This window comes from Phocoena phocoena, chromosome 16, assembly GCF_963924675.1.
Source record: "Phocoena phocoena chromosome 16, mPhoPho1.1, whole genome shotgun sequence".
In the NCBI taxonomy this organism is placed as follows: Eukaryota; Metazoa; Chordata; class Mammalia; order Artiodactyla; family Phocoenidae; genus Phocoena; species Phocoena phocoena.
The window spans coordinates 14042011-14168873 of NC_089234.1; the positions used below are offsets into that span (position 1 = coordinate 14042011).

Consider the following 126863-nt stretch of genomic DNA (forward strand, 5'->3'; position numbering starts at 1 on the left):
GCATTATTACTAAACTAAATTATCATGCAACGTAAGCTGGGTGTGAAAGGAAGTGGGTTGGTGGGTTTCAAGAAAGTAGAAAGGTAATGGAACAGAAGTTGCAAGGACTGAGAAGTTCACTCCGTCGGCCTGAAGGGAAAGCAGTTGTGGTCCAAGAGGGGGATGCTCCCATGTGCAAGTTTAGAGGAGGGCATTTGTGGGTAATGTGATGACGAGGTACGAGTGTGAACTGATGGCAATGGGCAGTGGAGAAAGTGATGGCTAATGGGATTGGAAGTCACTTTTCAGCATTAAGGGCAGTTCGCTCAAGAAGCAGAAGAATGTCCTAACAGCCTTTGACCCCAATACTCTGCTATAGTTAACGCTGGGCACTCAGAGAGCAAGGGAATCAATTTTTTAAGAGCTTTCCTAGGCAGCAATACACACAGAAAATAATGTTGTCACCTTGAACTTTCAGATCTGCCTGGATAGCTCATGCACTATTTTTCATATGACATTCTTATAATGCAAAAAAGGGGACAGATATTAAGAACAATGGGACAGAAAGCCTACAGTTTATTAAAATAGGGTTCCCAGAAGTTAAGTGACTCCAATTTGTCTTTTCAAGCTTAGAAAGAGCCAGCCCAGAGACGCCTCGAACAAGGAAGCAAGCCAGGACACACAGAGCCTAGTGCAGCATCCTGATTCATAACTCTTCCTCCCAGTTGGCAGCCCCCTCCTGAAAGGAAGAAAGGCTGAGCAGAGGGCAGTGCAGGCCCGGGGCAGCTGCTCTAACAGGTTTCCATCCCCCAGAGCCATGGGCCAACTCCATTGCCAGGTTGCTCAGGAGTGCTGGGGCTGCGATGCAGTTACTCAGTAGGGTTCAGAGCCTCCTACAGGGCTGTTCATGGCCTCCCTGTTCCTGGGCTGGTGTGGGCCTCAGGCTGATATGGCACCAGGGAGGTAGGATGCTCAGCCAGATCATGCCAAACACACCCTCATCTCCTCTCCTCCTTCCACTAAGCCGTGCTCTCCAATCAACCTTCTATCTCCTCCTTGCTCAGCAGGAAGGTCACCCCACTTTGTTCTCTGCTTTCTGCCACAACTCAAGTTCATGTACACCCATGGGTCTCTTCTTAAGGTTCAGTTGGCAACAAGGCACAAGGAGAATCAAGAAACCCTCTGCAGAGTATCTGTCATCATTTCTTTTCAACAATATTCATAGCACAGTGCTATGGGCCAAACACTGAGCCCAGTGATAGAGAACAGAACAAATAAAAACACTCACCTTTTATTTTCACTGGATGAGGACAACTGAATTAGACAAAATTGAAGCAAAATAAAAAACGCAAATGACACATTTAAATATTACAATATTGTTATTATAAACACAAAGGGTTAGTCAAGGGCTTTAGAAATGAAATGCTGCTTTTAGGTTAAATAAAAATTTGCAATGGGACCTTCAAGGCCCAGGGAGATGAGTAATTCTGTGGTGGGGGCTTCTAGAAGGAGGGGCTGATGATCCTCAGGGCCCAATACTACCTGAGACATACAACATAGATAAGTTCCAAAATCTCTTACCTCACACACTCCCTGAAGACCAAGGAACACCTTGCAAACACTAATACGCTCTCATTAGTTTTTATTATTAATCGATAGATGTATCAACCCACAGGGTTATCATCTACTATACATCATGAACTATAGACATAATTTGTCTTAGTGAGATTTAACAACATAGTAAATATTCTTCAAATCATTTTAGAACAAGGATTATTCCACCTGGAAATACTCTAAATGTACTTCAAACACTCAACCAGACAGAGGCTCATTTTCTGATGAGGTTACACCACCTACTTGTAACAACTCCTCTTATTCAGGGAAATACTAACTCAGCTCTATTTTGTCACTGATAACCCAGAATCCCAGGGCTCAGTCTGGTTTTAAGGGACATATAAAAGCTTGTCAATAAGAAAAACATTCTATATAGAAAAAAGGCAACTATACATTTCTATCTCATTTACAAGGGCCAAGCTTGGTCTGGATACCAGCTTAATTTTTCCATTGCTCCCATTAAGTAAATCCATTGAGATTATATCTGGAATTAGCATGGTTTCAGGATCTGGGCAATATTAGGTCCTACAAAGTTCTAGCTACAGAAGGCAGATCTGAAAAATTTAAAGGGGAATAAAGAGGATATTAATATGATTCCAGGGTAGGTGGGGTGGAAGACATAGGTAGGTCTTCTAATTAATGAGTAGTTACTATTTTATAAACACTTTCACAAATATAGTATTGGTTTCTTGAATAATTTTTATCTCCTTTAATTGAAAACTTTCAACGGCACAAATTTTTATACTATTTTCAAATTTCAAATTATATATGGGTTTTAAATGTCACTTGCAAAGTTTAAACTATGTTTGAAAGTACAAAGGAAAAAGTAAGACTTACTCATATCCATATTTTCCAGATATATCTATCACCATTTCTGCTCCCAGCTTATTCTGAGAATGTTCAAATGAAAGTTCCTTCCAAATGAACTCAATACTTGCAATGTTTCCAATGTTAATGTCTGCATCAATTAAATTCGTGTAAGTCATGCCTGGCTTCAGTGTTCCACTGTAAAGAGAAAAAAAAAAAACTCATAAGCTTGCACCGGGTATTCACAATGCTGAAGTTGAAGACAACATCTCTGTTTCATTTTCTGGCATTTGCTTATAGGAGATTTATTCTTTCCATTCACTTTGGTCAGCCTCTCAGAATAGCATGATTCTGAAGCTTGAAAAAAGGGTTAGGTAAATGGGAAGCTTGACTAGGTGATTTTTAGGGGATGAGTACTCCATAATAAAAGATCTGGTCTTGGCTTTGTGGCATCAGAAACTAGATTTTATTGACACCAGGAAATGATCAAACTACCAACGATAGACTAAATTCACACAAAACTCATATAAGAACTAGAAGCCCGTTTATCAGCTCACAATGGTGAAATGCTTCCTTTTTATTAACCAAAATGTTCTCCTACCCTTTCCCTGGTACCTTCTTCATCTGTATGAAAAGAATTGGGTAACCAAACTAATGATAAAAATGATGTTTTGGTGAGTGTGGAAATAGAGCAGAGAGAAGTAGATTATCTTGAGACATAAGGCATATTTTATGCATGCCAAAATTAGACCAGATGAGATCTCTTTATTGCTGCTATTTCCTTATTCCTTTGTTAATGTATTGTCTGTCTCCTCTAACTGGAAGGTAAGCTCCATGAGAGTAGGACCTGTGTCTGTTTCTCCGGCAGTTAGAACAATTCCCAGTATATAATAGGCATTTGAACGTTTGTTGAACGAATGAACGAATGAATGTTGCTATTCTTAGGGCCTTATTCCATTACATGTAAAATTAATTGATTTAATTACCAGAAGACAACTTTTCTTCCAGATTATTGGGGTAATTTCCCTGTTGCCCCATGAACTGCCTTCACACAGTGCACACACAGTGCAGCTCTTCCTGACAGTGTCATTGGAAGCCCAAATAACTAAACTATAATCTACGGTGACACCAGACTCTTAAAGGTTGACCGAAGAGTGGGAATAGACTAGCATACAAATTCATTTAGTGGCTTCATTTCAAGATAAGACATCTACTGTGGACCTGAAATGCTTAATTATTCTTAAAAAAGAGGACTGGATAACTATGCAAGGACATTACAAATAGCTTCTTTAGATATTAGCAAAAGAAGTATAGAGATGTCAAAACATTGTCACAAATCTTAGAAGGGGCAGGAACTGCACCTTTCTCCCCACCTGCCCCAAGTCAGCTGCCTTTGGGCAGGACACAAACCCCACAGCCTTAGGCAGCGAATGTATTGTGGGCCTCAGAGCCACGGACACAAGATGGTGTTGAACTCTTCTCAGAGGGATAGCTTAATGGAGATATGAAAAGCAAGTGGATATGAGACATGCTAAGACAGGGAAGGGTATTTGGAACATGGAACAGCATGGATAAAGTCAGGAAGGGAGGAAAGCGGGGGGATCTATTTAATGCTGGGTGGAGTAATCAGGGTAATGTGGCTGAGCTGAAGATGAACGAAGCCAAACGGTGGGAGGCAGGGCTAGAAGCCACGGGCTGGAGCCTGTGCATGAACCAAAATCAAGACAATCACTGACCGTACCCATCTTTAGAGGCAGGTGCACCAAGATGAGATGATGAGCACAGACGCTGCCAGAGCAGTTGATCCGAAGCAGCCCTCAACAGACAACCATAAAATCCCTGCTTTTTGTGCCTTTGCCCAGTATTTGAAGATGACGGAACTCACAGAGGCAAAGCATCTAATCCGTTCATCAGTTTGCACAACGTTAACCTCTAATTAGTATGTATAATGTTAATTCTGAAATGATTGCCGAATTAAGCAATGAAAATGAAAGATGTAATACAAAAATGTTAAGGCTGATCAAAGAAAATATTAAGGAAAATTCAAGATAAAAGGGGACTTCAGTCCAACGTGCACAGTGAATGTCTCTACTGAATTATTCCTACCTTTGACTGTCCCAGCATATAGCATATACCTGTGGGTACTACTTAGAAAGCTTATTCGAAATTTGGCAATTTATTTAAGTGTCTTAATTTGTATGGAATCTATAAAACTAAAAGAGATCTACCCAAATTTGTATAACATTAATGGACTGGATTAAAAATATATTTTGTTTCCTGTCAATTGTTTCCCCCTTGCTTTATTATTTAGATCTGTACTTTCATGTTATCATTTCCTAACATTTTCTTTTTGTAGCTGGAACTGGTTTCTATTTTATATTTGGAAAATATAAAGTAAAAAGAAAAGATAGCTGGTGGTATTGTAGGAAAAGAAAAGACTGAGCCTTACTGAGCCAGATGAACTGAGAACTGAGTGCAGCACTGTTACCTGCCAGGTCCTCGTCCTTACCTACCTGACAACCCCAAACTCCCCTGTCTTCTCTGTTGTTCCACCTACACAGAGAAACATACTTCCTTGAGTGACACTTTTTCCATCAAGTTTGACAGACAGTTTGTGCCTCCAACCTGGAAATAAAGAGAAAGAAGGGTTAAAAACACATGGAAAGCATGACATCCTGGCTTCTTTAATGTAAATACAACTTTCAAGGTTAAAGTGGAACAGGGCTGTTCACGTCCATGAAAAAATACAACTTTACATAGCTCGAGTGAATTTGGTGAGAAATTATATTTTAAAAAACATATAAATGTTCACATTTTGATTCTGTAAATAGCTTAACAATATTTTTTAAAGAAAATTATTTAATTTTCCAGGCATTTTTATAACTTTAAGAAAATGTGTGTGTCTTTTCTCATCCATTAAATTTGTATTCCGTGGCATGTATGCTTTCTGTAGCCAAGTTTTAATTTGCCATAGTTTGACAACTAATCCAGAAAAGAATCTAGAAAACCTATTGAGCAATAAGGTCTGTGCTTTTAAAATGATTTAGAGGCAAAGTAAACTGTCCCTTCCTCTCCTGCAGGGCTATGTACTAGGAATGCCCAGCCAATACAGGTTTGGGTCAGCACAAAGCCTGTCAATAGGATAAATCCCTTGCAAATGGTCAAGTGTAACTTTAAAAAAATCTAGAGCTAAACATCTTTTACTCTGAATTCTGAAATTGTTGTATGCTTAATAACACAGAAAAAAAAATGCAATTCTTCATAAAATTGTCTGAAAAGCCTCTGAAAGGGGAAAAATTTTACTAGAGAGAATTTTCAATCTGTGAGTTAATCATTGCCAAAGAGCTCCCTTTCCCTCGTCAGCCCATTCCACCGCCGTATGGCTCCCACTGTCACCTCTCCACTGAAACCCCAAACTCAGCAATGACGGGGCTGGTGGCTCACCCCTAGAGCCCCTTCGGGCCCCTGTCTCATCTGACCTTTTAGCACATTTGGTGCGGTGAATCCCTCCCTTCCTCGTCATCTTTCTTGCCCTAGCTCCCACACAGCTTTGTATTTTCTCTCTACTCATTCCTCAGTCTCCTTCACAGGGGCCTCTTTCTCTGCCCTCTTTCTTCTCATTTGACACAGTCTTCTTGGGTAATTACATCGTCCACTTTCATAGCTTAGATTACTGTCTAAATGCTTAAATGTGTAACCGCAGACCACATCTCCAGAGGCCGAGACCCATATCTAACTGTACACGCCCAAGTCCTAAGGGCATCTCAGACCTAACATGTTAGAAACTGAGCCATCAACTTACTCCAAACCAGCCTCCCTGCCTGTGCTACCAAGTTCAGCAAACCGCACATCATCCCCCCAGCTAGAATCATCCTTGACTTCTCCATTTTCTGCATCCCTCAAATCCATTCACCCAGTTCCTTTTTGCTTCTGCCTGCCCAAAGATAAAGCCCAAACCTCCCACATGGAGCACAATTTCATTATTTGATCCAATTTACCTCTCCCACCTTGTCTCGTGTTACCCTCCTCCTGGTCTCTACAATCCAAGCAGGGGGATCTTCTTTCAGTTCCGGCTCTCTCTTACCTCCAGGCATTTTCATATGCAGTTCCTTCTACCTGGAATACTCCATTTCCTTCTCCCTCTTACTCACTTTTCAGGAGTCAGCTTGGAAATCACCTCCCCTCAGAAGGCTCCCCTGATCTGGTTGCAGAAGCTCCTCCTTTGAAAATCTCCCAAAAGAAAGTTTATTACTCAGAATTGAAACTGATTTTTTTTTTTTTTTTTTTTTTGGCTTTCCCCCTGGCCTAAACTCACTGCATTGTTCTTCACTGCATCCTCGGAGTCTGGCCCAATGCCCACTTATTTAGTAGACACTCAGTAAAAACTGCTGAATTTTAAAAGATAAGTGCCTTAAAGCATTACAATAAAATTCAGCTACAGTACTTACGGGAAAATGGGGAAAGAGTCCCTGTGTTTAAAACATAATACGATCTATTAGTCTTCGTTTTTTTGAGGTGAAATCTATCAGCAAAATGACCCATCATTGGGCAATCCTTGTGACAACGGAAGCAATTTCCCTGGTGACAGAAAATAAGAGGTAATTAGAAATGTTCACCTTCAATAAACTCAGGATGTATTATTAAACTATCAGAAATTTTTGGAATCTAAATAAAGTATATATGCATTTAAAAATGACTAAGTTGCCTAACAGACCATCCTGCCTGTTTGCAAAAACAAAACTTAATAAAACAAAAACAACTGAGGGAAAAGAAAAAGGGCCTGTTAGAAAAATGAGTAAATGATATGAATAAACAATCCACAGAAGAGGAAACTCAAATAGTCAATAACTATGTAAAAAGATACTCAATCTTACCAGTTGTCAGGAACGTGCTAATTAAAGCAACATACAATTTCATACTCAGCAGATTCACAAAAATTAAGACAATCGGCAATACCAAGTATGGGTAAGACATGGAGTGGGGAATTCTCATTTGCTTCTTATGGGAATATAAATTAACAGACTTTGCAGACAGACATTTGGTAATGTCTAATAAAGATGGAAATGCACATAAGACTTTGACAATTTCACTTCGATTATATGTCATAAAGAAACTTCTACACAAGCACATAAGGCGATATGCAAAGGTGTTCATTGCAAAATCGCTTTTAATAAGAAAAACTGCAAACAACCAAAATGCACATTAGTAGGGGAATGAACGAATAAATTGTGGCAGATTCCTACAAAATAAATACAATAGGTCTACAGACATCAAAGTAGATCTTAAATTTATAAAATTTAATTTAAAAACAAATTCAGAAAGATACTTACAGTGTGATACTATTTATATGATATATGCATATTGATTTGCTTCAAAGTCTGCCTTAGGGAAGGACATTAAGGAAATGTAAGGTACTTCAATTTTATCTGTATGTGTAAAAATCTAAAGCAAAACTAACAAAATATTAACTTAAAAAAATCTGGGTAGCAGTGTTGGAGTATTTGCTATTTTAGGTTTTGAACTTTTAGATTTTTAAACCATGGACACTTAGGCTAGGACTATAGTAAAACACCCCATTTAAAAACTCCATTTTTAATGAATAAAAATACTAACAAAATAACAAGGGCTCATATGTATTGAGTGCTTACCATGTGCAAGGCACTGTTTGAAGCACTTTATATGCATTTAGGTCAATTACTCCTTACAAAGTCCCTTATTATTATAATGCTTTTACTTTCCTTACTTAGCAGATCAGGAAACTAAAGCCCAGAGAAGTAAACAATCTGTCCAATGTTGCATGTCTATCAAGTGATGGAGCAAAAATGTGAATCAGACAGCCTGGCACTAAAACCCCTCCTTATTTTATTTACTTTTTAAAATTTCATCTCATTTTTTATGACTGTTGGGTAAAAGTACAATGAAACATGTCAAGGAAATTGACTTGATGTCTCTAGCTTGTTGCCATAATCGGCATCCATGTCGCACAGGAGCCTGTGGTTCTCCAGTTTAGCAGATTGAACCCTCCTAACTCTGAATCCACTGTGACTCTCAGAACCTGCTTCCTTCCACCTGCCTTTGGTGTAGTAAGTGTCAGGATCCATTTAGCCATTCAGAGCAGCATCTGGAGCTTGAAGAAGGTTTTGAGGAAGCGCCAGTGGTTGGATGGCAAGCTTTCCAAGAACAGCAGTTCACCAGCCACAATATGAGTAAGGACAACTTGCTCAGGAAACTGAGAAGACAGCCTGAGGGCTCACTCACCTTGCTCTGTAAAAGGAGGGAAATGCTTATTCCTGTCCCAACACTGTACTTATTCACAAAATGCTATTACTTACAACACACTTGGGCTGGAAACCCCCCATTTTTCTTCCCTGATAAAACAGGGGGTAGGTGTCTAAAGCACAAGCAGGAAAACCTTTCCACTTCCCGCTACAAAATGGATTTTCTTTCTCCTTTTTTCACAACGATAACCACATGAAAAATAGGTTCAGCTCAGATCTGGCACCACGTGCTTTATGACTCAAGCAAAATCAGATTTGGCATTTTGTAATGTATTGATCTGCATGGATCTCCTGTGAGCTATCTACGCCTCAGCTCTGCTCTGTATAAATAATTAAATTTTAATAAAAATAATTTTCATGCTCCAAGTAAATGGTAATATGTTTCATTGTAGCTATGGATTGGTTCAGGCTTCTCGGGGCATCTTTGAGGATGACATTTAAAATATATACACACAAAAACTTTTGCCCTTTTAGATAGTAGCATCTAATTATGGCATAACAAATGGCCAAAACAGCAAAATTGGATATAATTCAAAAGAGCCACAACAACCTGAATACAAATAGTTGGTTTAGTTATTTAAGCCCTCCAGCAACCCCAGTTACTGTTCAGTACTCAGCACAGAATCTATTATTTCCCCAAATGGAGGATGCATTTTTCTTGCTACATACTCAATGCTCTAATTTTTAGTTGGCTGACCATGCTTCAAAAAATGACTTGCTAATTAAATTACACAATAAAACGTTTTACTTACTGCTTGGAAAGATTTGTAGGATCTACAAGGATAAGCAATAAATGCATCGGGATTGAGAATGCTTTCAGCATAAAAGCGATGACTTCGGGCATGGTTGCAATCAAAGAAGGAAAACACTTCTGTGAAAACAATTTCCAATTAACTGATAGTATGAACCATTTCTTAGAAAAAGTAATTTTAAATGATAGTTTTTTGACTTGGGTCTAGGTCACCAGACCTTGTGTGTAGGCTTGGATATTCCACATTTATCAATATTACATATCATTTTCTTGTACGAAAGAATTCGTGTGACTCTAAAGGGACATTCAATCAGGATAAATAAACAAATGCAAATGTAGGTGACTGTGCTCTGACACTAATATCCCCAACACTTCCCAGACCTCTGATGTAAGCACTTAGAGCTCTGAGTATCACGGTGCACATAGCATCTCCGCCTTAGACCAATTAATTCTCCGTATCCCTGTTTCTGCAGGAGTGACTGAACTCCCTCCTATTCAGTCACAGAACAGCCAGCAAGGTTAGCCAGTGCACACCTTCAGCTGAGCTTCCAGGTGAGACAGGTGGGAGGTATTGTAAAGACAAATTACAGACAAATTAGTTTTGCCATTGTCGGGCATAACATTACTGCTACTAATAGGATTATTGCAATAATACCTAAAAGTTCTAAGTACATTCGTGCATTCTCAAGTTATCATAGCATTCCAGTCATTTATACTCTCTTTCCCTTACATAAAAATGCTTTTCCTCTTTGACATGGACTATTCTTCCAATGACCTACCCAGCTTGGCTGACTTTTGAGAAACCAGATTTTGGTTTTAGTGTATGTGGTAAATCACTTATCTATGTTTGTGGCCTCCAAAGAATCACTCCTTCCTAGGTCCTCACCCCTTTGCAATATCATGTTACTCTTCTTCCCTTCAGGAGATGGAGTTGTTTTGGGGTTTTTTTTTCCCTTCTGGGTTGGGGTTACAGGCTAGTCTTGTGACTTCTTTGACCAATAGGAACTGACACTGTGTGAGTCAGTGGAGGAACTGACACTGTGCAGGTTCCAGGGCCTTGGTCTTCAGAGACCTTCCAGCATCTACTCTTGCTCTCTTGGAACCCAGCCTCCATGTTAAGAAATCCAGGTTAATTGGCTGGGGAGAGAAGCTCTGAAGGATAACAGACCACTTAGAGAGGAACTAGTACCAAGACCCCAGACATGGAAGGCCATCTTGGACCTTCCCACTCAGCTTAGCCCAGCCCAGCTCCCAGCTGGATGCAATCACATGCATTCGTCCAATGGACACATCACAAAGCAGAATCTCCGCAGAACTCTGCCTGCATCTTGAGGCTTAGAATCATGGGCAATAAAACCATTATTCTCTTAAGCCACTATGGTTCATTATGCAATAGATAACTGAGACAGCATCATTTCAGAAATGCAACATAGCAGAGATAAAGAATTGGCATCATTTTTTTAAAAGAAGGACTTCTCTTACATCAGGTTTCTTTACATACAGATTTATATTCATAATTAATTGTGATTTAGACAAGATGGTTCATTAGAATATTGGGAGCTATGAATTTTAAAAGTAAATGGTTTCTTAGTAATAAATATAATGTAACAGAATATCTTGAAGCTTAAAAGTCATCTAAAACTTAACATGAATGATAAATGTGCTTTTAATCCAATAAAGTTGTAGGAATTATATCTCAAAATGATAGCTTATGATAAATGTATGTTTTATTTGAATTCATTCTTTTACAGAATTTCAAGTGCTCAGTATATAACACTTAATATAGTTATGTAAAGGAGTCTTATGATCTATATTTTATCCTAATAGAACTAATTTTAAATCATAATATGGCAAATAATGAGAGAGATAAGTTTTATAATAGGCCTTTTCTGAATGAATTTCACTTACCTGCACTAGGTCAAATTGGCTTTAATTCTCATTTTGAGTATCCATAGTTTCACCAGTTTTTTTTTTTAAGTAGTCATTGCAAACAGATATTTCTAATTACATTTACTCTTTCAGGACAGCTATTAAAACTTTGTAACTTATCTCTAGTGAAGAGGAAAGTCGAGTTACTCTCAATGTCACGATCGGTGTATCTTTCCTCTACAACAGCCAAATGGAAGATAAAATAATTACATCATCTAGCTATTCTGACCACATGGGATCAGGTGATGGGGTATTTAGAATCATCCAGATATTTATTATGTCATCATACGTTATATTACTGTGCATTATTATATGTTATGTATGATATAGTTCATTATTTACATGATGATGATGTGTAGAGATAGGGAGGAATGGAACTCCCAAATAATAACTTTTTGGTGTCTTATAACTAAGTGCCTTATAGATATTATTATTATTATTAGAAACCACTTTAAAAGGTTAAATATTATTTGTTTAATTTGTGATTAATTTAATTTAGGACTCAGAGTGATTCTGTTAAAAAGCAAGTCAAACCATGTCCCTCTCTGCTCAAAATCCTCCCATGGCTCCCCTCTCACTTGAGTAAAAGCTGAAGTCTTTACTACAGTCCATAAGGTGCTGTATTATCTCCCTCTGCCCTGTTCCTTCTCTAACTTAATGTCCTACTACTCTCCTGTCTTTTACTTCATTTCAGCCACAATAGGCTCCTCACTGCCATGAACTTCACAGGCTCCTGCCCCAGGCCCTTTGCATTTGCTATTCCCACCCCTCAGCCTGGAATGCCTAACTGGCTAACTCCTTCAGGTCATCTTTTCAGTAAGGACTTCCTGGCCACCCTATCAAAAATCTCCTTCCCCCACGTCACCCCCAGTGTCACCAACGCATCATATTCCCATTACATGCTTTGTTTTGTCTCTTAGCACTTATTCTATTTTTGTTTTTCTAGCAAATTAGAATATTAGCTCCACCAGGGAGGGACTTCTGTCTTTTGTATGCGTTCCTACATCTGCTATTCCTAGAATAATGCTTGGCACACAGTAAGCACTCAATACATATTTGTTGGATGAATATCCTCCTTGTTCCTACTGAGTGAGTACAACATGCTAGACATTCTGTTAGACCCTGGGGTTGCAGAGGTAACTAAGACGTGGACCCTGACCTTGCAGATCTCACAACTGCTGGGAACTTCATACATGCAACTGTGTTTTGGGCTAAAACATATTTTTATATTATATTATATTATATACAAAAGGACATGGATTCTATCCAAGCAGGGAGCTCACTGAATTTATAATAGCAGTCCTCATATTTTAGAAAGTATTTAGCTTCCTTGTAAATATTGAGATCAAATTTAAATAAAGGTGTAATTAAATCTTCACATCTTGGCATGTGCTTCCCTCCATTTGGGTAAAAGTCAAGGTGGCCACAAGCATTAATAGTTCCAACACCTGAAATTTAAAAAAGCAGGATAAACGCTTCTAAAATTCTCCTCCATGTTTCAGTTTGTGTTAAAAACTTAACAAGCTCGAAGAGGAAGTGAACTTCATTTGTATGAATAACATCAACAGAGTTGGCATCTGAGGGGTCCAGCCTGACTTCATTTGGAGTGCTGTGGAAACCTGGCCCAGTTGGGTCCAAGCCTAGGAAAAAGCATAATGTGTATTAAACTGAGACATACAAAAGTACATTGATAGTACACGGATAGTGTTGTTATTTTGGAAGGATAGATGGCGAAAGCAAGGTATTCTTTCTTATATGATTTATGTAGGTCAAACACCACTCAGCTTGAGGGACAGATACATAAACTGTAGGGTCTGTTTGCATTTATAAATTCAGGGTCTGTATATACTGCAATGTCGGATTCCTACACACAAGTGAGGCTGTGTCTAGACACTGCCAAAGTAGCTAACGGAGTCAGAAAAGTCAAGGTGGCTATTCTAGGATCTGTAATGGAATATCATACATATAACTAAGGTTACGGATTGTAGACCATCTTAAAAGCAACATTTATATGTAAAAATATAAAAATAAAAGATGAGAGCTCTTCAAAATGTAAAGATGGATCTCAAAGCAACACAGTTAAAATAACAGAATCATAGTCCTCAGCTAAGGCTCACTTAGTTCCATTCATTATAAGACAAACAAAAGCCTGAAGCCCAGGGAAGTGAAGGGACTTGACAAGGCCATCATATGTTAGGTGCAAAATGGAGCAGGAACCTGGTGGCCAGACTCTCAACCCACTGTCTGCTGTTCAAATGTCTACTAAAACAAAGGTAAGATATCTAGGGTCCTTAAAATGTTATGATCATTCACATAACTCCTCATTTACACGTTTGACAGTTATTTATCAAGCACTTACTATGTGCCAGGAACAGGGTTCAGCATCTGCATACAAGGAGTAAGGTCTAGCCTTGTCCTCAAGGAGCTTTCTGTTTGGTAGGGAAGGCACTACAATGCAGTGTGCTCAATGCTGAGACAGGTGAGCACAGGTGTTATGCAAGTACAGAGAAGCAACATGTAACCCAATTTTGGGAAACTAGGAAATGCGTCTGCTGGAGATGAGAAATACAAGCAGAGATGTGAGGGAACAGAAGGCCAGCCAGGGTGAAGATGGGGTCAGCAGCATCCTGGGAAGAGGATAGAGAACATACGTGACCATCAGGCGAGAGGGTTAACCACATTTGGGAAACTGTAACTAGCTTTCAAGGGCTGGTGCACAGAGTTTTAGAATTGGGTGAAAGATGAAGATAGCATTTTAAGCAGGAGCCAGATGTAACCTGAGCCACGATGAGTTTGGACATGACCTGGTTGTCGATGGGCAGCTCTTACAAGTTTGCAGAAGGGGAGATTTACGGTCAGATTTGTATTTTAGCAAAGTCTCTTTGCTGTTAAGTGGAGACTGGGCCCCAGAGTGGGGAGGACTCAGAGCTGAGCTGCAGCTGACCCTTGGGAAAATGCGGCATGAGTGAGAAATGAAAGTGCCACAGTTGTGGGGTGTGCATTACCTCAGCGCAACAGCCTGTCATACGATTCAGGTTTTGTTTCTATTTTTCTGGTTAATTTAAGCATGGAGAGAGAAATGACAGAATGAGAAGAGGACAGGAGAGAAGAGGGGGCCTAGGATAGAACCCTGAAGAATACCAACGAGTAAGGGAAGGCGAAAGAAAAGGCACCTGCAAGGGAGCCTGGAAAGAAGCTGTCAGACAAGAACAAAGACAACCAAGAAGATGGGGAACCACAGGAGCCAAGAGGAGAGGGGGTTCCAACAGCACAGAGGGGCCAGCGGGTCAAATTCTGCAGAGGGGCCAAGGAAGGTCAAGATGGGAAAGGTCTGGGAGAGTCCCACTAAAAAGTCAGAGTGCAGGGAAGGGATACAATTAAGTATCATCCTCAAAACCCTAATTCATAGGGTTCACTCTGCAACTTGTTTTTAGACTTAACAGTGTATCCAGGGGCAATATTCAAAATGTTCACAACTGCAATGGCATGGGCCTTAAACAAACCAGCTCAGCACTGCCAGCTACACTGGGTGAGCAGGACCATCATCAGGGCTCTAACTCATTCTGTGTTATTAGTTGGTATGGTACTGCAAAGCATGGAATGCGTCATAATTCAGTCAACCGTCCCCGACAGGTGGATGATCACAGCTTCCATTACTTTGCCACCACAGATAACGCTGCGGTGAACACCCCTTGAACGCGGATTTACACACTCACACTTTGGAAGCGTTTCAGGTTTTGGTTTGGGGGAGTCACATTTTCTCCTGTCTTACATTTGCTTCTGAGACTTCGTTTGGCATTCAGATACTTGACATTTTGTGCATAAACAAACATGTAAACAAACCCAAGGCCCATCTGCAGGGCTGACTTACCAGTTATCCTTCCAAGGCCTGGCGTCCTTGACCCAGCTTCCGCAGCCAGATGAGCTCCCAAGCTGCGGCCAATGAAGTGCACTTTAGAAGGGGAATATCCAAATTTTTTCTGATAGGATTTTTTCAAAGGAAAACAGAACAACTATTTTTAAAAGAGCAGGTAGAATGGTTGAAATAGGCTTAAAATGAAAAAGGAGCTGACATGTTTCTCCCTCTCACGCCCAGGATGGGGACTGGTAAAGTGACAAAGCGACCCCACGTTCAACTACATCCTTATCCAGCTGAAGCAGAGAGCATCAGGTGGGCTGGAGGGATGCCTTCTGTCAGAGTTCTTCTCCCTGTGCTAAGGGGTCTCAGAGTCCTCGGGAGCAGGAAGGAGAACAGCCCAGTGACCGTGGCTGTGGCTTCCAGCCTGTGCCCAGCCCTCCTGAGACCCGACCCATCCCGCATGCCCCCAACACAGGGCAAAGGCAGCTCACGCCCACGCTATTATCCACCTTGCCTGTGTCTGTCTTCTCCACTTTAAGGCAACTCTAGCAAATGTCTGGGATGACTTTGGCCTTCAGAAAAAGTTTTTAAGAACATTCACAATGAGACTATGTGGCCTGAGAGTTTACACACACACACACGCACAATCAACTTAATGGGGAACAAAGGAGCAAACATTTTTAGTTTCAGCAAAGTTTCAGGCTCTCTTCATAATAGTGAAAATCATGCAGTTGCCTTCACTTGGATAAATCTGTCATTTGATCAAATCTTCTATTTATTTTTTCACCAGTTATGACAGTATTATGTGCTGCATTATGAAGAGTATTTTTACATGTGAATGGCTGCCCCAGTGGCTCCTGTCGTTAGGGGGCCCTGTCCCCCACTGCTGCCACCATTTAAAACCTCTGCTTGCTTTCTTATCTTCCCCTACAGACTGTGTCTGATATTGGTTCTCACCCTCCTCCCCTTCAGCTTTCTCCTCCTCCTTCCCCATCTACCTGTAACCCTATTCCAGGCACCTGCTTGCCCCAGGGCTAATCCTGGTATCCTGTGATAAAATGACAGAAGAGGGGGCAGGGAAGAGACTCCTACCTGTTCCTTAGCTGCTCCTTCTGCAGGTCTGGCTCCTGAATTACTCTCGGGGGCTCCAGGCTCCCTCACCCTAGACCTTCTCCTGCTTTTCACCTTGGGCTTCCGAGGGGGCGAACAATTCGCTGAACATTAAAGTCAGCCAACACTTTCCTCTTCAGTTCAGCAAAATCTCCTCCCAGCTTCCTACGAGCCACTCCTATTTATTTCCTGGACCTTTAAGAGCCTGCAGTTCAGGCCCCAAGATCAAGGAAGAAATTCACGAAAGCTTAGGACTGGTTTTCCTCTGAAAAGGCGATGAATCTGATTTTATCCTTTGTGGACAAAGACTCACTCTGAGCTCCTCCTTGTACTGTAGTGTCCCTGACAGAGCAGGAAGGGCAGGCAGAGGAGTGGGGGGCAGACAGAGAAGTGGGTGCAGACAGAGAAGTGGGGTGCAGATAGAGAAGTGGGTGCAGATAGAGAAGTGGGGGGCAGATAAATTGGAGGGCAGATAGAGAAGTGGGGGCATACAGAGAAGTGGGTGCAGATAGAGAATTGGGGGCAGATAGAGAAGTGGGGGCAGATAAATTGGGGGCAGATAGAGAAGTGGGTGCAGATAGAGAAGTGGGGGGCAGATAAATTGGAGGGCAGATAGAGAAGTGGGGGCATACAGAGAAGTGGGTGCAGATAGAGAATTGGGGGGCAGATAGAGAAGTGGGGGCAGATAAATTGGGGGCAGATAGAGAAGTGGGTGCAGATAGAGAAGTGGGGGGCAGATAAAGTGGGGTGCAGATAGAGAAGTGGGGTACAGATAGAGAAGTGGGGGCAGATAGAGAAGTGCGGGGCAGATAAAGTGGGGTGCAGATAGAGAAGTGGGTGCAGATAGAGAACTGGGGGACAGATAGAGAAGTGGGGGGCAGATAGAGAAGTGGGGGGCAGATAAATTGGGGGGCAGATAGAGAAGTGGGTGCAGACAGAGAAGTGGGTGCAGATAGAGAAGTGGGGGGCAGATAAATTGGAGGGCAGATAGAGAAGTGGGGGCATACAGAGAAGTGGGTGCAGATAGAGAAGTGGGGGGCAGATAGAGAAGTGGGGGCAGATAGAGAAGTGCGGGGCAGATAAAGTGGGGTGCAGATAGAGAAGTGGGTGCAGATAGAGAATTGGGGGACAGATAGAGAAGTGGGTGCAGATAGAGAAGTGGGGGGCAGATAAAGTGGGGTGCAGATAGAGAAGTGGGTGCAGATAGAGAAGTGGGGGGCAGATAGAGAAGTGGGGGCAGAAGAAGGTGAGTATTTGGCTCCCTGACTCTTCTCCAGGCTGTTTCCTAACTGGGCTCAGTGTTCAACGCCACCTTCCCTGACCCACCATCTAAGTGAGGTGCTGGTCCTGTCACGCCCCCTCCCGTTGCCTTGGAATTCTCCACAGTACTGTTTCCACACTTGGCCAGAGCAGAAACACTGTCTCACTCACCAAGTACCTTCAGTGCCTAGAACAGAGCCGGGACCACAGCAAGTGCAGAGTGAAATAGTTGTTGGATGGAAGGAGTGAACTCTCCTTAAGAATCTGAAAGCGTCATAAATCTTTAGATTTTTACTTCACTGCATTTCACGGTGTGAAATTACTTTCTATTATGGTAGAGCATTTGGAGATTTATAAATGTCTCAAAGTACAATCCTCATAAATAGCAAAGTCTATTTTATTCTTTTAGGAAACGTGTAGGTTAACGGGTCATGCCTGGACTGGCCCATGGACCTAATTCACTGCCATAGAATCCAGTTTCTGTTGGAAAATACATTTCACATTCTACACAAATAGCATCCATAAGGCAGAAACAGTTTCTTCTCTATCATTAAGGATAGGTTTACAATGTGATGAAAACGAATGGAGATGGTCCTACACACTGACCATGGCAGTAACCTTGCGGGGTGGGGAAGGATTTGGTGAGGAGCCTGTGAAGGGACACTGCCACCAAGTGGCACTTTGTAGAACCACAGGCACTTCTTTCACAGGAAGTAACTTCCCTTTTTGGCTATCATACACCAACGCTTATTATTTCACGTGTTCAGTATATGTGTAAACTAATAAAAAAGAACATAGAATTACCCCCAAATTCTTGGTGTTATGATACAAAGTCAGTTAAATATAATTTAAAAAAATCAACGGTTCTTACCACAAGAACATCAATACAATAAGCTATCTCAGCACCAACAGCACGGAGATTGCTTACAGCGTGGATACATTTCAGCAAACCATTAATCCAGTGTAAATTAATGCAGTTCACATCTTCTACTTTTAGGAACACCTAAAAAGATTTATTGTAAGTATTAAAAAGTAAGAATTAAAGAAAATCAAGGTGCCTGAACAACTGATTTCACAATAAGAAATAACATTTGCAGGTATTGAGAACCTCCTACATGCTAGGCCCTGTCCTAACCCTTTTACATATACTAACTTAATACTCATTTAAAGAGAAGGAAACCTAGGCACAGATAGGTTAATTAACTTGCCCATGACCACAGAGCTAGTAAATAGAACCATAATATGATTTCAGACAGCCTGACTCTACCACACTATATGGCTTATAAATAATTGCTTACTACGTTAGCAATCTATTAACCCTGGTATAAAAGAGAGGAAAATTAATTTCATGGAGTGAACTTGGAAATGTTTTCCTTAAAATAAATGAGAAATTTATCACACCACTCAATCTTTTGTCAAAGATGAGAATTTACCAAAGAATAATTATAAAAATCTTCCATCATAATCTGTGTGATTCATAGTATAAAAATCTTCCATCATAATCTGTGTGATTCATAGTAAGTGAAAATAAATGGGAAATGGGTAATTCATTTGAGGCCTTGGGACACGGACAATGTGAATAACTGAATGGAGAATTTCCATGAATACATTAGTACCTTGCAAAGTACATTCACATAAAGCTTTCATACTAGTGTAAAGAAGCGTTTATTCACATCATACATTGCACATGTCTTGCTGCCATTGCCATCTGATTTCCATCCAGGTATGTTGATATGGGTGATCTTGTCTGTTCCGAAGTGTGAGGCTTGGATAGTTAAATAATTAGCTGCACTGATTTCCTGTTTCAGGTGAAAAGAAATTAAGGTAAAATAATTGAAAATTATTTACTATTTAGTAAAATTATTCTAAATTTGCTCAAAAGTCTTCCTCTAAATTTGATTTTAACAGCCTTCTTTAATACATTTTTATCAAAGAAATAGTTACTGCTACATATTGCAAAAGTACCAAGAAATTATTAATGCATTACAAAGTGCAATATACAAATTTTATCATAAAGGAAATAAACATGTTTGGTTTTGAGGCAATGTTCATAAGACAATGTTGGGTCAGTTTCAATCAGAATTTCAGTAAGCCTTACTTTTGTATAGTATTTTTCAGTTGTCAATATAATTCATGAGAATTATCTTATTGGAGACTTAGAAGCATGCTCCAAAGGTGGCAAAATAGATTGTCCACCACACTTTATGAATGAGGAATAGAGGTTAGACTTTCACCACATGAAATACAACAGCATATTAAAGATAATTTTATGGGATTATGTTAAATATTGTTTTGTATTTCTTGTATTTTGTTGGATGGTTTTTATAACCAAACTCTCAAAGTCTTATAGAATGCTATGAATTTAAGTGATTTTGTTATTAAAAGAAAAATTAAAAGTCACAAGTATAGGGCTCCCCTGGTGGCGCAGTGGTTGAGAGTCTGCCTGCCGATGCAGGGGACACGGATTCGTGCCCCGGTCCGGGAAGATCCCACATGCCGCGGAGCGGCTGGGCCCGTGAGCCCTGGCCACTGGGTCTGCGCGTCCGGAGCCTGTGCTCTGTAACGAGAGAGGCCACAACAGTGAGAGGCTCGTGTACCGCAAAAAAAAAAAAAAAAAAAAAAAAAGTAAATTCTTGTCTATGGTCCAAATTTTTATAATTATAACTTTCAACAACTTATGGAGAAGGAAGCAACTCTACAAGTTCATTCATTCCATTCTCCTTTTTTTCTAGTACATGTAGGCACTTAAAAAATCAGCTTCAGGCCTGGTTCCCATTCTCTGAAATCCAAGGATCACCATTACGTATTGTTCTCACTGAGACAGTAAAACTGGTATGTGTATCCCAATATAACAAATATATCTATTCCCACAACAAATAATGCCAAGAATTCAACTCTGGTACTGATGACTATTTACCTCTAATCAGGTTAAATATTGGATTATTTCATTAACTAGTTCAATTTTATTTATTTATGATCCTATATTTCCAAAATGTCTAGTTGCCACTTTAATGAATTTAAATTTTCTGAGAAAAAGATGACTTAGGGGCAACTTGAAGACAATTGGGTTTTCTCTTTTCACTAGAGATTCAGTATTTGGGCTGACAGAATGACATGCTTCTACTTGAGGTTTATTGAATACATACCCTTAAGCTCCTTACATGATAAATCACAGGACACATTTTAACCAAAGCATTTATTTCCCTCTGGTGGACTTTATATTTAAATTTTACGTGACAGTACATGATACAGAAAAGACAACCTAATTTGACATCTGAAGAGAGCTGTATGAGAAAGTACTCTGGACACAGAGAGATAATAGAAATAAAGGGTGTTGGTCTCTGCTTCTCATACCACCACTAGCTAGCTAATCTAGGACAATACACTCTGAATGTGACTCCCTTGTCTATAAAATGAGGAAGTTGAACTTTGTAATATAATGTCCTTTGTGGTTCTAAAACAGTCTATGCTTTGAATTTTAAGAGTCATATTCACAGATATTTGTGTAAGTTCTTCTTCTGAGGGGAGGAGGGACCTCTCTCACAATAATTCTGGTGCTGTAACCATAAAACCACCCTAAAGTGATTATTTCTTACCATCTATACTGACTCGGTGTTTACCACAGCCAGGTGCTGACTCTTGGCACCATCCAGAAAGGAACTCTTCTCTTGAGCAGGATATCATGAAGTAATTTTAAGAATGGAGCATGACTGGAATTGCAACTAAAAACAAAACGAAACAAAACAAAGAACCAGTGTGTTTTGGTGAGTAAAGGGGTTGATTTAGGTCCAGTCAAATCTGAGACCTTGCAGCGGCAAAGGGAAATGAATACCACTGTTGTTTCAAAGAAACCCATCAACTGAGATAGCTTCCCCACCCTGCCCCAACCCCTCACTGTGGAAGGGAAGAACACGGGAGCAATAATAAGGAGCTGCTTCACCTTAAAGATGAAGCCCCACCCTTGGGCTGGGAGACTCTGCAGAAAGGAATAGGACCAGCTGACAGAAGTTGAAGAGTTCAATTTAAGGAGCAATTTTCTAATAAGTAGAACGTCCCCAAATTAGAGCTTATTGATTGATTACTTCAATAATACATTTGATGGGACTTCCCTGGTGGTCCAGTGGCTGGGACTCCATGCTCCCAATGCAGGGGGCCTGAGTTCAATCCCTGGTCAGGGAACCAGATCCCGCATGCCACAACTAAGACGCAGCCAAATAAATAAATAATTTTTTTTGTGTGTGTGGTATGTGGGTCTCTCACTGTTGTGGCCTCTCCCATTGCAGAGCACAGGCTCCGGAAGTGCAGGCTCAGCGGCCATGGCTCACGGGTCCAGCCACTCCGCGGCATGTGGGATCCTCCCGGACCGGGGCACGAACCCGTGTCCCCTGCATCGGCAGGCGGACTCTCAACCACCGTGCCACCAGGGAAGCCCAATAAATAAATATTAAAAAAAAAAAAAATTTGAGAACGTTGTTACAGGGAAAACACTTATTATAAACAGGATATTAGGGATTTAAATATTGAATCTGCCCTCAAGGAGACTACAGTCTAGTAGAAGTCATACATCATATACATAAAGAGGTCTAAAATCAGACAGAAGGTAAGATTTATGAACTGAGTAGAAAGGTAATAAATCCAATATCAGTGGCACTGTTCAAGGAGAGCCTGCATGACTATTTGGGGTGACGTAAGAGAGATTTACACATCTGGTAGAAAGTTAACTATTATACATGACCTTCAAGATCCTTTCCAACAAATGCTTTGTGGTTTTATTAAAACTATCACTATAGTAAGGATTTTTAAAAAAACAGGATTGTCTGATTTTCTGTTCCACTCACAGCTAGATATTTTTTTCTTGCAGAAATGTAAGAAATTATTTTCCAACACAAGCTCTTAAAACAAACACTCTTTTTTTCAATAAACTTGTTTATTAATTTTTTGGCTACGTTGGGTCTTCGTTGCTGTGTGTGGGCTTTCTCTAGCTGTGGCAAGCGTGGGCTTGCGGAGCACAGGCTCTAGGCGCACGGGCTTCAGTAGTTGCAGCACTCCGGCTTAGTAGCTGTGGCTCGCGGGCTCTAGAGCACAGGCTCAGTAGTTGTGGCACACAGGCTTAGTTGCTCTGCGGCGTATGGGATCTTCCCTGACCAGGAATCGAACCCCTGTCTCCTGCATTGGCAGGCAGATTCTTAACCACTGCGCCATCAGGGAAGTCCCAAAACAAACATTCTTAATTTACTTAAAACATGTTTCTGAGAATTCAACCAGTTTTAAAAAGGCAACACAGCACATTTAAAACTATTCCTTAAAAGGCAGGTACCAACATTCTTTCCAGTATAATCATGATGGATTTTTTAAAGTAAAAATTATTTTATATAATACAAACCAGAAAAATGGGACTAATATAATAAACTTACATACATCTATAATTTCCATTTGCTCTTCATACTATTCTGGTTTTAAAATTAATTGTTCAGAATCTTATTTCACAGTCACTCAACTTTTATTGACTCCAATATTGACAGTCTTGGTACAAGTTATAAAGCCTTATGTGGCGTGATATATAATTAAGCTACTTCGTCTCTTAACTTATATTAATGGGCGCATGTCAAAGAACACCAATTCTCTCTGAGAAGAATGTAAACTCACATTAATTTATTGAGGAGAAGCCCACCAGGGCCATTACCCGCTTGGCCTGTGCCTCATCTAGTGAAGCACTGGCGGCTGCAGGCCGTGGTTGGGAGCCCTGCAGCTCAGTCTACAATCTTCCTTAATGTAACTTCTATTAACAGTAAATTCATATTTAACTAGCCTGCTAGGTACATTTTTCAAAATGTAAAGCCACTGGATTAGATTAAAATACAGCAGAAAAAAAAAAAGCATTAGTATAAACATCTTTTCCTGGAACTACTCACTAGCTATTTTGATTAGCATTTTAAATAATCCCCAAATTTCTCCAAAAGTCTTCACCAATGCCTAAGCTCTTCCATTTTATGTGGGCTTTCGAAGATTACTTCTATTTCTAAATTATTGTGGTAGGGGAGCCTCTCAATGTTGTTCCTAAATACTCATACACAAATTCAGTTGAACGGTAATGGGTATGGTCCAACCATTTTTAGAACACTGAGTTACAAATAAATAAGTAGCAGGATCTGGTCTGTTGTTTATGGGTCAAGACACTTACTCTGTTCTTACACCTAAGGGCGATAAGGCCCTAGCAAATGATTTAGCCACCCAAACGGACAAGAGGCTGCTATGTAAACTGGAAAGCAAATTTATTAATGTGTAAAGGAAAAATTCACTTCTAAGGAGTTCTAAGGAGAAAAGGTAGTCTGGTGCCTGATGATTATGGTCTCTCCCCTAGGCTAGATCAATAATGCTCCTGCTACTTGGTGAGCATAGCAGCTGATCAAGGATAGCTCGTTGAATGATAGTTATGGCCACTGTTATCCATCTAAGAAAAGACTGATGCATCTATCTCCACAGTAACAATATCCTCGAGGCCACTGGTTAGGTACATTTCTCCCCTAGACAGTGCTGGAGACACTCTGACAAACTCTCGCTTCCCGAATCTGTTTATAGGCACCATACAGGTCATTCCCTTTAATACAATCTTTCATCAAAGGATGACTGCGCATCACATAGAGGCTTAGGGGTTACTCATTCAAATGCTTACAAGGGCCAGCCAGTCACGGAAATAAGTGAAGCAGATGAGACGTGAGAGAAATCAAGTGTCAGAAAAACAACCAAATTTACTTTATATTTTCTGAATGTGTATTAATATAAACAGGTATGTACAGTTTTTTTAGAGACACATGAAACTTTAAAATAAAAAATAACATTGAAAGAGTAGAAATATTTCATTACTTAAGTTTTCTTTCATAATTTATTATTTCTTGACTTATCATTGAACCTAACATATCACCATCAGACCATGTAAACCTAAACCACAAATCCTTTAACTAGGTGCAATAATCGGATTTACTCAATTTCATATGCAAAAATGGAATCTACAAACACCAGTCCTACTTAACATGTATAGACTCTCTTTACATGAGGGTTATTGTTGGACAAGTGTTCAGTTATGACATTCCAACATCACTGTATTTAATTTTCAGTTACTTATTGTTTTGCAGTTCTACAACTTCAATTTGTAGCTTTTTCATATTATCAATATCAAATTATAAAGGTAGGCTTCCTAATGTTTCGATGTTAGTTTATTTTCATAGAGTTTAAAATCAGAGAATCTTTTTGGAGTTTTACTTCAACTCTACAGCTTTGGTAATGTGGTTCAAGCCATGCCTTTCATTTCAGGAAAATGATTTCAGTGTAGGGTAATGGGCCAGATTATTCCTTGCCAAATTATTCTCTTAAAGGTACAATTTCACTTCAAATGAGCAAATTGAGTCATATATTTGTGTAGCTGTTTGTGAGTGCCTTTGCAGAGAACTATTCAAAGTTGATAGGTTCTAACATCAACCCAAAAGGCCAAGACTTTGATACACTTTTTATTTTTAGATATTGAGTAAGGATTTTTTCTCTTGAATAACATAAAAGTGTCCAAAAACATCTTTCAACACTCAGCCACATAAATCCATATACTACAACAGGCCACCATAGCATACATCTAATTCATAAAAAGAAGGCCTGGAGTATCTGGATTTCATGCTATGGGATTTTATCCAGTTCACACTGTTAATTACTGCACATTCATGGTATATTACATTTTAAATTATTTAGCACAAAGCTATTACTGGAAAATGATGTAATCAGGAGACCTAAATTCTATGTCTCTTGGAAAATGTTACCTTCCTGAATTTAGGTTTTCACCTTAACCCTGTCCATTTCAGGAGTTGAATCACACTGACTGATTCGGACCAAGTACATTATATTTTGTGAATTTTCTTATGGACAGAGAGAAGTCATTTGCTAAATTCCAATCAGAGCCTCTCATCTTCCGACACAAAAATTTTTGTCAATATCACCAATTTAATACAGCTGACTATGTGATATCATTTATATCTGTGCTCTCATCACCTATTCTATTTTCATGTAACAGAAAATGCTACAACCAATTTAACTTTTTAAATGCAACTTTTCTGTAAGTGCTAAGACATGACTTCAGTTTGCTGGTCAATAGTATTCCCAGTAAGACTTAAATTTACAAATGCTTCTCTCTGTGTAGAACACATAATTTCTGCTGTATTCTTTTACAAAATCATCCTCTATTAAAAAAGTTTTTGCTGTCTCAGTATTTTTTTGACTAAATATATAACCTCATTTATAGTAGCATCAGATATTTTATTCATATTCAAAAACAACTGTTTGTTGACATTTCAGTCCTATTTTCAGGTTAAGTTTTTCATTTCTCATCTCCATATAGCAGTCCTGGATCTTATCATGGTTTACTTCTTGTAGTTTCATATGGTTTATTTCATATTTCACAACCATTTAAGTTGTGGTTCTTTCAATACAGACATCTTTTGTTTGCATATTACATATGGAATAATTTTCTTTACTTCATCAAAAAAACATGATCTCGTCCACTGTGCCTGAATCAAGCATCCTGGTCCCACATTCAGTGGAGACAGGGTATAGAGTAACTATTCTCTGTTCCAGGAGAAACAAGTGCAGGTGGCAACTAAAATCGGCTTCGGTGCTAAAGAGACAATAAGGAGTCATAGTAATTGTGGCTAATGAAAGAGCAAATGTTCCATCTTAAGGGAATAATTGCTGCTACTCCATATTAAAAAAGGTGGCTACTATTTTCATACAGAAAGGCAAGTTTAGTATTGCCAAAATAAATTTTTTAAAAAGAGAAGCTGAAAATTATTGGCTCAATTAAACAACAGCAAAGCACTATAAGTCAACAGGCTGGACAGAATAGTTCAGTAAACTGAATTAGCCCCGTAGGCAATCAGTATGCAATCTCTGTATTCGATGTTAGATATTTTCATGGAATTTTACTTTTCTGAGACTACATCGACCACCATGATTGGAGTGCTATATATTCCCCAACACTTCAAACATTTGCAAAAACTTTTATAGATGTGAGTTTACAGTGTGAACCTCTTATTTTTGTTATCCCAGCAAGTTATCCCTACTGGAGGGGATATCCCTACCGGGTGGTTATACTGCACCCACCATCATAGAGAGGAAGTTATGTGCTGCAGGCTAGCCACAGTTCTGAGATTTGTGGATGGGCACATGACCCAAGCCAGCCCAGTCAGAATCCTTCCCAGGTTTTTGTTTAGACAGTCGAGATACTTACTCTCTTTCGGGCTCACTTTACCTGAAAGTACAATGAAGTCTAGAATTATTTATGGTCATATTTGTCACCATATGGAAAGAGTCTACTTCAAGTTATGCCAACGTGGAGGAAGATATCAGAGCCATAAAAACTGGAAGAAAAGAGACAAATTGGATAATATCATGTGAACTGCTGAATCCAGCCATTTCTGAAGCCAGAATTTTCCCTGGTCTTCCTGGTTACATAAACCAATATATTCTCTTTTTGGCTTAGGCTGGTTTAAGGTGGGTTTCTACAACACGCAAAGAGTCCTGACTCTGTATCTGACTAGTACAGACTACTTATATTACCAATTATGTCTGAGTTGTTTGACAAGCTATGTGGTCCATATAAACCTGAGTTTTCTTTATTGTAACTTACTACACTTAATCGTAATCTCTTATTTAACATCTACTTTACATGCTAGCTTTGGAAAACTTTTTCTATAAAGGGCCAGACAGTAAATATTTCAGACATTTTGGGCCAGACTGCCACAACTAACTCAACTCTGTGTTTTAGTGTGAAATCAGTCATAGACAATACATAAACAAATGAGTGTGGCCGTGTTACAATAAAACTTTATTAACAGCCCTGGAATTTGAATTTCATATAATTTTCACATCATAAAATATTCTTTTGATTCTTTTTCAACCACTTAAAAATCATTTTTAGTGTGTGAGTCATATTTGGCCTACAGGCTATAGATTGCTGACCTGGTAGTAGACTGTAATCTCCACAAGGGTGAGGAGTGGGTCTCACCCTCACTGTGTCCTCAGCACCAAGGGGCAGGGCTTGCCTATAGCAGTTTATCACTAATTATTGAAAGAATAGATGAATGCTCAAGGAAAATCAAGATTACAGAAAATTCAGTTTTCACAAAAAATACAGTCACATCAAGTAGTTTGGAAAATTAGTAGAAATTATTAAAGACTTAAGGAACCTGAGGAAGGTCGTGCTTCTTCCTAGTTCTCTGGTATCTTCTTTGTCCCTCTCTGATCTTTTTACAACAATTGCTCTTGAATTGTCCCTGGAACCCCCAACTTTTTCTCCTTCTGTTATGCAGATCAAATTTTTCCCTTTACAACTTCATCCCCAAACTTGCATATCAAAACCAATCGAGGTATTCAGACGAACAGAGGGATCTACCCCACAAGTCAGGGTGACCAACCTCCCCAGTTCCATTAGCGACATTCTCAGTAGGTCACTGGTCTCAAGCAACACACTTAAATGCTCATTTTTTTTGATAAAGAAAATGGAGAGACTATCACCTATTTGACCCAACACATATGTTTTCTTGAAAGTTTCACATAATTACTGAATATATAGTATATATTCATTCATATATATAGTGAAATACATACATAAGCTTTTAAAATTCTTCAAAGAATTTAATACATTATTAATAAAAATTTTAGCAGTGTTCACAGTGATCAATGTGTATAAGGAATGTGATCCAGCAGGCTTAGATCAAATTTGTTTTTTAAAAAAGTAGTCATTTTAATGAAATTTCTCATCTTAAAATAAAAACAAACTAGTTCAAAGGCTTTCTCAGAAAAAATCAACTACAACCAGAATAACTTTCATACTATATTTTTCTTAACTGATATTCTCATATTCAACTAATTTCAAACTGTTAATGAATGAAAATGAAAAATGATGACACCTAAGTTTTAACTGTGTAAAAATAAACAGAAGAACTCAACCAGTCTAAGATCATAAAATATGAAAATTTATCCTTTTAGGATGTTTTGCTCTATAAGAACATGGATATTTCTGAATATCTTTAAAAATAATATTTTATTCTCATGGAATCTTTTTCTCTTCCATTAACCTGGAGGATAAACTTAGACTTTTAGTTAAAGTAAGTATAAAATGAATAAGACAGCAATGTGTTATCAATACATAACACAGCAGTATTATAAAATTTTTAAGTCTTTCATACAACAATGAACAGGTCTCTTTTCCTCAAAATTATCTTTAATGCATTGCTCAGCTGCTGTTGCTAAGATTTTTTTTTCCTTGTTTTTGAAAAAGAATAATATGTCATATAACCTATGCGCTTCTCTTTTTCTGCCTTAATATCTGCTACTATATCCATGTAAAACTAAAAATCTACACAGATATATCTTTGTTTTAAATAATCACACATAAAAGTGGTTATAATTTAAATTGTTTTAAATGTTTGCATTATGTTTCAAACTGAAAATTCTCACAAATGAAAAGCTTAGATTTATAGCTCATACCATCCATTTAATCTGTCCATTTTTGCATTTACATCCGTTTATTAAATACACAAGTAAAATATGAAATACCTAACGCTAAGCAAAGGTGATTCCATCATTTAAGAAACACAGGATGAAAACACCTGATTGCAGACTTCCCTGATGGTGCAGTGGTTAAGAATCTGCCTGCCAATGCAGGAGACACGGGTTCGATCCCTGGTCCGGGAAGATCCACATGCTGCAGACCAACTAAGCCCATGCGCCACAACTACTGAAGCCCGCACGCCCTAGAGCCCACGCACCACAACTACTGAGCCCACGCACTCTAGGGCCCGTGTGCCACAACTACTGAGCCCGCATGCTGCAACTACGGAAGCCCACTCACCTAGAGCCCGTGCTCCACAACAAGAGAAGTCACCACAATGAGGAGCCTGCACGCCGCAACGAAGAGTAGCCCCCGCTCACCGCAACTAGAGGAAGCCCGTGCGCAGCAACGACGACCAAATGCAGTCAAAAATAAATAAATAAATAAAATTAAAAAACCCCAAACGTCTGATTGCTTTAACACTTCACAGAATTGATAGCTCTCACTGGTTATCTCCCCCTGGCTCTACAAAATCAAGTGTAGACCTAAAATGGAATCTTTTCTCTGCTCTTGAATGTCATGTCATTTTCCACAGCTGACTATGAGGAGCCTTTTCCAAAGAAGATTTCACTCCCATTTGTTTTTAGTTGAGGGGATGGTGTGGGGAGAAGGGCAGTAGGGGAATGCAGGAAATTAAACCAAGTCTAGTCAATTCTTAAAAAAAGATAATGTGTTCTTGCCACCTGTCAGTTGCAACCTCCTAATTGGCAGGAACCAAGTTTGCACCGAGGTTGGGCACAAGCCTAACTACCCCATTACACTGTGACTTCTTCAAGGGCAGGGCCCTGTTTTATTTATCATTTTACCTCCAACACCTAGCACAGTGCAAGAGAATCAGGAAGAGTTTAGTAAGAGTGTTGAAGGAATTAATGAATGGGTGAAAGGCCATTAGCTGAGATTCTATTTGTAGCCATGGCCATAAGTCTTTTTAGAAGAGAAATGAAGACAACATCTCATTAACTAGGACTGTAGGGTAAGCCCCAAAGAAGAATAAGAGTAATTACTGTTATTGATTTTAAATACAGAAAATAATTAGTGAAAATCACTCAAAAATTTGCATTCATCTATTGAGATCTGAAAGTTTGGGTTGGTTTCTGATGACCACAGGATAGGGATGAAAGAAATACCATTGGATTAGAAACTAAAGTTTTGCCATGTCAAAGACCATTTGATCAATTGTTAGAATTTTTGTCCCCTTTCAATTCCTGTGTTGCAATATGGCAATAGTTTAGAATAAGGTGGGGTTAGAATTGCTTTTTATCCAATAAAAAGGTAAATGGAAGAATTGGCTTACCTTCTATCTATATTTTGGAGACAAAGGTGGGATCCTGTTGAAAAGAAAACTGGACCAAGAAGGGCATAATCAACTCATTCTCATCATTCCTGATCTCCATCTGGTACTTAAGTAGATCCTTTGTTTTAAAATGAGCACTTTGGGATGTACTGATGAGTTAGATGTTGATCAGTATATGTCCCAGGATTTCTTTAATGGCTTTCCTTTGCACAAAGAAACAGATGTCTCTGAGCAGTTTATGGAATTTGCTCTTTTTTTTTTTTTTTTTTTTTTTTTTTGCGGTACGCAGGCCTCTCACTGTTGTGGCCTCTCCCATTGCTGAGCACAGGCTCCGGACGTGCAGGCCCAGTGGCCAGGGCTCACGGGCCCGGCCGCTCCGCGGCATGTGGGATCTTCCCGGACCGGGGCACAAACCCGTGTCCCCTGCATCGGCAGGCGGACTCTCAACCACTGCGCCACCAGGGAAGCCCTTTGCTCATGAATTTTGATAAGGCTTTCCATCGTTACTGCTTTACTTATAGTAGTACCATTGATCATCAGAGCCGTAACATCAGACATTGCTCAAAGGTTACCCCTTCACAAGTGGAACCAAGAACTAAGTTGCTTAGGTCAAAGACCTATATACCTTTTGTCAACATTTAAATTTTTTGCATTTCTTAGACAACATAGGACAAAATCTAACATGGAGTTACCAATAAAATCCTCCTCATATACTTTCTGACTGAACTCAGCCCAAGTAAATTCCCCAGCCAGTGAGACCACATAACCAAGCATCACGATAACTAAAGAAATACATCCTAATACTAACGTCCGTATTACACAAGGAGAAAGCTACTGCCCACAGAGTCAGCAGAACACAGGAATTGCATGCATCATAATACAAGGAGACAAGCCCAATATGGCTTTGGCTATGTAGTATCTAAAGCTTTACCTACAAATTCAAGGATACCATATGAATATTTTCTCAGGAAATGCCACTTCGTGTGAACCTGCCATTAGGATGAAAACTTAGCAATAGTATAATAAATTTCATGACTGGATATGAATATTCATGTGACCTTGACTATAAAAGGGTTTTACTCAGAGGGTCTATGCTAGGGCATATACCTTAAGGCAGGGAAACATTAGCAGCAGCCCTCGAAATGGCCATGACTTGGTAATGTCTACTGCAGTTCTTGGGAGTCAATCAACGGTGACTACTTCCTCACATGGTCTGTTGCACAGATAAGCACCACATGTGATGTAGCTAGAAAGAGTGCAAAGAAGGGCAACAGCAACTCAGGCAGGGGGACAGCTTATAAAAGTGTCTGGGAAAGAAATGATTCACAAATTTCCTAAAATATAATTCAGGGACCTGCGAGCTTATGAAAAGAAACCTGTATAGTCCACCTGGATTCAGACGTTACACCATTTACTTGAAAACTGAAATATGTATCTCTTGTTTTAAGCGGAAAACAACAGGCACCAATTAAGTTAATGGAAAAAGAGGGCCTCAGACTAGTGCGACGACCCCAGTTGGACTACACCAAGTCCCTTGAGAAAGGTCCCAAACATAGAACTACAGGAACATGTTGAGAGACCACCAGTTATCCATCAAATAAGAATCTAAGCACCTATATTTAGTGCTTTCGAGCGCCTCAGTTTTTACCATATTTTGCTTCAATAAATGTGAACTACTGCTGAATTATTTTATAGCCCACTAGAAAAATGTTGCTCCATGATATTAAATTCACCAGCACAGAGATGCTTTCTGGAATATCAAGCAGGTACTGAGTCTTGAATTTGTGCCACAACATTGCAAACACAAGCCACAGTTTCTTCTGCTTCACACTAAGAAATCAGACGGTGCTGAGGGAGCAAATGCTCGTTCTTAAAGGACAATGTCATCTTCACAATGGAACCAAATAAAGGAAGCCCTTGATCCTATCTCAGAGTTGAGAAGTTCTAGACATTATTCTAGAACTTTTATATAGAACAATTATGTCTATATAATTTACATTGATCACAAGTTGCTTTCTGGACTACAAGGAGGATGCATGAGCTTTGAAGTAGTGGACAGAGAGAAGACATTGTAAGAGTCTTAGTGTAAATAGTTACGGCTGGTGGGAGTAGGAAACAGGTGGTTGGATAAACAGGACCTGAACTTTCTGACAGGAAGAGCAAGGAGAATCCCAGCCTTATTCACACGAAGTCAGGTGTCAGAACCTTGGTAGAGAGGAGGTATCCAGAAAAGGATATCCAGGTTCAGGAATATGACCCCTCGTAGCCAGAACAGTGTCCAATGATTTTTTTCTCCAAATAGGAAGGAGACCAGGACGAGGCAAGAGAGCCAAGCATTGCAGATTTACAGGGGGGAAAAAAACCCCCAAAACTGCTGACAGAGATAGAGATACCTCAGTATAATCCACACTTCCCCAATTTCCACAATATCCCACAGAGGAGTGCAACTCAAAGGTATGAAAAACAAAACAATTATCTTTGGCTCTCAGCCACCAACCACAAAATAGACTTTTTGTGACACAACCATAGCTGTATAGTAGTTACCTGCAACTGACAGATCACTAGATCAGATGGTTTCTGACTCAGAGTCTAAATGAGTGAATCAGTTTTGTCTATGCTGATATTGGGCAGTCTGTGATTATTTGAACTGTCCTTTGCCTCCAGCATTTAGTCAAGTGGAATGGATGATGTGGATAACAAGGATTATCACTTTGAAGAAAATTGCCATTAAGACTCACCGGGTTTCTTATCACTCCAGTATCAACTGTCCCATATTTAATTTTTAAAATCAAAGTCTGTCCAGGGAAGACAAGATGATGGTGCCTCACTTGGCTTCAGCTGTCTCAAGTAAACTGAGAATTCACAGGACAGTCATTAAGGCTGCTCCCTTACCCGTACCTCCCTTCACATTTTTTTTTTTTTAAACAGATTGGTCTTTGCAAAAAACTATAGAGTTACCAGGGTTGTTTTCTGCCATGGGTGCTGAGGAATCCAACTTTCAAATACCCAGTACAGCATGCAGATGGGCCAACAGCTCTGGAATGGCCAACTGGAAGATGTTTTCCCCCAAGAAACTAAATAATACCAGAACCATTAAAGTACTTCTCAGACTTAACTGAATATTCAATGTTCACTTGAATTTTGTTCATTGAATTTTGTTCAATGAACAAAATCCAGTGTTCATTTCAATGAGTATTTTTTAAAAATTGTGGTGAATTATAGATAATTAATGATAAAATCTATCATTTTAACCATTTTAAAGTACATCGTTCAATGGCATTAAGTACACTAACATTGTTTTGCAGCCATCACCGCCATCCATTTCCAGAACTTCGTAACCCAGACTGAAACTCTGTACCCACTAAACATTAACTCCCCTGTAATGTGGAGCATCATTTCATACGCTTACTTTCCATCTGAATATCTTTGGTGAGGTGTCTGTTAAGGTCTTTGGCTCATTTTTCAATCGGGTTGTTTACTTTCTTGTTGAGTTTTAAGAGTTCTTTGTATGTTTCTTACTCCCACCCCTGCCTCTGCCTCAGGTAACCACTGTTTGGATTATTTTTCACTGTGGATTAGTTTTGCCTGGACTTGAACTCGATATAAATGAATTATACAGTACGTACTCATTTGAATCTGCCTTCTCACTTCAACTGTAGCCTTGCCTAAATTTCCCATAATCGTAGTACTCATTGCCCTAAAATATCCCATATTGGGTATAAATGCTCTAACACAGTGAATAATAAGTGAATATCAAAGTAAGTCCTCAGCACTTATAAATTGGCTTGATAAATGAGACCTTATGGACTCCCAGTTAAAATAGTTAATATGACCCAATGCATATTAAAACAGAGCCTTCAAGGATAAAAACTTACTATATAAAACCTCATTAACGGAAGGATGATCTTTCTCATGACTTCTCCATTTAACAGCCCAATTTCACCTGTTCTTAAACCTGGAATAAAATAAAGGGCATCCCAAGGTGGATTACTACTTAATGCTGGCATCCTATCCATTAAGGCCTCACACTCAATACCCAATATTATTAAACTTACTGACGTCAGTCAACAACTATAAATATTTTGCTCTTATAGATCTGGCTAACATGTTCTGTTCAGTGCTTACTTCAGCAGACTCTCAGCTGCTGTTTGCCTTTACCTCCAAAGGGACATCATGCCTTTTCCAGGCTACCCGTGGGGTACCTGCAAAGTTTTGCTAAAGCACACAATCTTTGCAGACAAGGTCTTAACCATATCCACCTTCCTCCAGGAGCAGAGGTATGAGAGTACATTGATGACATAATCCTCCAAGGAGATTCATTTCACACACTCACCTTTCTTTAATAAGAGACAAATTCTGAGGTGTTGCTACAGAGGCCAAGAGCAGGCCAGGATTTCAGGGCCACAGGTGGCTACTGCTGTAGGAGCAGAAACTTAAAAAAAAAAATCCTTCCATTCTATAAGGAACAAAAACTCTTAATTCCTTGTTTTAACAAGTCAATGGTCCTTAGACTAGCCCCTTTATCACCTATTACCAGTTATATCTAGCCTCCAGCTAAACTAACCAGTCCCTTATCTGCCTTGATCCTATGGAGTGGGGGAGAGGAGATCAAAGGACAAATATACCATGCTTTAATATTTTTCAAAGTTTTTAGCATTGTCGCATGTGTAGTCATTCAGTCATCTGTTCATTCATTCACTTACATAATCATTCATTGACAGCTGACAGTGCTGGGTCCAGTGCTCGGCCCTGGAGTATGAACAGTGGATGAAGCACCACTTCTCTCTCTAGGAGCTCAGTTACCATTTGAAGGCTCTTCTCAAAAGAGGCAATGAAAAGGAAAGATGCTAGTTGTTTTTCCTCAGTTTTTAGTTTTATCCAAGTTATAACTTAAAAAGTCAAATTCTTCTATACATTTCTGCTTCTATCTAGTCATGACAGAGTAATGGGCACTGGACTTGCTATCCCACTGAAAACAAGGAGAAAATGGGACAAAATATATGAGACAACTTTTTCAGGCACTGAGGACAGGCAGAGCAGAATCACAGCCTCTGAGACAGGAACCACAGGTAGGTGAGCCTGCGGCAATTTTGCTTCTGTTGCACAGAGAGGTGAGTCTCAAGTAGAGAAAGGTGAGATAGGTGGTTTTCCTGAGCTGAGAAGGCACAGACTCAAGTGCCAGGTAGCCAAAGCAGCTGTAATTTATGGGGCGGGCTACTTAAGAGGAGGCTTCTACCCAACAGGGTGGGAGAAAAGGCCTGAGTGGGGGGTGCAGGGTAAGAAGTAGGGGTGGGGTTAAGACCTTCAGGAAAGCCACACCTTAGTATACAGACCACACCCTAGAGTAAGGGCCCTGCCCTAAAACTAAGTTCATAATGAAAACAGAACCGCCCAAACAATAAAACCAAAACCAACCGAGATCAAAAGAATTTCCTAGTAATCTAAATGACTGTTGGGATAAAATGAAACACTCTTTAATAGAAGATGTCATAATCAAAATTCATTACAATGTTATCCCACACAATATGCAGCATAAAATCTTAAACACTGAGGTGTATACATATAATAAAATACTTGGTACGCTGAATGACTGAACTGCTGTTATATGCAACACAGGTGAATCTAAAAGACACTGTCTGAGGCCAGAATCAAGTGAGTACACACTGTATAATTCAGTTATATAAAGTTCAAGTGCAGGCAAAACTAATCTACAGTAAAAAAATAAAATAAAATGATCAAAACAGTGTTTACCTGAGGCAGAGACAGGGGTGGGACTAAGAATTGACTGCAAGGAGACATGGGAAACTCTCAGGAATGATGAAATTGTTCCATCCCTTCCTTTGAGCGGTAGTTACATGGGTGTTTACCTTTGTTAAAACTCATCAAACTGTTCACTTAAAAACTGCATTTTATTGTATGTGAATTACATCTCAAAAACTGATTTAAATTTAAAGAGAAAAAAAACAGCAAAGAAAAATATAGAACCATGTTTCATATAGCAACACTGAGTTTTTCATGCAAGTCAGAGAGGAATTTTTTACTTAGAAAAAACAGGTACATTTACTGAAGTCTTTATAAGTTGATTTACACTGCCTTGAAAGAAGTGATTGTTAAATTTTAGGAACTTTGGAAGCTAGCTGTTAAACTATTGCTAGCTCAAAATTGGCCATGGTAGAAGTCTTTACAACACATTACAAATCAGGCCTCCCCAAATCCACTCCCACCCCAAGAGCTGGTTTATTAGCACACGACTGGATTTATGATTTATATTAAAATAAAGATCTGCTTTGCATGTCATGTCTAGAGTTATGGTCAATAAGCAAAGCAAATCTTTCTACAAAGACTACTTGTAATAATGGAGACTATCAATACCTCCTTCCCTGCTCCCCTTTTCATCTTATCACCACTACTCCCAAGCAATGATTTCAACTCTTTTGGCTGTTTACTTTTGGATTTGCCTTCATGTCACTAAATGATACGCTCATGCTGCTACTTATTTTTTCAGTTTTGGCATTATCTACTGACTTCCCAATATGGAAGATATGAATTTAGTCTTCTTTTCCACAAAACACCTGCCACCATCAAAAACACATTTCACACCACTCCCATCCTTGCAACATTGTGTTATACTTTTAGTTAGATCAATATTCAGTATTTACACTAATATGGTTATGAAAATATCCATAGCTGATCTGTCTAGTACTATGATTAGTATTACTTTTCCTTCCTTGCACAACTTTTTGTTTTCCCTGGAGTTAGTGATATCCTTGCAGTTTGCTTCTTTCATTTGCTTAGTTTTCTATGCACTTATCACTGATTTATACCAAAAAATTTATCCCAAATGTTTAAAACTTCTCTCAATAGTTCCAACATATCAGGTATTCTAGCAATTTAATCTTCTTGGAAACATCTCTCTGGAGGCTGCTCTCATTTGGATTGACTGCTCTCTAGGCTGGTACATAGTTATGATTCTGGAATTTACCTTCCCCGTATCTGTGAGATTCTCATCACCTCTCTTGTGAATTGTTAAACCAACTGTTGGATTGTTCATCCAAGTATCGCTGTTGTTGTTCCTTAAGCACAAGGACCATATCTTAGTCACCTATGCCACAACTATCATGATATCCTGATTAGTAGGTGCTATTTTTCACTTTAAAATGTAGGGAGAGATAGTCAAACTGACTGTATATAAAGGATAAGAAGGTTATACTTATTTGGACATTTTAATTTAGAGTTGACAAAAGCACCGAGAATATGTCTCTACTAATATAATTTATAAAATATTTTGAGAAAGAGGAAAGTAACTCAAAGCAAATCCGTTTGTGTAAGAAATATGCTATATGAGTACATACTATGTGTCAGGCATTGTCTGAGGCACTGGGGAGATTGCAGTGAACAAGAGACCAAAATCCCCTACACTCTACTCGGAATGATAGATGGTGAATATGACAGAATCCATAAATAAGTAAAATATATCAGATAAGTGCTAAGAGACAAATAAAGCAGAAAAGAAAGACAGGAAGTATCAGGGAGCCTACACCAGGGCAGTAGCCATGGTGTAATGAGGAGAGGTTCCAGATTCTGCATATATTTTGAAGGTACAAACAACAGGATTTGCTGATGGATTGGACACATGAAGTACTGTAAAATATTCAACTATTAGGATATTCTTGGAGTCAACAGACATTCAGCCCAGTTTCCCTTCATCAACAGCACTGCACTAGGAAATACTCCAATCACTTAATTCATAAAACAACATGAATTCTGACATCATGAATTCTATAGATGTTAAATGATAAGGAGATAGGAATTTTTAAGTAAAGCTTTAAAGGAAACACATACCTGGTGATAAAGCTGATTGGCAGGTCAATTACCAAAGATCCTAAGTAGAGTGACTTCACTTTATTTGATGGACCAATAATTCATGACTGGATATTTGAAGACTAAAGACAAAGACTAAATAATCAAGATTAACACACCCAGAAGTTATATAAATAATCAACAACTTAAACTAACATCAACTTTTCATGTGGTCTCAGGGTGAAAGTCTGTTACTTATATTTTTTAACTCAAAAATAAAGAAAATGTGTTGATTAACGAATAAGGCTCTTTTAAGTTTAGCAAAAGTAAAAACAGTGCTGTAACGTTACTGAAATTTCACTTTTATGTCCCTTAAACTTTATATTTTCTCAAGGGTACATGTGACACTAATTTGAAAATAAGCATCAAATACATGGTATTTGAAAATTATGTATGGAGCAATTGGAAAATATATAGAGAGAGAAATTTTAAATTTATACTTACATAAATGGGGAAGGAAGGAGGGAAGAAGGAAAGGGAGGAAGGGTCACTCTTACAATTTTATCATCTTGTTCAAGGTGGTACCAGAGAAATCCAGCAGATGGCACTCATACATTTTTCTAAATATGATGCTGAATTAAAAACAGAATTGTTTAAACTTTGTATTTCAGACAAGAAAGACCGAATAAATCACAGTTGAAAGCAAACACATTTCAAAATTTTCTATTACCATGGAGAAATAATGCTTTTAAGCTACTCTAATGCACATTCATGGCTTGCAAGTAACTTACAATTTTCACTTCCTATTCTAGCAGCTGGTGGAAAGTAAGCATTCATAATCATTACCTGCCAATCAACAGCTTGATAATAGAAAGCTGTAAGTTGCCATTGAGAGACTCACAAACTTTTCCCATGATGGAATATGGGATCATTATTTTCTTCCAGTCTCTTTTCAATGCTTTTACTGGTTATTCTATATAGATGGGTTCTGAAATTAGGAAACATTATTACTACCATTTTCAACTAAGTAAACAGAGGCTCAGAAAGAGTAAGAAAACTAGGGGATATGGTAACTCAACCAAGAAAGAGAATCAAAAATAAATGAACCCAGTTTCTTTAACTGGATAATCAATAAATCCTCAATTAATAAATATGGGTTAAATGAACAAGTTAATTCAAGTCACACTTCAACGCACATTTATTGAACACTTCCTGTATGCTGACACTGTTCCAGGCTCTGAAAAAAAGTGGTGCGTAAGACAAATAATACCCCTGCTCTCATGGAACTTGTGGTTTAGTAGTGATAAATAGAAACAAACAAACAAGAAAGAGATCAGAAATCACAAATAGTATGAAGAGAATTAAACTAGAGTGTGTGATGATGTGAATACTTACTGACTGTTTAAAGGAAGGCTTCTCCTAGGAGGTGACATTTCAGCTGACACCTGGACTACAGGAACAGACAGCCATACAAAGATCAGGAGGAGAAGTGTCCCAGGCAGAGGGAACACAGCTTCCAAAATGATCCCAAGGCCAGAGTGAGTCGGGCCTATTTGGGAGCAGAAAGAACGGCAGTGCGGCTAGAGAGGGATGGGCAAGGAGGAGAGTGTATGGCGTGAGTTCCAAGAGATAGCTAGGAGCCAGGATGAATGGATGCAAGAATGGATGGAAGGAACAACACATAGGGAAAAGAAAGAAATAAGAAGAGTGCTACTTTTAGGTTAATCAGAGATTCTTTTACATGTTGATCTTTCTGGAAGTTCTCCATTAGTCCATATTCCTGCCTTAGCAGGTACTGAAAAAATGAATATAACTCTTATTATTTGATATTTTAAGAAGATGCCATCCCTCAGGTTACCACCTTAAATTATCAATGACCACAGGGTAGCACTGAAAAAAAAATCTGCAGAAAATATAAAGTAGGGTGAATAGGTATTAATTTCAAGAGATACCCAGAAGGTGAATTTTCAATAGTACTTGATTTGAGTCTGTTTTGTACTGATTTGCCTCTTTCTTCTCATGGAGTGTAAAGGATATTCTTAATTAATTCAAGATTCATTCACTGATTCTGATTAATCCATGTTTTCTGGTACCAAAAGAGTGATTTAAATAATTCTCAAATTTCTCTTATCTTCTAATATTTACCTGCTGTGTAAAAGTTTATTGTAAGCATATTTTCAAAAGCAATGTATTTCTAAGATTTTTGGAACTGAAGCCCAAGCAATTAGTAAATAAAGAGGCCCACTGCCCTCTGTGACCTCACATGAACCAGATCATTAATCAAAATCTCAGTTCCTCCTGAAAAAATCTGGGATATATGCTTGGTCTCCAACTAGAATCTCAACAGAGATCTTTGATTTTATTGGATAAAAATATTTTTATAAATGTAACCTTCATTTTATAAATTTTAATTGGCACCAGATTTTAGAGGTGACATTACACTGACTCTATGATTGCTCTCATGTCACCCATGCCCAACCAGGAGCTTCTTTGTCTAAAGTCATGAAAGCTGCCAACATCATGTCATGGTGGTTTGAATTTACACCTTCTCTCAGCAATCACAAAGCCCTATCCAGAAATATTTATTAGTAATTGTATTTGTATCTATTAAACGTAGATTGAGAGGATTTTATTTTAACAAGATTTTATTTACCAACTAATTAGAATGACAATTTATTACAAGTATGACAATAATTAACTTAGAATTAACAGAATAGTACAGCTTTTCTGGTTGTAAGAAAAAAATAAAATCATTTTTCTCCCCCACTATGGGCCTCATTTTGCACAGCTACTTGTATCAGTCATGGTTATTAATTTCACATTTTTATTTACTCTTTATTTTCCTAGACATTTGAATTCTGCTGCTGTCAATTTCACAAAGGTCTTTTAAAGATAAATTCGCTATGTACCAAAAGTAGTTGTTTAAATGAGCATTCGGTTCTGACAGCTTTGCTCTTGATACTTTTCATAGCAGCAGCTAGGAGAGCATTTTACCATCAGTCATGGTTTTCTTTGTTATGCTTTCTTTTTTTCCTCCAATCAAAGTAAATATGTTCTTACAAACAGCATTACCCTAAAAAATTTTCCTCATGTTTAACGAATGTGACCCTCAGTACAATGAATAACAACAAAGCAATGAAATCCCGATTTTCCCTAAGAGACGAGACAGTTATCACATTATTTCATTCATATATTAGTCAATGCTGTCTCAGTATTATTCTTTTGTCAAATGTCAAGTTAATAAGAAAATAAAGCTTCTTCACTGGTATGATGATTTTATCGTTAACAGGCCAAGCAAAAACTTATTTAAACTTGAAAATACAATGTTTAGAAAGCACAAATGCAACTAATTATTCATTTCCTACCTCCAACATTTTCAAAGATAACTTCATTCTTCCCATTCTTCCATAAAAAGAAAAATCTGTTGTCTTAAAAACTCCAAGACCTAATCCCTGCTTCAGACTAATGACAAAAAATATTTTTCATTTTTAGTTCACATCTTGAAAAAAATTCCCTTGACAGAAAATGCTCTGAACTAGACTCTGAAAGGCAAATGTATTTGCTTCATTTAAGTTTTTCAGGATGACAAAGGAGAGAAGAGGAGTCAAGAAGAAACATGAAAGTTGAACTAAAATAATCTGCTTCAAATATTAAAATATTTTTTAGTATAATGAACTTTAAATATCAAATTTCATACTATAAATAAATATTTGAATGACAGAACACCTTGCCCTTCTACATCCAGGGTTAAAAACCATATCATATTTATTTCTAATCATGTCACTGAACTGCTACTGTTTTCTGGACTGCAAATAAATGACATATTCATAACAATGTGACACAGTTATGTATGATTGATTGGTATGAAATAGAAAGGGACTTTGTCCTCAGCATAGATTAGAACAGGGCCTGTCTAGTGCACGCTGTCTGTATATCTGCAGCTACTGATTGCCCTTCTGGTAAAAGACTCAATAGATTTTTCTTAGCATAATTTCCACTCTACAATAAATTACCAAATCTCAATTCACTCTGTTTTAGAGTCATTTCTAGATTCTAATTCATTACAATACAATGACTTCAAACTTATCTCGGACTTTAAGAATCTCATCATGGTTTTACACGTTTCAAGAGAAAAAAGATAGGCAGACAATGTGCTCCTCAATTTTTGTTTCTTTTACAGAAGAAAACACTACTATTGATAAAACAGTGAGTACTTTAGAAATCTTCCTGACTCTACACACTTTAAAACTTCTCCTTTTCTTTGCTTTTTCCTCCCATTTCAATAATTAGGCCAGGGAATAAAGAAAGGAATTTCCAGTCCAGTGGTCATGCTCTACATCCTATCATTTTGTTGCTGTCTTCCCCCTAGCCAAATAGCTCCATTAATCAGCAGGAAAAATATGCAGCAAACTATCTATACATCCTAGTATTATCCCCAGTGGAAGGCTGATAATTAGGAAGTTGCTTCTGAAAGAACTTCCATTAGAGTAAAGAACTATGGTGGCATGCCAGGAACCTCAGAGATGTATCAGTGTTACTCTGGGTTAGTTAGGCTTTGGTTATAACTAAGTATAGGGAAAAGTTAGTGAATTTATTTAATGAATGAGGATTAATTTAAAATTTGTCTTTTTATATAGCCAAAGTCTTTACTTCCAGAGTAAAGTCAGTCTGAGACACACTTTTACTTAGATAATTTCAGCTATTTCTCCTACTTAAGAGTTGTATGAATTACGAATTCTTAAAACAACTAAAAGCAGACCTAATCTGCTGGTATACTGACAGTGTAGGTCGTACACTGCCATTTCTATTGGTTGTTGTATTTCCTTTTCGCAGTGAACTTGCGCCTTTGATTGCATTGATTCTAACAGTCCCAGGTATTCTGGCTGGTATCACACGGACAGTGCACTGTATTACTCTACCGTGCAGCTGCCGAAACAGTCATTCGATTGTTTGAAAAAAAATAGTTTAAATCTTAAAATATGCATGTTAAGCATTTTGAAATAATGAAAATACGTTATGAACCTCCCATTTTGTCTCAAATTCAATTCATATGAATTCTGATTCATTACTGAATATTAATCTAGATATTCTATATGACGTGAAGACATGACAAGACTGTTATATCAGTAAGAGTTTATTCTGCATATATGCCATTGTGTGTTAGTTGTGCAAATAACTGGCAGATCTCTAATTCACATTGATATTTTAGCTACAAAACCAATAATGAACAAAAATTACTGTGAAAAAGGCTTTACATGTAAACTTAGCCTGCATATTAATGATGTGATACACATTTAATAATAAATATTCAGAAGACTTAGAACTTAGAATGTGGTTAGATAAATGGGCTAAAATAAAACAACTGAAGTCAAGACTAATTCCAGTAACCATTTCCCACTCTGCGTTTGCATATAAAACAGACTGCAATTCTCTGGTACCATTCATTTTTTTTCTTAAGCAAAAGTAATTTACTCTTAAATATTTAAAGAATCAAAATAAAAATAACTTTTGAAAATACAAATTATTTAAACAGATGGCAATTGGTACACATCTCAAAGGAGAGTTTTAACTTTGCTGCTTTTTAAAAAAATAAGGATGTAAAGCAACCTATACAAAAAGCTATGCCTTAATAAGACTTGATTTGAAATGAGACTACCTTAACATTAATAGATCTAAGACATTTGTAAACATCTCATATTTGATATTAAACTAATTCAACTAGAATCATAAAAGAAAACATTTGCACTCAGAACTTTAAGTTATATCCTTAAAGTAGCTTTTGTTCCCCTCCCCCGCCTACCACAATTTAGGGCCTTGTTGAATAGTTTCAATATACTTTTTTAAGAAACGTGAAAATACACCTTTCTTCCTAGTTAGGACTGCTAACAGCAAAAAGAGATGTGATGTTGGAAATTTGGTGGCAATATCATGATTGATCCAAACATAAGTACACTGTTTTCAGTTGCAATATTTTAGGCCACCAGCAAAAATGAATCCTGATGGCCATAAGGAGACTATGTACCTCCCCGAGTAGATGACTTATTTCATTCTAACCAACACTGGCATTAGGAAGAAAACTGGCAGGCACAAAGTGCTGGAAAGTGGCTGCAGGTGTCCCAGACTTAAATCTGTAGACACATTTAAAGAAAAGTGGAGAAAACTGGCTTCTGTAGATGGAAGGCCTCAGAAGGCCTCTGTCAAAAGACATCCTATGATTACAGAAGGATTAAAATGAAAGTAAGCATCTTTGTTGGTGCAAATGGCACTGACAAAATTGGGTCAATAATCTGAGCTTTTCTTCCTACACTTGATTGGATCTGAGGTAGACTGCAACAAAGAAAGAACAACATCAGAAAGTACAGGTCAGCTTAAGGGTCGGGGGGGGAATAACGAGCCTGAGAACACAATATCTGTTTCTCCTTTTTTCTTCCTTTAGAAATAAAATCAAACCACATAAAAACCCTTAAGTTTCAGCAGGTAACAAGACCAAAAAACTACTTTTTTTAAGTGCTAATATATCAACTCTAGATATCAACAACTTTGAACATTTTAAACCTCACGTTTTCCGCAAGAAATGGGCATCATTCATGCATCTACCACAAAGATCTGATACTAAGATGCTTGATCAAATATTAGATAGCTGATCACTTCTCTACAAGTTATTAGTTTCCTGAAGATCTTTCTGTGCCAATGTCTGAAATGAAAACATACAATTATTCATGAGAGAAATGAAATTCTTAATAAAAGAATTATATAAAATTCATGTAAATTTAGCACAACAATAACTGGGCATTTCTAAATTTTACTATTGAAAGTTTTTCTAAATATATAAATTCTATAAAATATAAATCCTAACATACCTATTGGATAATCTTAAATAAGAAAATATTTCCAGAAAGTAAATATGGAAGAAAATGTAGTGTATTAAATTAAACTATATTTTAACATACTTTAAAGCTAGCTATATATGTCTTCTATTAAAATAGAGCATGACAAATACTGTGTTCATTTTATAAACAACCAAAGTAAGAGGTTAAAAGCAATCTGAAGTGCTCCCACACTATCTGAAAATAAGTTTCCAATAATTGAATCCAAAGTTCTGGAAATCATAAAAATTTGTAATAAGGAAGTTTTAGGATCAAATATAATCAAAGTATAATTTATGCCTATCAAAACCAAAAAGCTTTTAAGCATTATGATAGTTAAACTTCTTCAGTGCATTAATCCTCTAATAACAGTTTCAGTCAAGGGGATGTTGTGAGGTCAGGTTTGAATTTTTTTTAACTTAGTTTGAAATTGTACATATTCTCTTTATATATTGATATAACTTGCCTTATGCAGCATCTAATTCTCCAAGACTCAAAACATTTCACAGATTTATATCATGACCTTAGTTTTGTTTGTTGTTGCTGCTTTGGTTTTTATTTATTTATTTTTGGCTGCGTTGGGTCTTTGTTGCTGTGCGTGGGCTTTCTCTAGTTGTGGTGAGCGGGGGCTACTCTTCCTTGCGGTGAATGAGCTTCTCATTGCTGTGGCTTCCCTTGTTGCAGAGCATGGGCTCTAGGTGCACAAGCTTTAGTAGTTGTGGCACGTGGGCTCAATAGTTGTGGCTCGCGGGCTCTAGAGCGCAGGCTCAGTAGTTGTGGCGCACGGGCTTAGCTGCTCCGTGGAATGGGGGAATCTTCCCAGACCAGGGCTCAAACCCGTGTCCCCTGCATTGGCAGGTGGATTCTTAACCACTGCGCCACCAGGGAAGCCCTGTTTTGTTCTTTTGTATCTAGTGCAAATCCATGTGAAGGGCACAATACTAATTCAGTGAGATGTATTCCAGTAAAACCATTCTTACCAGTAAGTAAAAACAAGTGCTGAACAAAAGTTAAACAATCAATTATGGCTTACCAACTGCAAAAATTCTATTTCTGTTTGGAGAGCATCATAAACACTTTGCATGTCATCTTCCTTATAAAGTTCTAATTCTTTTTTAAGTCTGTTTTAAAGGAAAAATTCACTCTATTAATTAGTTCATTAGTAAACTTTTATAATAATTCTTTATTACATGAATAGTGCCAGATTTGCAGCTTCTATTATCGGAATTTCAAGTTAACAGTAAAGAATTTGGAAAGAAATTTTAATTCTCTATAATTTTGTAAGGAACCAGCCATTAAAATTAGTTTAGGAAAGATAATTGGAGGAACAAGAATTTGAAAGAAGAAATAAAGCTATCTCGTTTTTCAGGTAATTTGAAAACATACTTGGAAAACCCATGAATCAGTGATAAAACCAACTCAAACAATAAAATAATTCAGTAGGGTGACAAGATACAAAATTAGCAAACAAAACTAAGTAGCCTTCATTGTCACCAGCAATAATTAACATGACTTTTTCATGGATAGGACATCATAAAAATGTTAACTATCCCCAGTTAAATAAAACTTAATTTGACCCTAATAAAAATACTAACACTTTTTTCCGCTGGTGCTAGGCAAATTTGATTCTAAAGTTCATATGAAAAAAGAAAAAGAACATTCTAGAAAAGCCCTTGAATTTTTTTTTTCCAAGAAAGCCCTGAAAAAAGAGAAAACAAAGAAAGGTGACTAGCCCTGTGAGATATTAAATCATACCATTAATCCTTTATAATTAAAAGAGTGCAGTAGTGGCATATAAATAGAGCAGTGGAACACAGAAGACAGAAATAGCTTAAAAGGGACAAGTGGACATTTAGCATATGCTAAAGGAGCTTCCTCAAACCACTGTAAAAGACTGACTTTTTAATAAGCTGTGTTAAAAAAACCGGATAGCTATGTGCTATGTGGCTATAGATGGATTGTCAAAGCGAAAATTGGCTCTGTATCTCATAGCATACACCAAAATATACTCTAACTGGATCAAAGATTTAAGTGTAAAAAATGAAACTAAGGACAAAGTGAAAGAATAGGGAAATTCCTTTATAAGCTGGTTGTGGCCAAGAACTTTCTCACTATGGCTCAAAATATAAATGAAAAATGAGTACTCAATTCAACTACATTTAAAAAATTGTATAGCAAAACACATGAGTAAAGTCAAAAGATGACAATCTGAGAGAAAATACTTGCCACATACCTCACAGATAAAAGTGTAATCTCTCTAATATGTAAAGGGACTTTAAAATCAAGGGGAAAAAAGACCAAAACTCTGATTAAAAAATGGGGGAAAGTCATAAACAGTCACTTCACAGAAAAAAGTATAAAAATCATCCCTAAACATCTGAAAAGTGCTTAATATTACTCGTGATAAAAATATGGTCAATTTCACTCATAATAAAGACTTGAAAATTTACTACACAGGTATATAATTTCTCATCTATCAGATTGGTAAAACTCCAAAAACTTGATAACACACTTTCTTCATAAGGTTGTGGATAAACACCTGTACTCAGACATTGATGGGGGAATTTAAAATGGTTAAACTTCAAAGGAGGAGAATTTGGCAGTATATAACAAAACTACATTTATATTTTCCTTTTGACTTTGCCAATCCACATCAGTAATGCACCCTATAAAAACAAACAACATATGCACAAAGTTATTGTTGCATTATTATTTGTAATCACAAAGTATTGTCAACAACCTGTGTCCATTCTTATGAGACTGGTTGAATAAACTATAGCACATCCATATAATGGAGTATTATACAGTATAAAAAGAATGAAGATAAAGATGAAAAGAAACACAGAAAGGATAAACCAGTAACTAGTGAAATGGTCACCTACAGCAGTGAGTGAAAATGGGGTGGAATAGATATGGAATGAAATGAAACTCATCTGGGTATATCTTTTTTATATACTCCTGACTTTTGAATCTTGATGATTATTTACATATTTGACAAATAAAATTAAATAAATAAAGTTGAGGAAAAGACCATGAAGTTTAACACAAAATAACAGTTGAGTTAAACACAAACAGAAACAAATAAACCTGTTTTTCAAATTTATAATCACAGATTAAAAAAAAAAGAATTCAAGTAATTTTCAAACATAGTAGTCTATAACCCTCAGTGGGATATGTTGTAAGGCAATAAGAATTATAAAGGAATCTTAAATTTTATTTACTACTTTTATTGTTAGTGAAGGTACACAGCTAGTAATTCTAAAATTATTTTACAAGATTGTAAGAAATGGATAATTACATTGATGCTGTTAAGAACCAGAGTTTTCACTAGAAGAAAGAAGATATACATAGAAAATGGAGGGAAGGGGAGAAAAAAAACCTGTCATTTTGGATGTGAATGGAAGGGATCAGTATAAAAAAAATCATGATTTAAAAAAATGGTATTTTTATTTCTGTCCGTTTAAAGTATTCAGAAGCAATGACACCCAGTAGTAATGAGCACATCTAGCATGCTAATCTTAGCTTCTAAAACCAGTACCAACTAAAAGATACCAGGACTCCTTGAAATAATTGGTCCCAGGGCTGAGGTAGGTATTATAATATACAAGATGAGCCTAGAATATTCTGTTGCACAAGAAGGAAGGAAAGTGACCAAAAACTGATGGGAAAATGTCAAAAGACACAAAATTTTAGTTCAAGCGACTGCCTCTAGCCAAATCTGGGACAATTTGAGCATCAAAAATAGTGACAATAATGTATTATAACACATGAAATAAAAAAGAAATCCATGAATCCATAGAAAATCTTAAAAAGGAGAAATTAAAAGGATGGGGTAAGAGGAAGGGGAACTTCTGTCTTTTTTTCCCCCAGAATTTTACTAGCTAATAAAACACCATCAATGTGACATCTATGACTAACTTAACTGGATGACCTTTTCACTGAAGAGGCAACAGCACTGATTTACTACTTCATATAAATGCATTTAGAGTCTCTCAGTAGCAGGTGTATATTAACTTTTGTGCTGTTTCCATTGCAAACGTGCTGTTCACAAAACCACTCTATCTTCAAATGTTCAGAAAGAAAATCCCATGCTATTGACTTTGTGGCTTCATTTCTGAAACAAACTTCCTGCTGTATTAAACAAGTATAAACATTGGTTATAAAAAGTGTAAAACCATTCTAAGAAGAAGTGTTGTAGGTAAAAAAATGCCTGAAATGTTTCAAGTTGTCTGGTATGTTACTGTTGCAGTAAATAAAAAGTCATGATGAAGAACTGTATTTTGGTGACCCTGGTGTTGAGTAATAATAAAAAATAATAGGTGTTGGGAGTTTGAAGTGGTCCAGTATATACTGCTATTCTTGCCCACCTGAATTCTGCCCATCTGAGAAGTTAAGGAAGGTCAAGATGTCAAGTTTGCTACTAATATAGCAGTGACGGGAGAATGTGGCTTATATCTGCACGCAAAGGATTTACTAACACTGAACCCCAGACTTAGACTAATGTAACTCACACTAGTAGAGACAGAATTGGATGCCACAAGCTTTCTTTCATGGAGTCCTACCACTGTAAAACTTAAGGGATAGAGGAGCAGAGTGGAACATACACTCTGAGGCAGGCCATACTCCAGAGAGATAAGGAAAAGAAAGCTGGGCTTCGGTTTATCCTTCCAAACTCACCAATCAGACTGAATCACTCCTCTCCACCACAGAATAAGAAAGAAGGAGTTCTGGGAGGGACAACAAGGAGGGTTAAACCAGTAAAGCTTTTTCTTCATGGAAGAAAAAAACCAGGAGTGGAAAGAAGAATTCCATGGGTCTATCTCAGGGGTTAATATATACCGTGTCTTTGCAAATAACACTGAAAATAGATGAGGAAATTTTATCTTCTTTGTAGTAAAAATAAAATATGTAGACTCAATCACTGGAACAAATATTTATTAAACACTAAGTACCCTGGACTATGTTAGATTCGGACACTGATAGAAAAATGAAGAAGTAGTAGAGGGAGTTCCCAGTTAAGTGGGAGAAACTGATACACATAAATATCATAGAATATGATCAATGATATAACAGAATTATAAACATATTCTCTATGAACACAGAGAAAGGAACAGTAGAGGAATGCTTTCATAATTTATTATGTTTATTCCTTCATTTATTTATTCAATACCTACTATATGCCAACCTCTGTACCAAGGTATTAGACCATGAGTATACAATGGTAAACAAAGTAGACAAGATCTTTCCCCTAACTGAGCACATGATGACACAGACATAAATAAAATAAAGCACATAAATATGTAATTACAAAATGGAATCTGTGCTATCAAGGAAAAAATACAGTGTGTTATTAGGAAAAACAGGTTATAAAATTTAGATCACAGGGATCCTTCTCTGAGGAAATATTTCAACTGAGATCTAAAGGATACGGCATGTCCCATCAGGTAGGAGACAAGCAGGCAAGGGGCAAACAGATAACTTGAGGAGAAAGAAAGGCATAGATAAAGGTCTTAGGTGGAAGAAAGCTCGGAGTGCTTTAAGGAGCAGAGTGAGAAGGGGACCATGGTTGAAAATAACATCAGGGAGGTGGTCATATACCATATTGTGACGAGTCATGGACTTTAGGTTTTATTATGTTCATTATGAAGCCGTTGATGATTTTAATAAGGGGGCTGACACGATTCAATTTATAATGCAATGAAGGTTGCAAGAGTGGATGACGGGAAAGCAGAGAGAGATTGTTACTGTGATCCAGGTGAGAGAGAGTAGTGGCTAGAACTAGGATGGTAGCCATGGAGAGAGAAGTGGAAGGACTCAAGAAATATTTTGGAAGTAAAAGCAATAAAACTTGGTGATGGACGGGGGTAGGGTGAGAATGATGAGATTTCTGAACACACCAAACATGCCTGCTACATTTTGGGTTTACTCAGGAAAAATTACATGTGAGCTAGGCCTTGAAGACTAAATCAGATTTTGAACTAATAGAGAAAAAAGAGAAAGATACAGAGGTGTGAAGTCCTGTGGCGTATTTGGAATTCCACAAATAGTATTCTGATGAACTAGTGGAATAGAGTATGTGATAGAAATGCAGGGAGATAGCACAGATTATGTTTTTGTTTGTTTAATCAGGGCAGCATCACTTCAGATCTATTTCTATGTTTATATTAAATTCTTGGGAATTCAGAACTGGAGCTTAGGAAGGAGGGATTAGTGACAAAGATTTGGAAATTATCTATGGATGACAACTAAAACTTTAGACCAGATTAGATAGCCCATGGAGAGTACAAAGTAAGAAAACAATCAATGACTAACCTTTAGGGAGACTACACTTAAAGGACAGGCAGGAGAAAAAAATGAGAAAGAAGCCTGAAAGGCATGAAATTCACATGGATAATATGAAATAAAAATGAAATCATAAATAATTATACAATTATAATTATGTCTAATAATTATAGAGCATTTACTGTGTACCAAGCACTGTTGTAAGGGCTTTATATATATTAAGACATTTAATTTTTGCTATAGTCTTGTGAGGTAGGGCCATTATTAACCTCATTTTATAGATGTAGGGAATGAGGCATAGACAAGTTAAATTGCTTGTCCAAGGTCACTAACCTAGTAAATAGCAGAGGTGGGATTCAAAGGTGTTTGTAATCTTAACCTCTATGCTTACTGCCTCTCGAGACCCTGAGATTTCTATCCTCCCTGGACTACGTGAAAAAACTAGCTTGGTATGTTATACAATCCTCAGGGACGCTTCTTAGAAATTAACACAACCTCTGGTTTAGGTATTAATCATAGCAATATTCTATAAGTTAGTTGCTTTAACATGTGTTAATTAATGAGCCCACACTCTTCACATTAGAATCTTTTAAATAAACAAACATCTTGTAATTTATAAATAGGGGAAGATTACTTAAAGCAGGGACCATTAAACTGTTGTGGATATAACAGTTTAATGGTTCTCAAATGTAAAATAGATAGCTAGTGGGAAGCAGCCGCATAGCACAGGGAAATCAGCTCCATGCTCTGTGACCACCTAGAGGAGTGGGACAGAGAGTGTGGGAGGGAGATGTAAGAGGGAGGAAATATGGTGATATATGTATATGTATAGCTGATTCACTTTGTTATAAAGCAGAAACTAACACACCATTGTAAAGCAGTTATACTCTAATATAAGGGTGTTAAAAAAATAAATAAATAAAGTACTAGTTCTCTCCATTAATGGATGGCATTAAGTTAGAGTCCAACAAGCAACCTGGACATGACAGGTTAACTTTATAAAAACATAATCATTACAAAAGAATTTCAATAATATAGACAGAATAAAATATGCATCAAAATTTTCTAATTACAAAAAGTAGAAACAATAAGTTCATAGAGATGAAGTTTTAATTTTTTGTAATTAATTTTTTGTAACCCAGTAATTGCTTTCTTACTGGTTAAAGTTTAATAAAAGTAGAAGTACAATTTTAATAACTTTAAAATAAAACTGGTTCTGAACTGGGGACAATTTTGCCCACCCGTCTCTGCCCAGGGGGCACTGAGCAATATCTGGAGTCATTTTTGGTTTGTCACAACTGGGGGTGGGTGGCGCTACTGGCATCTAGTTGGTAGAGGCCAGGAATGCTAATAAACATCTTACCCTGCATAGGACAGCTCTCCCACAACAAAGAATATCCTGACCCAAAATCTCAACAGTGCCAAGGCTGAGAAACCCTGCTATAAAAATAGCACCTATACCAAGAGTCGTTAAACTTGAAAATTTAAGATAAAGGCAATTACTATAGAATTCAGTATACATTTGAACACACAGATGAAAAAGATTATTCTATTCCAAAATTTAGGAATAAAACCAACTTAATTTTGGCCTTAATGATGTTCAGTAAATGTCAGATCATTTTTGGCCATCATTAGCTCCTTGTTATTGCGCTAATTATAAGACTGATGGCCCTCTTTCCTAAAATCTTTACACTTAGTATTTTTTTTTTTTTTTTTTTTTTTTTTTTTTTTGCTGTACGCGGGCCTCTCACTGCTGCGGCCTCTCCCGTTGCGGAGCACAGGCTCCGGACGCGCAGGCCCAGCGGCCATGGCTCACGGGCCCAGCCGCTCCACGGCACGCGGGATCCTCCCGGACCGGGGCACGAACCCGCGCCCCCTAGCATCGGCAGGCGGGCCCCCAACCACTGCGCCACCAGGGAAGCCCTACACTTAGTATTTTGACTCTGCTCTTCACACTTGAAATAACTTTTATGGAACATACCAGAAGGGAAACTAAGCTACACATATTAAAGAATTCAAAGTGGGAATTGATAAACATTGGCATTTCATTCAATAACTGCTAAGATGCAAAGAACGGACTAGGTATATTGATTGATGTTTCTTTCTATCCAAATTTCTTTTGTCACCATCTGTGAAGGAAAAGCTCTCTCTAACAAATTTTGTGTGCTTAATTTTAATCCAGGGCAAATTTTTATGACCGAGTGATAAACAAAACTGGAGTTCATATTGGAAGCCCCTTTACTACTAACTATAATGATACCAGTGGGCATTACCATTTTTAAAAGTGTAAAAAAAATCAATGAGCAGACTGTCATTACAGAAACTCATTCTGCATCAAACTATCACCCAAGAGATTGATATTTCATGCTTATAGAACAACATAAAATTAAATTGCAGATATTTTCTCACAATCTACTAAAATTATGGCCTAAGGCAATACACTGCTAATATGAAGCATTTGTTCAGCTCTAGTGGACTTATTTCCTATATGATTTATGTGAAAGAAGTCTTCATTTGCCTCTTCGTAGATCTGGCAATGAGGTTTCTGTTTCTTACATTAAATGTAGAAAGTATAAGAAGTTCTTTAAAATTAAGCCAGCAAATATAACACTGAATTATTAATAAATAACAGTGAAATTAATAAACTGGGGGGGTGCTCCTTTGGTATATAATTATGTCATTTCAAACCTCAGCCATTCTTTCATTATCCAAGTGCATTAAAAAAATCTAAATATTCCATACAGAAAATACATTTTCAATCTTTAGGCCCCAAACCAGTGTGACAGATTTCAAGTAAAACAGTAGACTGTGTTTTTTTCCCCTGAAATCTAGAAGGACCAAAAATAATTTCAATCATTTCACTCCGGAAAGTTAGGGATAATAAAAAAGAGAGTTGTGGAAACAATACTATATCTTAATCTGTTAGGATATGAATAACTCTGAGACCATGAGGTGTATGAAAAGATAAAATTGATTTCAACCTTATCAACCTGATGCATCCTGAAACTTATGTGTAGCACTTTCTAGCCAGTAAAGTGTTTGCTTATTAGTATGTTTCAGAATACACATAGAAGGAAATAATTTCTTAAACGAGCTTTAAAAAAAAAAAGCAACTGTGCGTTTAGTTTTATGCTGAAATCACTTGACAACTTGGAAAATTATCAGATTTTATACCAAAGTATAATAGGCAATTCTTACCTTAAGCATTCAGCATCATTTTGAGGCTTTTCACTAATTTTTATTTTTTCTGCCTCTAGGTACTTGGTAGTGCAAACGGCTTCCTTTTTTTTATCTTCAAAACCTAAACAATTAAGAAAATTCTTACAATCTTTAAAAAATTAAACATAAAGGTTATCTTTATTCATTCATAAGAACAATACTCAATTTTGGTGCTTCACGTAAAATATATGTACTAGTGATTTTTATTTTTCTACTTTAACGTAGCAATTAAATGCACACACAAAAAAGATCTTAACAAAATTTGTGACATTAAAAATACCAGATCTAACACTGATCAATTCAGCGCTTTACCTGTTCCTTTTTTACGTCAATAGCAGCACTACATCCCAATAGGTGAATACATTTTGAAAGAATAATACTACCCTATAGTAGATATATAACAATATTCATCAGCAAAATAAACTAACTCATAAAGGTAATACCTTTAAGCTCTCTCTGCAAAGTAAATAATTCTTGTATCAATTCACTCTTTTGTTTTTGAAGTTCATTTAACTGGCCACTATCATGTTCCACTGACTTCATTTCTAGAAACAAATAGACAAAAACCAAAAAACATATTTTAACTATTTTAAGTTTTGCTTTATGTATGTCAGGAATGATTAAGTTTTTCTTGTGTAGTAAAAATTTAAGCAGTATATGGTCAATTTTAAGTCCCAACAGCTTCCCTTGGCCACATAGGAACTGTTTCTTCATAAACTGACCAGCATTATTTAAGCAACAACTGGATTCAAAAGAACAAGTTAGTTGAAGGTTAGACTGCTGAATGAGAATTCAAAATAGTGTCATATTACTAAGTAAAACAAGCTTCCCAATGAAATTAGAAAACTCTACTCACTTTTTGGTTACCATGAACAATGCTGCTATGAACATTCATGTACAAGTTCTTACGTAGACGTATGGTTTCAATTATCTTGAAATACCAGGGAGTGGAACTGTGGGTCATAGGGTAACTCTAGGTGTAACATTTTGAGAAACTGTCAAACTGTTTTCCAAAGTAGTTGTATAATTGTACATTTCTACCAGCAATGTATGAGGTTTCCAATTTCTCCACAGCCTATCCAACACGCTTATCTACTCGTTTATTATAGCCAGGCTAGGGGCATCTCATTGTGGTTTTGATTTGCATTTTCCTATTTTGAACGTCTTTCATGTGTGGCCATTTGTATGCTTTTGGATAAATGCCTTTTTAAATACTTTGTCCATTAAAAAAACTGGGTTATTTTTCTTTTTATTGTTTAGTTGTAAGAGTTCTTTATATATTCTGGATGCTAGTCCCTTATTAGATACATGATTTGCCAATATTTTCTACAATTCTGTGGGTTGTCTTTTCACTTTTTTGATAGTGTCCTTTAAACTCGAGTTTTAATTTTGATGAAGTCCAAGTTATCTATTCTTTTGTTGCTTGTGAATACCTAGAAAACCATTTCCTAATCCTAAGTTATGAAGTTGTTATTTAGCAGGCAGTTAGGTAACATGATTAGGTCCAAACCTTGCTTTTAAGATTTTTTTTTAAAAGAGTGTGTCCAGAAGAGCCTTAAGTCTAAGGCTAATTTAATCTTGCTATTAAGGCAGGACTCTTCTGTTTAATGAGATCTTTCTATTCCGACAGGATGGAACATGAATGTCTCCCAGTCCTGTGTGAGCTCTTAGAATTGTCGACCTTATGACTCCTCAGCAGTTTTTCTTCACTCAACCTAGTGGTTTTCCTGTACGTATGCACAGAGTAATATACAGCCAAAGGCTCAAAGCAACCTCTATGAAGATTTCTGGAGGTTTTTGTCTGTGTAGTTCTTTCCTCTCAAGTACATTGTCTCGAAAATTTCAGCTAACTTAGCCTCCCTGAACTCCAATCTTTGTATCCTCAACTCAATCAGACCACTCTGCTTTGCTTAAGTTCCCCCTTTCAGTCCTGCTGTCAAAGAATTGCATCCAGGTTAAAAAGCTAGGGTAATCATACCTCATGTGTTTCCCTTCTCTCAGTAATCATAGTCTTGAACAGTCTCTTTTCCTCAATATGTAAAAATAGTTTTTAATATATTTTCTTCAGTTCTAGCTGTTTGTGTTGTGCTCCTTCCTGATTATAAGTGAAAGTTCTCCACATACTATTTAAAGTATCCTTTTACTTGTCTATCTCCCATAGTAGACCATAAGCTCCTTAAAAACAGGAGCTTTCATTTATCTTTAAACTCCAATTCTTGTACAGTGCTTGTCATATATACACAGAACACATAGCATGTGCTCAAGAGAGTGTGCTGAACTGAACTCAAATAAATCGTATAATTAAAAATTTTTATTATCCATGTTTTTGTCAATTAATTTAAAATTAACAGTTCTTTGAAAAAAATTAATAAACTCACATTTATGCTTCTGCTCCTTTAATAAATGAATATTTAAAATATAAACATAACTACATGCTAATAATTAAGAGAAGTATTCCAGGATACCATTACAATCTTTAAGAGATTTAAAAAGTGAAACTATATTTTATTCATTATTAACTGATTTATCAGACATTCTATGATATGATTTATGATTTTAAATGCCTTTGTAAAACTTGGGCAAGAGTGATAGAGAAATTTTGGACTTAAATATTCCTGAGGTAGAGAATGTATTATTTTTCTTAGTCCTAACTCTCTAGGCTAAATGGAAAAGGCATGGTTCCAAGATTGTTTCTTCCCTCCCAAAAAATAAGACAAGTGCATCAATTCCTATGACACTTACACAACAGAAAGAATAAACACAATGTTTGTGGTAATAACTTTTTTCCCACTTTTCTACTGCCTCATTTTTTTTTTTTTTTTTTTTTTTTGTGGTACACGGGTCTCTCACTGTTGTGGCCTCTCCCGTTGTGGAGCACAGGTTCCGGACGCGCAGGCTCAGCGGCCATGGCTCACGGGCCCAGCCACTCTGCGGCATGTGGGATCTTCCTGGACCGGGGCACGAACCCATGTCCCCTGCATCAGCAGGCAGACTCTCAACCACTGCGCCACCAGGGAAGCCCTCTACTGCCTCATTTTAATTTTGTTATTACTTTTATTTTATAGCTTTATTGAGGTATAACTGATGTGGTGATAACTTTTTACTTCCTTCCACTGCTTAAAATCCAAGAAGTTCTAATCAAGCTAGGTTTTATGGCTATGAATATTAAACCAAAGTAAGACAATGAAAATTCATTCCCATCGTTTGACATGTGAATTGTCTTTCTCATATAACTGCACATACATTGCCTATCTTTAAAGAATACTAGCAAGCAAGGTGTGTAATATGCTTCCTCTTATCTAACATCCAAGAAAAACTGATTCACGAACTGGAAGAAAGAAATAAGGGGGACATTTTGAGAAAAATGTTGTGACAATCATTATAGTCATTATTTTGAAGCCAAAAGTGATGGACCCTTTTATCTATGAATTATCAGATGTTCAAAATAAATAAACATTTATTAATTTCACAAATATATACTGAATACCAAATACCAATGCTTCTAGTTGCTCAGGCCAAAAAAACTTGAAGTCAACTGTTAATGCCTCTCTTTCTCTCACACCCCACATCTAATCCATCATGAAATCCTACTTGTCCATCTTCAAAATTTATCCAGAATCCAAACACCTCTCACCATTTCAATTGCTTACAGTCTTGAACTAAGCCATCATTATCTCTGGTCTGGATTACTGCCACTTTTCCCTAGGTTTCTGTTTCGGCTTTTACCTCCATTAAGTGTATTTTCAACTGAGGCCAAAGAAATCCTATTAACATATGTGAGACCCTTCACTCCTGTGCTCAAAATTCTCCAATGACTTCTGATCTCACTTGAGTAAAAGCCAAAGTTTTTCGAATGGCCCACAGGTTTTAAATGATCTGAGTTCTTATTTTTAAATTAATTTTTATTGGAGTATAGTTGCTTTACAATGTTGTGTTAGTTTCTGCTGTACAGCAAAGTGAATCAGCTATACATATACATATATCCCCTCTTTTTTGGATTCCCTTCCCATTTAGGTCACCACAGTGCATTAAGCAGAGTTCCTTGTGCTATACAGTATGTTCTCATTGTCTATCTTATACACAGTATCAAGAGTGTTTATGTGTCAATCCCAATCTCCCAATTCCTCCCACTCCCCCTTTCCCCCTTGGTATTCATACATTTGTCTCTATTTCTGCTATGCAAATAAGATCATCTATACCATTTTTATAGATTCCATATATATGCATTAACATAAGATATTTTCTCTTTCCGACTTACTTCACTATGTATGACACTCTCTAGGTCCATCCACAACTCTACAAATGACCCAACTTCATTCCTTTTAATGGCTGAGTAATATTCCACTGTATATATGTACCACATCTTTATCCATTCATCTGTCAATGGACACTTAGGTTGCTTCCATGTCCTGGCTATTGTAAATAGTGCTGCAATGAACACTGGGGTACATGTGTCTTTTTGAATTATGGTTTTCTCAGGGTATATGTCCAGTAGTGCGATTGCTTTGTCATATGGTAGTCCTATTTTTAGTTTTTTAAGGAACCCCCATACTGTTTTCCATAGTGGCTGTATCTTGTCACCTCTCTGACCTCACGACCTCTCCTTCTACTCTAAAGACATTAGGCTCTTGGGACTTCTCTGGTGGCGCAGTAGTTAAGAATCCGCCTGCCAATGCAGGGGACACAGGTTTGAGCCCTGGTCCGGGAAGATCCCACATGCCGCAGAGCAACTAAGCCCATGCACCACAACTCCTGAGCCTGCGCTCTAGAGCCCACAAGCCACAACTACTGAAGCCCGCGTACCTAGAGCGTGTGTTCTGCAACAAGAGAAGAAGCCACCGCAATGAGAAGCCCACGCACTGCAATGAAGAGTAGCCCTTGCTCACTGCAACTAGAGAAAGCCTGCACGCAGTAATGAAGACCCAATGTAGCCAAAAGTAAATAAATAAAAAATAAATAAATTTAAAACAACAACAACAACATTAGGCTCTTTGTTTTCCCTCAAAATCAGATTAGGCACAATCTCCCTTTGTAGGCTTTATATCAGCTATCCTGCTGTCTGAAATGCTCTTCCCCTAGATATTCATTTGGCTCATTCTCTTACTTCTTTCAGGCTTTATTCGAAACACACCTCATCAGTGAGGGCTTCCCAGGACATCTATGTAATACTGTAACATATACACATGCACGTCTGTCTGCACACACACACATGCATACACATAACGTATCCCTAGAAGGTGGAGAACCACTGGGTTGTGTAGGGCTGGCAAAACAAGTTGAGGAACTTGGTTTGCCATGTTTTTCATGATATTTTAAAACATAATGTAACTAAATTAAGAGGCTCATAGTGATAGTCCAGAACTAGTAATTCCTTCTAAAAATATATGGTGTTAATATTTTGGCAACTTGAAGGGGTAAGAATAGCATCCACATCTGAAGTTAAAAACTAATAAATCAAGGAAGATATCAGACAGTGGAAAGAAAACTCTAAGTAGCAGAAAATAATAAAATAGCTATGGAGAGATGAAGATGAAGATTATTCAAAACCCAATGTAACTGGCTGACTAACCATAGTTATGGTCTAAAAGCTCAATGGGAAAGGTCAGAGGGGACAGCCAGCAGAAGAAGGAAGAGAGAAGAGAAAAATCAAGTATCAGGAAATAACAGATATGGTGGTACAAATTAGAAAAGGGAATGGAAGAGCAACCACTCACGGGACAGAAGACAAATGGAAACTAAAACTGCTCTGAGAAGAAAATGGCTCTAGTATGCTTAAAAACTGAGTAACTCCTTTCTCCACCAGCACCAACAGGGAGAAACAGTCACCATAAACAGTTTCCCAGGTGAATTCTTTTGAACCTTGAAGGAGTTGATAATTCTAGTATTTACATTTTTTCCAGCTGGAGAAAGAAGAAAGCTTTTACATTCTTTCTGTTAAGTCAATATAACACACACAAAAAGATTAATCTCACTTGTAAATACTGATGCAAAAATCCTAAAGAAAACATTAGAGACCACAGCTAAGTAAGGTTAATAATAGGATATTTATTAACAAAGTTCACTATGTTAATAGATTAAAGTGGGAAAAGCATATATGATCATCTCAAAAGGGGGAGGGTAGGGAGGGAAAGAAAAAAGAGGGGAGAGAGAGAGAAGGAGAAGAAAGAGAGAAAGTTTCAATCTGGTGTCATGATTAATAGTAAAACTCTTTCTAAGATGGAGACAAAAATCCAGAAGCCATAATGGAAAAGATTGATGAAGATGACTGCAAAAGTTTAAACTTTCTATATGGCATTCAGACATATGCAGACACACACAGAGACACATACATACATACTACAAGTATAGTCAAAGGTAAACAATAAACTAGGACACAAATTTATAACACATGACACAGGGCTAACTTCATTAATTTACAAAAAGCTCATATAAATCAGTAAGAATAAAAATACATAAAGATGAACAAAGAATATTAACAGATTGTTCACAGAAAAAGAAAAATACAAATGGTCAATAAATTCAGATAAATTCAACATGGTGAATAATCAAAGAAATGCTAATTAAACCAACAATGAAAATAACATCTTGACTTGTCAGATTGGCAAAGATTAAAGTCATTGATAATGCCCAGATTGGTAATGGTAGGAGATAATAATTTAGGAAAACAGGCACTCCTATGCAGTTGGTAGGAAAATTAATTCAGTGCTATAAGGAGTGTAATTTAGTATTAAGTCTCTTAATATTTCCCTTTGATTTAGCACTTTCATTAGTAGATTTTTACCACACAAATACATTCATAAAAGTACAGATAACATACTCAGATTATTAGAGGCCCTTGTCGTTGTTCATGTAGGTTGTTTCTTAACTTTTATTTTTATTTGATTTTGTTTTCTTCTTGAATCACCACCAGTCCCACCACCTGTGTACTGTTACCCATATTCACTGGGAATTTAGCTTCTTTCTGTAATTTTTAACTCTACCTCCCTACTGGCTCCAATCCATCAATATTTAAATATGTTCAAATATCTCCCATTTCAAAAAAGAAAAATGAAAAATGGACAATCCCACTTTCCCACTAAAATCCCTCCCCTGACCTTACATCCTCCTGGGTTACTGGACTTTCTATCTTATCTGCAGAGAAACTTCTTCGAAGACTTATCTATGCTCATGGTCACAAATTCCTCTTCCTCACTGCTCAGCTGATTACAACCCGGCTTCTGCCCTTCTTCTCTAATTATCTCAATCTGTTGCTTTTCCTAAAGATCACCAGGGACATCCAACTGCTGCTTCTTAGTCCTTATGGTTGACAGTTTGGCAGCTTTGCCAAATATTCTCAAATACAACCTCAAATACTCTCTCCCCTAGGTGATCCCAACTTCACAGAGCAATGTATCCTTTCTTGAATGTGCCTAAATTTCTTGAAGCTCTTTCTCACACTCTGCTGGCTTTCTTCTTCTTCTTGAAAGTCATGGTGTTTCTCAGAGTTCTAGTATTTTCTTTCAATACATTCTCCCTGGGTGATTCCCCAAATTTAATAGCTCTAGCCCAAACCTCTCTCTGAGCTCTTAAGTTAAATATCTAACTATCTGACATCTAGACCCAAACCTCTCATTTAGCTAATCCCTATGACACTTCAGATCTCAGTCTGAAAGTCACTTGCTCAGGTAGTCCTTCCTCAACTACCTAGTCCAGGTTAGGTTCCCTTACATGTTCTCATATCAGTTTGTACTTCTTTTGAAGCAGTCATCAATTTATAATTATCTAATTTATACTGTTGGAGATAGAGCATTAAACAAAATGAAGTACCTGCCATTATGGAGATTAAATTTCATATGGAAACCCTAGACACATTTTGAAAGTATAAAGAACCAACAGTATCAAGCACCAGGAAAGCAAATCTGTTAAAATAAATTCATACCTCTGGAAGAAAGAACACAAAATAGGGGGCTCCTACATTATTTGTGGCATCAAGGACCTTTTTTCTCTATCATTTTTATAGAGGAGTGCCCTTCTATTCCTGGTTTTCTGAATGTTATACAGAACTGTACAGATACACTTACCAGGCCCCCTTTCCATTTCTTTATGTTATAGTTGTCATATATGCATATGACATAGATGTATACAAATTGCCTCTACATTCATTATGAACTCCACAAGACAATATATTTTTTGCTTTAAGAAATCATATGTATTTTTTAAAATTAAGAGAAAACATAGGTACTTGTATTTTATTTGCCATTTCTGATTATTTTAATTAGGATATGAGTTTGTCTCTGGTGTCATTTTTACTTCTACTTGGAGAGCTTCCTTTAGCATTTCTTGTTGTTCAGTCATGGTTGTTCAGTCATGGTGGCAAAGAATTCTCTTAATTTTCCTTTACTTGAAAATGTCTTTATTTTACCTTTTGAAGTATTTTTCACTGGATATAGAGATTTACTTTTCTTTCAACACTTTCATTATTCCACTATCTTCTTGACTTCATGGTTTCTAGTGATAAGTACATGGTCATTTGACTAACTGCTCCCTGTTTTCAAGATTTTTTTATCTTTGGCTTTTCAACAATTTCACTATTATTATGTCCCTATGCATGAATTTCTTTGAATTTATCTTGTTTGGATTTGAGCTTCTTGAATCTATGAATTAATATTTTTCAGCAAATTTAAGACATTTTCTGCCATGATTTCTTCAAATATATTTTCTGCCACATTCTCTCTCCTCTCTCCTTCAGAAACTCTAATTATTTGCATGTTAGACCTTTTGAAATTGTCCCACAGGTCCCTGAGTTTCTATTTTATGTTTCAATCTTTTCTCTCTTCTTCAGATTGGGTAATTTCTATTAATCCAGCTTCATGTTCATTGGCTCCTCTGTCAGCTCCATTCTGCTATTAAGTGACATTTTAAATTCAGATATTGTATTTTTCAGTTCTAAAATGTTCATTTGATTCTTTTTTACATTTTATATTTTTCTGCTGAGATTACCTATCTTTTCATCTATTACAAGTGCATTTTTCTTAACTCATTGAGCATAGTTAATAAAGCTGCTATCAAGTTTTTAACTCCAATATCTAGATCACTGTGGTTTTGGCATCTCATTATTTTCTTTCGACATTAGGTCACGTTTCACTGATACTTCACAGGTCAAGGAATTTCGGATTGCATCCTGCACAGTGTGAATATCATGTTGTCGAGATTTTGGCTTTTTTTTAAATACCAGCCTTCCTAAATGGGTGTTAAGGAATAGCTCACTGTGGTTTTGATTTCCTTTTCCCTAATGACTATTTAGGTTGAACATCTTTTCATGAGCTTACTGGACATTTCTTTGGAAAAATGGTCTATTCAAATCCTTTGCCCATTTTTTAACTGTGTTTTTTTTTGGTTTGGTTCGGTTTTTTTGGTGTTGAGTTATGGGTTTTTTTTAATATTCTGGGTATTAATCCCTTATCAAAGATATGATTTGAAAATATTTTCTCCCATTCTGTGGGTTGTGTTTTTACTCTCTTGATAGTGTCCTTTGATGTACAAAAGATTTTAATTTTGACCAAGTACAGTATATCTATTTTTTCTTTTATTGTCTGTGTTTTCAGTATCCAAGAAATCATCACCAAATGCAATGTCATGAGGTGTTTCCCATATGTTTTCTTCTAAGAGCTTCATTATTTTTTTAAGTTTACGACTTTGATCCATTTTTAGTTAATTTTCATACATAGTGTAAGGTAAGGGCCCAACTTCATTCTTTTGCATGTGGTATCCAGTTTTCCCAGCAGCATTTGTTGAAAAGATGGTCCTTTCCCATTGAATGGTCTTGGCACCGTTATCAAAAATCATTTGACACAAGGGTTTATATGTGAGCTCTCTATTCTATTCCATTGTTCTATATGTCTGTCTTTATTCCAGTATCACACTGTCTTGATTACCACAGCATTTTACTAAATTTTGAAATCAAGAATTTTGAGTCCTCCAACTTTGTTCTTGTTTTGGCCATTTGGGATCCTTTGGGATTCCATACAAATTTTAGGATGGGGTTTTCTATTCATGAAAAAAATGTTGTTGGGATTTTGATAGAGATTGCATTGAATCTATAGATTATTTTGGATAATAATACCAGAGTAGCAATATTAAGTTTTCCAATCCATGAACATGGGATATCTTTCCATTTATTTAGGTCTTCTCTAATTTCTTTGAGTAATGTTTTACAGTTCTCAGTGTACAAGTCTTTAATCTCCTTGGTTATTTTTTTTCTAAGTACTTTATTCCTTTTGATGCTATTATAAGTGGAATCTTGAAAGATTGCTCTTTGCTAGTACATAGAAATGCAACTAATTTGCAACTTTGCTGTATTTATTAGCTTAAGCTATTTGTTTTGCTAGTTTGTTTGTTTTGTTTTTTTTTTGTGGAATTGTTAGGTGGTCTACCTATAAGATTATGCCATCTGGGAACAGAAATAATTTTACGTCTTCCTTTCCAATTTGCATGTCTTTTGTTTCTTTTTTCTGCCTAAATTATCTGGTCAGAATTTCCAATACTATCATGAATAGAAGTGGTCATATCCATGACTTTTTAAAGAAAGGTAGTTTTAGAGTATCTCCTAATGTTAATACCTATTTAAACTTGTGTTCTACACCTGTGATCATTAAATAGCAGCAAACATGAATATTATCTAAGGGACTTAAAAAATTATGTTCCATATCCTGATTCAATAAATCTGAGATGAGACTCAAGCATTTAATATATTTTTTTAAAACTGCCCAGATGTGTGCCTATAGTTAAGAACTTCTGTCCTACAATCTCTACCCAAAGCAATTTATCTCTGAGAACCTCATTTCCTTCATCTATAAAATTAAACTAATTAAAAGTATAATCCCTATATTTTTAAGGATTTAATTATGTTCCTGGTAGCATTCTATGTACTTAAATATTATTTCATTGAATCCTCACAACAACCTTGTTAAGGTCATTATTGTTATCCTCCGTCTTTACAGATGAGGAAACTGAGGCAAAGAAAACTTAAGCATCTTGCCCCAAATCACATATTACTCTCTGCTGGTTCTCTCCTTGCCTTCTTTGACATCTCTGTCTCATTCTTCTTCTCTTCCTTTCCTTAAATGCTATGCTTTCCCAGTTTCTGTCTTTGGTCTTTGGTCCTCCTCTATGTTCCCTCTACATGTTCCCTTTGAATTATGTCACCAACTCCTCTGTATTCCCAAACCCAATACTCTAGCTCTGATCTCTCTTATCAGCTTCACGACCAAATTTCCACCTGCTACCTGGGCATTTCCACCTGTTTATCCCATAGACATCTCTAACTAAAACCACCTGAAATAAAACTTAATCTTTTTGTCCAGAAAAGGCTATAGTTCACCTCCACCTCTGCTCTTCCTCCTGGTACCATATTCTACCCAATCTCTTAAGTTTGAAAACTATGATTCATGCTTGACTTTCTATATATCTGTTTACATTAATCAGTGATACAGTCCTATCATTCTTCCTAAACATCTCTTTAATTCATTGTCTCCTCTCTTTGGTAACTTCTTTAGTTCAGGATCTTATCACAAACTGCAATAAGGTGCATACTACTGTTTGAGATGAAATTCTCCCCACCTCGCTGTGTAACCGTGTTTCCTAGTTTAAACTGGATTGATGGTAAAATGAGGATCACAGCAACAGTATTACCCTTATTATAGCTTCTATCACATTTTACTATAAACATTTGCTTATGGATTTGATCCCTTCACTTTTTAGTTTTACATCTCCAGGACCTAAAAGAGTAGCTAACACACAACAGACAGTAAACAGATTTGATTGCTAAATAAACGACCAATGCTCATGTCACATCTACTTCTAAAGAATTTGAGACTGCTCACAATAAAAGATACATACCATTAAGATAAAAGTAAAAGAATAGCTATGCAATAACCCAATTTACTTATGAAAAAGTTAGATTTCTGGAAAAACCATTAATTCAAAATAAGTTACTTTCAATAATACTAGATAAATGAGGTGGCACTATGTATTCATACCCATTTTCAGAATGTTTGCCTCGTTTTCTAAGTCAGATATTTGAATCTTGACATTTTCTTTCATCAAAAGCTCTCGTTTCTTTGTTATTTCATACTCATTATTAAAGTCTGTAATTTCCTTAATAAATTTATCTTCCTCCTCTGTCACTTTTCTTTTTGTATCTTCCTGAAAAACGGAAACAAAGGAACAAATATAGGTGTTAATTGCAACAATATTTTTCCTTAGTGATTTAAAATGCAATCATTTGGAAATATTAACAACAAAATAGAAAATTATACTTCCTGGGATTAAAATGCTTTACTACTCCAGCAATATTAATTAAAAAACTGAAGTTATTACATAGTAACAACCAACTATATTCATGTGAAAGATTTACCCTTAATGTTTTAGGACAATTATTGAGGTAGAAATTCTACCACCCATCATTATGTTTGCATTTGTTTGTGAATTAAACTTACAGCCATGTATGCCCGTTTTTTCATTGCAAAATGGGTGGTAAAATAATTAAATGACCAAAGTTGAAAATGAAAGTCTACACGCAAAGGAATTACTGTCTTACAGGATAAAAAAGAAAAACAAAAAAGGAAATCCAAGAAAACGTTTTAAAATTTAGACAATAAAGGTAAAATTATATATTCATTTCAAATTCAGTTCTAAATAATAGCTACATTTCATGCAATGTCAATATGGAGTAGAAATAAGAATTTACAAAAACTTTAAACAATGCTAGTACCTAAACCTTTTGACAATGGTAGAACCTAAACATTACTACATTTTCCTATTTTTTTTCTAAGAAATGTAACTAATTATAAGCTACATTTGGAAACTGGCCATGTCATTCATAACCATTTGGTGGTTGATTCTGACTTTAGATATATATTTTAAAATGCATTTTTTTCAAAATGTCAGTTAGTTACAAATCATATTCCTAAACTGTCCTTATCATTTAAAACTACTGAGTCTGTTGGCTCTGACTTATGATAAAAAGATAAACAAAATCTATCTTTTCACCCACATCCATTAATATGCCTAAAGTGTGAACCTCTCTGCCTTCCAAAAGCATTAAAACCAAGGTCTTGAAGCCTGAGCAATTCAAATCAATTTCACTATTTCTTGTATGCTTATTACAATTGCAAATAATTTCTATACTGCATGCTGCCAATAAAATTCTTTCAAACTATATTACTCTACCAACTGGTTTAAAATAGCACTTAATAATTTTCCATATCTGAACAGGACTATCTGCCAATATGCATACGTTTTTTCTAAAAGTACACCTAAGTATATTTTAATACTTTTTGATAGAGTTAGTGAAATAAATTTTTCTAAGTGGCTGGAGACTTACAAACGTTTGGAGAAGCATATTCCTTTGGCTTGTAATTTCACTGCACTGTCTTTCTAAGGCATTTTCATGAGTTTTCAAAAGCTGTAAGAGGAAGGCTTTTTCAGAAAACTGCTGAATCTTTAAAGTAAAAAAAAACAGAAATCAGAATGAAACAATTAGACATCTTAGGGTACCTCAGTTAATAGAACAGATCTGTATAGTATAAAATTTTTACATTAATCTTTAAAACACAAAATAAAATTCACATTAAACATCTTACTTTATATGCTCTACCTTAAATTATTTTATAAATGCTTTATAATTATAATTTTTATAATCTCTTCCCCTAATAAGACTATAGGCGCCTCAAGGGCAGAGAATATGTTTACTTTTTCCTTTCTAATACCTAGCACATTTTGTACCTTAGGTACTAAAGCTTTTTGATGACACACATTGAAATCTGCTTTAAGACAGCTTGTTTTAAAGAACAAATTTCTATTCTCATCACTTACATGAAAGATATGGATGAATAAATCATGAATAATCAAATTATGAGATAAAATCTAAAAACCACAGGCAAAAACCTAGTCCCATGACTATAGTTATACCAAATAAAACACAAATCTGCTAAAGTCTTCAAATGGGTTTTGAGAACTCATTTTTTATTTTAGTACCTCATTTGGTTCTAACTAGCAAAGGATAAAATAAACATTAATATTAGATATGTAACTGTTATTTCATTTGGGCTGTAAAGAATAGCATCTCTTGAGACCATGAACACTGAAATGAAAGTCAGGAAGCTTTAATATATAAAAGCTAAAAATGATGCCAGACTGGAAATAATCTTTCCACTACATTCAGTACTGGCCCTCATAAGAAACCATCACTTCAAATCTGGGGCTGTTCCCATCTCCACAGAGAAAAGGAAAAGGAAATAAATTCAACTGAAATTGCAGAAAGCATGATTTATGTTAGCTGTTAAGAACTTCCTCAAGGTTAGAGACAGGTTGTGAAATCTCTGTCCCAGAAGATATTGAATAATAAAGAGCTTAGGAATAGTTTAGTCCAGAGGCAAAGGGTTGGCCTAAAAGACATTTTGAAATGATATGGCTAAAAAGCCCTAGAAATACTGGCATTAAAAAGAAAGCTGCTGAAATAAAACAGAAAATATGATCTTAAATTTATTTAATATCATAGCCCATCTGCCCATACCTTCAGCACTTGGTGCTGATTTCATCAACTTTATCTTAAGAAAGACATCAACAAAGATTAGAAAGGTGCAATTTACATGACCAAAGGAATTCAGAAAATACTTTCAAAATTGGGGGAAGGGAGAATGGGCAGTTAGTATTTTACTGTCTGAGAAGACAGAAATTAGAAAACATATGGTCTGATCTATAAAATTATATAGGAACTGGTAACAATGGTGAACAAGAGTACGATCATGAATTTTATCACATTTATTTTGAATAAGAAAATACTTCTGTGCTATTTAGTATATATTATATAAATGAAAATAAAATGAGTTCCAGAGAAGTAATACCTTAACAAAGGTTATATAATTAATTAGGGGCAAACCCAGGACTAAAGTTCAGGTCTCTGACTTTATTGCTTCTAAATCATGATACTAATATGTAAATATTAGAACTATTTCAAAGTAGTAAAAAGATACTTTTGGTACTAAAAAGGGACTTCAGTCTCTGACAACAGCATAAATTGAAAGTATATAAGTTTAAGAGACAGAAAAATTACCAAATACTAGGTCCATCAGAATTTATTGAGAAAAGGTTGCTTGCAGTATATTCCTAACTCTCAGAGTTGCAATTATGAACAATACCATGAATGTTTACAAAAATGCTTTGAGACCAAATATCAGGCTAGATAAATTTTGGTTTAATCCAATTAGGTATTTCATGTAATATGCCTTTCAGAATCAAAATTCCTAAATTCTGATTCTGTTTCTACCACTGATCTGTAGTCAAACCTGCACTGAAAACCAAAAATGGAGAAAATATTATTTATCAAACTAAGGAATTTTAAAATAAGACAAGCAAATTTATCACTCGAATTCACAAAAGCCTTATATTAAGGACTCAGAAATTAAGGTGCTCTGTTTCCAGCTATCACTAAGACCTATAATTATCAATGAGCTCATGTCTTCTTTCTTAAAAGGGAAAATAACAATTATTAAGGAGAGATATTAGACATATTGGCATTTAATTGGAATGTTTTACCATAACCTGAAAAGATGAAACCTATATACCCCAAATGAAAATCAGACTGCTGTTCAAAAGATCTATAAGAAGGGTAGAGCTATAATTTTCCTCCTCCCTAAAATTCTATGTAAATTATCCATTTTGAGGTTTTTTCTACTTCTTTGTTTTCATTCTTATTATTGGTGTACTCTTCATTCTTACTGTTTTACACTCTGTCTTTATCTTTTACTCACACATTTTCCTCTTTTAATCAAGACCTAAAAAGCCCCAGAGAATCAATAACTACAGAAAGATTACAGTAACATTAATTTTTAAATTTACTTAGGATCTGTGATGAAAACATTTAATGCATAATGGAATTGGCAAGTAGGGAAAAGAGAGTAATAGAGAAAGAAGCAGGACTTTGGAAAAGCTCAAGTTAGGAAGGTCAAGAAAGAATAGATTGCCTACGCTGACTCACAAGTTGAGGAAGGCAGTTAAGTTATGGTTGCAGAAACTACATGGGGTCTAATATTATTAGACCTTCTATTTTAATGGAACTAATGGGACAAACGCCTTAGGATTTATCCAGTTCCACTCTACTATAAGTTATTAACTCTCACTACTAAAAAAAGCTTTTCAAGATCACCTATTTGCAGAATGTGTTTCTCATTGTTCCTTTTGTTTTTCCTGTTATCACAACTCATTTCTTAAATTATTTTTCACATTCTTGCTTTTGAAAACCAGACCTACTGATGTATAAATATTCCAAATATAACCTGAAGATGTTGACAGGATCACAAGATGAGGTCATTTCACAGAATAAATTATCATCAGAAATCTCTCTCACCTTTGTTTTGCCTCAAAAGTGATGGGTAGGAATCAGAATTGGGAAGATACTAGAAGAGATGTAAAATTGTGATTTAAAAAGATATTTTTGAACTTATCTGAGTCAGGTTTGAATTGAGGCACTATCTTATATCCATGGTAGCCTGGACATCCATGATAAATAAAAACTTAAGAAACTACTGGCTGTATCTGCTAAATTACCCAGGGATCTCAAGGGGCTACAAATGATAAAAAGAAAAGGATGGAAGGTTCAAATTTCTCTTTCTAATCTCTTTCCTTCCTCTGACTACAAATGAAATGAAAATATTTGCACGCAGCCTTAAAGTTATATGCTAGAATCAAATAGCTAAGCGTTGTCAGAAAATATTGCTGTTTTGGAAAATTTTAACTATAACAGTGCCAACACTCTGGTTAATTTTACTTCCCCTTAGAAATAAACATTTCTTTTTCCCTTTCCCTGTCTTATTTTTCCTGGGATATTTGATTTTTCAAAAGAGCTTATAGTTTCCCCAGTCAGCTGACTTATCTGGTCAACTAGGTCAGTTTTCAGCATAGCCATGATTTGTGACTCTGCACCACTCTTGCTGCTTGGGCACCCTTAGGTATTTTTCTACCAGAATAACTTGAAAGTTGAGAATGACTGAGGATTTGAAATTAATGTTTGGGTCCGAGTAAGCAAAGTACAAAGTACAATCTACACTTTGTCGTGGCTGCTGTTGCTTAAAATAATTTCAGGCTTTAGGAACTGGTATTTTGCTGACTAAATGCTCTGCCCAAGAGTAAAAGAGGCAACACTACATAAGAAAACATGAAAGTTAGGTGGAAGATTTCACATTCGTAATCACAGCAACTGGGGAAAGAATGCGTTTGTTATGACTAAGATAAAGATGTTTCAACACTAGAGTACATCAGTGAACACTGTATCAACTACAGATATTAACTTTTTAAAAAACAGATCTATTTTTTATAAATATATTTCTTAACCACAGATGCAATGCTTAAAGAATAACTCACTATGACACAGTAATCCTAATATAGTAAGCAAGGAAGGTTCAATAGTAGTAAATATTAGTCCTTTTAATGGCTTATAAGGCTTTACGTGATTGCACTCTTATTCCCTCTCTAATCTAATCTTCTACCAGTTTCCTCCTCAATCACTCCTCTCTAGCCACACTGGCCTCCTTGTTATTCCCCGAACATCCAGCCTCACTCTCTCCTCAAGGCCTTTGCACTGGATATTCTATGCCTGGAAATCTCTTTCCCCAGATTCCTCATGGTTCATTCCTTCATCTCAGTCAGGTCTTGGCTCATCTCTCATCTTTTCATTAAGGATTATCAGGATGCCTGATAAGACCACTGCTATTTACATCTGTCCTGGCAGTTCTTAATAATGCAATATGTCAAGAATAGGAACAAGAGATAACAATTATTTAAAAAGCTGGCACACAATTCTCACTCTCTCTTTTGTTTGTTTGGGCAAATGTGATTACTGTGTACCTAATAAATCCAAGAAAACCTACTGAGAAACTTAGAAATAGAGAAGAGTTCAGTAAAAAGGTTAGTAACAAAATAAATACCAAAAACTAGTATTTTTTCTATTTATCAGCAATAAATAGAAAAAAGCATGGAAAAGATCCCATTTACAACACCAAAAACTAAACAAAACACAAATAAACTTAACATGAAGTATGTGGGACCTATATGAAAAAGCCTGCATTGAGGAACATAAAAGAAGGTATAAATAAATAGAAAGATATGCTATATTCTTTTTTTTTAAATAAATTTATTTATTTATTGGCTACATTGGGTCTTTGTTGCTGCACGTGGGCTTTCTCTAGTTGCAGCGAGTGGAGGCTACTCTTTGTTGCAGTGCGCGGGCTTCTCATTGCGGTGGCTTCTCTCGTTGTGGAGCACGGGCTTTAGGTGTGCGGGCTTCAGTAGTTGTGGCATGCGGGCTCAGTAGTTGTGGCTCACGGGCTCTAGCACACAGGCTCAGTAGTTGTGGTGCACGGGCTTAGTTGCTCCGTGGCATGCGGGATCTTCCCAGACCAGGGATCGAACCTGTGTCCCCTGCATTGGCAGGCAGATTCTCAACCACTGTGCCACCAGGGAAGCCCTTATGCTATATTCTTGAATGTGAAGATTCAGAGTTGTAAATATATCAGTTCTCCCCAAATGAACTTAGTATAATCTTAATTATAACCCCAATACTTTTATTTTGTTGGAACTTGAAAATATGATCTCAAATTTATCTAGGAAAACAAAACAAAACAAAAAAAAGAATCAGGAAATTCCTGAAAAAAAATTGTCACTCCACAGGGTCAAAGATATTTTAAAGTTAATGTAATTAAGTGAATATGATACTGGTGCCAAAACAAATAGATTAACAGAATAATATAGAATATCTAAAAACAAACACAAATATACAGTTTCACACATATATATATATATATTGCACACACACACACATATATATCATAGTCAATGAGAAACATGTGACATTTACCCAGGCAAAAACGGAGAATCATTTTAATTTAAAATATTAAAGAAAAAAAACTGTAAAAGTACTGGAAAAAGACATTGTTTAAACAATGAATTTCAAAAACAAACAAAAGGATTAAAAATTCTAGCAACATAAACATTCTAAATTTTGATTAAAAAAATCATAAAAAACCAAGCTACAAATAATAAAATTTGCAACAAATGACAAAGAAAGGGTAATATCTATAGCACGTAAAAAGCTAGAATTCAGGGCTTCCCTGGTGGCACAGTGGTTGGGAGTCCGCCTGCCGATGCAGGGGACACGGGTTTGTGCCCCAGTCCGGGAGGATCCCATGTGCTGCGGAGCGGCTGGGCCCGTGAGCCATGGCCGCTGAGCCTGCGCGTCTGGAGCCTGTGCTCCGCAACGGGAAGGGCCGCAGCGGTGAGAGGCCCGCGTACAGCAAAAAAAAAAAAAAAAAAAGCTAGAATTCAGTGAGAAAAAGACAAGGAAAGGATATAAATAGGCAAAGCACAAAGTAAATATGAACAATCTGAACAAATGAAAAAATATAAGTAAACTAAAAAGTTCAAATTAAAACCATAAAAGATGCCATTTTTCTTGTATTTGTAAAAAAATCAATAATTTCTATTGTACAAATAGTGATATTGTGGGAATATAAACTGGAACTTTTCTGGAGGACAATTTGGAAATTATCAAGAGCTTTAAAAGTACACTTGATCCTTGAACAACACGGAGGTTAGGGGCGCTGACCCTTGCTGCAGTCAAAAATCTGCATATAGGGACTTCCCTGGTGGTGCTGTGGTTAAAAATCCGCCTTCCAATGCAGGGGACACGGGTTCGAGCCCTGGTCCAGGAAGATCCCACATGCCACGGAGCAACTAAGCCCTTGTGCCACAACTACTGAGCCTGTGCTCTAGATCCCGCCAGCCATAACTACTGAGCCTGCGCACCTAGAGCCCGTGCTCCACAGCAAGAGAAGCCACCGCAAGGAGAAGCCCGCGCATCTCAACGAAGGGCAGCCCCCACTCACCACAACTAGAGAAAGCCCGCGCGCAGCAACAAAGACCCAACGCAGCCAATAAATAAATAAATTTATTTAAAAAAAAAAACTGCATATAACTTTACAGGTAGCTCTCCATTTCCACAGTTCTAATCCACACATTCAATCAATCAGATCATGTAGTATTGTTGTATTTATTTTAAAAAATCCTCACATAAGTGGACCCATGCAGTTCAAACCTATGTTGTTCAAGGGTCAACTGTATCTACCCATTGACATCGCAATTTGATTACTAGGACTTTATCCTAAAAACATAAGTGCACACAGATGTATGTATAAAAGTATCATCACAGTGATATTAATAAAAGTAACTAGTAATAGTAAATATTTATCAATAGAAAACTAGTTAACTAAAATATGGTATAGCCATTTACTACGCTACCATTAAAAACTGCTTATTTAGATATATATTTACTAATATACCCAGGGTATAGTGAATGGAAAAAAGCAAATCACTTAAGAAAAAAAAAAACACATGCATTTAAACAATTCTGAAAGAAAACCTATGAAAATATTAACTATATGGCAGAACTATAGGTGGTTTTCACTCTGCTTTTTGCCTATCTCTATCTTTTGAATATTGCAATAAACAGGCATTACTTTTATGAAGAGTTAAAATAACAGAGCTAGTTCAATTCAGCAAAAAACAAACAAAAAACTGCACGTTCACCAAATATAATGGTGTAAGATCCTCAGAATTTCCCAGGAATATAATCCACTCTTCCAGTGGGGACATAACCAAGCACTGAGAGGAGTGGGAGCTCAGAATAAAGAGGAAAAGAACATTTTAGAGTGACAGCCTGATCTACTTTCTTACTGTGATGGTCACATATCTCCCATTCCTTCTGCTTTTCTGTCTTCTCTTGAGGGAAATTGATTCGAATTTTAACCAAGGGAAACTGGACTATATTTTAAAGTCATGGAACTAGTTTTAATCAAAGAAGCTGAGGTAGGCAACCTTTCAACTTATCTTGAAGTATTAATTCAGGCAATAACAATTCATAAGACCACACAAGTACCAAAGGCTATATGAGAAATTTTTCCTGCAGCATCAAGATCACAGGCACAGCTGTGAATAGCCAGTTTGCCTTTGACTGTTTCCATACACCTTTGCTGAACCCATCTGGTGTTCCAAAGTCTACAGATAACCTACATCTACCCTTCTCAAAGTAACCCTCCAACTCCAAAATTTTTCTTCGCCTTTTCCTCAGAAAAAACCCTCCCATTTCTAGAGAACTGCTGATTCAGCTAGATATTAATCTGATTACGGAAAGAAGGGTAAAGTACAAATACTAATAGGCCAAGAACATTCTGTAATGATACTTTTTTTTTTTTTTTTTTTTTTTTTTTTGCGGTACGCGGGCCTCTCACTGTTGTGGCCTCTCCCGTTGCGGAGCACAGGCTCCGGACGCACAGGCTCAGCGACCATGGCTCACAGGGCCCAGCCGCTCCGCGGCATGTGGGATCTTCCCGAACCGGGGCACGAACCCGTGTCCCCTGCATCGGCAGGCGGACTCTCAACCACTGCGCCACCAGGGAAGCCCATGTAATGATACTTCTTAATCTGAAAGACTCTCACTGGGGAGCTACTTTGAAATAAGGTGACTTCTGTGCAAATTTGGCAACTTAGGGGGCAGGACCTCACCTTACCTATTACTACATCTTCCTGTTCTGTCGGGATATAAAACAATGTAATGCTGAGGGTAGTGATTTTTCATGTACTGCTTTTAATGGAAGATCTATAAAAGTCACAGATTCTTTAAAACATACATTTTCCTCCTCATAATAAGAAAACTTGGCACACGAGCAAGAAAAGATCACACCTCAGTCCAGTATTCCATAATAACACTAGAAATTGGGTTGGGGATATTCACATCAAGCTGTCAAACAGTTTTAGTTTTAAGAAGACAGTTCATTCTTCAAGAACTCAAGAAAACAAGAATGGGACAAAGAACAATTTATATATTATAACTGTTGGCAAAACGTAAGTCTGAACACTTCTCACAGAATAACAACATACACTCTACAAAAATACCGTCACAGAAGAGAAAAAGAGAAGTGCCTGACAGATTATGGAGAAAGAGTATTAATACACCTATAATAATTTTACTACAAAGTACAAAAATTTTTTTTGTTAATCAACTACTTGATGTCAAGAGGATGCAAACAAGGATAAGTCCACTAAAAGACAAGAGCAAGCAAGGACGTAAGAGAATAAGAAAAAAATACAAGCTGAGATAAAAAGATAGGAAATTTTTAAAAATGTAAAAAAGACAGCAACACAGAACTTAAATTTTCAGAGAGTATTAAATAATAGAACTAACACTGCAAAAGATGGAATCGGTGATATAAAGTATAAAAAACTGTCCAATACTGCTGAAACTAGCAAATAACAGAAGATAATAGATTCAGAGAACAGAGAACAAAGATCCAAGCTATAAGAAATAAGCGTACTTGAAAAATAAACCAGAATATAACATTTACAGTTAAAATGGGAGACTTATATCCTTGGACTAGACAAAATTGACAGATACACAAATTTGTTTATCTGTGCACACATTTGGAATCATGAGGATAAAAAAACAATTTCTACAGCAACCAGGGAAGAAAAAAGAAACAAAACAGGTTCATGCACATATTCTTTCTGAAAAATTACTTGAACAATTACACAGATTGACCAAAAGATAAATAAAAAATAGGAACTCAAGAATAAGGAAGTTGAAGCACTAAGGTATTTTACAGTGAAGAATTCTGGTTAATGTGACAATCCAGACAAATATGGGAAAGACCAACTTTCTATTCAAAGACAGAGAAATGCTGGATAAAACATAACTAACTTAAAATATATGTCATTTACATAGGTAAGCTAAAAAGCAAGAGACAGAAATACTCATGCCAGAAATCATCACACTAGAATTCAAGTCCAAGGGGTATCTTTGAGATTGGATACAGGCAACAGAGGCTAGGGTTTTAAAAATGCCCAAATAATACTCAAAGTCAAAGCCAAAGGGAGATACTGGGCTCATTGGATAAAGTTAGGAATAAAATAAACAAATGGGACCTAATTAAACTTATAAGTTTTTGCACAGCCAAGGAAACCATAAACAAAATGAAAAGACAACCTAGGGGCTGGGAGAAAATACTTGGCAAATGATGTTACCAATAAGGGATTAATTTCCAAAATATACAAACAGCTCATACAGCTTAATATCATAAAACCACCCAATCAAAAAATGGGCAGAAGACCTAACTAGACATTTTTCCAAAGAAGACATACAGATGGCCAACAGGCACATGAAAAGATGCTCAAAATTTCTAATTATTAGAGAAATGCAAATTAAAACTACAATGAGGTATCACCTCACACCAGTCAAAATGGCCATCATTAAAAAGTCTACAAATAATAAATGCTGGAGAGGGTGTGGAAAAAATGGAACCCTCCTACACTGTTGGTGGGAATGTAAATTTGTGCAGCCACTATGGAAAACAGTAATGGAGGTTCCTTAAAAAACTAGAGTTACCATATGATCCTGCAATCCCACTCCTGGGCATATATCTGGAGAAAACTATAATTTGAAAATATACATGCACCCCAATGCTCATAGCAGCACTATTTACAATAGCCAGGACATGGAAGCATGTCAGAATGAGATTGATAGTTATGGTTACCAAAGGAGATAGTGGGGAAGAGGGGAGAGATAAATTAGGAGTTTGGTATTAACATATACACACTACTATATATAAAATAGGTAAACAACAAGGACCTACTGTATAGCACAGGGAACTATACTCAATATCTTACAATAACCAATAATGGAAAAGAATCTGAAAAAGAATATATATATTTACACACACACACTTGAAACTAACACAACATTGTAAATTAACCATACCTCAATAAAAAAAGAAAAAAAATGCCTGGAAGGAAACTGCTGGCAGGGACTACCTCTCAGCCTGGAAATGGGGCAGGGGAAGGAGTATAAAGACTTCAACGACTATCACTCTTTTAAACTAAACTGCTGCTTTTGTTTTTTGCAAGAAAAAAAAAGTGCCTATGCTGGCTATGCAAGCAGAGTAACAAAACTCCATCCACTGGCTTGGAGATGCAGCATAAAAGTGAGCTGCCTCCATTGATCCATAAGTGGAAGAAGAATCATACCCAAGAAACCCCAAACCCAAGCTTGAATTGTTCATGGATGTGACATTCAAATGTCTCCTAGCCATGCAGTGCAGAAATCCTGAGCTCAAAAATTAACATGAAAACTGGTCCTGAACAAATGAAATCTGCAAGGTTCTAGCAGCTGCAGTGAAACTGCTCCTTAGGAACATCTTTTTTATCAAGATGTAGGACTCCCAAGAAAGAAAAGCCCTGCTAAAGATAAGTTCACAATAAAAAATTTTAAAGCTCATATGCAAATGTACCACCATGTGAGAAGGTCATCAGATGAAACAAGCAGAATTCACAGAAAAGGAAAACAGAAAACAGAGAATTCTAAGAGAAAAAAATTAAATTAATTTATTCACTCAATAATATTTATTTAACACCTACTGTGATTCAGGCACTGTTCTAGATACTGGGAATAACGGTAGTGAATAAAATAGATGAATATGTATTCCTTGTGAAGCTTACATTCCACTGGGCAGAGACAAACAGTAAACAGATCAATACAAATACATCAAGAGAAATTAAGTGCCACAAAGAAAAATAAAGCAGAATAAAGGATAGAGATACTGATGGCATGAGGTCATATTATTTTATATATGGAGCTAAGGGAGGGTCCTCTACAGCAGCCGTTCTCAAACTTTCTGATCTTATGCCTTTTGGTCTTTATGGTCTTAAAAAATTATTGAGGACTTTTATTTGATGATTTTTGAGTTATATCTATAAATATTTTCAGTATCAAAGATTAAAACAGAAATTTTGAAAACACTTAATTCATTTAGGAATAACAATAAATCCATTGTATGTTAAAAAATATTTTTATGAAAAAATAATATTTTCCAAAACAAACCAAAAAAGAAGAGTTGCATTTACATTTTTTGCAGATCTCTTCTAACAAAAGACAGTTGGGTTCTCATATCTGCTTCTTTACTCAAACTTTTGCAATATGTTTCTTGGTTGAAGTATATGAAGAAAACCTGGCCTCACATAGATGTATAGTTGGAAATGGGAGGGTTATTTTAATAATGCCCTTTCCAAACAATTACGCATATTCTTAAGGAACTTTATAAGTGTTAGTTCCTGAAAGGTTGGTTGCAATGTGGAATCTGAACCACTTCAATAAATTTTTCATACTCTGTTACAATAAAAACAATTGGTCTATTTTGTGCTTTGAGTGGATCTTTTATCCATGCACAGTTCTGTAAAATTATGTGCTGGTTATTTGGAAACTATTCCTTCACTGAACTATTCATATCCTCCAAATGTTGATACACTTCTTAATACAATACTAAAAAATAACACTTATTAATATCACCAACAAACTCCTTAGAAAAGTCTTTCAGTACTGGGAAACTGTCAAGCTTACAATGACAAATCTGAGTCTTCCAAAACTCTAATTTTTGTTTGAAAGGTTGAATATTATCATTGGCAAAATAATAATATCAGTTTTTTTGCCTTGAAATGTCAGGGTCATTTCATTCATTTTTGAGAAAATTTTGCCAAATACTCAAGTTTAAATAACTACACTTATCTGTCAACTATTCAAGTAAAAATGGTATTCCAGAAAAAGAATAGCTAGTTCATATACTGCAACTCAGACAATCATACAAATACTCTCCCTTGAGACCATCACTGTACTTTGGAATATAGTACTTTATGTGAACTTTCCATTTCAACACACAATATTAAAATCACATACACACCATGGTCAGTTTCAAAACAATATTTTTTACACTTTAATCAAGGGCATACAGTGAAACTGGTGGGTTTTGTTTTTTTAGTGTGAGTGTGTGGCAATGAAGGATACAATGACTACTAGTAGTTTGTTTCCACTGCCTTAATTTGTGCTAAGGTGCCAACAGTTTTACTCACCATTGCCACTGCACCATCAATGTACATATCAGCACAGTGAAAATGGCAAAATAATAGCTTTGTATCATTAAGAAAATAGCTTGACCTCACAAAACTCGTATAAGAGTCTTGGGGACGCCTGTGGATCACAGATCACACTTTGAGAACTACAGCTCTAAAGTGGCAATTGAGCCTAGACGTAAGGTAACCAACCATCAAAATTTGCATGGGACTGTCCCAGTGTTAGAAATGAAAGTCTCACGTTCTACTAGAATGGTTGGCCACCCTTCTGGGAGAGAGCTAAAAGAAGTGAGTGTGTATAAAACACTAACAGCTGAGGGAAGAAACATTTCAGGCAGAGGAGAGATCAACTGCAAAGGCCCTGAGGTCAAATAATGGTTGGTATATTCAAGAATAAAAGAACCCATGCAAAGGTACACACCCTAGAAAATCAGATTATCCCCTGTCAGGTGGGCTACTAGAAAATGCCCAGTGCTACACTCAGAAAATATATGATGAACTCATCTATTTCCACATTTTAGATAATTATTCATGACAAATGTGATAAGGCTTTCTTTGTAGAATTACATAGAGGAAGTTTAAAGTAATTACACAATTTTTAAAAAATGAGAACATCAAGAATTTTGAGTTCACAGTTAGGTTTATATAGTTGAAGTTGCTTGATGTCAACTCTCTAAGGCAGAAACTTGTTATATAATTTATTTGCCAATAACTCTTGGTGTTGTTTAGGAGTTGCTCAATGAATGTTTGTTGAGTGAATGAATAGGAGAAGAGAACATAGCTAACTGATTTTCCAAGAAATCACAAATCAAAAGGTAAACTTTTAAAAAGGCATTCTTTTGTGCTGTATATTCTTACGGGGCTAGCAAACTAAATGTTAATCTCATGCTTTCTGCATACTGAGCCTCAAACTTACTGTCCTTAATTAGAAGACCATTCTCTTAGTTCCTGGAAAGGAAGCTTTTTTTTTTTTCTGTTCAAAACTTTTCTAACATTTTAGGGTAAACAATTTATTTATAGTAGCTCTTTTTAAAAAAGGAATAGAGGCACACTAGTAGATTTAACAATTAGAAACAGTGCAGTAGATTTTCCACTTTGTGGATCCAAGCCAGGAAGTGTGCAACTTTTGTGATTTATAAGCACTTGCATACAGAAAGCCTATCTGGCATACTGTTACACAGTTTGCTCTAAACGCTATTACCATGAAATGTTCTTCAGATTTATTTTCTTAAGATCATGAAAACAAATTTGAGAAAAAGGAGTCCAACAAATGCTATATGTAATAATTTTTTACTTCATTTGGAAATACAATAATTTCAGTTCTATTAATATGAAGAGAGATTACTACTTCTCAGAGACAAGGCCCCTCCATAAAAGAATTGCAACCAATTATATGACCAATAATTAAGTAGCTCATGTTAAGAATAGATGTGCCAAATGGCCAATAAGCATCTAAAAAGGTGTTCAACATTAATCTCATTGAGGAACTAGAAATATAAACCACAACGAGATACCACCTCCCATCCACTAAGATGGCTATCAAACGAACAAACCAACCAACAAAAACCCCCAAGAAAATAAGTGTTGGTGAGGATATAGAGAAACTGGAATCCTTGTATATTGCTGGTGGGAATGTAAAATGCTGCTGCTGTTATAGAAAGAGTCTGGTATTTCCTCAAAAAGTTAAACCTGGAATTAACCATATGACCAAGAAATTCTACTCCTAGGTGGAATACCCAAGAGAATTGAAACATATGTTCTACAAAAACTTGTACACAAATGTTCACAGCACCATTACTCATAATAGCTAAAAAGTGGAAACAACCCAGTATTCATCAACTGATGAATGGATAAACAAAAGTGGTGCATCCATACAATAGAATATTACTCAGCCATAAAAAGGAATCAAGTACTGACACATGCTGCAACATGGATGAACCTTGAAAACATGCTAAGTGAAAGACAGTCACAAAAGGCCATTATTGTATGATTCCACTTATACGAAATGTCCAGAGACACAAAGTAGACTAGTGGTGACCAAGGGCTGGTGGGGTTTGAGGGGGATAGGGAGGTGACTAATAGGGGTACAGGGCTTCTTTTGGAGGTGATGAAAATGTTCTGGAATCAGATAGTGATGGTTGCACAACCTTTGAAATGGACTAAAAGCCATTGCTCTGTAACTTTTAAAATATATCTTTATTTTTTTTAGTAACCTAACAGCTATGTCCCCCAGCTTAAGAAATAAAACATTATAGAAACAGCTGGAATTCTCTGCATACCCTTCCCTGATTACGTTTATCTTCCACTCCCATGAGAGATGATCACTAAGTTAATGTACTGTTATCATTCTCATGTGTGTCATTATACTTTCACTATTTATTTTCCCTTACAAGATGTTTAAATGGTATCATGCTGATGTAACTTTTATAGGTTTTTAAAATCACAATATTATGTTTCAGTAATTGATTTTTTTTTACATCATTAAGTGGCTTTTTTACAATGACACCTAGCACTTAGAATTCTGAGGTCATACTCCCAGGAATAATAACTAAATCAGTTAAATGTCTCTGCCTAGTTTTTTTATCAGTTCAACCAGGTGATTTCTCCAAGCATCCCAAACTATCATTAATTGAGCTCTTGTTCAAAATAAGGGAATTTAAGGTGCATTTTATAACATGAAAGCTTTACTCCTTTTTGACTGAGGGATAACTTAGAGGGGAAAAGCTTGCGCTATATTCCATCATATATGATAAATCATAGTAAGATTAAATGATAAACATAATCAATAATTAACATGAAACATTTCAACCAATTACAGGGAGTCTCTACATGCCCATTCTGGTTTTAACCACTAGAATCTTTGTAGTAGATACTGTTGTACCTGGTTTTCTCCCTAATGTGCATTCCTCCCTTCCTTGGTAGTTAATTTCTTTGTTTTTTTTTTTTTTTTTTTTTGCCGTACGCGGGCCTCTCGCTGTTGTGGCCCCTCCCGTTGCGGAGCACAGGCTCCGGACTCGCAGGCTCAGCGGCCATGGCTCACGGGCCCAGACGCTCCGCGGCATGTGGGATCTTCCCAGACCGGGGAACGAACCCGTGTCCCCTGCATCGGCAGGCGGACCCTCAACCACTGTGCCACCAGGGAAGCCCGGTAGTTAATTTCTTAATTATTTTTTGGAAACCTGCACCATCTCCAGACAGCCCACTGAATTTGGGAGAAGTTACTACCCCTTGACCACAGTTATTGGTTCAGGGATAGTCAAATGTCACAGTTTGTGAAAATGACATGAAAGAAGGTATCTGACAAGAACAATTTCCCTGCTTTTCAGAGAAAGCTTCTGGAAACTTCCCTCTTTCTCTCCCTGATTTTGAAAAGAAAGCAGATGACTCTAGGAGTTGTTAGTAACTACCGGGAGAACACAAGGACAACCAGCCATTCTACCATTCTTCTTTACTAATAAAATTCCAGTTTTATTCACAGCAATAATGCATCCAGTTATAAATATTCACATTCCCAGATTCCATTTCAGGGTTGACCACTTGACAAAATTGTAACCCTTGAGATGCAGGCCCAAGTCACTGGAGAGGACTTCCCTTCCACCAAAACAATGATAAAGCCACACGAGAAGAAGCCTTTTGATTTTCATCTTTTTTCCAGCTAGAATTCAGATGTTATGACTAGGGATGGAGCAGCACCTGTGACTACAAGGATGAAAGCCACATGCTAAGGATGGTGGAACAAAAAGATATAATGTGCTGGGGTGTTTTAGGATTCCTTTGAGCCACTTTAATAAATGGCCCTTGCCTGCCAACCTCCAAACTTCCCATTACGTGAGGAGAAATAAATCCTTATTTGGTAAACCCACCACGGCTAGACTTTTATTGTAAGCAATCTGATGCAATTCCAACTGATATAACTGCTGAATCAAATGTTGGCTTTTCAAATATATAAGTCGTTTCCCAATATTGTTTAAGCCGTTTTGAACTGAATTTCTGTGACTTGCAATCAAGAGCACCCGGAACTGATAGAGCCTCATCTCTAAGGAAGGGATAATTCCTCTGATTTGACTCTTAAGTCTCTCAAAGGCAAAGGCCATGTACTGTTCATCCTAAACTGCTGCCTGTCTGATCTGGGTCTTTAGCAATGAGTAGCCACGTGATTTTCCAAACTCAAGGTACTAACTTTGTTGTAAAGGTCATCCAACTGGTAAAGCAGAAGAACAAAGAAATGAAGCATTAATAACTTCATTAAACATATGTAACACATACTCATTAAACTAGTTGAAATAATAGAGCCAGGAGACTTTATGTGAATCATACCTTCAGTTTCCTGTTACTAAGTCTTTAAACTTTTGTATATTCTCATCCTTTCCTTATTCCTTTCTTTTACACTACACTATAGCTGTTAAGAGCAAGGGCTCTCTAGTTACCCCAATATAGATTCAAACCTTAAAGCTATTACTTACCACTTGTGTGACCTCATGAAAGTTAGTTAAATTTCTGAGTCTTGATTTTCTCAAATGAATCAGAGTAAAAATACTACCATCCTCATAGGGTTCTTGTTAGAATTAACTGAGATAATGTTTGTAAAATGATTAGCATAAGGCCTGATATATAGTATTTACTAATGTTACCTATTTTGTTTAGTTTTTACAACAGAATAGGTATCCCTCCTCTTGTCTAAGGCCAATTCTTACCTTATGCTCTGGATCCCATCCTCCTTCCAGCATTCCTTCCTTCCATCTTTTCTCTCTAGTGTTTATCTCCAACCTCTCTCTATAGGGCCCTTCCCACTAATATGCATAAAAACAATAATAATGATGAAGATGCTGATGATGACAATAATGATGATACAAGAGATGATGGGATTTGAAGCATAGGTGGAGGAACTGTCCACTGTCAGAAAAAAAAAAAAAGGCACCTTCTCCATAACAGGAAAGAGAAAGGAGAAGTTTCTCCACTTAGGCAGGTTTGGAGATCTGTATGTGGGAAAATAAAAGATTTCCTTTTGGATGATTTCTATTTTCTCTTTGAAATAAAAGGCAAAGTTATCATGAGAGTTAAGTAGTTGAGAAGAGAGGATAAAATACATGAGAAGAGTAAAGGTTTACAACAGTCACTGCAGAGAGTGAGAAAGAGAAATGCAGCAGTTTTCCTGGCAGTGTGGAGGTCACAGCTGAGGCTGAAGCTAACGTCCATATGTGTATACTGGATCCAAAATCTCCTGGAATCTCCTGAGTGCTGCCATAGTAGCAAATAACTGACTCATCATTATGGAAATAGGTAGTTGAGGTAGAATGGAGAAAAAGGTCACTGAAAATCTGGAGACCAAAGAACTAACAGGCCATGTTGGTAGCTGAATAGTACATATAGACGATGACATCATCCAAGATAATGGCAAGAGTTGAAACAAAGTGGAAGCCTGAGAGCCACGTGCTAAATTCTAAAGAACAAGGGATAATTATCCTTTGTGAGGATAATTATCCCTTGTGAGATAGTAGGATGACAGAAAAGAGGAGGGGGGAAAGTTGGCAGAGTCTAGAATATAGCATTAACTATCACAATCAAGTAGAGAAATAATGTCCTGGAAGCATCTATGGGGAGTGAAGAGACCATCCGTCAAACCATCAACTATGAGGTATCTTGGGTGTGAAAGAAAAATCATCTTCCATAGAAGAGATGCCAGACTCAGATATACATTGACTGGCTATGGAATTGTACAACTGACCAAGGCGAATGTAAAAGGGGAAATATGCCTAAACCTCTTTATTACAACTTTAAAAAATCAGCTATACATGTTCAAGACAGGAGAAATTTGTAAAGGAATTTCATGTGAAAAAGTCATAGAGACTAAAAGCAATTAAGTACAACTATCCTCAAAAGTGTCTTGGATGACACAGTAGACCACATAGATTTAACTGATATTTACAGGACATTCCATCCAAATACAGCAGATTACAGTTCCTTCTCAAGTGCACACAGAACATTCTCTAGGATAGATCACATTTTGGGTCACAAATCAAGCCTCGGTAAATTTAAGAAAATTGAAATCAGATCAAGCATCTTTTCTGTCCACAGCACTATGAGATTAGAAATAAATTACAGGGAAAAAAACGTAAAAAACACAAAACACATGGAGGCTAAACAACACGTTACAAATAACCAAGAGATCACTGAAGAAATCAAAGACAAATGACAATGAAAACACGATGATCCAAAACCTATGGGATGCAGCAAAAGCAGTTCTAAGAGGTAAGTTTATAGCAATACAATCCTACCTCAAGAAACAAGAAAAATCTCAAATAAACAATCTAACCTTACACCTAAAGGAACTAGAGAAACAACAAACAAAACCCAAGGTTAGTAGAAGGAAAGAAATCATAATGATCACAGCAGAAATAAATGAAATAGAAACAAAGAAAATAGCAAAGATCAATAAAACTAAAAGCTGGTTCTTTGAGAAGATAAATAAAAGTAATAAACATTTAGCCAGACTCATCCAGGAAAAAAAAAGACAGGACTCAAATCAATAAAATTAGAAATGAAAAAGAAGAAGTTACAACAGACACCGCAGAGATACAAAGGATCATGAGAGACTACTACAAGCAACTACATGCCAATAAAATGGACAACCTGGAAGAAAAGGACAAATTCTTAGAAAAGTACCTTACAAGACTGAACCAGGAAGAAACAGAAAATATGAACAGACCAATCACAAGCACTGAGATTGAAACTGTGATTAAAAATCTTCCAACAAACAAAAGTCCTGGACCAGACAGCTTCACAGGTGAATTCTATCAAACATTTAGAGAAGAGCTAACACCTATCCTTCTCAAAATCTTCCAAAAATCTGCAGAGGAAGGAACACTCCCAAACTCATTCTACGAGGCCACCATCACCCTGATACCAAAACCAGACAAAGATACTACAAAAAAAGAAAATTACAGACCAATATCATTGATGAATATAGATGCAAAAATCCTCAACAAAATACTAGCAAACTTAATCCAACAACACTTTAAGAGGATCATACACCATGATCAAGTGGGATTTATCCAAGGGATGCAAGGATTCTTCAATATACACAAAACAATCAATGTGATACACCATATTAACAAATTGAAGAATTAAAACCATATGATCATCTCAATAGATGCAGAAAAAGCTTCTGACAAAATTCAACACCAATTTATGATAAAAACTCTCCAGAAAGTGGGCATAAAGAGAACCTACCTCAACATAATAAAGGCCATGTACAACAAACCCACAGCAAACATCATTCTCAATGGTGAAAAACTGCAAGCATTTCCTCTAAGATCAGGAATAAGACAAGGATGTCCATTCTTGCCACTATTACTCAACATAGTTTTGAAAGTCCTAGTCATGGCAATCAGAGAAGAAAAAGAAATAAAAAGAATACAAATTGGAAAAGAAGTAAAACTGTCACTGTTTGCAGATGACATGACACTATACGTACAGAATCCTAAAGATGCCACCAGAAAACTACTAGAGTTAATCAATGAATTTGGTAAAGGTGCAGGATACAAAATTAATGCACAGAAGTCTCTTGCATTCCTATACACTAACAACAAAAGATCAGAAAGAGAAATTAAGGAAACAATCCCATTCCCCAAGCAACGAAAAGAATAAAATACCTAGGAATAAACCTACCTAAGGAGGTAAAAGACCTGTACTCAGAAAACTATAAGACACTGATGTAAGAAATCAAAGATCACAAAACAGATGGAGAGAGATACCATGTTCTTGGATTGCAAGAATCAATATTGTGAAAATTACTATTCTACCCAAAGCAATCTACAGATTCAATGCAATCCCTATCAAATTACCAATGGCATTTTTTTACAGAACTAGAACAAAAAATCTTAAAATTTGTATGGAGACAAAAAGACCCCAAATAGCCATAGCAATCTTGAAGGAAAAAAATGGAGCTGGAGGAATCAGACTCCCTGACTTCAGACTATACTAAAAAGCTACAGTAGTCAAGACAGTATGGTACTGGCACAAAAACAGAAATATAGATCAATGGAACAGGATAGAAAGCCCAGAGATAAACCCACACACTTATGGTTAACTAATCTATGATAAAGGAGGCAAGGATATACAATGGAGAAAAGACAGTCTCTTCAATAAGTGGTGCTGGGAAAACTGGACAGCTACACATAAAAGAATGAAATTAGAACACTCCCTAACACCATACACAAAAATAAACTCAAAATGGATTAAAGACCTAAATGTAAGGCCAGACACTATAAAACTCTTACAGGAAAACATAGGAAGTTTGACATAACTCACAGCAAGATCTTACACAAAAATAAACTCAAAATGGATTAAAGACCTAAATGTAAGGCCAGACACTATGAAACTCTTACAGGAAAACATAGGAGTTTGATATAACTCACAGCAAGATCTTCTTTGATCCGCCTCCTAGAGTAATAGAAATAAAAACAAAAATAAACAAATTGGATCTAATGAAATTAAAAGCTTTTGCATGGGGCTTCCCTGGTGGCGCAGTGGTTGAGAGTCCGCCTGCCGATGCAGGGGACATGGGTTCGTGCCCCAGTCTGGGAAGATCCCACATGCCGCGGAGTGGCTAGGCCCATGAGCCATGGCCGCTGAGCCTGTGCGTCCGGAGCCTGTGCTCCGCAACGGGAGAGGCCACAACAGTGAGAGGCCCGCGTACCACAAAAAAAAAAAAAAAAAAGCTTTTGCATGGCAAAGGAAACTATAGACAAGATGAAAAGAAAACCCTCAGAATGCGAGAAAATACTTGCAAACAAATCAATAGACAAAGGACTAATCTCCAAAATATATAAACAGCTCATGCAGCTCAATATTAAAAAAACAAACAACCCAATCAGAAAATGGGCAGAAGACCTAAATAGACATTTCTCAAAAGAAGACATACAGATGGCCAAGAGGCAAATGAAAAGCTGCTCAACATCACTAATTAATAGAGAAATGCAAATCAAAACTACAATGAGGTATCACCTCACACTGGTTAGAATGGGTATCATCAGAAAATCTATAGAGAACAAATGCTGGAGAGGGTGTGGTGAAAAGGGAACCCTCTTGCACTGTTGGTGGGAATGTCAATTGATACAGCCACTATGGAGAACAGTATGGAGGTTCCTTAAAAAACTAAAAATAGAATTACTATATGACCCAGGAATCCAATGACTAGGCATATACCCAGAGAAAACCATAATTCAAAAAGACACATGCACCCCATTGTTCACTGCAGCATTATTTACAATAGCCAGGTCATGGAAACAACCTAAATGCCCACTGACAGATGAATAAAGAAGATATGGCACATATATACAATGGAATATTACTCAGCCATGAAAAGCAACGAAATTCGGTCATTTGTAGAGATGTGGATGGACCTATAGACTGCCATACAGAGTGAACTAAGTCAGAAAGAGAAAAACGAATATTGTATATTAACGCATATATGTGGAATCTAGAAAAATGGTACAGATGAACTGGTTTGCAAGGCAGAAACAGAGACACAGATGTAGAGAACAAACATATGGACACCAAGAGGGGAAAGTGGGGTGTGGGGGTGGTGGTGGGATGAATTGGGAGGTTGGGATTGACATATATACACTGACATGTATAAAATGGATAACTAATAAGAACCTGCTCTATAAAAAATAAATAAAATTTTTTTAAAAAGTGTCTTGGTCACAACTAACAACTATAGGTATGTATTAAATTGTGATAAGGAGAATTTCTACTTTATTTTTTAAAATTAAGATTAAATAATTCACATGTATTGTTATTTAAACAAATGTAAATTAGAGAGGGAAAAAAAATGCCTTTCTTTTTTTTTTTGCGGTGCGCAGGCTCAGCGGCCATGGCTCACGGGCCCAGCCGCTCCGTGGCATGTGGGATCTTCCCAGACCGGGGTACGAACCCATGTCCCCTGCATCGGCAGGCGGACTCTCAACCACTGCGCCACCAGAGAAGCCCCAAAATGCCTTTCTTTTATCTACGTTTTTATGCAACTTTTAATCAACAGTAAAATTAAACTCAAGTAGGACGTAAATTTTTCTTTGATTAAACTTTTAAAAAAAGGAAAAAATCTCAATTACAAAGCTCTATTTCAATATTAAAAATGATAATAATTTGTGATTTTGTTCTTTCCCGAATTGGGTAATAGAGTACTAACGGATATGACTTTGCCTGCTGTTCTGGGAGGGTTCCTAACTCTTATTAATTAAAAAAAAAATGAATGAGTATATTTTGAAGTGAAGTAAATGAAGCCACCTTAAGTTACTTGTTTATTTCAATATCACTTTCCTTTAAAAATTCATGGAATATTATTTCATTAGTGTTATGATGTTTATGCAATAGTTTAAAACTGGAGAAGAAAAAAAATAAAACAGCCTCAGACTTTCCTCCATTTACTTCTTCTTGAGGGAGTACGGCTTTATGTTAGGTTTTATGTAATATGTTTATAAAGATTAAATGCCCCAATTTTAACTATATGCTACTATTTTTAAAAAGAAAAAACTCGGGCTTCCCTGGTGGCGCAGTGGTTGAGAGTCCGCCTGCCGATGCAGGGGACACAGGTTCGTGCCCTGGTCCGGGAAGATCTCACATGCCGCGGAGCGGCTGGGCCTGTGGGCCATGGCCGCTGAGCCTGTGTGTCCGGAGCCTGTGCTCCGCAGCGGGAGAGGCCACGGCAGTGAGAGGCCCGCATATGGAAAAAAAAAAAAAGAAAAGAAAAAACTCTTTTAGATGCTAAAAAGAAACAACAAATGTTCTGTGAGTCCTTAATTTTGATTTTCTCTGTCACTGATACTATAAAACCTTTCCTTGATGATCAGAAGCTTTAGGTATATTGGTAAGCATTAACGCAAATCCTGAGCATGTTCTTGTCTTTCTGTTTTCATATTACCAAACCTAACCAGGTATACTATAGCTCTCTAATTCACAAAGTACTCATACTGTATAATCTGAGACTTTTGCAACCATATATTTTAAAGGACTCATTGAGCCCTGAAAGGCAAATGCTATCATTTAAGTTCTAATTACATGCTACCTGGGTTTTACAGAACAGAAAAAAATACTGTACTTCCTGAATACATTTTTTGACCATGAGCAACTTCCAAAATAAATGCCCAAAATATTTTCTGAATGTATCATTGTGCAGATAGCTCAAGCACTTGCCTACTCAAATTATGTTCTAGTTTCTCCTTATGCTGCTTCTACTTGATAAATTGGTCAATAAATGCCAAGTCAAATACTCAAGTAAATATATTTTCATTGTTATTGGCAGACATATAATTAACTCTGAGAATAAAAGAAACAAGAAATCAATTTATGATTACTTCTTCAGTTCTTCTCATTAGTCAGTTACACTGTAATTGTGGCTCCACTTTAAAAATCTTTATACACACACACACACACACACACACACACACATACCCCATGTTGACTATATTATAAATCAAATTATTTCAAATTATTTCAATTACAAATTAGTACTGTAGAACTAATTAGAACTCCACATGTAAATTTTATTAGTAGAAAGCAATTGTATTACTAACCACATATATGAGCTGATTAAATGCACAAATATGCACATATATGTGCATTTTATGAGCCTATATTAATTAGTAATTTCAGCAAATGTTTTAAACAATGCTAGGGATTTGTTCTGTCTTCTCTTAAGTATAACTATTTGAATCAGCTTTTTTATGTATGTGTATATATCAACAGACTACATTTCCATTTTCAGGAAGACAGACTGTTAACTGAGAAAATATTACAAAGAGTAAAGCTACTTTTTTCCAAAGAAGATATTCGGAAGAGTAAACCTTTTTTTTTTTTTTTTTAACATTTGTTATCTATCAGGTCAGTATCTTCACCAATCTGGGGAAAATACATTTGCACAAAAACTTACATAACTGCACTTTTAGAAATACTGCCCTTGACTAGAGGCAAAAGCTTCAGAGACACTATTATATGTGAATTTCATGAAGAAAAAAGTTTAAGATGAGCCCCCAAAATCTGTTTTAATAAAATATGCTGTCATTACTCAATTGTTACTTTCATTACTGCCATTTGTTTTTAGATTATAATACCATGGACAAGTCATTTAACCTCTCATTTTCCTCCCCCAAAAAGGGGGATTAACAATGGTGCCTCATCACAGGATCCCTGGCAGGATTAAAAGAGTTAATACAAATGAAGCACTTAGAACAGTGCCCAGCACACAGTAAGTGTTCAGTAAGTGTTAGCTATGCATTACCTAACTGCCTATGTTTTGCCTATTACTTATATTAACTTCTAGTTACCAATCCCGAAAGTATCTTAATTCTTTTTAAAGAAAAATTTAAGCTACATCATGACATTCTTAATGCTTTGCCCATGCCATCAGCTTTTAGCATTGTTTTTAGCAGCTAGTTTATCTGCTACTCACAGGCAAAACAAGACCTAAGGTCTCACTGAATATTTCCAAATTCTACTGATATTTTAAAAGACAGCGCTCTCCCTATTAGTACTCATTAATTCATTCAAAACACTAATGTATACTGTGTGCTAGGCACGGAATACAGGCTGTGGGAATAAAAGATGGTTAAGAAAAGAATTCCAAATACATTGCTCACAAAATAGTGAGGGATACAAACACAAACACAAGCATGTACTGTTGTTTAATTGTAAGGTGGTATACAAATGCTATGATAAAACAAATTTTCCAAGATGTACAAGGGAGGGCTCACAGGTGATGTTTGAACAAGACTTGGAAGGAAGAACAGAAGAAGCTTGCAAGGTGGAGAAAGAATCTATGATTATTTTATCCAAAAAGAGAACTGGAAATTTCTCACAGTGGTAAGTCTATTTGACTTATTTTAGCAAAGAGACTTCCTCAAACAGATTTCCCACTGTACACTGCTCGCATCGTTTATCTTTAGGAGTTGAATAAATATTTTTGTATGGCTGTCTGCTGCCACCCATAGCTAGACCTTCATTGTGACATACCTGGATGACGTTCTTAGTTCCCATCCTCCCAGAGCTCAGAGAGATTTTCCTAAACCCCTTTTATCACACCATTCCATTGTCAAAAACCTGCAATGGTTTCCTCCTATTAATACCTAGGTATCAGCCCTCTGCTTTGGGAGATTTCTCTTCCCAATATGCCTTGGCTATGCCTCCCTTTTGTTCATATTCTCCCGGTGCCCCAAATACTTTTCTCCTACTACTTCTCTTTGCTTCTCAAAAAATTCTACCCACACTTCAAAATCCTCCTTCAAGAAGCCATCAGATTCCCTTGTTTCTATGTAAAACAACAGAACTTTACAAATGCTGCAGAAAAAAGTGAAATACTAGTGGAAAAACGATCCTTTTGGACGAAGGCCACGTCCAAAATGTGGTAGAAGACTGAAAAACAGATGGCAGAGACTCGTTTGAAAGTTACATTCAACTGTTATATCAACACAGAACACTTCTTAAATTACTTATTATTCAAAATTTATTTCCCGCACCAACTCCTTAATTGAATAATTCTTTTTTCAATGGCATTGCGCTCTTTTGAAACGTTAACCATCCCACAACACGGACAATGAACTCTTCATTACTTAAACTGGTTTCTTCAGGACAAATTCATGTTAGGACGGAAGGCGTCACCAGCTTCAGAACTTTAATTACCAGACAACAGGGAACTACACTCACTAACACAATAGCGTGCTTCGTAATCGACGGACAACTAGTTAAATATCAATAGCAACGTATCCTCCAAAAGTCAAGCGAAAACACTTTTTCAAGTGATAATGACCATGCTCTACATGTCAATACCTTAGATTCCAACTTGATTTTCTCTTCATTCAGCTCCTCTGCTGCTTTCTTAATTTTTCCACGACATCTGTTTATTTCCGACCTGACTGTAAGACAAATTAAATGCTAAACACGTCCATCTTTCTAGAGTCCCCGTTTCTGGGGCCTGTGATAAGACACCTTTCAGCTGTCCTTCCCTCCACGTGGAAAGCCGCCTGCCGCCCCCCCCCGCCCCCCCCCCCGGCTCGGCCCACTGCCTCCTGATTCCCTCTGCCTCCAAGCCCCCGGCTCCAAGACCAGAGGCCCCCGCGAGCGCCCGACCTTGTCGCATCAAGCGGCGATTCTCCTCCGCCAGGTGCTCGGAGAAGATGATGTGCTGAAACAGGGACTCCAGACTCATCTCGGGCTGGGCTTAAATATTTTATAACGGAATCTGAGGATCCTGAAACGCACAATAAAGACTTATTCCAGGACCACTCCTAGCTCGGCCTCCAGGGGCCCGTCCCCCGCCCACACCAAGGACTGGGCCCACGCGGGGTGAGGTGAGGCCTCGAGGCTCCTGACGCCGCGAACCCCGCTCCGGGCCTCCGTGGCTTCCGTTACGAAGGGCAAACCCGCTTTGTTCTCCCCGGCGCCCTTGTTTCTCCTGGGACCTGTCTCAGGCTGCCTTTTTCCCCTGGCTGAGCGCAGCTCCCCTTAGACGAGGCCTTGGCCCCTATGCGGGTTCTTTTTCGTTTTTGTGGCAGGGAAAAACAAAATGGAGGCCCTGAGGCCTCCGCTTGGGTGCGGTTTCGAAAGGGCAGCAGCCCTTCCCTTTCTGCGGTCGGCCTTTTCCTCTCATTCCACCCCCGCCAAGCCCCCTGTTCGAGGAGAAGGTCCTCAAAGTGCACTTTATCTCTGCAGAACATGTACTTGAAACAATTCTGTGGGCTGCAGAGCTTGCAGAAGTCTGGGGCCAGCGCCTCAGTCGCCGGGTCTGGGTCTGGTGGGAAGTGACACTACGGCGTCTCCTTGGGTCCATTGCGCGTTCGGGGGTTTTGCTTTGTTTTGCTCTGGCCATGTGGCCCCCAAAGGTCTTTAGGTCGTGCTTGGAGTTGGGCGGGAATCTATCGCCAAGGCATGAACGCAGTGTTATAATAAAGTACAAAGTACCGGTGATCCTAAATATAAACTTTTGCAAAGTCTTATCCTTTGACCATGGGAAAGACTGCTATAAATGTGCAATGTCTGACATTCGCCTTAATCATTCCTTTGTAATCAGGGCATACCTTTTTTGTCTGCTTTGAAATTGATCATTGCCTTTTGTTATCAAGCTGCAGTAATATTAACACTTCAATATCTGCGCAGGATGTGTCAGAGACCAAACTGGTTGCTAATTAAAGCTTAAACATGAAAGGCACGTTGGGACTTTGGTATGGGATTTTTTAATTAAAAAATAAAATATTTTTAATTTTTAGCAGGTCAAAATATTAAGATTATAATAAACATTTGACTTTATATCTGAATGTTAAATTGAAACTGGCTAAACTTTAAAAATATTTAGTATTAAGTAAAAAAAATAGTAAATGTAAATTCTGTTACATCATCTGTATAATAAAAATTAATATTTCATTAATGCTGTAGTATAGTCGGTTATAAATGCTAACCTTTTCCAAATTTCCACCTAAATTTCCATCAAGCCATGTATGCATAAAACTTAATTTTTAAACTTTATTGTAAAAGAATGCATACTGAAAAGTGTAATGAAGTAGAAAAGAATTGCCCATGAATATATCATTCAGAAGCAAATAGTAATAACATTTTGGTTGTTGCCTTCAGGTAATTCTCCTCATCTTGCATTTTTTCTTTACAAATATATTGTGAATATATTGCAAATAAATAATAACGGTAGTTATTATTTTATTTGCCAGGTACTATTCTGAACACTGTAAGCCCTTTTGAGATGATTTTTACTGTAACCTTCATAGCATAGTTGAGGAAACTGAGGCACAGAAGTAAGTATCTTGCCAAGGTCGCCTGTCTAGTATGTGGCAGAACAGGATTTGAAATCAAGCAATCTGAGATCAGAGGCCATGGATTTGATTTTGGATTCTGCTCTTTTTCACTCTTACTATATCACAAGCGTTTTACCATCTCATGGAAAACTCTTCATTAATACATTTTTGTAACTTCATAATCCTCCGTCATATGGATGCATATGTAAAATTTAGATATGTTGAAATAAATTTGACTCTTTTATCTGTTCAAGATTGGGAAACAAAGCTGAAATTGTGGTGTGAACCATTTTCTTTGAGCACTCGTTTGCAGGCTTATGAGCTGTGCCACAGCAGCCATCAAAGGAAACAGCTTCCAGAAGATAAATTATATTACTAATTAATATTACTCCTTTCAGAATTATTTCCCGTGGACTTGCACAGGGAGCATCCTCACAAGGAAGCTGGTTTTCAAAAGCATGCAGCTCTTTAACATTCCAATTTTATTAGTTACACTCAAACTCACATTTATTATTTAACATGCTCTTTCTGTACTGAAACTTGGCAGAGTGAAATTTGGGCAGCCTTTAGGGAGCCCAGTTGCCTCACTCACACAGGAGTATGGAAGAGAATGCTGCTGGGAATTCTGGGAACGGGGCATGGGAAAAATGGCTTCTTCATCCTGCGTAGTCTTCTTCACATCCCACAATATTTTGGTGCTTTTAAATCCCAAGTTTGAGTCTTCTTAGAGGTACCACAACTATAGGCATTAGCAGGATTTTTTATTTATAGAAGCCAACATGTTTATGCAAGGTCACAATTCAAATTTTAAAAGTGTTTCATAATAATAAAAGTAACATATTAAGATGTTGCTATCATATATCTAGCTTTATGCATACATTTTCTGTAGTGTTAAGATTTTTTTTCTTATAGATATACATGCTGATTATATTCTATAATGTTCAGAGCAAGAGTACATTACTTAAATTTATGCCAAATAAAAATGGTACAAGACATGGTAAAACTAGGACATTCTATTTTTTGAAAATGTATCTTATAAGCCTCAAAAAAAGATGCTTCATTCAACAACTGTTTAACGAGTGTCTGCTATTCATTCAACAAATATTATTGAGCATCTCCTATGTGCCATATTAGAGAAACAACAACAGGATTTAATAAAAACAAAACTACATAAAAAGTATTTTTCTTCCCCCAGATATTTCTAACCTCATTGGAGAATTATTATATTTTTCAGCATTTTGGCAGCAGTATAAACAACTGCTTTCAGAGTTTCAACAGATGTTCTTTAGAAAGAAAGCCAATTATTTGCATTATGATACCCACATGATTCTCAGATCGAAACTTTCCGTCTGTACATGTTTCATTGAACTGCGTACCCATGGAATATAAAAGTCGAGATCATTCACTGTCTCTCAACCTCGTATTTTTGTTCATAATAACACTAGCACCTGGGTTATTGAGCCGTCGATAATTGCTTTGCTAGGAGGCCTTATATAAGGCTATATTGCTCTTGTGATTTAAAATGCATTTCCTTTCCTTTCTTAGATTGATGACTTCCCTAAATTCTAAACCAGGCGTACAAATACCCACTAGCCCAGGGCATATGTATTGCAATGAAAAGAAGAAAAGTAATTCATTTATTTTATGATTTTTTTAGGGCATCTGCCAAAAAGAAAAAAAAAATGTGGGTTCAACCAAGTTAACAACCACTTATTGACTATCTACTAAGCGTAAAATCTCTGGTAGGTACTATGGAGGACAAAATTGAAAGATACAGGCCCTGCCCTCCTGGAGGTCATAATCTACCAAATGAGACATAGCATGCACGACTCCTAGTGGGCTGTGTATAAGAGCTTCACGCTGGTGCTATGGAGGTATGGCAGGGGGAGAAAGAACTAGTCTGATGTAGGTAATCTGGGAAGGCTTTTCAGGAGGGGATAAAACATGAGCTGGATTTTAAAGGAGAGTGAAACTTCAGTATAGCAAGTAAGGGAGAAAAAAAGCAGAAAGTCAGATGACGCCAATTTTTGGAGTGTTTAACATTTTTATGCATATGATGGAGATTCATGTAATGTTTGCTAGCTGGTGAGTGGCATGTCAGAATTGCTTTATGCAATGGGTTAGAAACACTAGAAACAAAGAGACTAACAGCTAACATCTGTTAATAAGTATGTTCCAGCCACTGCCTGAGACCTTGACATGTCTTCATTATTTTAATAAATCCAACAGTCCAATAAGATCAATGTTTTTATTATTTCCACGTTACAATTAGAGAACCGAGGCAGAGGGAGCTCAGTAACTTGTCCAAGGTCACATATACTAGCTAAGAAGTGGCAGAATCAGGATTTGAACCCTGATAGTCTCTTAAGGCAAACCCTTAACCACTTCATCTACTGCCTCCGAAAGCAAGAGGCTGGAGAAAATGAGACTATTTAAGCAGCTGTGTTATATTTCAAGGCATATACATTTCCTAAAAAAAGTTTATTACCAACACATTAAGGTCTTTTTTAAAGACATTTTCAGATTTCTAGAATTTGGATTAGTAACAGAATGTATCTTTAACAAATTAAAATCAAATGTGATATAAAGAAAACTAATTGAAAATGGATCATGCCTTGTTGTAAATGCTTATTTAACCAGCTACATATTAGTATACAAAGTACCATATTAGTTTCTTATTATTTTTATTAGGTTCCTAGGGCTGCTATAACAAAGTACTACAACTGGATCGTTTAAAAACCACAGAAATTATCCATTCCCAGTGCTGGAGGCCAGAAGTCTGAAATCAGCGTCAGCAGAGTTGGTTCCTTCTGGGCCCTCTGCGGGAGCATCTTTTCTGTGCCTCTTCTTAGCTTATTGTCCTTACTGGTAATCTTTGGCATTCCAAAACCTTTGACAGATGCATCGCTCCTATCCCTGCCTCTATTTTTCCTTGGCGTTCTCGCTGTGTCTCTGCCTCTGTGTCTGTTCTCCTCTCCTTATAAGGATACCAGTCATATTTGACAAAGGGCCTACCCTACTTCAGTATGGCCTTATCTTAGCTAATTCCATCTCTAACAACCCTATTTTCAAATAAGGTCACATTCTAAGTTACTGGGGGGTTAGGACTTCACGTATCTTATTGGGGATCACAATTCAAACTGTAACAAACCTTAAAAGTTAAGTCGTGGGAAAGAGTTATGATTTTTTTTTAATTTTAAGATTTATTTCTATTGATATTACAATCAAAGCATTTTTAGTGGTTTAATGGACTTTAGAAAATATCTTGCACAGTCCTTTTATTTTTTAGACGTTAACACTGAGGCCTGGAAGATGATGGATTTCCCCAACATTGCACAGACAGTTAATGTCAGAGCTAAGTCTAGAACTCCCTCCTAATTCCTTCTGCTGCAACAAAAGATCTTTTTTGTTCACCAGTGGCTTTCAACTACTTCAGTTAAAACAACTCCTCTTTTATCTTTTTTCTGTATTGAACTTTCTAGTAAGAATTTGAAGAAAAGGTATAACAACTAGGGTACAGAGCAGGCCTCAGGCAATTTAACTACTGCAAGAGTTCCACCCCATTAAGGAGATTAGATAGATAGATAGATAGATATAGGGAAATAGACAGAGAAACAGAGACAGACACACACAGAGATAGGTAGATAGATGTAGAGAAAACATATATGCAGACATACATATACATACATATATAGATACTCACATATATATGATAAAATCATATATATATAATATAAATGCTTAAAGGTGTGAATTTTATTTTCAGACACTTCTACAATAGAAATGAAAGTAAACTGTCAATTCTTAATTACTGATTAAGAAAAGCAAACTTTTTTCTTTGGTTGTAAAATATATTGCATGAAGAAATTCCATTAACACATTAGGAGTCATTCAATACCAAAGTCTTTGGAAGAAGAAAGCTGTAGTTTAGCCAGTGAACTTGATTTTCACATTGTCAGAGCCCAGAGCCCAGCACAAGACCCAGGAGGGCTACTCCATGTGCCCTACCCAAGAGATTAGACTGTCAGGCCCAGGAAATGAAAATAAAACAAAAGTTAGAAACCACTGTTCTCCACCTTGTACAATTCATTTCTTTAATAAATATTTACTGGGTATACACGTAAGGCAAGTAAGAACTTGGGATTGCAAAGAAGAATAAGCAAGGGGCTTGAAATCTGGTTTTATCAAGTTGTAGTTTCCATGACAATAAATTTAAGTGGCCGGGGATTACGTAGGAAGAATTAAAAGATAAATGTAAGACTTTTTGTTTGCTTGCTTGTTAGTTTTCTTACCAGTTACTTTAGTCATTAATGTATTCTTTGCCTACCTAATAAGTGCATGGCTACTTAGTAAGTAATTGACTCTTTAGTTATTAAGCCGAAATTTAAACCAACAATCAATATATTCTACTCTAATCTCTTTTTACAATTTTTATGAAAATTTCTATTAATTTCAGTGAGTTAATCATAGTGACTATTTGGAAATGTGGCATAAATTTCAATATTTCTACTACTTTTTATGAATTATTCACAGTGACTCTTTGGAAAGTTTGGAAAAAATGTACATATATACATATATTGTACATGTGTAGGTAGAGTGAACCATAAACCCTATATCTTCTTAAAATAATTTGAAAAACTGCTCATTTATCAGGATAAAATTACTTGATGTTTCCAATGTTTAAAATGAATTTAGTGGCCTTAGTGCAAAAATATTACATTTTAAAAGCCAAACACTGCCATTATTTTCCCTTCAGGATGCCACAGACAGTTCGGAATGTTTTATCATTGCTTACATGTCTCAGAAACCTTATCTTTTATTTGACATTGCAGGTGCTTCGATGATAGGATTTGGAAACTGTGTAAGATGGTTAAAGGAAACAATTAATTAGCATTTAAATAAAAGAGCTCCCTAAGAAACCTTTTAAACAGAGAATAAGCTGATGATGTAACAGGTGATAGTAAGCAGTTCTGGAATAGAATTGAAGGAGATGAATAAAGAGAGTGAAAGGAATTTAAATATCGGAAAACAAATAAGGAAATATTGCAAAATATTAGAATTACTGAAGTTGTGTATATATCCTCATTTGAAATTTGACAGTCTTGTAATTCTGTACTTGTTATATCTCATTATTCTACTTATAAAACGTGTACATGCACGGGTTTCCTAAACCGTTGGATAATCTACCTTTACCATTTTCTTTCTGAAGGTGTTAACACAGAGAAAAGCAGGAAACAGCCGAGATCCTGCACTCTGTTGTGGCTTAGCCTCAAGTGAAGAAACGCAAGTATTGTGCACACAGGATCCAAACGCTCACAAAAAAGATTCATGGTGATATTCTTAGAAGAAACTAATACAGCCTAAGAGAACTTGTGAGAAGCATGTCCTAAAGATGATTTTATTTTGGTAATTGTTGTATTTTAAATGCTTTCATTTTCTCCTTTTGATGTCTTTTATCTTACTTACAGATGCTATTACTCATAAAATATGCTATTTCAATCCACAAGGCTGTAGCTGTGAATGAAACCTAATATTCTCATCTAGAAGTAGATAAGGAGATGCAAATCTCCTGCTTCACAGTGTAAGCTGATTACCGCAGGGGTCAGAAAGCTAGTTTCCACTTCCTTTCAGTACAAGCTATGATATTTTCTTTAACTGACCAGACATCTTGTCTTTCCTTTATTCAGTCCAGGCGTCTGATTGGCAGCCTGTCTCAGTGGTTTACATGGTGGACTAGGAATTCTGTGGCTTGCGCGTGGTGGCAGGACTTTAGGGTGAGGCCATGAGGAGTGACCACAAACATCATTCACTAAGTGTTTACTGAATAACTACTATGTACGAGGCTCTGCCACAACAATGAGCAGGACGGATGAGCTCTCTGCATGCGTGCACCCATAGGGGCCACAGGAAGCAAAGCACACACATTCATTAGCTCAATACGCACAGAGTGAGTGATGGTGTAAAACCTATCAGTGTGAGACTGTGGGACACAGACCCTCTACAGGCTGTGGACAGCACATTTATGCTTCATCAAATCCCTCAGGCTGGACAGAGCTGGCATCTGGAGAACAGAGAGGAAGCCAGTGGGATCACATCACAGGTGGGGTTGGTGAAATGGTCAGGGCGCAATCCTGCCGGGCCTTCAAGGCAATGGAAGGAGTTCAGATTTTATTCAAAATGCGGTGGACGGCCATAAAATGGCTCTGCAGGGGAATGATTGCATTTTACGAATAAGAAGATGACCATTAAGCACTGTTGCCTTGGTGGAGGAGTGACTAAACATCACTGGATGGAAATGGAGACTGCTGACCCGGGTGCTCCATTTGGCTGATAACACACATCAATAGTGATGTGACCCTGAGAAAGTCACTGACTCTCTTTCCCCCTTATTCACTTGTTTTCAAATGGGGATAGAGGGGCAGAGTAAAAGAGAAAAGGAAACAGGAGAGATTAAAAAAAGAAAACCTCAATGCTTACAGATGAAAATTTCAGACAGTAAATCGAAATAACAAACAACTGAGAATTCAGTAATAAAAGCCTTAAAGCAAGACTTAAAGCATCTCAGTCCACACTCAGGAAAAACCCCACATAGAAAAGAATCTAGAAATCTGTTAGAATCATTGCCTTGGTTCCTTTGGTTAAGGGTTAATATCAGGGCCCTAGGGAAGAAAAATTCACGAATGATGCTAGAATCTACTCTATGTCCTTTAGATTTAGTTGTACATAAGTGTATGCACAGCAAAAATTCACTGGCACACATGTTCCAACTGCAAAAACATTGAAATACTCCCACAGTGGCTGGTAAATAACCATGACCCCAGCCCTCCAGTGTCAACTCCCACCACCAGGACCATGCAGGTCTTCCACAATCTGGCAACTAAAGGTTGACACCTGGCTTAGCAAAGTGTCTCAAGGAACCTGCTCAGTGTCATTTCTGATTTTTTAGTGCCTGGACCTATAGGCGTATTGTCCTATTGCTGTTATAACAAATCACCACAAACTCAGTGGTGTAGAATACAAATTTGTTATCTTACAGTTCTGGAGGTCAGAAGTCCAAAGCCGGTCTTAATGGGCAAAAACACACAAACAAATAAAGAAATACTCAGCAATCCTTCTGGAGGCTCTAGAAGGAAATTTGTTTCCTTGCCTTTTCCAGCTTGTAGAAGTTGCCTGCATCTTATGGCTCCTGGCCCCTTCCTCCATATGCAAGGCGGTAATGCATCCTCAGATCTCTCTCCTTCTCTGGCCTCCCTGCTGTTCTCTTACAAGGATACTTGTAATTCCCTTGGGCCTACCTGGATAAGTTAAGATGATCTCACTATCTCAAAATCTTTAACTTAAATCACATCTTCAAAGTCCCTTTTGCCATGTAAAATGACATAGAGGTTTCAGGGATTAGATGCAGATATCTTCGGAGGCCATTATTCTGACTACCACAGTGGTTAGATATTTTAAATATCATATAATAATAAGTTACGTTAGAATGCTCATAAAATAAAACTGAGTGTGTCATAGTCAAAAACTGAGATACAAGTGGAGAGAATCTATCATATAGGAAAAAATGGAACGTGGGTCCATATCTCAAGAACTTTCTGAAATACTGCAGACCTTTAATTTTCCTATCTAGTTTAGTAGTTCTCAGTATCAAAGAGATGAAATAGTTAAAAGGAAAAGAAGAGTTGAGGGCAATATAGAAAGATGGAGTAAGGAAGAGGGAGAAAGAATACAAATACAAATTTGTGTGTCCAAATCTCCTGTAAGGACTGAGGAGGGAAAGAGCAAGGACCCCCAAGTGAATGGATCCCAGCGAGGGCAAGAGGGGACCCCAGAAACTGATGGTGGGATTGCACCACGTAATGTCCAATCCGTCCAGGGTCAATTGTCTCTCCATCTCGCATACTCAGGCACAAAGCAAGTGAAAAAATGACAATTTAAATTTCCCCTGTGATTTAATGCCCATGGAACTACATGGGATTGGTTTGATGAGGTTTGGGGAAATTTGAAGATGGGTAAGGGACAGCTAATCTTAAAGGGCGGGACCATATCTGGTGGGTCTTTGTATATCAAAATGCCTTGTATGCGGTGAGAGCAAGCATCCTGAAATAAAATCCAGGAGCCACAACAGACTGTCAGCTCCGTGAAGAAGCACCTGTTGGTCTTGTCACCACCGATTCCGAGATTTTGGAACAGTGCCAGGCAAAGAGCAGGTACCCAGTAACTCTGTGTTAGAGGAATAAAAGAAAAATGAATGTATGAAAAGGTTTGGTGTAAACAACAGGTTTTCTTTTTTTTTTTTTTGCATAGGCAATGAACACGTAAACATTCTTTTTAATAACTAGGAAATGCTGGAAACCATTAATTCAATGTATTGACATTTTGATGCATTGTATCAGAACCTAAGTGATCAAATGAATGACACGCCTATATTCCTGTCTATAAATACGGTTGCCAGATTTAGCAAATAAAAATACCAGGTGCTCAGTTAAATGTGAATGTCCGATAAACAATGAAGAATTTTTTAGCATAAGTGCGTCCCAAATATTGTATGACAATCTAGCTATAAAGTCATATTGTATCATATTTTAGATAAATCGTAATTTTGTAAGGACGTTATGCTCTTAATGATGGTATTATTAAGGAAGGAAAAGGAAGTGCTTTCACTAGATTGTGTTCAAAATGGGGATAGAAGGCTGTGTTGCACTGTAGTGTTTAAAAGCATCCTTGTCTGTGAGCAAGTGCCCGCGGAGGAGGGCTGAAATTCAGCTTCTCATGAATTCTGCAGAGCTACCAGGGAACAGTAATCAACACCGATAAAATCTAGAGGGAAGGTCAGTGAGGCAGGTAAGAGCTGCTGCGTCCATGTCCATACTACCTAAAGCACACACAGCTCCACAAAGCAGGACCAAGCGGGGCCGGGAAAGAGCAAGAGAGAAAAACGGAATCACCCTCTGCGGGTTTCATTAGATTGCCTTTAGGGAAAAAACCCTCATCAGCCCCAACGGCAACTTGAATTTTACGTGCATGTTGTGCTTGCTTATACTATGCGATAGAGCTGAGCATGTCCTATGTACTAAGTGGTCTGTTTTCATAATGCTCAGCTGCTGGTGGAGTAATTCACTGTTTTTCTTAAAAGGGCCATGGTGTTGCTGTGTTCATTTGTGCCAGATCTGAGGAATCTCTATCGAAGCCTTTTTTTTTCCACTAGGCATTTTAGATGCTACCTGGCTGTTAGGCCTGAAAATACCAGATGGAGCTTGGGAGCAGAGCAGGCACTGTTGTCATAGAAACGAGATGCTATCCCAGCTCTATGCAGCCGCCATTTTTTTTTCTTTCACTGTGGAGCTCTGATAGGAACAAGTACTGATAAAATATAGAGATTCCCCCTCCCCCCACACACTCACCTACCTTGGAAAATAGACCTACATTTCAAATGTTGCACAGATAATTCATTAATACATCCCGCAGTGGACCAACTATGGAAAACTGGAAAACTATGGAAAACTTTTACTATTGAAAAACTGACTTGATTTCCAGGTCTTCTAATCAGAGTACATCTGGGAAGCCCACGCCTTGACATCATCTTTTTTCCTCTAAATGTGATGCATTTGTCCTAACCCCAAATGAGACAATATCCTTTGTAGCCAGGGGAGCTCAGCTTTGCGATTCCTGGAAAATGCAACCTAAGTGTTCGTAATCATTCTGCAATGTCTCTACTCAGCAGGAGAATGGGGAGTAACCTCTCGGGGTGTGATGGATCCTTGTGGCTTGCTGTCTGAGCTTGAGGGATACAGTTATTGGCCAGGGTCCCAGACTGCTGCCTGTTCTCTTGGGCAGCTGTTGCATCCTCAAGGGAATGTGACTGTGAGCAAAGTGCTCAACACAGATGGGGCAGTAGTATTTTCTAGAGACAAGGCTGCTTTTGTGTCCGTCTACCCTTGGGAACAGGGTAAATCTTAGGGCCTTGAAGCTGTGGCTCAAAGAGTTGTGTTTAGCAACAAAGGACTATTAAAATTGACATGGTTCAGGGCAGTGGTTTCTCCTGTATTCATTTCCTATTGCTACCGTAACAAATTACCACACATAGTGACTTAAAACAACACAAATTTATTCTTTTACAGTTTTTAAGGTCAAAAGTTTAAAATCTGTTTCACTGGGCTGAAGTCAAGATGCCAGCAGGGCTTGCTCCTTCTGGAGGCTTTCGGGGAGAATCTCTTTCCTTGTCCTTTCCCATTTCCAGTGCCCACCTGCATGCATTGGCCCTCGGCCCCTTTCTCCATCTTCAAAGCCAGAGGCCTAGCATCTTGCCTCTATCATCATTTTCTCTCTTTCTTCTCTAGTCAAAGCTCCCTGTCTCCCTCTCATAAGGACACTTGCGATTACATTCACAGCCTACCCAGATAATCCAGGCTAATCTCCCCATTTCAAGAATCTTAATTTAATTATATCTGTAACCTCCCTTTTGCCATATAAGGCAATATTCACAGGTTCCAACGATTAGGACATTTAGGTCCATTATTCAGTCTACCACAGTTCCCAAACCAAGATGATCATTAGAATTACCCGAGAAGCTTTTCAAAAATAGAGATTCTTGATGCAACTAGAGATTATCATACTAAGTGAAGTAAGTCAGAAAGAGAAAGACAAATACCATGTGATATCACTTATATGTGGAATCTAAAATGTGACACAAATGAACCTATCTATGAAACAGAAACAGAATCACGGACATAGAGAACAGATTAGTGGGGTTGCCAAGGGAGAGGGGCTTGGAAGAGGTATAGAGTGAGAGGTTGGTGTTAGCAGATGTAAGCTATTATATATAGAATGGATAAACAGCAAGGTCCTACTGTACAGCACAGAGAACTATATTCAATATTCTATGATAAACTATAACAGAAAATAATGTTTAAAAAAAAAGAATGTATATACATGTGTAACTGAATCACTCTGTTGTACAGCAGTAATTAACACAACATTGCAAATCGACTATACTTCAATACAAAAGAAAAAAAAAAAAAAGAAATTCTTAGGCCCTACACTAGAGTGATCCTACCAGAATTTCTTAGGTTGGGTGGGCCTGAAAAGTTCTTTGGAAGACTCAGGTGATCCTGTTGGAAACTTCCGTTAGAGATTCTTCAGGGTCTTTCCTAAATACATGCAGTGGGGTGTGATGACACTGTGATTGGCTTCTTCAGGGTCATGGAGTATGTGGGAGAGGTTTTAAAAATGTATGCGTTTGGAAGCATGGAAGGCCCCAACCATCCTCTGAGGTTCACAACACTCCCACAGAATGGCTTTGGCAAATGCTTGCATCATGTGACCTGGGCCTAGCAACCCTTCAATTTAGTGGTAAAAATACCAAAATTGTTTGCTAATTCCTCCCTAGACCTTTAACCATATGAAATATGTCTTGTTTTTTTTTGTCTCTCAATTCTTTTTCTTTTTTTTATAGATCTTTATTGGAGTATAATTGCTTCACAATACTGTGTTAGTTTCTGCTGTACAACAAAATGAATCAGCCATACGCATACATATGTCCCCATATCCCCTCCCTCTTGCATCTTCCTCCCACCCTCCCTATCCCACCCCTCTAGGTCGTAGCAAAGCACCGAGCTGATCTCCCTGTGCTATGCTGCTGTTTCCCACTAGCTAACTATTTTACATTCGGTAGTGTATATATGTCGATGCTACTCTCACTTTGCCCCAGCTTCCCCCTCACCCCTCCATGTCCTCAAGTCCATTCTCTATGTCTACGTCTTTATTCCTGCCCTGCCACTAGGTTCATCAGAGCCTTTTTTTTTTTTTAAGATTTAATACATATGCGTTACCATACTTTATTTGTTTTTCTCTTTCTGACTTACTTCACTCTGTATGACAGATTCTAGGTCCATCCACCTCACTACAAATAACTCAATTTCGTTTCTTTTTATGGCTGAGTAATATTCCATTGTATATATGTGCCACATCTTCTTTATCCATTCATCTGTCGATGGACATTTAGGTTGCTTCCATGTTCTGGCTGCAATGAATATTGTGGTACGTGTCTCTTTTTGAATTATGGTTTTCTTAGGGTATATGACCAGTAGCGGGATTGCTGGTTCCTTAAAAAATTGAAATATATATCTTGATATCTGGGATCTACTGTTGTTTCTTTTCCTTATAGAGACTTTTCCATTTACTGCCTCAGAATATTCTCTTCCTTCAAAGATGCTTTCATGCTGTCCTCAGAGCTCTTAAAGTTGCCTATTTTGCCTGCTTCAAGAATGGTTATGGTAGAGAAAAAAGCCCATGTAGTATCTTCAGAAAAACTCTAAATATTTCATCGTTTCTTCCTAAACATACGTTATTTACTTTGTAATGTAGATATTTTATGGCCTGCAACTGGCAATTTTGGAATATACTGGTATGTTTGGAGAATTACAGTTCAGTTAAAAAAAATTCTACACTGTACACCCAGCTCATGTTTAACTCACACGATTGTTTAAAAGGCATTTAACTCTCAGAATTAAGGGAGTAATAGACTCTATTTTTTAAAAGGGGCCTTGAGGACCAAACTCAGAACCTGAGACAACACATTTGTGTGAAAAGAGAAAGTTGGAAACTGTATGACAGCTTCAGACCTGTCTCCGTTGCAGGATGACAGCGTGATACAGTTACCTGTGCCGAGTGGGTCCAATTTCACCCAGTGGATCAAAGGGGTAGCCAGACCACAGTCAGCTCGTTAGAATGTTCACAATCTGGTTAGGAGTAGAATCTGAGAGGAAGAATTTTACCACACACAAAAAGGCAGGAAATCTCCAGCTTTAGTATTTGGAGCTGTGGCTAGGATAAGAAAATCCTTTCATTAAATAAAATGGCTCCACATCAGACGTTTAAGCCAGATTTTCAAATATAAACCTAAACTGTTTTGAGAATTTTGTTTTTAATTCCAGTGACTCTCCAATATAGAGGTCATAGGAGCTGCCATCATTCTAAATTACAGCCCATTTCAGAGGTTGGCTGTAATCCAGGAGGTTGCATTATTCCAAATTGCCTGTCGAAAACTGTCAAAACACTGCCATTATCAAAAAGTAGTTCTTTTAAATAATTTTCTCACTCTTTTCCCTGAAACTTCACTGGCATTGAGCCTTAATATCATAGCTTATAGGCATAGTAAGTGAAAGCCATTCAAATGAGAAGTGGGGAAAAAAAAAACATTCTAGGCATACAACAACATACAAAATTCTAGGCAGAAAAATGAGTCAAGTTTGGAAATGTATCCCTCAAAGCAATAGCCAGTGCTAATCTACATGTGAAATGGTAACCAAAGAATCCAGAATTATGAATCCTAGTAGTATGGCTTTTTTCCCACATTTAACACATGGGGAAAAAATTCTAGAGTTAGTTGATAGACTCCATATTTTTCCTTTTTTATTCTCTCCTTCCATATCATCCTTCTAATGAAAAATGTTATATCTTCTAGATTACTGATGTCTATTCCTTTCATTTCATAAATGTGGGAATTGGCACCCAGACAGCTGCCTGATTTACCTAAGGTTTCATGACAGATCTAGACCTGAGCCCTGCCTTCTTTTTAATACACCTTCCAACTCTCATTTTGATTAGGAAGTCCGTCTCCTTTACCTTCTCCTTTTTACTTTAGACTTGACCCTACAGAATTCCCCTGCTTGGAGCAGAGAAACCTACCCCCAAAGGAGCAATACCTGCCACCTACATTCTCTCTGATACAGACCCTGATGTTAAAACTTCCATTCTAACAAAGAACTCCAGCAACTATTCTGTTTAAGACCATTTATCTTTCAAACAGTGTAAGATGACAAAATATTTTAGAGGCACGGCTCTTATTTTGAGTCATTATAATTCAGGCAACGAATTAGGAAATCAACAGGTAATTCAGTCTTACAATCATTGTGACAGTAGTATTTGTCAACAACTAGTTTTCAGAAGAAACGGAACTCAAAGAAAATGCATAGCTTCCAGATTCAGACAAAGAGATGCACAGAAATATGTCTCTAAACTATCAGTAGTATATTGTACAGAAAAGTTAATGTGCAGGTGAATTCATTTAATAGAAAGACAATGCTTTGAACAAGTGTAGAATAAAGGTATTTCAAAATAGATCTGCAGTTTCTGGGGATGCCAGTAATACATGTAATGGTTCTGGGTCTCATTAACAAGCAGCTCAAACTCTTCAGCTACCATAAAGTACAAATCAGCAGCAGCACATTCTCAGGAGCAGTATGTATGTCTGACCCGACTTCTGCTCTACAGTTAACAATTTTGTTTTAATCCATAAAAAAGAAATTTTCATCATCTCTAAATTGTGCAAATGATCACACTTAAGTCTAGTTTTCATGGTGTTCCACAGCAATCTCTAGGGCTGGGCGAAAATGTTCTTTTTAAAATCACTGAAAAGCCATGATTAATTCATTACCTACAAAGACAACCCTAAGACCTTCCAGTGGAGGACTCTGTGAAACGCCCCCACCCAAAAGAGCATTTTGCTTGAGTACTTTGGGTTCTTTAGCCTGTTATTAAAAATCTACCAGCCTAAAATATCTGAGCTTGAGAAAACTTACATAAAAATGTATTTTCCAAGCGGTGCCTTAAGGAGCCCTTACTATTCCTCAAGGTTTTCATAGGCTTTCTTTAAAAAACAAGAACAGTGATTCTATGTGAAATTAATTTCGGAATGGCATTCTATAGTCCCCTGGAGACTCACAATGCACATTAGTTTATTAAAGGTTCTGAGACATCCTGCAATCAAGAAACCTGATTTGTACAGTTTAAAGAAATGATCCCAAAGATATTTGGCCGTGACCCTTGTTTCATGTAGCTTACTTAAGTATGTTAAGGCCAATGATGTCCTACAATATACACTATGGCTCAAAGCCTGGTACAGAGTTCTGTCCTAGGGAGCTACCAAGGCCTTGGTCACAAGCTACTCTCTGCCAAGCATTCCAAAAGTTGTGTTCCTGATCTAGGCAGCATTTCCAGTAAACTGGTCTTCACCAGGGGGACAGGACATGACTGTATGTTTTGAATAGAGCAAATCACCACTGATAATTTTGCTGCTAAAAGATTTTCTTGATGATAAAAATAATGAACATTTATTAGGCACTTACAACATGTAGAAACACCGTTCTTAGTATTTTGGCTGTAAGCGCATTTAATCCACGTGAACATACCTATATATTTTTCGTTTCCAGATAAGGAAACTGAGACACAACAAGATTAAGGTTAAGTTGCTTATTGGGATTACTAGCAAGTAAGTAGGATTCAAACTTAAGCCATCTGGTTCCAGAATCCCTGCTCTTCACACATGTGCACACAAACATACACACACGCACACACACACACATTCACCTTTACAAATGAACATGTGGGCTTCTCCATACGCATTAATTCTCATGATACCCAAGTATGACCAGTATTTCCTTATGGCCCCTCAGCCTGGAAATAAAAACAGGATTACAAAATAAATAGCACAATGATATCTCACTTTTAAGACAATGGCTACCTTTGAAAATAATGTACTGTCACCCTGCTTCCACACAAGACTATATCTAAGGTATCTAAGAAGAAATAATTGCTGTAATTCCCTTTTAATTAATTGATTTTTCGGATACTAGTAATGGCAGCTCACATCTGTTATCTCATTTGATCCTCACAACCATTCTGTGGGAAAGCAGAGCAAGTATTATCATTGTCTCTGTTTTATAGATCAAGAAACTGAGGTTCTGATTTACTCAGATGTGCAAGTGACAGAGCTGGTTCTAGACACAAAAGCCCCCACTTTGGGTTGACTTTTTCTGAACTGAGAAGCCTTAAAGTCTACAGCTTCTTTGTCTAATCTTAAAAATTCTCTCAACTTCACACTTTTTTTAAGGAAGGCCGGAAGTCAGTGTAGATATAGCCAAAGGCCATTATAATATCACTTGAAAAATTGACCTAAGAAACCAGGATTTAATTATGGATAGGAATTTTGGTTTTTACCCATTCTGCAAAGTCATGTTTATCTGATTTTGCAAAATCTAACATACCTATTATGATTTTCCTGTTAAATATTTTTTCTCAAATTTCATTATGAATACAAACCACGGCGTGGCCCAGTTCTGTTATCCCAACTTTATGTCACACTTTTTTCTAAATTGTATCTCCCTTTTGTATTTAATCATCATTCGGAATGACGGATGACCACAAGGAGCCATATCTTGCAACCATTCAGCTGTTCCAATAAATCACAAACAGTCGACACATCCCTTTGGTGTACATATCCAGCTAAAAGTCAATTTAAATGGCAGCTATGTGAATAAAGTCATGGGAAATTCTGCCCACAAAGTGTGTAGCCCTAAGCACTCTCTTCCATGAGTTTCTTTTCAATTTGATATCTGCAATCAGTCACACTTTATTCCTTATGTATTAAATGAGGTGAATTACAATGTTTCGAAGCAGTTCAAAAAGGTCTATTTACAACGCAACCCACTGAAAAGTTTGCCATGACTTCTATTTTCACACAAATTCATATTTCAGTTCCTTAGTAGGAAATCAATTCCAATTCAAGAGCCCAACAGGCAAATACATTTTAAAGACATGCAGCCTTGAATTATGTATCTACTTCTTGTGTGTCACATAAACAGAACATGCATAGTCATTTTTGATCCATAGACGACTCCACTGTTACCCACACTACACTTCAGTTAGAAGCTTATGCTTCCTTCTGTCTTATAAAGAGAATATACAGCTCAAGCCAAAGATTAAACATAAGCAAATTCTGAGACAACGCTCATGAAGTGACATGTTTTTGAAGTGTATTTTCAGATAACATGAGGAAGGTCTGTCTTTGGGGATAAAACTTTGTGTCATGGCCTTTGGGCCCAATATTAACATCAACATTAGCACTCCTTCTTCCTCTCTCTGCAGCCAAACTCTTGTGATGCCAAATGGCCAAGGTTTCCAGCAAAAGGGGTCCAATGCCCTTCTCTTTCCTCTTTGCAAATAACGAAAGGGTAAAAAGCGCTGAAGATCATCGCTTGGCCCTCTGATGATATTCAACATGTATCAATGTCATAATGACAGTTCCTAAATCTTGTTAATGTGACACCTTAGTGAAGGGACCAACAGATAAGATAGATAGTACCAGATTAGAATCTTGATGTAATGCCTGCTTCTTGGTTAGTACCAGTTCTTGAGCAATTTTCTGTAATTTTACTGCTCTGTTGATTTGAAGATAATACTGTGTACCAGGCACTATGTAAAACATTTTTTCATGGATTGTCCCTTTTAATACCCAAAATAACTCTACCCTATAGGTACTGCCGTTATTCCAATTTTAAAACTGAGGTCTAGATAGGTTAAGAAACATGTCCAAAGTCGCACAGTTAATAATGGTGGTGCTAAAACTCAAACTGAAGTCCATTTAGTTTCTGTTCATTTGTGGCGTATTTTGTGGACTTTAAGCCAGAATTTCTTCCCTCTTCAGATTTCTATAGACGTTTCTACCAAAGACTTGTTTTCACATAAATTCATAATCTCTTTCCTTGCAAGGCAAAAATTTAATGCTATTTAATCTTCAAAGGATGTGTTGAATGCTAACAAGCTACCCAGACATTTGGGGAGATGGAATAATGGAGGAGAGAGCATGGGAGTCAATTCCTGGAGTTCTACTTTAGTTTGATTTTTTTTTTTTTTTTTTTTTTGCGGTATGTGGGCCTCTCACTGTTGTGGCCTCTCCCGTTGCGGAGCACAGGCTCCGGACGCGCAGGCTCAGCGGCCATGGCTCACGGGCCCAGCCGCTCGGCGGCATGTGGGATCTTCCCAGACCGGGGCATGAACCCGTGTCCCCTGCATCGGCAGGCGGGCTCTCAACCACTGCGCCACCAGGGAAGCCCTTTAGTTTGATTTTGATGTTAGTAAATTCTCGAAAAATTATTTGAGTGACTACCATCATCCTACTACAACTACTTATGAAGCTTTCACAAGACATCGATTGCATATAAATACATGATTTTTGCTCAGGGGATTTGCTCTCTGAGGTGAAACCCTTCCTCCCCACCCCCACTCCCACCCCCACCCCCCACAAAAAAAAAAAGAGGAGGAAAAAGTGGAAAGAGACAGAGAAGAAAGGTTTTCGTTTCCCTTTCTTGTAAAGTCTACTTTTCCCCAGTTGAATTCAGGTGTCCTGGTTTTTCTCTGTTCGGTCTATAAAATAATTTTTCCATCACTTAACATTGTGTGGTCTCTGGAATCAAGACTTTTTCTCTTACAAAAATGCAGCAATGGCCAAATTTTCACAGCCAGGAGAAAAGGAAAGATTGAGACAGTTTTCTCAATAATTGCCTCAATCCTCCCCCTTGTGCTGGCGGAGGAAACTTGGCCAGTGACTAGTAGAGAGATGCTGGATTGATCTCCTCCTCCCTCCTGTTACTGTTTCCTCTGCCTAAGATGCTGTTCTCCTTCTAAGTTATCACACTCCCTCTAATCCTGCAGGTCAGATGTCACCTTCCCTGGGAAACCTCTACTGACATCCCTCTCTGCCCACTTCCCTGATTCCTGCTCGTTTCCTTCATCTCCAGCAAAATTCATCACCTCTTCCTCTTTGTTCCTGTAACACTTTGTTATACCATTCTCATGCTTTTCTGTGTTCCCCTAAAAGCTGTGAATTTTCTAAAGGCAGGGCATTTTAAAAAATATTCCCCAATGTGTCCCCATGATGTCTGATATGTAAGAGATGTACAGTCCATTTTTCTTTGACCAGGTTTGCACCAGAAATGGCACAAAGCCTCCTTAGCCAAATTCCAAGGGAAGAGAACTTTCCCATGTCAATGCCTCCCCTCATTCACTGCAGTAAACAACAGCTTACTCCATGGCCTGGTACCTTGTCCACATTTTGAAGCCTCGGTACATGTGTACAAGTTTTGAGCAACATCTTTTTTGGTGAGGATGGGTCTGATGCCACAGCAGGAGGTAGAAACAAGCCTTCCTTTCCTCATTTACCTCTCAGTGACAGATCTCCATACTGGAATTATTTCAACTGGCTTTATGGGTCTCAACTGAATCAGAAAACTGAGATGAGGGAAAAATCACATAAAACAACAAATCCTGATTCTTCACGGTGGTTTCAGTAGTTGAGGTGGAGTCTGTTTCTTACTTATGCGTGGTAGAACTTACTTCTGGGGACTGCTTCCCTCACCCCATTTGCACATGTAGTTGGTGGGGCTGTCCATTAAGATATGCTTCAATTGAAGGGTTTCCCTGGTGGCGCAGTGGTTGAGAGTCCGCCTGCCGATGCAGGGGACACGGGTTCGTGCCCCGGTCCGGGAAGATCCCACATGCCGCGGAGCGGCTGGGCCCGTGAGCCATGGCTGCTGAGGCTGCGTGTCTGGAGCCTGTGCTCCGCAACGGGAGAGGCCACAACAGTGAGAGGTCTGCGTACCACAAAAAAAAAAAAAAAAAAAAAGGTTTGTTTCAATTCCCATGGGGATGGGCGCACTCTAGGCACATCAGCATACTCCACCCCACTGGGCATAGTGATTGTCAGGGTTGAGGGAGTTGGTTACCTTAGCAGGACCAATTAGTGCCCTGTTTCAAAATTTGATATGGATTGGGAGGGGCATGGAGGGGAGGAAGAGAGAATGAGAAACAAAGACAGAGCAAGGCAGATAGATAGACTCTTACCTTGTGAAATTATCATGGAAGCCCTTGAGTGGACCCATGAGAGGAGACAGAGTTGGGAGTGTGTGTGTTGAGGGGTGAAGATGTAAAACAATTTAACCTTGGTGGAGAACCTGAAAAAAAAAATGTCCTTCAGGCCGCACCAGCTCTCAGAAGCGCTGTCAGGGGCCTTCTACATGGTTACAGCCAGTTTGGGGACGAGTCCATTACAGAGAAAGCACAGCTGAGAAATGCAGAGAAAAAGACATACTCCTGATGACATCATCCCTACCCCTGCATCCAACCTTACTTGAACTCTCCAATAACATGTGGCAATAGATTATCTTTTGGCCTAAGCTAGCTGGAGTTTGGTTTCTGTCACTTGCAGCTGAAAGAGTTCTGACCAATAGACTTTTCTAATGCATAAATCTGCTTCCCATTTCCAGGTTATGGGAAGAGTACTTCAAGGGCAATGATGCAAGGCCATTGACTTAAGTTTGATGCTATACTTGGCTGTTATTTTTGGGAAGACGTTACCTAAGGGTGATTTTAAAGGAGTGAGCAGACTGAGAGAGTTCAGGTTCAGACTCTATTAGAGCACTTGTCCTACCTATACATCAGAAGTTAGTTCCTGAAAAAATTTCTTGCCTACATAAATACATTCTGGGTCCTTCAAGAGTGATTGCTTTGGCCTGCTAGGGTTTCCATTAAAAGATGTCACTGCCTATGGCTTCTGCCCAACTGTGCACTTATTGCAACATAAAGTGAGTTTATAGTCTAACTGAATATCTTGGAACTTTTCAAACTCTCATAAAGGTGCTTGGTAAGAAAGGTTTGACGTTAATGAGATTCCTCTTAGTTTGCATTGTTTTTTCTACAACCTAGAAACAAAACAAAACCCCACACCTTAATAATTTAAAATGACCATACCTGTCAAATAGTCCTCACATTTTCAACTTTCCTGTAATATATCATGTTTCCATTGAAGTGGACTATTGTAACTGCCTGAAAAAGTATTGTTTGATGTCTGTAAGCACGGTCAGCAGTCAATAATTTGAAATTTGTACAATTTGTACCTTTAAGTTCTGGCACATCATTTTTTGATTTCATTCAATCTGCTTACTGTTGAAGAAAAAGCATTTTGAACCACTGCCACAGAGCACATTTATGTGTGAAACAGGGTTCATTTATATGGTGGGAAGTATATCATTTTGACGTTTATTTGCAATATTAATTGTATATATTGATTCCATTTTTTTCAGAAATTGTAAATTTATTATAAATACTACCACTGGTGTCCTTATTTTGGTGAGAATGTTCTTCTACAGAACTTGAAAACATTTTGGAGTCAAGTCATGGATTTTTAAATTCAGAAAGACAACATATGCTGTAATATTAAATTAAAATTCCATAATCAGTTGTTAGTTCAAGGACAAACTCGAACAGGAAATTCATTTTTTTTTAAAATGTTGTCTCTTAACTGTTAGGTTAAGAACGAATGGTCTTTTGTGATCATTAGCTCTTCTTTACTCATTTCTTGTGTTTGATCTTAAGCCCAAATATAAATGTAGTGTGGAAAGTTATCTTTAACCATTTTTAAGTGTCCCCAGTATTTTCAGTTAATAATCATAAGAGCAGTCTATCTCAAAATCTTTCTCTGCCCTCTCTGAATATACCACCCCACACAAACACACAGGGATAGGTCTGGATTTGGAAATAGCTGAGTCATGACCCTTATAAGGAACACCCGAATTCAGCACATGTGGAAAGAAAAGTCAGAGAGCTGCCAGCCAAGAATCCTGGGAGCATTTCAGACTGAGAAGATTTCAGACTCCTCACTAGGTATGAGACGCTCTCAAGCTGTTAAAAGGGTTACGGGATATAGGCTGCAGGGCAGGCAAGCTTGTCCCTGAAGGAGTATTGCCAGCAAGAGAGGAATACTCTTCAGACAGGATGACTCCCCTCTGGGAGAGAGAGTGATAATCTGGATTCTGTCCTTTTCACTCACTCAGAAGTATAGGTCAGTTACTTTATTTTGCAGGCACGTAATTTTAAAATTACATCAAGTGATTTAGTACTTGCATTTTTATCAAGCACCTCCTGTGGGATGATGTGATAAGCACCCTGGAGGGCATGCAGGTGAGGGAGATGAAAGCCATGACCCTTGAAGCTAAGAGGCCTCTAATAGGGTGGGATAAAAAGTAAATGTATAGAACTATAAGATAATGTAGAAGGAGATAAGTGTCTGCAGATATGTACAGATATAGTGCTATAAATATTTACAAGGCGGAAAGACTGTCTCTGCCCTGGGGAATTTAAGACTTCATGAAGGAGGGGGCATTTGAGCTGAATCCTGAAGGGAGAGAAGAACATTAAGCAAAGGGAATCCATGCAAAAAGGCAAAAATTGCATATATAGTATAGTCAGGACATTATCCAGTATACATGGCATATAAAATATAAAGAGTAGCGAAGTGGAAGATAAGCCTGGGAAAGCAGATTGGAGCCAAACTATGGCAGGGCAGGTCTTAAATGACAAAAACAGAGTTTGGACTTCCCTCTGCAGACACTGGGAGGCCACTGTGTTCTTGGGTAGGAGAGCCAGGATCCTATTAGTGTCTAGGAAGTACCTGGTACTGTTCTTATTGTCATGAAAATTGGGGAGACTGGAGGGAGACATTCAGGAAGAAGGCAGTGAGGGGCTGATTGGGGTTATGGCAGTTGGAATGCAAAGAAGGGGAACAATAGAGGAGACGTGGCAGAGGCAAGACCATCAGGTCCCAGCAGCTGCATGAGTGGAGGATGCAAAAGACAAGGGGAGAGCTGAGCCGGGGTAAGGAGAGGATGGTGGGAGGTGATGAATTTGATCCTGGACATGATGACTTAAAGTTTCTGGTGTGAGACTTAGGAGAAGAGTCCAGCCAACAGCTGGAAATGTGGTCGGGAGAGAGTATGGAGCTAAGATAAGGATTTGGGAGTCAGCCACAGAGAGGTGAGAGTTGACACCGTGAGAATGGATTAGATCACCAAGGAAAAACCATATGGAGGGAGGACTGGGATGAACACCGAGGAAACTGAAAATGGATGGGAAAAAAATCACTGTGGGGCTTCCCTGGTGGCGCAGTGGTTGAGAGTCCGCCTGCCGATGCAGGGGACGCGGGTTCGTGCCCCGGCCCGGGATGATCCCACATGCCGCGGAGCGGCTGGGCCCGTGAGCCATGGCTGCTGAGCCTGCGCGTCTGGAGCCTGTCCTCCGCAACGGGAGAGGCCACAGCAGTGAGAGGCCCGCGTACCGCAAAAAAAAAAAAAAAAGTACTTTGGAAGACTGGAGAGTGACAGAGAAACTCTCTATAGTAATGAGGATTCATAGAATAAAAGGCTATTATTTGGAGATGAAAGAGACCTTAGCACTCAGTCAGTCCAATCTTTTCATTTGACAGGAAGCAGAGGCTCAGAAAGGTTAAATTACAGCTGGCAAACAGCTGTATTCCAGGCTGTACTGAGTCCAGATTGAGAAGCAGGTAAAATGTTTCCTGGTCCTCCCACGTCCCTTTCCCGGACAGTCCTCTCCATCTCTGTCACTTATAATAACATTCAGAGTAGCGACATCTGTTAAGCTCTTTCTCAGAGCCGTGTATAGAGTCATGGTTATGAACTTTGGAGACAAAATTGCCTGGATTCTAAACTCGACTCCTTTGCTTTCTAGTTGTATGACTTTACACAGACTACTTAACCTTTCCAAGCCTGTGTCCTCAGCTGTAAATGGGGGTAATAACAGTATTTGCCTTATAGTTAATATATGTAGAACACTTAGAATAGTACTTGGCATTGTGGGATCACTGTATAAGCATTAGCCATTATTTTATGAAGTACTGTAAATTACCATATAATTTATTGTTCAAACTCGGATGCTTTTGAGCAGTGCCATGTGGAGCCACATGGGAGCCTGAGGCAAAAGGAAAAATCAGTAATACTGATCCTTCTTTTATTTAAATTTTTGGTATTTGTTAGTCATGGATTTTTTGCATTTTTAAGGTTTTTTTTAAAAATTGCTGTAAAATACGATGTATCTTGTTGCTGAGTTTTTTGGCATCCCTTAAATTTCACATCCTAGGCAAATATCTCACTCGCCTCATTCCCCTACTTCTAGGTCTGCTGTTGAGGGTGATTTGGGAGACTTTCAATAATTACACAGGGAGAGCAGGCAGAAATCAATACTTTCCTGGGCACACTGAGACATACAGTCCCCCTAGTAGCTTTCAGTGCACAATCTGTAGAGCTCTTCTCTATTTGTGTGTGTGTGTGTGTGCGTGTGCGTGTGTGTGCATGTGTGTCTTTTCTCCCACTAGTGGACACACTACCTTTCCCAGGGCATAGCTGTGACCTCAAGACCAATTGGGAACCATGTATGAAATTCAAGTTCGTTCCACAAAACACCACCTGGAATTAGAACCTGGCCCCAAGCCCCCACCTCACTGAGGCTGTTTCCCTATAAGTTTGTGCCTTCAACTTTCAATCTTTATGTCCCTAAAAACATGCCACTAGGGCCAATGATAAGCTAGTCTCAGGAGGTGAAAGTGATTAACAGCTTAGGATCTTACTATTTCCTGGAGTATTTGCATAATTTGAGGGATAATATTAGAACCTACCTCATAAGATTAAATGAAATAATGTATATAAACTACTCAGCAAAATGTGTGGACCTGGTAAATAGTAGGTAAGAGGAGCTGTTATTGCTATTTAATAACAAATTATTATATACTTATTACTATGGTTGAACTGTTTGAGGTTGTTGGTAATCAACAGTGTTTGATCTACAAAAATAGCAATCTCATATGATTCAACTCACTACTAATACTTCTACTGTGTTAATTAGAATATACTGAACCCTATTTTTTTTTTAATTAATTAATTTATTTTTGGCAGTGTTGGGTCGTCGTTTCTGTGCGAGGGCTTTCTCTAGTTGCGGCGAGCGGGGTCCACTCTTCATCGCGGTACGCGGTGCGCGGGCCTTTCACTGTCTCGGCCTGTCTTGTTGCGGAGCACAGGCTCCAGACGCGCAGGCTCAGTAGTTGTGGCTCACGGGCCCAGTTGCTCCGCGGCATGTAGGATCCTCCCAGACCAGGGCTCGAACCCGTGTTCCCTGCATTGGCAGGCAGGTTCTCAACCACTAGCGCCACCAGGGAAGCCCCCTGAACCCTATTAAATGCCACTTGGGGGATCAAAAAATGGTCAAGTGTCGGCAATTTCATATGGTTCAACCTAGTAAAAACAGTCTATTGTTGGCAACGCTGAGTTAATCCAAAGGGCTGAGCAATTAACAATTGTTGTATTGGGTAATCACTTCACATGGGCAACGGCTTGCTTTATGGATTAGAAAGCTCTTCCTAATTACATGCTATACATGCAGAGTATTATCGCATGCATTCCACTGCCTTCCACAAACATTTATGAAGCTTCCCCAATGTGTCAGGTATTGGGAGATGACTGAAAGGACTAGATGCCTGCCCTAGTGTAGATTTTCTCCAGAGCTCAGTGTTCTGGAGACTAAGGCTGTACCTCAAATTGTGTCCTTTTAGACACTAGATATTACTGTAAGTAATGGCACCACATGGTCATTTTCCTATGTTGATAATTGCCAAGTTTTCCCAAAAAAATTCACTCTTTTTAACAGAGCCAGTGAAGTTATTAGGAATGATATATGAGATGGTGTCAGATGGTGGTGTTCCGACTTTACTACCAGTTCTGTAAGATAGAGCCCCAGAACAAGCTGAAAGGAAGCCTACACACTTGACTTTGATTTGCTGACATATACTGAGAACCCGTTCTGCCCAGACTCCCTAAGTCATCCCCATGAGAAGACAGGATATAAAAATGCACAAGCATTATACCCTCCGGAAATAACGTGGTTTAAGTCACAGTATGTCAGTCAACGTGACCTTTGCGTTTTGGCACTTGGAGAGAACTGGAGGGATTTGCAAACTCTTCCCTCTATCTTTCCAAGTCTTCTCGACTGACTTAGATTCTTCCCGCAGTGGGCTAATTCAGTCTCCCCTAGTTCACATAGAATTTGGCCTCAAATGAACTTTACCTAAAAGTAAGTATTCTGGTTAAATAGGGGTAAAAAAACCCAAACAAACCCAGGAATCATCAACAGTCCTATAAAATGCTTAGGAATTCAGTTACCAAGAATCCATAGAAATAAACAGATTCAAGATTTTTCTTGAACTCTTCATTAAAATCAGTGAAGCGGTAACTGGGACACGATTAATGCTCTGAAATAGTGGATGGTAGATAAGCAGGCCTATGTGAACTTCAACATAAACAACTTGGATTGCAGTAATTTTTACCCTGAAAATGTCCAAATATGAAAATATTCTTTAGAAACAATTCTTTCAGAAGAAGGTGTTTCAAAGTCACTTAAAACAATCTGGCGAGGCTCCATCTTTGTTTTGCTGACTTATTTATTAGCTATAATTTTTCTTTGTGTAGTAAAAACACTTAAGATCTACTCTTATCAAATTTCATGTATACAATATAGTATTAACTATATAGTCACCAACTTGTACACTAGATCTCCAGAACTTACGCATCCTGCATAACTGAAACTATTCCAGTTAACCAACATCTCCCCATTTCCCCCACCCTCCAGTCCCTGGTAACCACCATTTAACTCTCTGCTTCTGTGAATTCGACTTTTTTAGATTCCACATATAAGTGAGATCATGCAGTTTTTGTCTTTCTGCACTTGGCTTACTTCACTTAGCATCATGTCTTCCGGGTCCATCCACTTGATTGCAAATTGCAGGATTTCCTCCTTTTTTAAAGGCTGAATAATATTCTATGGTATATGACTGCTTTATTTAATTACCTTTCTCTCTCCCTGGAATAGGGGGGAAGGAGCCTTTCAAACTTCAAGTTAAAACTTCCTCTTTCCTTTCCCTCTGCACAGCTTGTCCCCCATCCCTTTCTCTCTGCTTACCCTTTCCCTGCCTAAAGAACTGATCATATGTCAGCCTGAGCCCCTGGATTCCTCGATGCACAGACTACAAAATATATCTGTCTGTGCTGTCATATTCTGTGACTCTGACCAGTCCCTTTATGCCAGGCAGAATGGGGTCCTGAATTTCTCCAACTCTAGCATTCGGTCTGATTTGTCCTTCCAGACAGGAGTATTCCCACTTCTGAGAAGGGCACTTTTTGAAGGATAAACCACAAGCTTCTAAAAGCCTTGCTTTTCTTTAAAAAAACAAAACAAAACAGAAGTTTTATTTGCAACATTTTTGTTTTCATAATTGTTTTGCTGCCTACCTTCTCTAACACATAAATGTGTTAATTTTAAGCAAATAGTAACCCATTTTTGCTTCTTTCAAAATTGCTATTCTGTGAATTATATTCATTTATTTCTTCATTCACTGAATTTTTGTTCGATCTCATTTTATTAAGGAAGTATCCAGCACATAATACACTGTGAGCTTTTCAGTACTGTGAGTTACTCAGTGCTATTGTTGAGAGGTATTCAAAGATGATCAAGAAATAGTTCCTACCTTCAAGAAACTTGCAACCCGATGAAATAAAATAAGAAATACACACAGTAACCTATAATACAAAGTACATTGTAATAAATATCATCCAAGTTAAATGATTTAAGTATTCAGAAAAGCATTGTCCTGAATTTCTTTGAGTCTCCCTCAGCCTAAAACCTTTATCTCTGACTCAAGCATCTAAAAAATCATGTCCCACTAGGCATTTTTTCATAATATCAGATCTTTTCAAAGTAATTTAGCTATGAAAGTCTTCCTCTATTTTCCCTCTCAAAGAACAAAAGCTGTATAGTCAATGTGTCAAGATAATCTCATATAGCTTTGGTGAACTCTGGTAAATGTGAGAAGAATCATTCTCAAATGAGGAAACCAAGAAATCAATGCCAATATTTCATCAGTAACAAAGGAATGGATTAATGATTGAAATAAAAAATGCCCCCAAAACACAGAAATTATCACCAGTGATAATTCCCTTATGCCTAAGGGAAAAAAATTTAATGTCATCAGCTCAGGTTCCTACAGAGAGGCATTTAAGTATTAAATAATCCTTTGACATTCCCTGGGATCAGCATGGAGGGAAATTATTAATAATGATAAACGATATAGGCGGATTTTGTGAAACAATTATCAAAATTATATGTAGCCACAGTTTTCTGTAGCTTTCCAGTACCTAACATGGTGACTGGCTCATTCTTAGTAAATGGATAGAAGAGCATATGATATTTCTTGTACCTAGCAAGATGCCTGGCATACAGAAGGCACTTAACACATATTGGTTAAAGGAATGATTGGCTAATACTCTTGTTTTAGGTACTAAACTAAGTTATGACACCAATTTACAGTCCCCATGGCTGATGAATGTTCTTGTGTCGACTCCAGAACCTCAGTATTTCAAGTGAATGTCAGAGCCCCACTCCCAAGTGTGCAGGGTCATTGTTGTTACTTCCCTTTGACCTGATCAACTCTTACTCAGGCTCTGAGACTCCGTTTGAATGTCAGCTTCTCAGGGAGGCTTTCCCTAACTCCTAGAGCAGCATTTATCAAAGTCTGGCTCATGACCCACCTGTATCAGATTCATCTGGGTTATTAATCAAACAGATACTTGTACAGCCATGTTCATAGCAGCTTTATGTGTGATAGCCAAAGGTGGAAGCAACACAAGTGTCCATTAAGATGAATTGATAAATAAAATATTATATATTGTATGTATGCACACACAATAGAATATATATATTGTATATATATATATATATATATATATACACAATAGAATATTATTCAGCCTCAGAAAGGAAGGAAATTCTGATGCATGCTACCACATGGACAAAACTTGAAGACATTGTGCTGCTGGGGAGAGAGGAGAATGGGGAGTCATTATATGGAGTTTCAGGTTGGGAAGATGAAAAAAGCTCTGAAGATAGTGCTAATGGTTGTACAACAATGTGAATGTATTAATGCTATTAAACTGTTAAAAGTAACTTTAAAATGTTAAATATTCAAAAGGTAAATATTTCGTTATCTGTACTTGACCACAATTTAAAAGGAAGGGCAGATACCTGGCTTCCACTCTGGTCTATTAAATCAGAAGATTGAGAGGAAGGGACAGGAATGCAGCAGGAACCTGCAAGCCCTCCAGGTGACACTGTTATAAAAATGTGAGAACACTGATACAGACCACATTAAATCCCCCCTGTTTTATACCAACAAAGCAATCTACACCTTCACTTTGAGATCATGCTTGTAATTTGACCATATACTCCATGAGGGTAGGGGCTATGGTTTTCTTGTTCGACACTGCATCCCCAGCATTTAGCACAACGCCTGGCTCAGAGTAGCACTCATTATATATTGATTGAATTACTTTATCTGAACATGAATCTCATATTCCTTATTTGTAAATAAATATAATAATTGTCCTAAGATGTTTGATATGAAGATTTGAGATAGTACACATAAAGGACCTCCCACTGTGCCTGACTCATAGTAAAATTCAATTACCAGAAGCTTGCTTTACTATTAATAGCATTATTTTGTTGTTATCATTATTACTAGGAGGGGGAGAGTATAACTATTCAAGGTTTAGACCAGGAGTTACAGACTTAGTTATCTACAGCCTCCAAGCAGGTAATGAAATTACATTCAGCATGCTGGGTTTACACTATCCAATAGAAAGTGGTGGGAATTGTGGAGCTCTGAACATGTATAGTCCACATAAAGGAGGTTACCGCTGCCTAGTTTTTGCCTGTTGGTACTATATGGGTACTCAGATCCAGAGCTATCAGATGTTGTGATTTTTGAAGAAAAGCTGGTAATACGAATTTCCATCTGAAATTTCACAATTCATAAAAGACACCTGTTTTTAAAAGTTCTGTGCAAACCAAACAAAACACATTGATTCATGGGCCATGAGTATGTACCCCGATTCATCCCAAGGTCCAGAGTATCCTTAGGTCCCTAGGATAGACCCTCCTTTTATGAAAATGGAACTGGAAACATCCATCTTGATAGGGCTCACTGTACCTCTGGGTTTTGGAGACTATCTAGTTCAAACCAATCAAGACGATAGGGGAAAGGGTGGGGGCGGTGTCTTTATAATTGACCTGTTAAGAAGTTCAGGGTTATGACAGGCTAGAATGGATGTCCATGGATGCTTACAGCAGTGTGGACATTACTACCAACCCAAATGGTAAGACAATAATGGAGGACATGCCAGATGCTTTTATTTGTTTTCCAGTAGGTTTCTTGGTGAATTATTTACTGCCTTTGCAGTTAGGTTATTTACCTACACCCAGAAGGACAGAATTATTTCTAACAGCTAGAGGGCTCTAGCAGTCCACCTTTCAGACGCAAATGGATTTGCTGTAACAGTTTCAAATCTAAAAGTGGATGACTCTCAAATGTCATCTCTAAATATCAATAGATTAATATTACCTACACATTATTTAATCCATATGCAAAATTACCAATACTCTATGTCAAAAATCCTTTCCTTTTTTTTTACTTTTTTCTCCCTTCCATTAATTTTTTTTCTATATGTAATTGAGCTTCTTGATTTTATGTTGAAAGCGTTCCTCCAGAAATCTAAATTAGAAAGTAAATTTCTATTGACGTGGTAGATTATTAAAATGTCTGGTAATCATATTAAGCATTTAGGTTGGTATATTTTAATTCAATTCTTGTCTAGCA

The 126863-nt window shown here is 37.5% G+C and overlaps 2 protein-coding genes across 2 annotated transcripts; both read right to left on the reverse strand.

Moving 5' to 3' along the window:
- Positions 1-2083: 2083 nt before the first annotated feature.
- Positions 2084-39248, reverse strand: PNLIPRP3 (pancreatic lipase related protein 3). The gene is given in 13 exon segments (XM_065893880.1): positions 2084-2147; positions 2431-2598; positions 4914-5025; positions 6849-6978; positions 9431-9546; positions 12028-12031; positions 12685-12998; positions 15230-15338; positions 18459-18590; positions 19268-19290; positions 19293-19386; positions 37517-37607; positions 39181-39248. Coding segments are annotated over 13 exon segments (1425 nt in total).
- Positions 39249-44986: 5738 nt separating this feature from the next.
- On the reverse strand, positions 44987-94887 carry CCDC172 (coiled-coil domain containing 172). The gene is made up of 8 exons (XM_065894912.1): positions 94809-94887; positions 94509-94594; positions 68065-68181; positions 66719-66884; positions 55145-55246; positions 54681-54783; positions 46234-46321; positions 44987-45028 (listed from the first exon to the last, which is right to left on the reverse strand). The coding sequence occupies exons 1-8, from the start codon at positions 94885-94887 to the stop codon at positions 44987-44989; spliced, it is 783 nt and encodes a 260-aa protein (XP_065750984.1).
- Positions 94888-126863: the final 31976 nt, after the last annotated feature.

What these genes read in the sequence shown, in the direction of transcription:
- CCDC172 (XM_065894912.1), bottom strand. Translation starts at nt 94,887, where the DNA reads ATGAGTCTGGAGTCCCTGTTTCAGCACATCATCTTCTCCGAGCACCTG. An exon ending in AAATCAAGTTGGAATCTAAG is followed by an intron (nt 68,182 to 94,508) that starts GTATTGACATGT and finishes TTTACTTTAAAG; the next exon opens with ATTCAGCAGTTTTCTGAAAA. An exon ending in TTTGCAGAGAGAGCTTAAAG is followed by an intron (nt 54,784 to 55,144) that starts GTATTACCTTTA and finishes TTAATTGTTTAG; the next exon opens with GTTTTGAAGATAAAAAAAAG.